Below are 144,179 nucleotides of genomic sequence, written 5' to 3' on the forward strand. Positions count from 1 at the left end.
TTCGGAGTCAGGTGGTGGCACAAGAGGAGGTGGAGGAAGTAGAGGAGGAGGAGTTGTATGCGGAAGGGCTAACATCTGCAAGGTCCAGACGGTCGGCAGCACCAAGGCGGCAGGCATGTGAGGGTGGGGGAGATGGTTTTACCAGGGCGCATGGTAGCAGCCAAACTAGTGAGGAAGGTGCAGGAGCCCAGGAAGAAGTGGAGGACGAACTGATGGAAGACTCATCAGATGAGGGAGAACTTGATCACATTTCTGTTGTGCGAGGTTGGGGGGAGAGGACAGAGGAAGGAAGCATGATTGTTACCTCGCCACCAACACAACAGGGACTTGGTGCTCCTGGATGCGCAACCCACATGAGTGCCTTCTTGCTGCACTACCTGCAACATGACCCTCGAATTGTGAGAATTAGAAATAATCCTGACTACTGGGTTGCCACACTGTTAGATCCCCGGTACAAAAGTAAATTTGCAGAAATTATTCCTGCCATAGAAAGGGATGCACGCATGCAGGAGTATCAGCAGAGACTGTTGCAGAATCTTACATGTGCTTTTCCACAAAATACCAGTGGTGCACGTAGTGAATCTCACAGTTCCAACTTGCCAACCGTGGGACCGTCAAGTGTTCAGCACTCAAACCGTAACAGAACCACAGTATCTGCTGGTAACATCAATTTTGCGGAATCATTTCACCACTTTTTTAGCCCATCCTTTGCAAGGCCACAGGAGACAAGAAGTCTGACACATAGTCAACGCCTAGAGACGATGGTACAGGAGTATCTCCAAGTAAACATTGAAGCCACGACTGTGTCACTGGACCCTTGCTCTTTTTGGGCTTCCAATCTGGATAAATGGCCGGAGCTAGCCACTTACGCCTTGTCATGCCCCGCAGCCAGCGTTCTGTCTGAACGTGTGTTCAGCGCTGCTGGTGGTGTGCTGACAGATAAGCGCACGCGGCTCTCCACTGATAATGTAGACAGACTCACGTTCATAAAGATGAACAAATCATGGATCCGAAACGACTTTTCTACCCCTGTGTCATCCTGGGGAGAGTAAAAGCTTGATGATTGGTTAAAATCACCCTACCAACCGTTTTAAGCTTTCAAATTACTAATCATGTTTATCTGTATCTTGACTGGAAAATAATTTGGGCTTTGTAGCAGTGTGCAGCACTGATCCTATTAGGCCATCTATAATAAGCTCCACCAGATTTAAAATTAAAAATAATTTTTAGCTGCATCTAGCCCGGAAAATAATTTTGGGGCTCCGAGATGCGCAAGACACATAAGTGCCTTCTTGCTGCACTACCTGCAGCAGGACCCTCATATTGTCAGAATTCGAAGTAATCATGACTACTGGGTTGCCACACTCTTAGATCCCCCAAACTTTTCGATCAACCTTTTCATTTTAATAAAGACCAAAAAAATGGTCATTTTTGAAATTATAAGCATTAGCAGGTTGTTAGAAACTGAAATCAAACAGTTTTCAACTCAAAACTTTATTCTAGGTGATGTTACATTTTCACATAGGACCCCTTGTTCGAAAGGAGCTTCTGAACTCTCTCGTCCATTGAATTTGTCAGGTTTTGGATGGTTTCTGCTTCAATTGTTTTGCATGAGGACAGAATACCCTCCCAGAGCTGTTGCTTAGATGTGAAGTGCCTCCCGCCATCATAGACACTCCTTTTAATGATGCTCCAAAGGTTCTGAATGGGGTAGAGGTCAGGGGAGCATGGGGGTCACACCATAAGTTTGTCCCCTTTTATGCCCATATCAGCCAGAGATGCAGATGTTTTATGTGCAGCATGAGATGGTGCATTATCATGCAGAAAAATGATCTTGCTGTGAAATACACGGTTCTTCTTCTTGAACCATGGCAGGAAGTGCTATTTGAGAAAATCCACATACATTATGGAGTTCATCTTTAGCGCCTTCAGGGATCCTAAAGGGGCCGACAATCTCTCTCCCCATGATTCCAGCCCAAAACATTACTCCACCTCCTCCTTGTTGGCGCTGTAGCCGTGTTTGCGTGGGGTGTCCATCAACCAGCCATCCTCCACTCCATCCATCTGGACCATCGAGCGCTGCACGGCACTCATCCGTGAACAAAACAGTTTTGAAATCAGTCTTCATGTAATGTTTGGCCCACTGGAGCCGTTTCTGCTTGTGTGAAGTGGATAGAGGAGGTCGACAGGATGGCGTATGCACAGCTGCAAACCTCTGAAGGACCCTGCATCTTGTTGTTCGGGGGACGTTGGAGGCACCAGCAGCTTCAAAAACTTGTCTGCTGCTATGACAAGGCTTTCTTGCCGCTGCTCTTTTAACCTGACGTAATTGCCTGTAGGAAAGAGTCTTCAATTTGCCCTTATCAGCACGCACACTTGTGTACTGTGAATCAGCTACATACTTCTTGATTGCCAAGACACTTCATCCTGATCATCGCACAATGTTGATTGTAGTCATGCCTTGACCTAAACACTCCACAATTTGTTGCTTCTCAGCAGCCGACACATCCTTTTTCTTTCCCATTTTGGCAGAAAATGTAGGCTGCTTAATAATGTGAGAGAGCCTTCTTAAGTAGTCTTGCCTTTCATTGGACACACCTGCCAAACTAATTAGCACAGGTGTCTGCAATTGCTTACAGTGATATCAAGAGCCCTGACACACATCACCATCAATGAGTTTAACTGACAAACAAACAAATTCTTCCCTTATCACTCCTAAACACTTTTTGCATAATAATTTGGAACACAGTGTACATGTGCTTTTCCACAAAACACCAGTGGTTCACGTAGTGAATCTTACAGTTCTAACTTGCCAACCGTGGTCTGTATGGAATTGTTCAATAAAGGGCCCAAAATTAAGATAACATAGATGGGAGAGGTCTCTATGAATAGGAATTCCTGAGTATTTGATACGCTGTGAGGGCCAGGCAAAGGGAAAGTTGGACTGGATGGAATCCTATATGGATTTGGGGAGGGAGACATCGAGGGCCTCAGACTTCGCTGCATTGATTTTAAAATTTTACCATGTAACAAAGTGATCTATTTCAGCCATAACAGCAGGGATGGATATATGTGATTGAGTGATATATACTAGGACATCATCAGCAAATAGAGAGCACTTGTACTCGGTGCCTCCCACCTCAATCCACCTAATATTGGGGTTATGGCGAATTGATGAGAGCAGGTGCTCCGTCATTAGGATGTATAAGAGAGGGGACAGAGGACATCCCTGCCTTGTCCCATTGGTGATTGTGAAAGGTGATGAAAATGTTCTGACGCACCCCCTGGGCCTTGGGACACCCGGAGCCGGACCCTTTTTGGTGGATGCTGGTGGTTGTAGTCTTCGTGGCGGCGACCCGGTTCCGTGGCTCAGGGCGGTCAAACCAGTGGCGGAACTATTTATGTGGTTTTGATGTTTAAATGTCCGACTACGCCACCCGTGGATTGCGGTCAGAGTGAACCGCCGCTACAGGGCAGACCGCTGAGGCTGGTGTTGTGGGTGCAGCAGAGCGTAGCATAACTCCCCGCGGGAGAAGTATAGCCTCAGGGCAGTGTATGCAAAGGATGGGGGTGATGGTGCAGGGCAGCAGCAGTAACGACACGGAGTCAGTGATGCAGTCCAGGGCCTTTACTCACAGTTCTTATTATCCAGACCACGTCTGCAGGTAACGGCTGCCCACGTCGTACTGTGCTCACCAGGTGAGGGGCTCAGACAACTCCCAGATAACTTTGGAGCACTTCACAGGACCCCCTTTGTGTGTCCTTTGTCTGGCCTTTCTTACCAACACTTCTGTCCGGCTGCCTCGGGCCTCCTCTTGGTAAACTTGGCGCCAGTTTCCCTGACCCTATGTGGTGCCTTCCTAGCGGGTGTAGCGAGGGGCTGCGCCACATAAAATGTCAGAGCCTCCGGTTTCTAGCTGAGGGTCGTTTCCTGCCTCCACTAGTTCGGGGACCGGTCTCCCCCTTTGGCCTGACCCCTCCACGCAGGTGGATTCGGGCGTGAGGTGGCGACTCACCCGTCCGCACCCCTGGGGTCCCTTCATTCCTCGTTCCTGGAGCCTTCTCCGCTCCTCTTCCTTCCTTCTCCCTCTTCCAGGCCTGGGCCTCTGTTACTAGGCCCGCCTCCGGAGCAGAGCTCATGCAGAGCCCCTGCTCCCTGCCACTTCTGCTCAGACTTTTCTGCACTGAACTAAGATGGTGCCCACCTTTTATACTCCCTTCTCAATGCACCCAGGAACTGCTTCCTCCCTGTTCCTGCACTACAGGGTTCCCCTTCCTCAGTGTTCCCTCCCCCCACTCCAGCCAGGGACAGGGACTGTCGTGCCCATCTCAGAGGCATATTGGTCGCCCTGCCCCACGGCAATGTGGTGTAATGCATGCAGGTGTCGGGTCCTGATCCACACTCCATCCTTACCTGAGAGTGAGATATCACACCTCTGGGTGAGGTGCAATACGTCTGTAGCAACCGAGCCCTCAGGGTGCTACAGTTCCATTTATCTTCAGCCTAGGTGACGTATTGCGATACAGGGCCGTGATTTTGGCTATAAAAGGGTCCCCTAGACCCCTACCCCAAGCTTTTTAAGAGAATTATATATGGCGTGCCAGGAGACTCTATGGAATGCTTTCTCAGCATCCAACGAGAGTATCTAATTACAAATTTTTAACTGCATCTAGCCCAGGAAATACTTTGTGCCTAGTAGCAGTGTCTGCTAGTCAGCGGATTATCCCGGCTGTTAAGCAAGCTACACCACCTGTAGTTTAGACACTTAATTTTTTCAAAGGAAATGCTTCGGGACCATGGGATACTTAGTGAAGAGCATCAGGAGGCACCCCAAGGCATAGGGGCTGGGACTGGCAGTAGGATGCCTTGCGGTGGACAGCCGAGCTCGATCCTTATAAAAGCTTTTTAACTGCAGCAGCTTTAGTGGACGCTACTGGAGCTGGAATTACCGCGGCTGCTGGCATGAGACTTGCCCTCCAATAGATCCTTGTAAATGGATTTAAAGTGTATTCATTCAAATTAGAGAGACAATTTAAATTAAAAAGCTTAGAGCTGCCTCCACCACAGGGGGGCTCGCTCGACCCACCAGCGGACAGGCACCAGTATTGGGAGAGGGGGGCTGGCCGTCAGGGTTCACCGCGGCTCTGGCACAAACCCGGCGACACGGAGGTGGCACGGGCAGGAGCGGACTGGCCGTGTCGGCTTCTCACTTTTTGGATTTTAGAAGGGCATGACATGCCTATATCTGTGTCTCCCCCTCCTTTTACTCCTCCACCTCTTTTATTTTCGCATGACTATATTTACTTGTCACTTTTCCATGTGTTAGTTATGTCTTCTGAGCAGTTTGTCAGCTTTTGGACACCTTTGAAGGTGTTTTCTATGTGTTTCTATGTGTTTTTGTTTGCCTGCCATTGGTTTTAACGGTGTTCGAAGGTGTTCGACGAACAGTTCGACGAACAGTTCGGCGAACACACGGGTGTTCGACGAACCGAACCGAACTCGAACACTACGGGGGTGGCTCAACACTACTCACGGCTACTAAGAGTTGACCGTGTGGAAGACAGACCGGAGTTGGTGGTGTCCAGGTAACTGGAAGTATTATCTGCTATCCAATTAATAACCTGTTCACACTGATCAGTTCTCAATACTGGTGTTGTTCTGTGCTTCCCTAGTAATTTGGTCAAGAAGTGGGAGCGAGAAGATGTGGCTGTTGGTTGTGGCACATTTTCACCTTGGCCACGGCCCCGTCCTCTGCACGAACCATCACCAGAACGTCCACTTCCACGTCCCTTGCCATGCACCTTGCCCATTGTAAATGAAGTAAAATAGCTTACACTTGCACTATCAATGGAAAAAGGGTAATAAAGAGTAGATTAGAACCGTGGAAGAGGAAAACCACAGTTATTGTTTACTGGGGTATACCACACTTTTTTAAATAGAGATATTTGCGGCTGAACAGTGAGCGACACACTCAAACTGCTTTTTTTTTAGATACCAAAGGCCCAAAACTGGATTGTACAGCGATTTGACCCGTGGAACTGCGAAACCACACTGGGATGTCGGGCCTACACAAGACTATTTTCAACAGATATATTTTTGGGTCACAACAGTCAGGACACACTACTGTTTTTCTTTATTGAACAAAACTACCAAAAGCTGAATAATAGAGATTTTTTACCGTGGGATGGCAAAACCACAGTTATTGTTTACTGGGGTATACCACACTTTTTTAAATAGAGATATTTGCGGCTGAACAGTGAGCGACACACTCAAACTGCTTTTTTTTTTAGATACCAAAGGCCCAAAACTGGATAGTACAGCGATTTGACCCGTCGAACTGCGAAACCACACTGGGATGTCGGGCCTACACAAGACTATTTTCAACAGATATATTTTTGTGTCACAACAGTCAGGAGACACTACTGTTTTTCTTTACGGAAAAAACTATCAAAAGCTGAATAATAGAGATTTTTTTACCGTGGGATGGCAAAACCACAGTTATTGTTTACTGGGGTATACCACACTTTTTTAAATAGAGATATTTGCGGCTGAACAGTGAGTGACACACTCAAACTGCTTTTTTTTTAAATACCAAAGTCCCAAAACTGGATAGTACAGCGATTTGACCCGTGGAACTGCGAAACCACACTGGGATGTCGGGCCTACACAAGACTATTTTCAATAGATATATTTTTGTGTCACAACAGTCAGGAGACACTACTGTTTTTCTTTACGGAAAAAAATACCAAAAGCTGAATAATAGAGATTTTTTACCGTGGGATGGCAAAACGACAGTTATTGTTTACTGGGGTATACCACACTTTTTTAAATAGAGATATTTGCGGCTGAACAGTGAGCGACACACTCAAACTGCTTTTTTTTTTAGATACCAAAGGCCCAAAACTGGATAGTACAGCGATTTGACCCATGGAACTGTGAAACCACACTGGGATGTCGGGCCTACACAAGACTATTTTCAACAGATATATTTTTGTGTCACAGCAGTCAGGAGACATAACTGTTTTTCTTTACGGAAAAAACTACCAAAACCTGAATAATAGAGATTTTTTACCGTGGGATGGCAAAACCACAGTTATTGTTTACTGGGGTATACCACACTTTATTAAATAGAGATATTTGTAGCTGAACAGTGAGCGACACACTCAAACTACTTTTTTTTTAGATACCAAAGGCCCAAAACTGGATAGTACAGCGATTTGACCCGTGGAACTGCGAAACCACACTGGGATGTCGGGCCTACACAAGACTATTTTCAACAGATATATTTTTGTGTCACAACAGTCAGGAGACACTACTGTTTTTCTTTACGGAAAAAACTACCAAAAGCTGAATAATAAAGATTTTTTACCATGGGATGGAAAAACCACAGTTATTGTTTAGTGGGGTTTACCACACTTTTTTAAATAGAGATATTTGCGGCTGAACAGTGAGCGACACACTCAAACTGCTTTTTTTTTTAGATACCAAAGGCCCAAAACTGGATAGTACAGCGATTTGACCCATGGAAATGTGAAACCACACTGGGATGTCGGGCCTACACAAGACTATTTTCAACAGATATATTTTTGTGTCACAACAGTCAGGAGACACTACTGTTTTTCTTTACGGAAAAAACTACCAAAACCTGAATAATAGAGATTTTTTACCGTGGGATGGCAAAACCACAGTTATTGTTTCCTGGGGTATACCACACTTTTTTAAATAGAGATATTTGCGGCTGAACAGTGAGCGACACCCTCAAACTGCTTTTTTTTTAGTTACCAAAGGCCCAAAACTGGATAGTACAGCGATTTGACCCGTGGAACTGCGAAACCACACTGGGATGTCGGGTATACACAAGACTATTTTCAACAGATATATTTTTGTGTCACAACAGTTAGGAGACACTACTGTTTTTCTTTACGGAAAAAACTACCAAAAGCTGAATAATAGAGATTTTTTACCGTGGGATGGCAAAACCACAGTTATTGTTTACTGGGGTATACCACACTTTTTTAAAAAGAGATATTTGCGGCTGTACAGTGAGCTACACACTCAAACTGCTTTTTTCTTAGATACCAAAGGCCCAAAACTGGATAGTACAGCGATTTGACCCGTGGAACTGCGAAACCACACTGGGATGTCGGGCCTACACAAGACTATTTTCAACAGATATATTTTTGTGTCACAACAGTCAGGAGACACTACTGTTTTTCTTTACGGAAAAAACTACCAAAAGCTGAATAATAGAGATTTTTTACCGTGGGATGGCAAAACCACAGTTATTGTTTACTGGGGTATACCACACTTTTTTAAATAAAGATATTTGCGGCTGAACAGTGAGCGACACCCTCAAACTGCTTTTTTTTTAGATACCAAAGGCCCAAAACTGGATAGTACAGCGATTTGACCCGTGGAACTGCGAAACCACACTGGGATGTCGGGCCTACACAAGACTATTTTCAACAGATATATTTTTGTGTCACAACAGTCAGGAGACACTAATGTTTTTCTTTACGGAAAAAACGACCAAAACCTGAATAATAGCGATTTTTTACCGTGGGTTGGCAAAACCACAGTTATTGTTTACTGGGGTATACCACACTTTTTTAAATAGAGATATTTGCGGCTGAACAGTGAGCGACACACTCAAACTGCTTTTTTTTTAGATACCAAAGGCCCAAAACTGGATAGTACAGCGATTTGACCCGTCGAACTGCGAAACCACACTGGGATGTCGGGCCTACACAAGACTATTTTCAACAGATATATTTTTGTGTCACAACAGTCAGGAGACACTACTGTTTTTCTTTACGGAAAAACTGCCAAAAGCTGAATAATAGAGATTTTTTACCGTGGGATGGCAAAACCACAGTTATTGTTTACTCGGGTATTCCACACTTTTTTAAATAGAGATATTTGCAGCTAAACAGTGAGCGACACACTCAAACTGCCTTTTTTTAGATACCAAAGGCCCAAAACTGGATAGTACAGCGATTTGACCCGTGGAACTGCGAAACCACACTGGGATGTCGGGCCTACACAAGACTATTTTCAACAGATATATTTTTGTGTCACAACAGTCAGGAGACACTACTGTTTTTCTTTACGGAAAAAACTACCAAAAGCTGAATAATAGAGATATTTTACCGTGGGATGGCAAAACCACAGTTATTGTTTCCTGGGGTATACCACACTTTTTTAAATAGAGATATTTGCGGCTGAACAGTGAGCGACACCCTCAAACTGCTTTTTTTTTAGTTACCAAAGGCCCAAAACTGGATAGTACAGCGATTTGACCCGTGGAACTGCGAAACCACACTGGGATGTCGGGCCTACACAAGACTATTTTCAACAGATATATTTTTGTGTCACAACAGTCAGGAGACACTACTGTTTTTCTTTACGGAAAAAACTACCAAAAGCTGAATAATAGAGATTTTTTACCGTGGGATGGCAAAACCACAGTTATTGTTTACTGGGGTTTACCACACTTTTTTAAATAGAGATATTTGCGGCTGAACAGTGAGAGATACACTCAAACTGCTTTTTTTTAGATACCAAAGGCCCAAAACTGGATAGTACAGCGATTTGACCCATGGAAATGTGAAACCACACTGGGATGTCGGGCCTACACAAGACTATTTTCAACAGATATATTTTTGTGTCACAACAGTCAGGAGACACTAATGTTTTTCTTTACGGAAAAAACTGCCAAAAGCTGAATAATAGAGATTTTTTACCGTAGGATGGCAAAACCACAGTTATTGTTTACTGGGGTTTACCACACTTTTTTAAATAGAGATATTTGCGGCTGAACAGTGAGCGACACACTCAAACTGCTTTTTTTTTAGATACCAAAGGCCCAAAACTGGATAGTACAGCGAATTGACCCATGGAAATGTGAAACCACACTGGGATGTCGGGCCTACACAAGACTATTTTCAACAGATATATTTTTGTGTCACAACAGTCAGGAGACACTACTGTTATTCTTTACGGAAAAAACTGCCAAAAGCTGAATAATAGAGATTTTTTACCGTGGGATGGCAAAACCACAGTTATTGTTTACTGGGGTATTCCACACTTTTTTAAATAGAGATATTTGCAGTTAAACAGTGAGCGACACACTCAAACTGCCTTTTTTTAGATACCAAAGGCCCAAAACTGGATAGTACAGCGATTTGACACGTGGAACTGCGAAACCACACTGGGATGTCGGGCCTACACAAGACTATTTTCAACAGATATATTTTTGTGTCACAACAGTCAGGAGACACTACTGTTTTGCTTTATGGAAAAAACTACCAAAACCTGAATAATAGAGATTTTTTACCGTGGGATGGCAAAACCACAGTTATTGTTTACTGGGGTATACCACACTTTTTTACATAGAGATATTTGCGGCTGAACAGTGAGCGACACCCTCAAACTGCTTTTTTTTTTAGATACCAAAGGCCCAAAACTGGATAGTACAGCGATTTGACCCGTGGAACTGCGAAACCACACTGGGATGTCGGGCCTACACAAGACTATTTTCAACAGATATATTTTTGTGTCACAACAGTCAGGAGACACTAATGTTTTTCTTTACGGAAAAAACGACCAAAACCTGAATAATAGCGATTTTTTACCGTGGGTTGGCAAAACCACAGTTATTGTTTACTGGGGTATACCACACTTTTTTAAATAGAGATATTTGCGGCTGAACAGTGAGCGACACACTCAAACTGCTTTTTTTTTAGATACCAAAGGCCCAAAACTGGATAGTACAGCGATTTGACCCGTCGAACTGCGAAACCACACTGGGATGTCGGGCCTACACAAGACTATTTTCAACAGATATATTTTTGTGTCACAACAGTCAGGAGACACTACTGTTTTTCTTTACGGAAAAAACTGCCAAAAGCTGAATAATAGAGATTTTTTACCGTGGGATGGCAAAACCACAGTTATTGTTTACTCGGGTATTCCACACTTTTTTAAATAGAGATATTTGCAGCTAAACAGTGAGCGACACACTCAAACTGCCTTTTTTTAGATACCAAAGGCCCAAAACTGGATAGTACAGCGATTTGACCCGTGGAACTGCGAAACCACACTGGGATGTCGCGCCTACACAAGACTATTTTCAACAGATATATTTTTGTGTCACAACAGTCAGGAGACAGTACTGTTTTTCTTTACGGAAAAAACTACCAAAACCTGAATAATAGAGATGTTTTACCGTGGGATGGCAAAACCACAGTTATTGTTTACTGGGGTATACCACACTTTTTTAAATAGAGATATTTGTGGCTGAACAGTGAGCAACACACTCAAACTGCTTTTTTTAGATACCAAAGGCCCAAAACTGGATAGTACAGCCATTTGACCCATGGAACTGTGAAACCACACTGGGATGTCGGGCCTACACAAGACTATTTTCAACAGATATATTTTTGTGTCACAACAGTCAGGAGACATAACTGTTTTTCTTTACGGAAAAAACTACCAAAACCTGAATAATAGAGAATTTTTACCGTGGGATGGCAAAACCACAGTTATTGTTTACTGGGGTATACCACACTTTATTAAATAGAGATATTTGCGGCTGAACAGTGAGCGACACAGTCAAACTGCTTTTTTTTTAGATACCAAAGGCCCAAAACTGGATAGTACAGCGATTTGACCCATGGAACTGCGAAACCACACTGGGATGTCGGGCCTAACAAGACTATTTTCAACAGATATATTTTTGTGTCACAACAGTCAGGAGACACTACTGTTTTTCTTTATGGAAAAAACTACCAAAAGCTGAATAATAGAGATTTTTTATCGTGGGATGGCAAAACCACAGTTATTGTTTACTGGGGTATACCACACTTTTTTAAATAGAGATATTTGCGGCTGAACAGTGAGCGACACACTCAAACTGCTTTTTTTTTAGATACCAAAGGCCCAAAACTGGATAGTACAGCGATTTGACCCGTCGAACTGCGAAACCACACTGGGATGTCGGGCCTACACAAGACTATTTTCAACAGATATATTTTTGTGTCACAACAGTCAGGAGACACTACTGTTTGTCTTTACGGAAAAACTGCCAAAAGCTGAATAATAGAGATTTTTTACCGTGGGATGGCAAAACCACAGTTATTGTTTACTCGGGTATTCCACACTTTTTTAAATAGAGATATTTGCAGCTAAACAGTGAGCGACACACTCAAACTGCCTTTTTTTAGATACCAAAGGCCCAAAACTGGATAGTACAGCGATTTGACCCGTGGAACTGCGAAACCACACTGGGATGTCGGGCCTACACAAGACTATTTTCAACAGATATATTTTTGTGTCACAACAGTCAGGAGACACTACTGTTTTTCTTTACGGAAAAAACTACCAAAAGCTGAATAATAGAGATATTTTACCGTGGGATGGCAAAACCACAGTTATTGTTTCCTGGGGTATACCACACTTTTTTAAATAGAGATATTTGCGGCTGAACAGTGAGCGACACCCTCAAACTGCTTTTTTTTTAGTTACCAAAGGCCCAAAACTGGATAGTACAGCGATTTGACCCGTGGAACTGCGAAACCACACTGGGATGTCGGGCCTACACAAGACTATTTTCAACAGATATATCTTTGTGTCACAACAGTCAGGAGACACTACTGTTTTTCTTTACGGAAAAAACTACCAAAAGCTGAATAATAGAGATTTTTTACCGTGGGATGGCAAAACCACAGTTATTGTTTACTGGGGTTTACCACGCTTTTTTAAATAGAGATATTTGCGGCTGAACAGTGAGAGATACACTCAAACTGCTTTTTTTTAGATACCAAAGGCCCAAAACTGGATAGTACAGCGAATTGACCCATGGAAATGTGAAACCACACTGGGATGTCGGGCCTACACAAGACTATTTTCAACAGATATATTTTTGTGTCACAACAGTCAGGAGACACTACTGTTATTCTTTACGGAAAAAACTGCCAAAAGCTGAATAATAGAGATTTTTTACCGTGGGATGGCAAAACCACAGTTATTGTTTACTCGGGTATTCCACACTTTTTTAAATAGAGATATTTGCAGCTAAACAGTGAGCGACACACTCAAACTGCCTTTTTTTAGATACCAAAGGCCCAAAACTGGATAGTACAGCGATTTGACCCGTGGAACTGCGAAACCACACTGGGATGTCGCGCCTACACAAGACTATTTTCAACAGATATATTTTTGTGTCACAACAGTCAGGAGACAGTACTGTTTTTCTTTACGGAAAAAACTACCAAAACCTGAATAATAGAGATATTTTACCGTGGGATGGCAAAACCACAGTTATTGTTTACTGGGGTATACCACACTTTTTTAAATAGAGATATTTGTGGCTGAACAGTGAGCAACACACTCAAACTGCTTTTTTTAGTTACCAAAGGCCCAAAACTGGATAGTACAGCCATTTGACCCATGGAACTGTGAAACCACACTGGGATGTCGGGCCTACACAAGACTATTTTCAACAGATATATTTTTGTGTCACAACAGTCAGGAGACATAACTGTTTTTCTTTACGGAAAAAACTACCAAAACCTGAATAATAGAGATATTTTACCGTGGGATGGCAAAACCACAGTTATTGTTTACTGGGGTATACCACACTTTTTTAAATAGAGATATTTGTGGCTGAACAGTGAGCAACACACTCAAACTGCTTTTTTTAGATACCAAAGGCCCAAAACTGGATAGTACAGCCATTTGACCCATGGAACTGTGAAACCACACTGGGATGTCGGGCCTACACAAGACTATTTTCAACAGATATATTTTTGTGTCACAACAGTCAGGAGACATAACTGTTTTTCTTTACGGAAAAAACTACCAAAACCTGAATAATAGAGATTTTTTACCGTGGGATGGCAAAACCACAGTTATTGTTTACTGGGGTATACCACACTTTATTAAATAGAGATATTTGCGGCTGAACAGTGAGCGACACACTCAAACTGCTTTTTTTTTAGATACCAAAGGCCCAAAACTGGATAGTACAGCGATTTGACCCATGGAACTGCGAAACCACACTGGGATGTCGGGCCTAACAAGACTATTTTCAACAGATATATTTTTGTGTCACAACAGTCAGGAGACACTACTGTTTTTCTTTATGGAAAAAACTACCAAAAGCTGAATAATAGAGATTTTTTATCGTGGGATGGCAAAACCACAGTTATTGTTTACTGGGGTATACCACACTTTTTTAAATAGAGATATTTGCGGCTGAACAGTGAGCGACACACTCAAACTGCCTTTTTTTAGATACCAAAGGCCCAAAACTGGATAGTACAGCGATTTGACCCGTGGAACTGCGAAACCACACTGGGATGTCGGGCCTACACAAGACTATTTTCAACAGATATATTTTTGTGTCACAACAGTCAGGAGACACTACTGTTTTTCTTTACGGAAAAAACTACCAAAAGCTGAATAATAGAGATATTTTACCGTGGGATGGCAAAACCACAGTTATTGTTTCCTGGGGTATACCACACTTTTTTAAATAGAGATATTTGCGGCTGAACAGTGAGCGACACCCTCAAACTGCTTTTTTTTTAGTTACCAAAGGCCCAAAACTGGATAGTACAGCGATTTGACCCGTGGAACTGCGAAACCACACTGGGATGTCGGGCCTACACAAGACTATTTTCAACAGATATATTTTTGTGTCACAACAGTCAGGAGACACTACTGTTTTTCTTTACGGAAAAAACTACCAAAAGCTGAATAATAGAGATTTTTTACCGTGGGATGGCAAAACCACAGTTATTGTTTACTGGGGTTTACCACGCTTTTTTAAATAGAGATATTTGCGGCTGAACAGTGAGAGATACACTCAAACTGCTTTTTTTTAGATACCAAAGGCCCAAAACTGGATAGTACAGCGATTTGACCCATGGAAATGTGAAACCACACTGGGATGTCGGGCCTACACAAGACTATTTTCAACAGATATATTTTTGTGTCACAACAGTCAGGAGACACTAATGTTTTTCTTTACGGAAAAAACTGCCAAAAGCTGAATAATAGAGATTTTTTACCGTAGGATGGCAAAACCACAGTTATTGTTTACTGGGGTTTACCACACTTTTTTAAATAGAGATATTTGCGGCTGAACAGTGAGCGACACACTCAAACTGCTTTTTTTTTAGATACCAAAGGCCCAAAACTGGATAGTACAGCGAATTGACCCATGGAAATGTGAAACCACACTGGGATGTCGGGCCTACACAAGACTATTTTCAACAGATATATTTTTGTGTCACAACAGTCAGGAGACACTACTGTTATTCTTTACGGAAAAAACTGCCAAAAGCTGAATAATAGAGATTTTTTACCGTGGGATGGCAAAACCACAGTTATTGTTTACTGGGGTATTCCACACTTTTTTAAATAGAGATATTTGCAGTTAAACAGTGAGCGACACACTCAAACTGCCTTTTTTTAGATACCAAAGGCCCAAAACTGGATAGTACAGCGATTTGACACGTGGAACTGCGAAACCACACTGGGATGTCGGGCCTACACAAGACTATTTTCAACAGATATATTTTTGTGTCACAACAGTCAGGAGACACTACTGTTTTGCTTTATGGAAAAAACTACCAAAACCTGAATAATAGAGATTTTTTACCGTGGGATGGCAAAACCACAGTTATTGTTTACTGGGGTATACCACACTTTTTTACATAGAGATATTTGCGGCTGAACAGTGAGCGACACCCTCAAACTGCTTTTTTTTTTAGATACCAAAGGCCCAAAACTGGATAGTACAGCGATTTGACCCGTGGAACTGCGAAACCACACTTGGATGTCGGGCCTACACAAGACTATTTTCAACAGATATATTTTTGTGTCACAACAGTCAGGAGACACTAATGTTTTTCTTTACGGAAAAAACGACCAAAACCTGAATAATAGCGATTTTTTACCGTGGGTTGGCAAAACCACAGTTATTGTTTACTGGGGTATACCACACTTTTTTAAATAGAGATATTTGCGGCTGAACAGTGAGCGACACACTCAAACTGCTTTTTTTTTAGATACCAAAGGCCCAAAACTGGATAGTACAGCGATTTGACCCGTCGAACTGCGAAACCACACTGGGATGTCGGGCCTACACAAGACTATTTTCAACAGATATATTTTTGTGTCACAACAGTCAGGAGACACTACTGTTTTTCTTTACGGAAAAAACTGCCAAAAGCTGAATAATAGAGATTTTTTACCGTGGGATGGCAAAACCACAGTTATTGTTTACTCGGGTATACCACACTTTTTTAAATAGAGATATTTGCGGCTGAACAGTGAGCGACACACTCAAACTGCTTTTTTTTTAGATACCAAAGGCCCAAAACTGGATAGTACAGCGATTTGACCCGTGGAACTGCGAAACCACACTGGGATTTCGGGCCTACACAAGACTATTTTCAACAGATATATTTTTGTGTCACAACAGTCAGGAGACACTACTGTTTTTCTTTACGGAAAAAACTACCAAAAGCTGAATAATAGAGATTTTTTACCGTGGGATGGCAAAACCACAGTTATTGTTTACTGGGGTATACCACACTTTTTTAAATAGAGATATTTGCGGCTGAACAGTGAGCGACACACTCAAACTGCTTTTTTTAGATACCAAAGGCCCAAAACTGGATAGTACAGCCATTTGACCCATGGAACTGTGAAACCACACTGGGATGTCGGGCCTACACAAGACTATTTTCAACAGATATATTTTTGTGTCACAACAGTCAGGAGACATAACTGTTTTTCTTTACGGAAAAAACTACCAAAACCTGAATAATAGAGATTTTTTACCGTGGGATGGCAAAACCACAGTTATTGTTTACTGGGGTATACCACACTTTATTAAATAGAGATATTTGCGGCTGAACAGTGAGCGACACACTCAAACTGCTTTTTTTTTAGATACCAAAGGCCCAAAACTGGATAGTACAGCGATTTGACCCATGGAACTGCGAAACCACACTGGGATGTCGGGCCTAACAAGACTATTTTCAACAGATATATTTTTGTGTCACAACAGTCAGGAGACACTACTGTTTTTCTTTATGGAAAAAACTACCAAAAGCTGAATAATAGAGATTTTTTATCGTGGGATGGCAAAACCACAGTTATTGTTTACTGGGGTATACCACACTTTTTTAAATAGAGATATTTGCGGCTGAACAGTGAGTGACACACTTAAACTGCTTTTTTTTTAAATACCAAAGGCCCAAAACTGGATAGTACAGCGATTTGACCCGTGGAACTGCGAAACCACACTGGGATGTCGGGCCTACACAAGACTATTTTCAACAGATATATTTTTGTGTCACAACAGTCAGGAGACACTACTGTTTTTCTTTACGGAAAAAACTACCAAAAGCTGAATAATAGAGATTTTTTACCGTGGGATGGCAAAACCACAGTTATTGTTTACTGGGGTTTACCACACTTTTTTAAATAGAGATATTTGCGGCTGAACAGTGAGCGACACACTCAAACTGCTTTTTTTTTAGATACCAAAGGCCCAAAACTGGATAGTACAGCGATTTGACCCATGGAAATGTGAAACCACACTGGGATGTCGGGCCTACACAAGACTATTTTCAACAGATATATTTTTGTGTCACAACAGTCAGGAGACACTAATGTTTTTCTTCACAGAAAAAACGACCAAAACCTGAATAATAGCGATTTTTTACCGTGGGTTGGCAAAACCACAGTTATTGTTTACTGGGGTATACCACACTTTTTTAAATAGAGATATTTGCGGCTGAACAGTGAGCGACACACTCAAACTGCTTTTTTTAGATACCAAAGGCCCAAAACTGGATAGTACAGCCATTTGACCCATGGAACTGTGAAACCACACTGGGATGTCGGGCCTACACAAGACTATTTTCAACAGATATATTTTTGTGTCACAACAGTCAGGAGACATAACTGTTTTTCTTTACGGAAAAAACTACCAAAACCTGAATAATAGAGATTTTTTACCGTGGGATGGCAAAACCACAGTTATTGTTTACTGGGGTATACCACACTTTATTAAATAGAGATATTTGCGGCTGAACAGTGAGTGACACACTCAAACTTCTTTTTCTTTAGATACCAAAGGCCCAAAACTGGATAGTACAGCGATTTGACCCGTGGAACTGTGCAACCACACTGGGATGTCGGGCCTACACAAGACTATTTTCAACAGATATATTTTTGTGTCACAACAGTCAGGAGACACTACTGTTTTTCTTTACGGAAAAAACTACCAAAACCTGAATAATAGAGATTTTTTACCGTGGGATGGCAAAACCACAGTTATTGTTTACTGGGGTATACCACACTTTATTAAATAGAGATATTTGCGGCTGAACAGTGAGCGACACACTCAAACTGCTTTTTTTTTAGATACCAAAGGCCAAAAACTGGATAGTACAGCGATTTGACCCATGGAAATGTGAAACCACACTGGGATGTCGGGCCTACACAAGACTATTTTCAACAGATATATTTTTGTGTCACAACAGTCAGGAGACACTACTGTTTTTCTTTACGGAAAAAAATACCAAAAGCTGAATAATAGAGATTTTTTACCGTGGGATGGCAAAACCACAGTTATTGTTTACTGGGGTCTACCACACTTTTTTAAATAGAGATATTTGCGGCTGTACAGTGAGGTACACACTCAAACTGCTTTTTTTTTAGATACCAAAGGCCCAAAACTGGATAGTACAGCGATTTGACCCATGGAAATGTGAAACCACACTGGGATGTCGGGCCTACACCAGACTATTTTCAACAGATATATTTTTGTGTCACAACAGTCAGGAGACACTAATGTTTTTCTTTACAGAAAAAACGACCAAAACCTGAATAATAGCGATTTTTTACCGTGGGTTGGCAAAACCACAGTTATTGTTTACTGGGGTATACCACACTTTTTTAAATAGAGATATTTGCGGCTGAACAGTGAGCAACACACTCAAACTGCTTTTTTTTAAGATACCAAAGGACCAAAACTGGATAGTACAGCGATTTGACCCGTAGAACTGTGAAACCACACTGGGATGTCGGGCCTACACAAGACTATTTTCAACAGATATATTTTTGGGTCACAACAGTCAGGAGACACTACTGTTTTTCTTTACGGAAAAAACTACCAAAAGCTGAATAATAGAGATTTTTTACCGTGGGATGGCAAAACCACAGTTATTGTTTACTGGGGTCTACCACACTTTTTTAAATAGAGATATTTGCGGCTGTACAGTGAGCTACACACTCAAACTGCTTTTTTTTTAGATACCAAAGGCCCAAAACTGGATAGTACAGCGATTTGACCCGTCGAACTGCGAAACCACACTGGGATGTCGGGCCTACACAAGACTATTTTCAACAGATATATTTTTGTGTCACAACAGTCAGGAGACACTACTGTTTTTCTTTACGGAAAAAACTGCCAAAAGCTGAATAATAGAGATTTTTTACCGTGGGATGGCAAAACCACAGTTATTGTTTACTCGGGTATTCCACACTTTTTTAAATAGAGATATTTGCAGCTAAACAGTGAGCGACACACTCAAACTGCCTTTTTTTAGATACCAAAGGTCCAAATCTGGATAGTACAGCGATTTGACCCGTGGAACTGCGAAACCACACGGGGATGTCGGGCCTACACGAGACTATTTTCAACAGATATATTTTTGTGTCACAACAGTCAGGAGACACTACTGTTTTTCTTTATGGAAAAAACTACCAAAAGCTGAATAATAGAGATTTTTTACCGTGGGATGGCAAAACCACAGTTATTGTTTACTGGAGTATACCACACTTTTTTAAATAGAGATATTTGCGGCTTTACAGTGAGCTACATACTCAAACTGCTTTTTTCTTAGATACCAAAGGCCTAAAACTGGATAGTACAGCGATTTGACCCGTGCAACTGCGAAACCACACTGGGATGTCGGGCCTACACAAGACTATTTTCAACAGATATATTTTTGTGTCACAGCAGTCATGAGACACTACTGTTTTTCATTACGGAAAAAACTACCAAAACCTGAATAATAGAGATTTTTTACCGTGGGATGGCAAAACCACAGTTATTGTTTACTGGGGTATACCACACTTTTTTAAATAGAGATATTTGCGGCTGAACAGTGAGCGACACACTCAAACTGCTTTTTTTTTAGACACCAAAGGCCCAAGACTGGATAGTACAGCGATTTGACCCGTGGAACTGCGAAACCACACTGGGATGTCGGGCCTACACAAGACAATTTTCAACAGATATATTTTTGTGTCACAACAGTCAGGAGACACTACTGTTTTTCTTTACGGAAAAAACTACCAAAAGCTGAATAATAGAGATTTTTTACCGTGGGATGGCAAAACCACAGTTATTGTTTACTGGGGTATACCACACTTTTTTAAATAGAGATATTTGAGGCTGTACAGTGAGCTACACACTCAAACTGCTTTTTTTTTAGATACCAAAGGCCCAAAACTGGATAGTCCAGCGATTTGACCCGTGGAACTGCGAAACCACACTGGGATGTCGGGCCTACACAAGACTATTTTCAACAGATATATTTTTGTGTCACAACAGTCAGGAGACACTACTGTTTTTCTTTACGGAAAAAACTACCACAACCTGAATAATAGAGATTTTTTACCGTGGGATGGCAAAACCACAGTTATTGTTTACTGGGGTATACCACACTTTTTTAAATAGAGATATTTGCGGCTGAACAGTGAGCGACACACTCAAACTGCTTTTTTTTTAGATATCAAAGGCCCAAAACTGGATAGTACAGCGATTTGACCTGTCGAACTGCGAAACCACACTGGGATGTCGGGCCTACACAAGACTATTTTCAACAGATATATTTTTGTGTCACAACAGTCAGGAGACACTACTGTTTTTCTTTACGGAAAAAACTGCCAAAAGCTGAATAATAGAGATTTTTTACCGTGGGATGGCAAAACCACAGTTATTGTTTACTGGGGTCTACCACACTTTTTTAAATAGAGATATTTGCGGCTGTACAGTGAGCTACACACTCAAACTGCTTTTTTTTTTAGATACCAAAGGCCCAAAACTGGATAGTACAGCGATTTGACCCGTCGAACTGCGAAACCACACTGGGATGTCGGGCCTACACAAGACTATTTTCAACAGATATATTTTTGTGTCACAACAGTCAGGAGACACTACTGTTTTTCTTTACGGAAAAAACTGCCAAAAGCTGAATAATAGAGATTTTTTACCGTGGGATGGCAAAACCACAGTTATTGTTTACTCGGGTATTCCACACTTTTTTAAATAGAGATATTTGCAGCTAAACAGTGAGCGACACACTCAAACTGCCTTTTTTTAGATACCAAAGGTCCAAATCTGGATAGTACAGCGATTTGACCCGTGGAACTGCGAAACCACACGGGGATGTCGGGCCTACACAAGACTATTTTCAACAGATATATTTTTGTGTCACAACAGTCAGGAGACACTACTGTTTTTCTTTACGGAAAAAAACTACCAAAACCTGAATAATAGAGATTTTTTACCGTGGGATGGCAAAACCACAGTTATTGTTTACTGGGGTTTACCACACTTTTTTAAATAGAGATATTTGCGGCTGAACAGTGAGCGACACACTCAAACTGCTTTTTTTTTAGATACCAAAGGCCCAAAACTGGATAGTACAGCGATTTGACCCATGGAAATGTGAAACCACACTGGGATGTCGGGCCTACACAAGACTATTTTCAACAGATATATTTTTGTGTCACAACAGTCAGGAGACACTAATGTTTTTCTTTACAGAAAAAACGACCAAAACCTGAATAATAGCGATTTTTTACCGTGGGTTGGCAAAACCACAGTTATTGTTTACTGGGGTATACCACACTTTTTTAAATAGAGATATTTGCGGCTGAACAGTGAGCGACACACTCAAACTGATTTTTTTTAAGATACCAAAGGACCAAAACTGGATAGTACAGCGATTTGACCCGTAGAACTGTGAAACCACACTGGGATGTCGGGCCTACACAAGACTATTTTCAACAGATATATTTTTGTGTCACAACAGTCAGGAGACACTACTGTTTTTCTTTACGGAAAAAACTACCAAAACCTGAATAATGGAGATTTTTTACCGTGGGATGGCAAAACCACAGTTATTGTTTACTGGGGTATACCACACTTTTTTAAATAGAGATATTTGCGGCTGAACAGTGAGCGACACACTCAAACTGCTTTTTTTTTAGATACCAAAGGCCCAAAACTGGATAGTACAGCGATTTGACCCGTGGAACTGCGAAACCACACTGGGATGTCGGGCCTACACAAGACTATTTTCAACAGATATATTTTTGTGTCACAACAGTCAGGAGACACTACTGTTTTTCTTTACGGAAAAAACTACCAAAAGCTGAATAGTAGAGATTTTTTACCGTGGGATGGCAAAACCACAGTTATTGTTTACTGGGGTATACCACACTTTTTTAAATAGAGATATTTGCGGCTGAACAGTGAGCGACACACTCAAACTGCTTTTTTTAGATACTAAAGGCCCAAAACTGGATAGTACAGCCATTTGACCCATGGAACTGTGAAACCACACTGGGATGTCGGGCCTACACAAGACTATTTTCAACAGATATATTTTTGTGTCACAACAGTCAGGAGACACTAATGTTTTTCTTTACAGAAAAAACGACCAAAACCTGAATAATAGCGATTTTTTACCGTGGGTTGGCAAAGCCACAGTTATTGTTTACTGGGGTATACCACACTTTTTTAAATAGAGATATTTGCGGCTGAACAGTGAGCGACACACTCAAACTGCTTTTTTTTAAGATACCAAAGGACCAAAACTGGATAGTACAGCGATTTGACCCGTAGAACTGTGAAACCACACTGGGATGTCGGGCCTACACAAGACTATTTTCAACAGATATATTTTTGTGTCACAACAGTCAGGAGACACTACTGTTTTTCTTTACGGAAAAAACTACCAAAACCTGAATAATAATATAGATTTTTTACCGTGGGATGGCAAAACCTCAGTTATTGTTTACTGGGGTATACCACACTTTTTTAAATAGAGATATTTGCGGCTGAACAGTGAGCGACACACTCAAACTGCTTTTTTTAGATACCAAAGGCCCAAAACTGGATAGTACAGCCATTTGACCCATGGAACTGTGAAACCACACTGGGATGTCGGGCCTACACAAGACTATTTTCAACAGATATATTTTTGTGTCACAACAGTCAGGATACACTACTGTTTTTCTTTACGGAAAAAACTACCAAAACCTGAATAATAGAGATTTTTTACCGTGGGATGGCAAAACCACAGTTATTGTTTACTGGGGTATACCACACTTTATTAAATAGAGATATTTGCGGCTGAACAGTGAGCGACACACTCAAACTGCTTTTTTTTTAGATACCAAAGGCCCAAAACTGGATAGTACAGTGATTTGACCCATGAAAATGTGAAACCACACTGGGATGTCGGGCCTACACAAGACTATTTTCAACAGATATATTTTTGTGTCACAACAGTCAGGAGACACTACTGTTTTTCTTTACGGAAAAAACTACCAAAAGCTGAATAATAGAGATTTTTTACCGTGGGATGGCAAAACCACAGTTATTGTTTACTGGGGTATACCACACTTTATTAAATAGAGATATTTGCGGCTGAAAAGTGAGCGACACACTCAAACTGCTTTTTTTTTAGATACCAAAGGCCAAAAACTGGATAGTACAGCGATTTGACCCATGGAAATGTGAAACCACACTGGGATGTCGGGCCTACACAAGACTATTTTCAACAGATATATTTTTGTGTCACAACAGTCAGGAGACACTAATGTTTTTCTTTACAGAAAAAACGACCAAAACCTGAATAATAGCGATTTTTTACCGTGGGTTGGCAAAGCCACAGTTATTGTTTACTGGGGTATACCACACTTTTTTAAATAGAGATATTTGCGGCTGAACAGTGAGCGACACACTCAAACTGCTTTTTTTTAAGATACCAAAGGACCAAAACTGGATAGTACAGCGATTTGACCCGTAGAACTGTGAAACCACACTGGGATGTCGGGCCTACACAAGACTATTTTCAACAGATATATTTTTGTGTCACAACAGTCAGGAGACACTACTGTTTTTCTTTACGGAAAAAACTACCAAAACCTGAATAATAATATAGATTTTTTACCGTGGGATGGCAAAACCACAGTTATTGTTTACTGGGGTATACCACACTTTTTTAAATAGAGATATTTGCGGCTGAACAGTGAGCGACACACTCAAACTGCTTTTTTTAGATACCAAAGGCCCAAAACTGGATAGTACAGCCATTTGACCCATGGAACTGTGAAACCACACTGGGATGTCGGGCCTACACAAGACTATTTTCAACAGATATATTTTTGTGTCACAACAGTCAGGAGACACTACTGTTTTTCTTTACGGAAAAAACTACCAAAAGCTGAATAATAGAGATTTTTTACCGTGGGATGGCAAAACCACAGTTATTGTTTACTGGGGTATACCACACTTTATTAAATAGAGATATTTGCGGCTGAACAGTGAGCGACACACTCAAACTGCTTTTTTTTTAGATACCAAAGGCCCAAAACTGGATAGTACAGCGATTTGACCTGTCGAACTGCGAAACCACACTGGGATGTCGGGCCTACACAAGACTATTTTCAACAGATATATTTTTGTGTCACAACAGTCAGGAGACACTACTGTTTTTCTTTACGGAAAAAACTGCCAAAAGCTGAATAATAGAGATTTTTTACCGTGGGATGGCAAAACCACAGTTATTGTTTACTGGGGTCTACCACACTTTTTTAAATAGAGATATTTGCGGCTGTACAGTGAGCTACACACTCAAACTGCTTTTTTTTTAGATACCAAAGGCCCAAAACTGGATAGTACAGCGATTTGACCCGTGGAACTGCGAAACCACACTGGGATGTCGGGCCTACACAAGACTATTTTCAACAGATATATTTTTGTGTCACAACAGTCAGGAGACACTACTGTTTTTCTTTACGGAAAAAACTACCAAAAGCTGAATAATAGAGATTTTTTACCGTGGGATGGCAAAACCACAGTTATTGTTTACTGGGGTATACCACACTTTTTTAAATAGAGATATTTGAGGGTGTACAGTGAGCTACACACTCAAACTGCTTTTTTTTTAGATACCAAAGGCCCAAAACTGGATAGTACAGCGATTTGACCCGTGGAACTGCGAAACCACACTGGGATGTCGGGCCTACACAAGACTATTTTCAACAGATATATTTTTGTGTCACAACAGTCAGGAGACACTACTGTTTTTCTTTACGGAAAAACTACCACAACCTGAATAATAGAGATTTTTTACCGTGGGATGGCAAAACAACAGTTATTGTTTACTGGGGTATACCACACTTTTTTAAATAGAGATATTTGCGGCTGAACAGTGAGTGACACACTCAAACTGCTTTTTTTTTAGATACCAAAGGCCCAAAACTGGATAGTACAGCGATTTGACCCGTGGAACTGCGAAACCACACTGGGATGTCGGGCCTACACAAGACTATTTTCAACAGATATATTTTTGTGTCACAACAGTCAGGAGACACTACTGTTTTTCTTTACGGAAAAAACTGCCAACAGCTGAATAATAGAGATTTTTTACCGTGGGATGGCAAAACCACAGTTATTGTTTACTCGGGTATTCCACACTTTTTTAAATAGAGATATTTGCAGCTAAACAGTGAGCGACACACTCAAACTGCCTTTTTTTAGATACCAAAGGTCCAAATCTGGATAGTACAGCGATTTGACCCGTGGAACTGCGAAACCACACGGGGATGTCGGGCCTGCACAAGACTATTTTCAACAGATATATTTTTGTGTCACAACAGTCAGGAGACACTACTGTTTTTCTTTACGGAAAAAAACTACCAAAAGCTGAATAATAGAGATTTTTTACGGTGGGATGGCAAAACCACAGTTATTGTTTACTGGGGTATACCACACTTTTTTAAATAGAGATATTTGCGGCTGAACAGTGAGCGACACACTCAAACTGCTTTTTTCTTAGATACCAAAGGCCTAAAACTGGATAGTACAGCGATTTGACCCGTGCAACTGCGAAACCACACTGGGATGTCGGGCCTACACAAGACTATTTTCAACAGATATATTTTTGTGTCACAACAGTCAGAAGACACTACTGTTTTTCTTTACGGAAAAAACTGCCAAAAGCTGAATAATAGAGATTTTTTACCGTGGGTGGCAAAACCACAGTTATTGTTTACTGGGGTATACCACACTTTTTTAAATAGAGATATTTGAGGCTGTACAGTGAGCTACACACTCAAACTGCTTTTTTTTTAGATACCAAAGGCCCAAAACTGGATAGTACAGCGATTTGACCCGTGGAACTGCGAAACCACACTGGGATGTCGGGCCTACACAAGACTATTTTCAACAGATATATTTTTGTGTCACAACAGTCAGGAGACACTACTGTTTTTCTTTACGGAAAAAACTACCACAACCTGAATAATAGAGATTTTTTACCGTGGGATGGCAAAACAACAGTTATTGTTTACTGGGGTATACCACACTTTTTTAAATAGAGATATTTGCGGCTGAACAGTGAGCGACACACTCAAACTGCTTTTTTTTTAGATACCAAAGGCCCAAAACTGGATAGTACAGCGATTTGACCTGTCGAACTGCGAAACCACACTGGGATGTCGGGCCTACACAAGACTATTTTCAACAGATATATTTTTGTGTCACAACAGTCAGGAGACACTACTGTTTTTCTTTACGGAAAAAACTGCCAAAAGCTGAATAATAGAGATTTTTTACCGTGGGATGGCAAAACCACAGTTATTGTTTACTCGGGTATTCCACACTTTTTTAAATAGAGATATTTGCAGATAAACAGTGAGCGACACACTCAAACTGCCTTTTTTTAGATACCAAAGGCCCAAAACTGGATAGTACAGCGATTTGACCCGTGGAACTGCGAAACCACACTGGGATGTCGGGCCTACACAATACTATTTTCAACAGATATATTTTTGTGTCACAACAGTCAGGAGACACTAATGTTTTTCTTTACGGAAAAAACGACCAAAACCTGAATAATAGCGATTTTTTACCGTGGGATGGCAAAACCACAGTTATTGTTTACTGGGGTATACCACACTTTTTTAAATAGAGATATTTGCGGCTGAACAGTGAGCGACACACTCAAACTGCTTTTTTTTTAGACACTAAAGGCCCAAAACTGGATAGTACAGCGATTTGACCCGTGGAACTGCGAAACCACACTGGGATGTCGGGCCTACACAAGACTATTTTCAACAGATATATTTTTGTGTCACAACAGTCAGGAGACACTACTGTTTTTCTTTACGGAAAAAACTACCAAAAGCTGAATAATAGAGATTTTTTACCGTGGGATGGCAAAACCACAGTTATTGTTTACTGGGGTATACCACACTTTTTTAAATAGAGATATTTGAGGGTGTACAGTGAGCTACACACTCAAACTGCTTTTTTTTTAGATACCAAAGGCCCAAAACTGGATAGTACAGCGATTTGACCCGTGGAACTGCGAAACCACACTGGGATGTCGGGCCTACACAAGACTATTTTCAACAGATATATTTTTGTGTCACAACAGTCAGGAGACACTACTGTTTTTCTTTACGGAAAAAACTACCACAACCTGAATAATAGAGATTTTTTACCGTGGGATGGCAAAACCACAGTTATTGTTTACTGGGGTATACCACACTTTTTTAAATAGAGATATTTGCGGCTGAACAGTGAGCGACACCCTCAAACTGCTTTTTTTTTAGATACCAAAGGCCCAAAACTGGATAGTACAGCGATTTGACCCGTGGAACTGCGAAACCACACTGGGATGTCGGGCCTACACAAGACTATTTTCAACAGATATATTTTTGTGTCACAACAGTCAGGAGACACTACTGTTTTTCTTTACGGAAAAAACTGCCAACAGCTGAATAATAGAGATTTTTTACCGTGGGATGGCAAAACCACAGTTATTGTTTACTCGGGTATTCCACACTTTTTTAAATAGAGATATTTGCAGCTAAACAGTGAGCGACACACTCAAACTGCCTTTTTTTAGATACCAAAGGTCCAAATCTGGATAGTACAGCGATTTGACCCGTGGAACTGCGAAACCACACGGGGATGTCGGGCCTGCACAAGACTATTTTCAACAGATATATTTTTGTGTCACAACAGTCAGGAGACACTACTGTTTTTCTTTACGGAAAAAAACTACCAAAAGCTGAATAATAGAGATTTTTTACGGTGGGATGGCAAAACCACAGTTATTGTTTACTGGGGTATACCACACTTTTTTAAATAGAGATATTTGCGGCTGAACAGTGAGCGACACACTCAAACTGCTTTTTTCTTAGATACCAAAGGCCTAAAACTGGATAGTACAGCGATTTGACCCGTGCAACTGCGAAACCACACTGGGATGTCGGGCCTACACAAGACTATTTTCAACAGATATATTTTTGTGTCACAACAGTCAGAAGACACTACTGTTTTTCTTTACGGAAAAAACTGCCAAAAGCTGAATAATAGAGATTTTTTACCGTGGGTGGCAAAACCACAGTTATTGTTTACTGGGGTATACCACACTTTTTTAAATAGAGATATTTGAGGCTGTACAGTGAGCTACACACTCAAACTGCTTTTTTTTTAGATACCAAAGGCCCAAAACTGGATAGTACAGCGATTTGACCCGTGGAACTGCGAAACCACACTGGGATGTCGGGCCTACACAAGACTATTTTCAACAGATATATTTTTGTGTCACAACAGTCAGGAGACACTACTGTTTTTCTTTACGGAAAAAACTACCACAACCTGAATAATAGAGATTTTTTACCGTGGGATGGCAAAACAACAGTTATTGTTTACTGGGGTATACCACACTTTTTTAAATAGAGATATTTGCGGCTGAACAGTGAGCGACACACTCAAACTGCTTTTTTTTTTAGATACCAAAGGCCCAAAACTGGATAGTACAGCGATTTGACCCGTGGAACTGCGAAACCACACTGGGATGTCGGGCCTACACAATACTATTTTCAACAGATATATTTTTGTGTCACAACAGTCAGGAGACACTAATGTTTTTCTTTACGGAAAAAACGACCAAAACCTGAATAATAGCGATTTTTTACCGTGGGATGGCAAAACCACAGTTATTGTTTACTGGGGTATACCACACTTTTTTAAATAGAGATATTTGCGGCTGAACAGTGAGCGACACACTCAAACTGCTTTTTTTTTAGACACTAAAGGCCCAAAACTGGATAGTACAGCGATTTGACCCGTGGAACTGCGAAACCACACTGGGATGTCGGGCCTACACAAGACTATTTTCAACAGATATATTTTTGTGTCACAACAGTCAGGAGACACTACTGTTTTTCTTTACGGAAAAAACTACCAAAAGCTGAATAATAGAGATTTTTTACCGTGGGATGGCAAAACCACAGTTATTGTTTACTGGGGTATACCACACTTTTTTAAATAGAGATATTTGAGGGTGTACAGTGAGCTACACACTCAAACTGCTTTTTTTTTAGATACCAAAGGCCCAAAACTGGATAGTACAGCGATTTGACCCGTGGAACTGCGAAACCACACTGGGATGTCGGGCCTACACAAGACTATTTTCAACAGATATATTTTTGTGTCACAACAGTCAGGAGACACTACTGTTTTTCTTTACGGAAAAAACTACCACAACCTGAATAATAGAGATTTTTTACCGTGGGATGGCAAAACCACAGTTATTGTTTACTGGGGTATACCACACTTTTTTAAATAGAGATATTTGCGGCTGAACAGTGAGCGACACCCTCAAACTGCTTTTTTTTTAGATACCAAAGGCCCAAAACTGGATAGTACAGCGATTTGACCCGTGGAACTGCGAAACCACACTGGGATGTCGGGCCTACACAAGACTATTTTCAACAGATATATTTTTGTGTCACAACAGTCAGGAGACACTACTGTTTTTCTTTATGGAAAAAACTACCAAAAGCTGAATAATAGAGGTTTTTTACTGTGGGATGGCAAAACCACAGTTATTGTTTACTGGGGTATACCACACTTTTTTAAATAGAGATATTTGCGGCTGAACAGTGAGTGACACACTCAAACTGCTTTTTTTTTAGATACCAAAGGCCCAAAACTGGATAGTACAGCGATTTGACCCGTGGAACTGCGAAACCACACTGGGATGTCGGGCCTACACAAGACTATTTTCAACAGATATATTTTTGTGTCACAACAGTCAGGAGACACTACTGTTTTTCTTTACGGAAAAAACTACCAAAACCTGAATAATAGAGATTTTTTACCGTGGGATGGCAAAACCACAGTTATTGTTTACTCGGGTATTCCACACTTTTTTAAATAGAGATATTTGCAGCTAAACAGTGAGCGACACACTCAAACTGCCTTTTTTTAGATACCAAAGGCCCAAAACTGGATAGTACAGCGATTTGACCCGTGGAACTGCGAAACCACACTGGGTTGTCGGGCCTACACAAGACTATTTTCAACAGATATATTTTTGTGTCACAACAGTCAGGAGACACTACTGTTTTTCTTTATGGAAAAAACTACCAAAACCTGAATAATAGAGATTTTTTACCGTAGGATGGCAAAACCACAGTTATTGTTTACTCGGGTATTCCACACTTTTTTAAATAGAGATATTTGCAGATAAACAGTGAGCGACACACTCAAACTGCCTTTTTTTTATACCAAAGGCCCAAAACTGGATAGTACAGCGATTTGACCCGTCGAACTGCGAAACCACACTGGGATGTCGGGCCTACACAAAACTATTTTCAACAGATATATTTCTGTGTCACAACTGTCAGGAGACACTACTGTTTTTCTTTATGGAAAAAACTACCAAAACCTGAATAATAGAGATTTTTTACCGTGGGATGGCAAAACCACAGTTATTGTTTACTGGGGTATACCACACTTTTTTAAATAGAGATATTTGAGGCTGAACAGTGAGCGACACCCTCAAACTGCTTTTTTTTTTAGATACCAAAGGCCCAAAACTCGATAGTACAGCGATTTGACCCGTGGAACTGCGAAACCACACTGGGATGTCGGGCCTACACAAGACTATTTTCAACAGATATGTTTTTGTGTCACAACAGTCAGGAGACACTAATGTTTTTCTTTACGGAAAAAACTACCAAAACCTGAATAATAGATATTTTTTACCGTTGGATGGCAAAACCACAGTTATTGTTTACTGGGGTATACCACACTTTTTTAAATAGAGATATTTGTGGCTGAACAGTGAGCGACACACTCAAACTGCTTTTTATTTAGATACCAAAGGCCCAAAACTGGATAGTGCAGCGAATTGACCCGTGTAACTGCGAAACCACACTGGGATGTCGGGCCTGCACAAGACTTTTTTCAACAGATATATTTTTGTGTCACAACAGTCAGGAGACACTACTGTTTTTCTTTACGGAAAAAACTACCAAAAGCTGAATAATAGAGATTTTTTACCGTGGGATGGCAAAACCACAGTTACTGTTTACTGGGGTATACCACACTTTTTTAAATAGAGATATTTGTGGCTGAACAGTGAACGACACACTCAAACTGCTTTTTATTTAGATACCAAAGGCCCAAAACTGGATAGTACAGCGATTTGACCCATGGAACTGCGAAACCACACTGGGTTGTCGGGCCTACACAAGACTATTTTCAACAGATATATTTTTGTGTCACAACAGTCAGGAGACACTACTGTTTTTCTTTATGGAAAAAACTACCAAAACCTGAATAATAGAGATTTTTTACCGTGGGATGGCAAAACCACAGTTATTGTTTACTGGGGTATACCACACTTTTTTAAATAGAGATATTTGCAGCTGAACAGTGAGCGACACCCTCAAACTACTTTTTTTTTAGATACCAAAGGCCCAAAACTGGATAGTACAGCGATTTGACCCGTGGAACTGCGAAACCACACTGGGATGTCGGGCCTACACAAGACTATTTTCAACAGATATATTTTTGTGTCACAACAGTCAGGAGACACTACTGTTTTTCTTTACGGAAAAAACTACCAAAAGCTGAATAATAGAGATTTTTTACCGTGGGATGGCAAAACCACAGTTATTGTTTACTGGGGTATACCACACTTTTTTAAATAGAGATATTTGCGGCTGAACAGTGAGCGACACACTCAAACTGCTTTTTTTTTAGATACCAAAGGCAGAAAACTGGATAGTACAGCGATTTGACCTGTCGAACTGCGAAACCACACTGGGATGTCGGGCCTACACAAGACTATTTTCAACAGATATATTTTTATGTCACAACAGTCAGGAGACACTAATGTTTTACTTTACGGAAAAAATGACCAAAACCTGAATAATAGCGATTTTTTACCATGGGTTGGCAAAACCACAGTTATTGTTTACTGGGGTATGCCACACTTTAAATAGAGATATTTGCGGCTGAACAGTGAGCGACACACTCAAACTGCTTTTTTTTTAGATACCAAAGGCCCAAAACTGGATAGTACAGCGATTTGACCCGTCGAACTGCGAAACCACACTGGGATGTCGGGCCTACACAAGACTATTTTCAACAGATATATTTCTGTGTCACAACTGTCAGGAGACACTACTGTTTTTCTTTATGGAAAAAACTACCAAAACCTGAATAATAGAGATTTTTTACCGTGGGATGGCAAAACCACAGTTATTGTTTACTGGGGTATACCACACTTTTTTAAATAGAGATATTTGAGGCTGAACAGTGAGCGACACCCTCAAACTACTTTTTTTTTTAGATACCAAAGGCCCAAAACTCGATAGTACAGCGATTTGACCCGTGGAACTGCGAAACCACACTGGGATGTCGGGCCTACACAAGACTATTTTCAACAGATATGTTTTTGTGTCACAACAGTCAGGAGACACTACTGTTTTTCTTTACGGAAAAAACTACCAAAAGCTGAATAATAGAGATTTTTTACCGTGGGATGGCAAAACCACAGTTACTGTTTACTGGGGTATACCACACTTTTTTAAATAGAGATATTTGTGGCTGAACAGTGAACGACACACTCAAACTGCTTTTTATTTAGATACCAAAGGCCCAAAACTGGATAGTACAGCGAATTGACCCGTGTAACTGCGAAACCACACTGGGATGTCGGGCCTGCACAAGACTTTTTTCAACAGATATATTTTTGTGTCACAACAGTCAGGAGACACTACTGTTTTTCTTTACGGAAAAAACTACCAAAAGCTGAATAATAGAGATTTTTTACCGTGGGATGGCAAAACCACAGTTATTGTTTACTCGGGTATTCCACACTTTTTTAAACAGAGATATTTGCAGCTGAACAGTGAGCGACACACTCAAACTGCCTTTTTTTAGATACCAAAGGCCCAAAACTGGATAGTACAGCGATTTGACCCATGGAACTGCGAAACCACACTGGGTTGTCGGGCCTACGCAAGACTATTTTCAACAGATATATTTTTGTGTCACAACAGTCAGGAGACACTACTGTTTTTCTTTATGGAAAAAACTACCAAAACCTGAATAATAGAGATTTTTTACCGTGGGATGGCAAAACCACAGTTATTGTTTACTGGGGTATACCACACTTTTTTAAATAGAGATATTTGCAGCTGAACAGTGAGCGACACCCTCAAACTACTTTTTTTTTAGATACCAAAGGCCCAAAACTGGATAGTACAGCGATTTGACCCGTGGAACTGCGAAACCACACTGGGATGTCGGGCCTACACAAGACTATTTTCAACAGATATATTTTTGTGTCACAACAGTCAGGAGACACTACTGTTTTTCTTTACGGAAAAAACTACCAAAAGCTGAATAATAGAGATTTTTTACCGTGGGATGGCAAAACCACAGTTATTGTTTACTGGGGTATACCACACTTTTTTAAATAGAGATATTTGCGGCTGAACAGTGAGCGACACACTCAAACTGCTTTTTTTTTAGATACCAAAGGCAGAAAACTGGATAGTACAGCGATTTGACCTGTCGAACTGCGAAACCACACTGGGATGTCGGGCCTACACAAGACTATTTTCAACAGATATATTTTTGTGTCACAACAGTCAGGAGACACTACTGTTTTCCTTTACGGAATAAACTGCCAAAAGCTGAATAATAGAGATTTTTTACCGTGGGATGGCAAAACCACAGTTATTGTTTACTCGGGTATTCCACACTTTTTTAAATAGAGATATTTGCGGCTGTACAGTGAGCGACACACTCAAACTGCTTTTTTTTTAGATACCAAAGGCCCAAAACTGGATAGTACAGCGATTTGACCCGTCGAACTGCGAAACCACACTGGGATGTCGGGCCTACACAAGACTATTTTCAACAGATATATTTCTGTGTCACAACAGTCAGGAGACACTACTGTTTTTCTTTATGGAAAAAACTACCAAAACCTGAATAATAGAGATTTTTTACCGTGGGATGGCAAAACCACAGTTATTGTTTACTGGGGTGTACCACACTTTTTTAAATAGAGATATTTGAGGCTGAACAGTGAGCGACACCCTCAAACTGCTTTTTTTTTTTAGATACCAAAGGCCCAAAACTGGATAGTACAGCGATTTGACCCGTGGAACTGCGAAACCACACTGGGATGTCGGGCCTACACAAGACTATTTTCAACAGATATGTTTTTGTGTCACAACAGTCAGGAGACACTAATGTTTTTCTTTACGGAAAAAACTACCAAAACCTGAATAATAGATATTTTTTACCGTGGGATGGCAAAACCACAGTTATTGTTTACTGGGGTATACCACACTTTTTTAAATAGAGATATTTGTGGCTGAACAGTGAGCGACACACTCAAACTGCTTTTTATTTAGATACCAAAGGCCCAAAACTGGATAGTGCAGCGAATTGACCCGTGGAACTGCGAAACCACACTGGGATGTCGGGCCTGCACAAGACTTTTTTCAACAGATATATTTTTGTGTCACAACAGTCAGGAGACACTACTGTTTTTCTTTACGGAATAAACTACCACAACCTGAATAATAGAGATTTTTTACCGTGGGATGGGAAAACAACAGTTATTGTTTACTGGGGTATACCACACTTTTTTAAATAGAGATATTTGCGGCTGAACAGTGAGCGACACCCTCAAACTACTTTTTTTTTAGATACCAAAGGCCCAAAACTGGATAGTACAGCGATTTGACCCGTGGAACTGCGAAACCACACTGGGATGTCGGGCCTACACAAGACTATTTTCAACAGATATATTTTTGTGTCACAACAGTCAGGAGACACTACTGTTTTTCTTTACGGAAAAAACTACCAAAAGCTGAATAATAGAGATTTTTTACCGTGGGATGGCAAAACCACAGTTATTGTTTACTGGGGTATACCACACTTTTTTAAATAGAGATATTTGCGGCTGTACAGTGAGCGACACACTCAAACTGCTTTTTTTTTAGATACCAAAGGCCCAAAACTGGATAGTACAGCGATTTGACCTGTCGAACTGCGAAACCACACTGGGATGTCGGGCCTACACAAGACTATTTTCAACAGATATATTTTTGTGTCACAACAGTCAGGAGACACTACTGTTTTTCTTTACGGAATAAACTGCCAAAAGCTGAATAATAGAGATTTTTTACCGTGGGATGGCAAAACCACAGTTATTGTTTACTCGGGTATTCCACACTTTTTTAAATAGAGATATTTGCAGATAAACAGTGAGCGACACACTCAAACTGCCTTTTTTTAGATACCAAAGGCCCAAAACTGGATAGTACAGCGATTTGACCCGTGGAACTGCGAAACCACACTGGGATGTCGGGCCTACACAAGACTATTTTCAACAGATATATTTTTGTGTCACAACAGTCAGGAGACACTAATGTTTTTCTTTACGGAAAAAATGACCAAAACCTGAATAATAGCGATTTTTTACCGTGGGTTGGCAAAACCACAGTTATTGTTTACTGGGGTATACCACACTTTTTTAAATAGAGATATTTGCGGCTGAACAGTGAGCGACACACTCAAACTGCTTTTTTTTAAGATACCAAAGGCCCAAAACTCGATATTACAGCGATTTGACCCGTGGAACTGCGAAACCACACTGGGATGTCGGGCCTACACAAGACTATTTTCAACAGATATATTTTTGTGTCACAACAGTCAGGAGACACTACTGTTTTTCTTTACGGAATAAACTGCCAAAAGCTGAATAATAGAGATTTTTTACCGTGGGATGGCAAAACCACAGTTATTGTTTACTCGGGTATTCCACACTTTTTTAAATAGAGATATTTGCAGATAAACAGTGAGCGACACACTCAAACTGCCTTTTTTTAGATACCAAAGGCCCAAAACTGGATAGTACAGCGATTTGACCCGTGGAACTGCGAAACCACACTGGGATGTCGGGCCTACACAAGACTATTTTCAACAGATATATTTTTGTGTCACAACAGTCAGGAGACACTACTGTTTTTCTTTACGGAATAAACTGCCAAAAGCTGAATAATAGAGATTTTTTACCGTGGGATGGCAAAACCACAGTTATTGTTTACTGGGGTATACCACACTTTTTTAAATAAAGATATTTGCGGCTGAACAGTGAGCGACACACTCAAATTGCTTTTTTTTTAGATACCAAAGGCCCAAAACTGGGTAGTACAGCGATTTGACCCGTCGAACTGCGAAACCACACTGGGATGTCGGGCCTACACAAGACTATTTTCAACAGATATATTTTTGTGTCACAACAATCAGGAGACACTACTGTTTTTCTTTATGGAAAAAACTACCAAAACCTGAATAATAGAGATTTTTTACCGTGGGATGGCAAAACCACAGTTATTGTTTACTCGGGTATTCCACACTTTTTTAAATAGAGATATTTGCAGCTAAACAGTGAGCGACACACTCAAACTGCCTTTTTTTAGATACCAAAGGCCCAAAACTGGATAGTACAGCGATTTGACCCGTGGAACTGCGAAACCACACTGGGATGTCGGGCCTACACAAGACTATTTTCAACAGATATATTTTTGTGTCACAACAGTCAGGAGACACTACTGTTTTTCTTTACGGAAAAAACTACCAAAACCTGAATAATAGAGATTTTTTACCGTGGGATGGCAAAACCACAGTTATTGTTTACTCGGGTATTCCACACTTTTTTAAATAGAGATATTTGCAGCTAAACAGTGAGCGACACACTCAAACTGCCTTTTTTTAGATACCAAAGGCCCAAAACTGGATAGTACAGCGATTTGACCCGTGGAACTGCGAAACCACACTGGGATGTCGGGCCTACACAAGACTATTTTCAACAGATATATTTTTGTGTCACAACAGTCAGGAGACACTACTGTTTTTCTTTACGGAAAAAACTACCAAAACCTGAATAATAGAGATTTTTTACCGTGGGATGGAAAAACCACAGTTATTGTTTACTGGGGTATACCACACTTTTTTAAATAGAGATATTTGCGGCTGAACAGTGAGCGACACCCTCAAACTGCTTTTTTTTTAGATACCAAAGGCCCAAAACTGGATAGTGCAGCGAATTGACCCGTGTAACTGCGAAACCACACTGGGATGTCGGGCCTGCACAAGACTATTTTCAACAGATATATTTTTGTGTCACAACAGTCAGGAGACGCTACTGTTTTTCTTTACGGAAAAAACTACCAAAAGCTGAATAATAGAGATTTTTTACCGTGGGATGGCAAAACCACAGTTATTGTTTACTCGGGTATTCCACACTTTTTTAAATAGAGATATTTGCAGATAAACAGTGAGCGACACACTCAAACTGCCTTTTTTTAGATACCAAAGGCCGAAAACTGGATAGTACAGCGATTTGACCCCTGGAACTGCGAAACCACACTGGGATGTCGGGCCTACACAAGACTATTTTCAACAGATATATTTTTGTGTCACAACAGTCAGGAGACACTAATGTTTTTCTTTACGGAAAAAATGACCAAAACCTGAATAATAGCGATTTTTTACCGTGGGTTGGCAAAACCACAGTTATTGTTTACTGGGGTATACCACACTTTTTTAAATAGAGATATTTGCGGCTGAACAGTGAGCGACACACTCAAACTGCTTTTTTTTTAGATACCAAAGGCCCAAAACTGGATAGTACAGCGATTTGACCCGTCGAACTGTGAAACCACACTGGGATGTCGGGCCTACACAAGACTATTTTCAACAGATATATTTTTGAGTCACAACAGTCAGGAGACACTACTGTTTTTCTTTACGGAAAAAACTGCCAAAAGCTGAATAATAGAGATTTTTTACCGTGGGATGGCAAAACCACAGTTATTGTTTACTCGGGTATTCCACACTTTTTTAAATAGAGATATTTGCAGCTAAACAGTGAGCGACACACTCAAACTGCCTTTTTTTTAGATACCAAAGGCCCAAAACTGGATAGTACAGCGATTTGACCCGTGGAACTGCGAAACCACACTGGGATGTCGGGCCTACACAAGACTATTTTCAACAGATATATTTTTGTGTCACAACAGTCAGGAGACACTACTGTTTTTCTTTACGGAAAAAACTACCAAAACCTGAATAATAGAGATTTTTTACCGTGGGATGGAAAAACCACAGTTATTGTTTACTGGGGTATACCACACTTTTTTAAATAGAGATATTTGCAGCTGAACAGTGAGCGACACCCTCAAACTGCTTTTTTTTTAGATACCAAAGGCCCAAAACTGGATAGTGCAGCGAATTGACCCGTGTAACTGCGAAACCACACTGGGATGTCGGGCCTGCACAAGACTATTTTCAACAGATATATTTTTGTGTCACAACAGTCAGGAGACACTACTGTTTTTCTTTATCAGAAAAAACTACCAAAAGCTGAATAATAGAGATTTTTTACCGTGAGATGGCAAAACCACAGTTATTGTTTACTCGGGTATTCCACACTTTTTTAAATAGAGATAATTGCAGCTGAACAGTGAGCGACACACTCAAACTGCCTTTTTTTAGATACCAAAGGCCCAAAACTGGATATTACAGCAATTTGACCCGTGGAACTGCGAAACCACACTGGGATGTCGGGCCTACACAAGACTATTTTCAACAGATATATTTTTGTGTCACAACAGTCAGGAGACACTACTGTTTTTCTTTACGGAATAAACTGCCAAAAGCTGAATAATAGAGATTTTTTACCGTGGGATGGCAAAACCACAGTTATTGTTTACTCGGGTATTCCACACTTTTTTAAATAGAGATATTTGCAGATAAACAGTGAGCGACACACTCAAACTGCCTTTTTTTAGATACCAAAGGCCCAAAACTGGATAGTACAGCGATTTGACCCGTGGAACTGCGAAACCACACTGGGATGTCGGGCCTACACAAGACTATTTTCAACAGATATATTTTTGTGTCACAACAGTCAGGAGACACTAATGTTTTTCTTTACGGAAAAAATGACCAAAACCTGAATAATAGCGATTTTTTACCGTGGGTTGGCAAAACGACAGTTATTGTTTACTGGGGTATACCACACTTTTTTAAATAGAGATATTTGCGGCTGAACAGTGAGCGACACACTCAAACTGCTTTTTTTTAAGATACCAAAGGCCCAAAACTGGATATTACAGCGATTTGACCCGTGGAACTGCGAAACCACACTGGGATGTCGGGCCTACACAAGACTATTTTCAACAGATATATTTTTGTGTCACAACAGTCAGGAGACACTACTGTTTTTCTTTACGGAATAAACTGCCAAAAGCTGAATAATAGAGATTTTTTACCGTGGGATGGCAAAACCACAGTTATTGTTTACTGGGGTATACCACACTTTTTTAAATAGAGATATTTGCGGCTGAACAGTGAGCGACACACTCAAACTGCTTTTTTTTTAGATACCAAAGGCCCAAAACTGGATAGTACAGCGATTTGACCTGTCGAACTGCGAAACCACACTGGGATGTCGGGCCTACACAAGACTATTTTCAACAGATATATTTTTGTGTCACAACAGTCAGGAGACACTACTGTTTTTCTTTACGGAATAAACTGCCAAAATCTGAATAATAGAGATTTTTTACCGTGGGATGGCAAAACCACAGTTATTGTTTACTCGGGTATTCCACACTTTTTTAAATAGAGATATTTGCAGATAAACAGTGAGCGACACACTCAAACTGCCTTTTTTTAGATACCAAAGGCCCAAAACTGGATAGTACAGCGATTTGACCCGTGGAACTGCGAAACCACACTGGGATGTCGGGCCTACACAAGACTATTTTCAACAGATATATTTTTGTGTCACAACAGTCAGGAGACACTAATGTTTTTCTTTACGGAAAAAATGACCAAAACCTGAATAATAGCGATTTTTTACCGTGGGTTGGCAAAACCACAGTTATTGTTTACTGGGGTATACCAAACTTTTTTAAATAGAGATATTTGCGGCTGAACAGTGAGCGACACACTCAAACTGCTTTTTTTTAAGATACCAAAGGCCCAAAACTCGATATTACAGCGATTTGACCCGTGGAACTGCGAAACCACACTGGGATGTCGGGCCTACACAAGACTATTTTCAACAGATTTATTTTTGTGTCACAACAGTCAGGAGACACTACTGTTTTTCTTTACGGAATAAACTGCCAAAAGCTGAATAATAGAGATTTTTTACCGTGGGATGGCAAAACCACAGTTATTGTTTACTGGGGTATACCACACTTTTTTAAATAAAGATATTTGCGGCTGAACAGTGAGCGACACACTCAAATTGCTTTTTTTTTAGATACCAAAGGCCCAAAACTGGGTAGTACAGCGATTTGACCCGTCGAACTGCGAAACCACACTGGGATGTCGGGCCTACACAAGACTATTTTCAACAGATATATTTTTGTGTCACAACAGTCAGGAGACACTACTGTTTTTCTTTACGGAAAAAACTACCAAAACCTGAATAATAGAGATTTTTTACCGTGGGATGGCAAAACCACAGTTATTGTTTACTCGGGTATTCCACACTTTTTTAAATAGAGATATTTGCAGCTAAACAGTGAGCGACACACTCAAACTGCCTTTTTTTAGATACCAAAGGCCCAAAACTGGATAGTACAGCGATTTGACCCGTGGAACTGCGAAACCACACTGGGATGTCGGGCCTACACAAGACTATTTTCAACAGATATATTTTTGTGTCACAACAGTCAGGAGACACTACTGTTTTTCTTTACGGAAAAAACTACCAAAACCTGAATAATAGAGATTTTTTACCGTGGGATGGAAAAACCACAGTTATTGTTTACTGGGGTATACCACACTTTTTTAAATAGAGATATTTGCGGCTGAACAGTGAGCGACACCCTCAAACTGCTTTTTTTTTAGATACCAAAGGCCCAAAACTGGATAGTGCAGCGAATTGACCCGTGTAACTGCGAAACCACACTGGGATGTCGGGCCTGCACAAGACTATTTTCAACAGATATATTTTTGTGTCACAACAGTCAGGAGACGCTACTGTTTTTCTTTACGGAAAAAACTACCAAAAGCTGAATAATAGAGATTTTTTACCGTGGGATGGCAAAACCACAGTTATTGTTTACTGGGGTATACCACACTTTTTTAAATAGAGATATTTGCGGCTGAACAGTGAGCGACACACTAAAACTGCTTTTTTTTTAGATACCAAAGGCCCAAAACTGGATAGTACAGCGATTTGACCTGTCGAACTGCGAAACCTCACTGGGATGTCGGGCCTACACAAGACTATTTTCAACAGATATATTTTTGTGTCACAACAGTCAGGAGACACTACTGTTTTTCTTTACGGAATAAACTGCCAAAAGCTGAATAATAGAGATTTTTTACCGTGGGATGGCAAAACCACAGTTATTGTTTACTCGGGTATTCCACACTTTTTTAAATAGAGATATTTGCAGATAAACAGTGAGCGACACACTCAAACTGCCTTTTTTTAGATACCAAAGGCCGAAAACTGGATAGTACAGCGATTTGACCCCTGGAACTGCGAAACCACACTGGGATGTCGGGCCTACACAAGACTATTTTCAACAGATATATTTTTGTGTCACAACAGTCAGGAGACACTAATGTTTTTCTTTACGGAAAAAATGACCAAAACCTGAATAATAGCGATTTTTTACCGTGGGTTGGCAAAACCACAGTTATTGTTTACTGGGGTATACCACACTTTTTTAAATAGAGATATTTGCGGCTGAACAGTGAGCGACACACTCAAACTGCTTTTTTTTTAGATACCAAAGGCCCAAAACTGGATAGTACAGCGATTTGACCCGTCGAACTGTGAAACCACACTGGGATGTCGGGCCTACACAAGACTATTTTCAACAGATATATTTTTGAGTCACAACAGTCAGGAGACACTACTGTTTTTCTTTACGGAAAAAACTGCCAAAAGCTGAATAATAGAGATTTTTTACCGTGGGATGGCAAAACCACAGTTATTGTTTACTCGGGTATTCCACACTTTTTTAAATAGAGATATTTGCAGCTAAACAGTGAGCGACACACTCAAACTGCCTTTTTTTTAGATACCAAAGGCCCAAAACTGGATAGTACAGCGATTTGACCCGTGGAACTGCGAAACCACACTGGGATGTCGGGCCTACACAAGACTATTTTCAACAGATATATTTTTGTGTCACAACAGTCAGGAGACACTACTGTTTTTCTTTACGGAAAAAACTACCAAAACCTGAATAATAGAGATTTTTTACCGTGGGATGGAAAAACCACAGTTATTGTTTACTGGGGTATACCACACTTTTTTAAATAGAGATATTTGCAGCTGAACAGTGAGCGACACCCTCAAACTGCTTTTTTTTTAGATACCAAAGGCCCAAAACTGGATAGTGCAGCGAATTGACCCGTGTAACTGCGAAACCACACTGGGATGTCGGGCCTGCACAAGACTATTTTCAACAGATATATTTTTGTGTCACAACAGTCAGGAGACACTACTGTTTTTCTTTATCAGAAAAAACTACCAAAAGCTGAATAATAGAGATTTTTTACCGTGAGATGGCAAAACCACAGTTATTGTTTACTCGGGTATTCCACACTTTTTTAAATAGAGATAATTGCAGCTGAACAGTGAGCGACACACTCAAACTGCCTTTTTTTAGATACCAAAGGCCCAAAACTGGATATTACAGCAATTTGACCCGTGGAACTGCGAAACCACACTGGAATGTCGGGCCTACACAAGACTATTTTCAACAGATATATTTTTGTGTCACAACAGTCAGGAGACACTACTGTTTTTCTTTATGGAAAAAACTACCAAAACCTGAATAATAGAGATTTTTTACCGTGGGATGGCAAAACCACAGTTATTGTTTACTGGGGTATACCACACTTTTTTAAATAGAGATATTTGCGGCTGAACAGTGAGCGACACCCTCAAACTACTTTTTTTTTAGATACCAAAGGCCCAAAACTGGATAGTACAGCGATTTGACCCGTGGAACTGCGAAACCACACTGGGATGTCGGGCCTACACAAGACTATTTTCAACAGATATATTTTTGTGTCACAACAGTCAGGAGACACTAATGTTTTTCTTTACGGAAAAAACTACCAAAACCTGAATAATAGAGATTTTTTACCGTGGGATGGAAAAACCACAGTTATTGTTTACTGGGGTATACCACACTTTTTTAAATAGAGATATTTGCGGCTGAACACTGAGCGACACCCTCAAACTGCTTTTTTTTTAGATACCAAAGGCCCAAAACTGGATAGTGCAGCGAATTGACCCGTGTAACTGCGAAACCACACTGGGATGTCGGGCCTGCACAAGACTATTTTCAACAGATATATTTTTGTGTCACAACAGTCAGGAGACACCACTGTTTTTCTTTACGGAAAAAACTACCAAAACCTGAATAATAGAGATTTTTTACCGTGGGATGGCAAAACCACAGTTATTGTTTACTCGGGTATTCCACACTTTTTTAAATAGAGATATTTGCAGCTGAACAGTGAGCGACACACTCAAACTGCCTTTTTTTACATACCAAAGGCCCAAAACTGGATATTACAGCAATTTGACCCGTGGAACTGCGAAACCACACTGGAATGTCGGGCCTACACAAGACTATTTTCAACAGATATATTTTTGTGTCACAACAGTCAGGAGACACTACTGTTTTTCTTTATGGAAAAAACTACCAAAACCTGAATAATAGAGATTTTTTACTGTGGGATGGCAAAACCACAGTTATTTTTTACTGGGGTATACCACACTTTTTTAAATAGAGATATTTGCGGCTGAACAGTGAGCGACACACTCAAACTGCTTTTTTTTTAGATACCAAAGGCCCAAAACTGGATAGTGCAGCGAATTGACCCGTGTAACTGCAAAACCACACTGGGATGTCGGGCCTGCACAAGACTATTTTCAACAGATATATTTTTGTGTCACAACAGTCAGGAGACACTACTGTTTTTCTTTACGGAAAAAACTACCAAAACCTGAATAATAGAGATTTTTTACCGTGGGATGGCAAAACCACAGTTATTGTTTACTCGGGTATTCCACACTTTTTTAAATAGAGATATTTGCAGCTGAACAGTGAGCGACACCCTCAAACTGCTTTTTTTTTAGACACCAAAGGCCCAAAACTGGATAGTACAGCGATTTGACCCGTGGAACTGCGAAACCACACTGGGATGTCGGGCCTACACAAGACTATTTTCAACAGATATATTTTTGTGTCACAACAGTCAGGAGACACTACTGTTTTTCTTTACGGAAAAAACTACCAAAAGCTGAATAGAGATTTTTTACCGTGGGATGGCAAAACCACAGTTATTGTTTACTGGGGTATACCACACTTTTTTAAATAGAGATATTTGCAGCTGAACAGTGAGCGACACACTCAAACTGCCTTTTTTTAGATACCAAAGGCCCAAAACTGGATATTACAGCAATTTGACCCGTGGAACTGCGAAACCACACTGGAATGTCGGGCCTACACAAGACTATTTTCAACAGATATATTTTTGTGTCACAACAGTCAGGAGACACTACTGTTTTTCTTTACGGAAAAAACTACCACAACCTGAATAATAGAGATTTTTTACCGTGGGATGGCAAAACCACAGTTATTGTTTACTGGGGTATACCACACTTTTTTAAATAGAGATATTTGTGGCTGAGCATTGAGCGACACACTCAAACTGCTTTTTATTTAGATACCAAAGGCCCAAAACTGGATAGTGCAGCGAATTGACCCGTGGAAATGCGAAACCACACTGGGATGTCGGGCCTGCACAAGACTATTTTCAACAGATATATTTTTGTGTCACAACAATCAGGAGACACTACTGTTTTTCTTTACGGAAAAAACTACCAAAAGCTGAATAATAGAGATTTTTTACCGTGGGATGGAAAAACCACAGTTATTGTTTACTGGGGTATACCACACTTTTTTAAATAGAGATATTTGCGGCTGAACAGTGAGCGACACCCTCAAACTGCTTTTTTTTTAGATACCAAAGGCCCAAAACTGGATAGTGCAGCGAATTGACCCGTGTAACTGCAAAACCACACTGGGATGTCGGGCCTGCACAAGACTATTTTCAACAGATATAGTTTTGTGTCACAACAGTCAGGAGACACTACTGTTTTTCTTTACGGAAAAAACTACCAAAAGCTGAATAATAGAGATTTTTTACCGTGGGATGGCAAAACCACAGTTATTGTTTACTCGAGTATTCCACACTTTTTTAAATAGAGATATTTGCAGCTGAACAGTGAGCGACACACTCAAACTGCCTTTTTTTAGATACCAAAGGCCCAAAACTGGATAGTACAGCGATTTGACCCGTGGAACTGCGAAACCACACTGGGATGTCGGGCCTACACAAGACTATTCTCAACAGATATATTTTTGTGTCACAACAGTCAGGAGACACTACTGTTTTTCTTTACGGAAAAAACTACCAAAACCTGAATAATAGAGATTTTTTACCGTGGGATGGCAAAACCACAGTTATGGTTTACTGGGGTATACCACACTTTTTTAAATAGAGATATTTGCGGCTGAACAGTGAGCGACACCCTCAAACTGCTTTTTTTTTAGACACCAAATGCCCAAAACTGGATAGTACAGCGATTTGACCCGTGGAACTGCGAAACCACACTGGGATGTCGGGCCTACACAAGACTATTTTCAACAGATATATTTTTGTGTCACAACAGTCAGGAGACACTACTGTTTTTCTTTACGGAAAAAACTACCAAAAGCTGAATAATAGAGATTTTTTACCGTGGGATGGCAAAACCACAGTTATTGTTTACTGGGGTATACCACACTTTTTTAAATAGAGATATTTGCGGCTGTACAGTGAGCGACACACTCAAACTGCTTTTTTTTTAGATACCAAAGGCCCAAAACTGGATAGTACAGCGATTTGACCCGTGGAACTGCGAAACCACACTGGGATGTCGGGCCTACACAAGACTATTTTCAACAGATATATTTTTGTGTCACAACAGTCAGGAGACACTACTGTTTTTCTTTACGGAAAAAACTACCAAAAGCTGAATAATAGAGATTTTTTACCGTGGGATGGAAAAACCACAGTTATTGTTTACTGGGGTATACCACACTTTTTTAAATAGAGATATTTGCGGCTGTACAGTGAGCGACACCCTCAAACTGCTTTTTTTTTTAGATACCAAAGGCCCAAAACTGGATAGTGCAGCGAATTGACCCGTGTAACTGCAAAACCACACTGGGATGTCGGGCCTGCACAAGACTATTTTCAACAGATATAGTTTTGTGTCACAACAGTCAGGAGACACTACTGTTTTTCTTTACGGAAAAAACTACCAAAAGCTGAATAATAGAGATTTTTTACCGTGGGATGGCAAAACCACAGTTATTGTTTACTCGAGTATTCCACACTTTTTTAAATAGAGATATTTGCAGCTGAACAGTGAGTGACACACTCAAACTGCCTTTTTTTAGATACCAAAGGCCCAAAACTGGATAGTACAGCGATTTGACCCGTGGAACTTCGAAACCACACTGGGATGTCGGGCCTACACAAGACTATTCTCAACAGATATATTTTTGTGTCACAACAGTCAGGAGACACTACTGTTTTTCTTTACGGAAAAAACTACCAAAACCTGAATAATAGAGATTTTTTACCGTGGGATGGCAAAACCACAGTTATGGTTTACTGGGGTATACCACACTTTTTTAAATAGAGATATTTGCGGCTGAACAGTGAGCGACACCCTCAAACTGCTTTTTTTTTAGACACCAAAGGCCCAAAACTGGATAGTACAGCGATTTGACCCGTGGAACTGCGAAACCACACTGGGATGTCGGGCCTACACAAGACTATTTTCAACAGATATATTTTTGTGTCACAACAGTCAGGAGACACTACTGTTTTTCTTTACGGAAAAAACTACCAAAAGCTGAATAATAGAGATTTTTTACCGTGGGATGGCAAAACCACAGTTATTGTTTACTGGGGTATACCACACTTTTTTAAATAGAGATATTTGCGGCTGTACAGTGAGCGACACACTCAAACTGCTTTTTTTTTAGATACCAAAGGCCCAAAACTGGATAGTACAGCGATTTGACCCGTGGAACTGCGAAACCACACTGGGATGTCGGGCCTACACAAGACTATTTTCAACAGATATATTTTTGTGTCACAACAGTCAGGAGACACTACTGTTTTTCTTTACGGAAAAAACTACCACAACCTGAATAATAGAGATTTTTTACCGTGGGATGGGAAAACCACAGTTATTGTTTACTGGGGTATACCACACTTTTTTAAATAGAGATATTTGCGGCTAAACAGTGAGCGACACACTCAAACTACTTTTTTTTTAGATACCAAAGGCCCAAAACTGGATAGTACAGCGATTTGACCCGTGGAACTGCGAAACCACACTGGGATGTCGGGCCTACACAAGACTATTTTCAACAGATATATTTTTGTGTCTCAACAGTCAGGAGACACTACTGTTTTTCTTTACGGAAAAAACTACCAAAAGCTGAATAATAGAGATTTTTTACCGTGGGATGGCAAAACCACAGTTATTGTTTACTGGGGTATACCACACTTTTTTAAATAGAGATATTTGCGGCTGAACAGTGAGCGACACACTCACACTGTTTTTTTTTTTAGATACAAATGGCCCAAAATGGATAATACAGAGGTTTGATCCGTGGAAGTGCAAAACAACACTTCTGTTTCTCTAGCCTACACCAGACTATTTTCAACAGTTATATTTGTGTCTGAATAATCAGAGACACGCTTTCTTTTTTGGGGGGGAACACACTAAAAGGTTAATTAGACGGGTATTTGTACAGTGTGAAGGAGGAAAAAAAAAGGAGGATTTAGATGAAAAAAAAAGGATTTTTCCTGGGCCCCGACACCTGGTGCTAAGTCCAGCAATTTCAGCAACTGGAGCACACAGGACTGTAATGCAGCGTTTGCTGGTATAACCACTGTGTCTCCTATACAGCCTGCCTGCCTGGTATCTGGGATGGATATTAGTCCTGAAAAGGACTGTTTGTTTGTTCTGGCAGCCTTTACAGACCCTACACTAACTATTTCGCAGTTTATATCTCTCCCTAAATCAGCAGCGCTGTCCCTACACTGTCTAATCCGGAGCGACTATGTCCAAGATGGCGGCGCCACGCTTTAAATACTCGATGTGACGCTGTGCGGCCAGCCAATCACTGTAATGCCCACAACCAACATGGCTGCTGCATTGCAGTGACTGGCTGGCAATCCCTGCATGTTCATTGGCTCTGTAAAGAGCGCCAAACATGCAGGGCGGAGACCCGAGCTCCCGCCCGAGTAACCCGGAAATGCTCGGTGCTCGCCGAACATCCCGAGTAGCGTGATGCTCGGGCGAGTACCGAGCAGTGTCGAGCATGTTCGCTCAACACTAATAATTAACTAAACTTTAGTTTTCATTAACCTTTTTTGGGACAATCACATGCATTTCCTTGTTGGTATAACACATAAAATACATCAGTTTTCACTATTAACTCATCATGGGAATTTAAAGAAATCTACTGTTTTTTTAAAGTGGTGATGCATGCTGGGCTTACATGCAAACAACCCACATGCTTAAAGGGGATGTCTGGTCCAAATCGACAAGTCTTCAGTCACTCTGTGTGACTGCAGACTTATGAATCCCCCCAGCGCATGCACTGTGGGGATTTGCCGGTTTATAAGCAGGTACCAGAAGGCAACAGCGGAGACACAGGCTGAACAACAGTATATTTCTTTTATTTAACAACTAATATTAATTATAAAACACGTATTATATGGTAACAATTTCTTTACAATGTTTGACAGTAAAATAAGAAGTAAATCACATAACAGAATAAATGATCAGAATACACTAGAATTCAGGGGCTGGTAGTTTAAAATGATCTACTGGAGGGAAGGGGAACTAGATTGTCATTAACTACACTGTTCAAAAAATAAAGGGAACACTTAAACAACAGAATATAACTCCAAGTACATTAAACTTCAGTGAGATCAAACTGTCCACTTAGGAAGCAACACTGATTGACAATCAATTTCACATGCTGTTGTGCAAATGGAATAGACAATAGATGGAAATTATTGGCAATTATCAAGACACCCTCAATAAAGGAGTGGTTCTGCAGGTGGGGACCACAGACCACATCTCAGTACCAATGCTTTCTGGCTGATGTTTTGGTCACTTTTGAATGTTGGTTGTGCTTTCACACTCGTGGTAGCATGAGACGGACTCTACAACCCACAGAAGTTGCTCAGGTAGTGCAGCTCATCCAGGATGGCACATCAATGTGAGCTGTGGCAAGAAGGTTTGTTGTGTCTGTCAGCATAGTGTCCAGAGGCTGGAGGCACTACTAGATGACAGGCCAGTACACCAGGAGACGTGGAGCGGGCCATAGGATGGCAACAACCCAGCAACAGGACCGATACCTCTGACTTTGCGCAAGGAGGAGCAGGAGGAGCACTGCCAGAGCCCTGCAAAATGACCTCCAGTAGGCCACAAATGTGCATGTGTCTGCACAAACGGTTAGAAACTGACTCCATGAGGGTAGTATGAGGGCCCGACGTCCACAGATGGGGGTTTTGCTCACAGCCCAACATTCGGCAGGACGCTTGGCATTTGCCACAGAACACCAGGATTGGCAAAGTCGCCACTGGCATCCTGTGCTCTTCACAGATGAAAGCAGGTTCACACTGAGCACATGTGACAGACGTGACAGAGTCTGGAGACGCCGTGGAGAGTGATCTGCTGCCTGCAACATCCTTCAGCATGACCGGTTTGGCAGTGGGTCAGTAATAGTGTGGGGTGGCATTTCTTTGGATGGCCGCACAACCCTCCATGTGCTTGCCAGAGGTAGCCTGACTGCCATTAGGTACTGAAATGAGATCCTCAGACCCCTTGTGAAACCATATGCTGGTGCGGTTGGCCCTGGGTTCCTCCTAATGCAGGACAATGCCAGACCTCATGCGGCTGGAGTGTGTCAGCAGTTCCTGTAAGATGAAGGCATTGAAGCTATGGACTTGCCCGCTCGTTCTCCAGACCTGAATCTGAGCACATCTCGCTCCATCCTCCAATGCCACGTTGCACCACAGACTGTCCAGGAGTTGGCGGATGCTTTAGTCCAGGTCTGGGAGGAGATCCCACAGGAGACCATCCGGAACCTCATCAGGAACATGCCCAGGCATTGTAGGGAGGTCATACAGGCACGTGGAGGCCACACACAATACTGAGCCTCATTTTGACTTGTTTTAAGAACATTACATCAAAGTTGGATCAGCCTGTAGTGTGTTTTTCCACTTTAATTTTGGGGGTAACTCCAAATCCAGGCCTCCATTGGTTAATAAATTTGATTTCCATTGATAATTTTTGGTGATTTTGTTGTCAGCACATTCAACTTTGTACAGAACAAAGTATTCAATGAGAATATTTCATTCATTCAGATCTAGGCTAGGATGTGTTATTTGAGTGTTCCCTTTATTTTTTTGAGCAGTGTATATCGGGCAAGGGGAAGTCTTTTAAAGCCTTGGCAATACTCTGTTCGTATCACAACTCGCAGCACTTTTCCCTCGTCACTCTCTATCCACTTGCACGATGCCGCTCTGGCATCTGCTTGTCCCCGTCTGACTATTGTCTTTCCCTCTATATGTGCCCGTTACCATATGTCCCTGTCAGAGGTAACGACCAGTTTCGCGTGTCCTTCCTGGTCGCCGGCCCAAACATGAATCTGCGATCTGACACCTTCAGAGTTTCTGCGACGTCCTGTCACTGGTGCACACGTCTGAGAACCGTGCTGCTGCAACCTATTCCCATTCTGTCTACCAACGTCATCTGGGTGAGGAACTGTTATGATCTGCAACATGTATTAAGGAAAGATAAGGGAAAACTGTCCCTACAGTAAAACTAAGCTGAATCCCTACAATGTAGCGGGCAGCCTGTTCCTAGCGAACAGGCCCGTCTTAGTCCTCGGGTAGTCTGAACGAAGACCTATAGCATAAGGGGAGGGGTCCCTAAAAGAACTAAGGACTGGGACAAAAATGGGACACCTCCTAAACAGAGAAGTTGTTGCAGAACACAAAAAGACAAACAGACAAAAAAGTACTAGAGGTCCCAGAAGGACAAAACGAACTGACAGAGAAAGGCACAGAAGTACCTGGCTAGAGAAACAGTCACTGAAGTCCAGCACAGCCAAAAGGGCGGAGCTGGAATATAAAGGCAGATGGTCACGTGACCGCAAAACACAAGATGGAAAAAACAAACAGGAGGGTTCTAACAGGAACCTTGACTGGTATCACCCGGATCTTTGGGGCTTGACCGTTGACGTGTGGGCTGGGTGGATGTGCGGCACGTTTCTTCCTGACAGGAGCTCCGGACTCTGCTGCTTCTCTCTCCTTGGCAGCAGAATCACCTCAGAACTTGCACACATACTGTTTTTCTCCTGGGCTGGTTTCCTTGACAACTCTGTACCCGGAGTCCTGATCAAACTCCTCCCCTCTGCTACGCCTCCCCACTGTTCTGGTTCCACAGTGCATTGTCTCCTTACAGTGTTTCTGACCCAGGACTGGAGGGTATGTATATGTTATACATACTCCTGTCCAGGGCCCACCTAGTGAGTTTGGGATCGCTCCATAAACTCGTATTGAGCGAGGCCACACCCTGTCTTGTGACCCAGTGGGCATGGTCGACTAGATGGTTCAGCCTCGCTCCCTACAAGTTTATGGAAGTGAAGCCGCGCCCACTGGCCGGGAGTATATATAACTCATGCAAACCCTCCGGTCCCAGCTCAGTAGCCATCGAATCCCTGCAGCGCACAGTGCTCACACAGAGTAACTGCAGACTTATCAATTTGGACCAAACAACTCCTTTAAGCTCTCATGATTTCGGCAGTGCATCCTCCTGTGTAAGTAGAAGTTGCATTGCTGAGAACAAAGACAGACTATGCATACTGAACGATCTATTACAAATCGCTCTGTGCGCATCATGTACCATGGTCTGCCTGAGTAAACTGGTTACTACACCGCGTGTAGAATTATTAGGCAAATGCGTATTTTGATCACTTTGATACTTTTTATACATGTTGTCCTTCTCCAAGCTGCATAGGCTTGAGAGTCAACTACCAATTAAGTAAATCTGGTGATGTGCATCTCTGTAATGAGGAGGGGTGTTGACTAATGACATCAACACCCTATATAAGGTGTGCTTAATTATTAGGCAACTTCCTTTCCTTTGGCAAAATGGGTCAGAAGAGAGATTTGACGGGCTCTGAAAAGTCCAAAATTGTGAGATGTCTTGCAGAGGGATGCAGCAGTCTTGAAATTTCCAAACTTTTGAAGCGTGATCACCGAACAATCAAGCGTTTCATGGCAAATAGCCAACAGGGTCGCAAGAAGCGTGTTGGCCAAAAAAGGCACAAAATAACTGTCTATGAATTGAGGAAAATCAAGCATGAAGCTGCCAAGATGCCATTCGCCACCAGTTTTGCCATATTTCAGAACTGCAACCTTACTGGAGTATCAAAAAGCACAAGGTGTGCGATACTCAGATACATGGCCAAGGTAAGAAAGGCTGAAAAACTACCACCTTTGAACAAGAGACATAAGATAAAACGTCAAGAATGGGTCAAGAAATATCTTAAGACTGATTTTTCAAAGGTTTTATGGACTGATGAAATGAGCGTGACTCTTGATGGGCCAGATGAATGGGCCAGAGCCTGGATCAATAAAGGGCAGAGAGCTCCACTCCGACTCAGACGCCAGCAAGGTGGAGGTGGGGTACTGGTATGGGCTGGTATCATCAAAGATGAACTTGTGGGACCTTTTAGGGTTGAGGATGGAATGAAGCTCAACTCCCAGACCTACTGACAGTTTCTGGAAGACAACTTCTTCAAGCAGTGGTAAGGAAGAAGTCAGTATCGTTCAAGAAAAACATGATTTTCATGCAGGACAATGCTCCATCACATGCATCCAACTACTTCACAGCGTGACTGGCCAGTAAAGGTCTAAAAGAAGAAAAAATAATGACATGGCCCCCTTGTTCAGCTGATCTGAACCCCATAGAGAACCTGTGGTCCATCATAAAATGTGAGATCTACAGGGAGGGAAAACAGTACACCTCTCGGAACAGTGTCTGGGAGGCTGTGGTGGCTACTGCACGCAATGCTGGATGGATGGAAGGCTGTTGAGTGTCATCATAAAGAAAGGTGGCTATATTGATCACTAATTTTTTGGGTTTTTGTTTTTGCATGTCAGAAATGTTTATTTCAAAACTTTGTGCACTGATATTGGTTTACCTGGTGAAAATAAACAAGTGAGATGGGATTATATTTGGTTTTTATTAAGTTGCCTAATAATTCTGCACAGTAATAGTTACCTGCACAAACAGATATCCTCCTAAGATAGCCAAATCTAAAAACAACCCACTCCAACTTTCAAAAATATTAAGCTTGGATATTTATGAGTCTTTTCGGTGGATTGAGAACATAGTTGTTGATCAATAATAAAAATAATCCTCTAAAATACAACTTGCCTAATAATTCTGCACACAGTGTAAACGACCGCTGATAGGAAAATGTTTACAAATTGGCAGTCATTTAGTGCAACCTTAGTTTAGAATTCTCTTGGTCTCGATTTATAGTTTTTATTACAGTTGAGCATTAAAGGCAGAACATATAAATTGACATTATATAAATTTAAAATGCACTCTACAAGTCAATTCATGCAATTTTTAAATTACATTTTGTAAAATCTCTACATCTATCATGCTGGCAATTTAAAATGATATACATTTTCCAAAAAGTAAATTCAAACTCTTAAAGAGGTTGCCAATATTAAAGATATTGATGACCAATATCAGATCAGCTGTGGATGGATGTAAACAGTGAATAGGGCTGAACGGATGTATTTCAGATTTTATAGCTCACCTAATTAGTCTTTAATAGTGATGGGAGGACCCAAACAGTAAAGTTCGGGGTCCGTACCGAACACCTAGTGTTCGGGCACGGACCCGAACACAGGCATCCTCAGGACGTCTGTGTTACTGTTTGGGTTCGACACCCCGAACATCAGATGTTTCCCATGCTGTCATCTGTGTGACAGTGAGAGAAAAAGCTCATGATGATGAGAGAGTACTACCCTCTTTAGCCTACGCCTGCTGTCGCTGATAACAGCAAAAGCAGACTCCACTGATGTGAGTATTTATCAGCTGGCGCCTGTGCTCCAAATAAAGAAAAAAAAATTAAATAAATACTGAAATAACAATAAAAAAGCATTATACTCACCTTAATGCTTAATCCCTGATGCCCTTGTCCCCCGTAAAAGAGAAAAAAATAAAAACACCATAATAATCACCTTAATGCCTAATCTCCGATGCCCTGATGGTTGCTGTTTATTTTATAAATATTTTGTAAACTAGCCAGTAAATGCTAATCAAACAGCTGTGAACTGATATAAATAGCCTAGGAATCTTTAGAAGTATTCTCCCCCAGAAGTCGGCGTTCCTTCTGATGAAAATTATGGGGGACCCAAACTTTTTTTTTTCTTTTTTTACTTCATGGCCTCCAGGTGTTACAGCAACTGGAAACTCCAGTAACCTTAAAATGTCCCTCAAAGTTTCCCATGATTACCAGCAGCTCACGCAGCGAGCGGCACCTTAAGTGAGGTCACCGGGGTTCATCAGCTGATGAACTCTGGTGAACTTTCTCACTGCAGCTCAACTCTACACACTGCAGGAGTGATAACGCTCCTGTGTCAGTGTGAGCCGGTTGTCGAGGAGAGCAGTGACATTAGTGACTGTTGATGTGACTGCTCTACAAGTCATCCAGATCATCGTGGTACAGTATGGATTATGTTCACGGCGGACTGGTGAGTATTATGGTGGTTTATTATTTTTTCTCATTGACAGGTCACAAAGGCATTGGTGATTAGGCGTTAAGGTGAGAATAATGCTTTTTTATTTTAATTTCAATATTTATTTCTTTTTACTTGCCACAGGCGCAGGCTGATGAATACTCCAATCAACAGTGCCTGCTCTCGCTGATATCAGCTACAGCAGGCATAGGCTGATCAGAGTAGTACTCTCTCATCAGCAGATGCCTGTGACCAGCAGTAATCTTTTTACCGGGGCTCACGCTGTCACCTGGCAGCGTGGAAATCAGAGCGCTCTGGCCGGCGGTAATGATGCAGATGTTTGGGCCCCCCATTCATATGAATGGGGTCCGGGTTCGAGTTTGGGTGGCTTTCTGGTGCCTGAACCAAACTTTCTTTAGATTTTGGGATGAATCCGCCGGGTTCGCCCATCACTAGTCTTTAGAAAAGTGAAGGGTTGTTTTGGGACAATCTCTTTAAGCAATGATACTGTTAAGATCTAATTGTTTTTACTTTAAAAGAAAATACCCAAGAAAAAAATAATGAGCATATACCCAACAGTAAGTAAATAAGTTAATAGTAATAGTAACTCACAACTCACAAGGGGGCTGGCCGTGTCCTGGTGTGCATTTTTTCTTGAAACCTTGGCTGGTGAGTACAATTGCCTTTTGCTATTTTCTAAAAATTCTGTCTATTGTTCTGGCTATGCTGTCTGTTTTTAATGTTAGAGTAGGGTCTCGCAAAACCGTTTTTTATCTGCCAGGGCACGGCGAGGCCCTGTAATGGTGACCTTGTGAGTTCGGGCTTCACAACTCTGCAATGCACGGATAGGGTGCCGGGCATCCCGCCTAGTCGAATAGTAGGGGCGCGTAATAGGATGCTGGCTAGGCACGGTGCCGCGAGTGTGTGAATTGCACCCTACTGCAAGTTTCATCTGTGTACAGTTTTGGTGCTGGGCAGTCGCCCCTCCAGTGAGAGTGGGTGAGGGCGATTGTTCATCAGCATTCTGCACCTGTGTTACCTCCTTCTAACAAAAGGGGGCCGGCCGTGTCCTGGTGTGCATTTTTTCTTGAAACCTTGGCTGGTGAGTACCATTGCCTTTTGCTATTTTCAAAAGCTTAAGTGCCCATGACGCAGAAATGCTGAGGAGCGTTTCTGCATCTCCCTGGCAGAAAAAATGCATGCATTTTACATGCGTTTTTTCTGCCAGGTAGAAGCACTTGTGAAGTGACTTTAACATGCGATTTCACATGCGGGTTGTCAAGCACTTTTCCAAGTGATTTTAGCATCACTTGGAAAAGAGCTTGACAACTTGGTCACATTATATAAATCCATGCAACTGGCATGGATTTATGTTGTGTGACCAAGTAATGATGCTGCAAATGCAGCATCAATAGTAAAAAAAAAAAAAAGAATACAAATGTTGAAAAATAAAAAAAAACATTATACTCACCTTCCGATGGCTCCTGGTCTCCACTACGGTGCGTCCGGTGTCTTCGGTGGCTCGCGGTGCTCTAAAAAGGACCTTCCATGACGTCATTTAGTCATGAGACAGGTCATGTGATCGCCGACGTCAGCAGTCGTGTGACCTGTCACATGACTAAATGATGTCATGGAAGGTCCTTTTACACCATTGCGAGCAGCCGAAGAGCCAGCAGCGCCGCCGGGAGCAGACAGGGGGCCATCAGAAGGTAAGTATATGGTTTTTTTTCATTTTAATTCTTTTTTAACTACAGGTACTATGGTACCTGGGTCTGGAGGAGAGTCTCCTCTTCTCCAGACTCGGGTACCATCCATGCATTGAATCGCATAATATCTGCATGTGTACGTGTAGTCATGCGGATGTTATGCGGTCCAATGCAAGTCAATGGCGGCAATTTCGCCACGATTCCGCAAAATTAATGGTTATGCCGTGGATTTTTCCGCAATGATAATCCACAGTGGAAATTTCCGCAGCATGTGCATAGCGGAAGGACCCCAGAACACAGTGTCCATGTCCATACAGAGGCCCATGGGCCAACACAGTAACAGCCATTCCTGTCCAAGGGCACAGTCCTCAAAGTTCCTAACCTGGCATCAGGGTGTCCGTCACACCTCCCCCCAACAACAGTCCTTAAGACCAGGGTCTCAGTCCTTTTACCATACAGAACTTCCTACGTGGCAAACACACAGTCCCTTGGGGGGGGCAACGTCCTTTTATGGGATTGGGCACAGTCCTCAGCAAAGGGTGTGCAACTCTCTCGCATCTGCAATGTCCTCCAATCCAGTAAGGGGTCAAAACAAACAACTTAAGTCGTCCGCGGCTACTACAGGCCCAAACAGCCTCGAGGATATCTCGAACAGTCCCTCTGATTCCTTTTAGGTAAAAAACACACACAGGCCTTCTGGCCATGAAGGTATCAACAGTCCTTCCAAGGATAAAAGGCAAGGCGCCTTAAACTTAGTCTCCCGAGACTCGACTGGTCTTCAACCTTTAAATAATGGTTCCTCTGAGCTCGACTCCTCAAAATAGCCTGCTGCACAAATCGAGTAACTGTAACTGTCCAGAGGTCACCTTGGTCACTGCTCAAGTGTCTCATGGAATTTCTCTATTTCTTCCAGGCTTCTCTCAGGCAAAGTCAAGCCACTTCCAGACGAAGTCATCACTGGAACTACCTGCACATCTGCATCAGGTTCCCGTAGTGAAGTCAAAGCCCAAAATCCTTCCCAGAGCTCCTCAATCATCTTCATCCCCACAGCATACCACTTCTCAATGCTTCTGAAGAATTCACCACAGCTCCTTTGGGTTGACAACTGAGCACAATGTAATAGTTGCTGGCTTGCGTCTAGCCTTACTGGACGGGATGGAGAAGAGGCTTGCATACCTTCTGCAGTGGGCTCCTCTTCTTCTTGTTACTCTGGAGGGATCACGTACTCTCTGGTCCCCCGAGCGATGTACATTGAGTTTCTCCCTTCAGGGTGAACCACAATAATTGGTGATGGTGGCATCTCCGGAACTTCTTGATCGTGGAAATCTTGGCCCCAGGGCAGGCAAAAGACTCCAACCCCCCGCCAGTACTCATGCACTGCATATGGGTCCTCATATTGACTCTCACCGTTCATGGCCTCTACCTCCTCATCATCACCGCCAATGCTCATTCGTCATGCAGACTGTGCTCTTGCCTCGTGGTCACTGTGTGCCATCATGACTACTGTTTCCCCAGCTCCTCTCTCTCCAGAATCTGCAGGGCATATGGCGCCGGCCTCTCACTCACCGTACGTTTCCGGTGGCCCTTAGCTTGCCTCTTCCTGGGCTGGACTTCAGACACGTCTTCACACTGGACTTCACACTTCACTCCCTGCAACTCTGCTTTCGGCCACGCCTCCTGCATTCGCCATCCTCCACCCGACGGGCAGCGCCTCACACTGCGCCGCGCCCTCATTAGGTATGCACCTCCCACTTCAAGCTGGATCCTAGCTGCAGGGCACATCCTTCTTCTGGCCGACACCCTTGGGGGCTGGACACATTTTCACACTCTCGGGCACCATCCACACCCATGATAGGCGGTCTTCCTTCTTCTCTTCACCGCCGCCGTTGCCATCTTGGAGTCTGGCCGCCATCTTGGGCCGCATGTATTCAGGCGCCATCTCATCTGCGCCACGGGTCTTCTCTACCCTGCTCTCTTCATGAACTTGCATCCTGCTGACTACACCAAATGTAACGGGGCTTAGGATGGCAGTCATGGGCGAGCATCGTTTCTTTGACACCCCGGCCCGCTACAGGAAATATTGTACTGTGTGGCTGCATGTGCAACGATGCTTTGAGATCTGAGATCTCCACAATCCCTGTTAATGCACTGGGTACAAAACTGTCCTGTTTAACCCTCTCAGTCAAGAAGCCAAACCAGCGTTCTTTTTATGCACAGTCAAACAGGTGAACTTAGAGAAACAGCTTATTCTTCATCACTTGCCACACAGTACTCAGGTTCCATTCTCAGAGTTATATTCTGCACTTGTATTCTGGCAACAGGTAAGGCACAGTAGTGAGGAGAGATCTTAAATGCCTGCATTTTCTTAGGGGTAGAGTCATACGGGTCCACTTGTGTCGCTATGCCCTGATCCCCTGTGTCCTTGCTTATATCAGTCCCAGGGGCTGCTCATAGAGCCGTGCTCCCTGTTTCAGTACCCACAGCAGGGCGATGCCTTGTCCCAAGGTCCCTTTTTTCTCTGGACAGTATGCTTCAGTACCCACAGCAGGACGCTATCTCATCCCAAGGTCCCCTTTCTCGCTGGACAGTACGTTACCTGGACTTCTAAGCTTTTCTCCTGCAGGTTTCCCCACTTTCCTGTGTCGTCCTGCTGCCTCTGTAACTAGATCCTTGTCCTCATGAGCCTTGTAGTTCCACACCAGGAACAATCTGTCTTTCCTCTTGCTCTTACTTTTCTAGACTGACTAAAATGGATCCCTTCTCTCAGAATCCACAAAACTCCCTCCCACTATGGGCTGTACTTCTAATTAACCCTCAAACTGTCTTTGTGCCTGATGTCTGTATATGGGCAGATTTCACCTGCACTCTATACCAGAGTGAAAAGAAAGACAGGGACATCTTGTGGCCTCCGGTCAACACTGCAGCCCATAGGGAAATAAACATTAAATACATAGCAGTAACATGCATGTAAAATACATTCAACCAACAGAAATATCAGAGGAGTGAGATGCCATCCTCACTACCCTCACATAAGGTCAGGGAACCACTAAAAGTTTCACTGTGAGGTGACAGTGGGCTTTATACAGTCTCATTGGAATGTTAAACTAAGAAACTCATGTTCAGTTTTGTAAACTTTTGGATGCAATTTTTAGCCCCTATAGATCAGTGTATAAGTTTTATATGTGTGGTCCATGTCTTTTTATACAGCTATTGTATATTGCATAGTCGGCCCCTCTGTTTTTCATTTTGTTTTATATGGCACCAGCACTCTTCTTATTTGGCCCAGGTGAATTTAATTAGCAAGAGACTACAAGAGTGGTTCCGCCTATTTTTGCTTTCAACATTTAGTCTGAAACTATGTGGAAGGTGAGTTTTTTTTTATCTTCTCTCTTGGTATTGGTGCTGTGTGTTGGCCACTGTAGCTGTGATGTTGTGCTTGTGATGTGGTGTGATCTGGAGTCATGGGAATTCTACTTTGCAACATGGGTGCTGTGGGACACTACTCACTGAAAGAAAGCTCGTTAAAAACAGGGGACTAAGACAATGGAGTAGTCAGGTCATGGTTCAAGGTCAAAATTCCGGACCTGCCTGGTGTGTTCCTTGGTCTTCATGATGCTCTCTGCACTTGAAACAGAACCCTGAGACTATCACAGACCAGGTGCATTTATATGGAGACTTGATTACACACAGGTGGATTCTATTTATCATTACCAGTCATTTAGGACAACATTGGATCATTCAGAGATCCTCACTGAACTTCTGGAGTGAGTTTGCTGCACTGAAAGTAAAGGGGCCGAATAATATTGCACGCCCCACTTTTCAGTTTTTAATTTGTTAAAAAAGTTTAAAATATCCAATAAATTTCGTTCCACTTCACGACTGTGTCCCACTTGTTGTTGATTCTTCCCCCAAAAATTAGAATTTTATATCTTTATGTTTGAAGCCAGAAATGTGGCAAAAGGTAGAAAAGTTCAAGGGGGCCAAATACTTTTTCCGGTACCGGAGCTATCCGTGTCCGTGTGTCTGTGTGTGTTTTCCGTGTTGTATCCGTGTGCTTTCCGTCTGTCTGTTTTTTACATCAGTGTGCTTTCCATGTGAAAACATACTTTAAGGTTAAATTTTGTTTGGTCAAAAAAGGGTTATTCCTTTAATTACATGGTTTTACCTAGAAAAGGTGCGGCAATTTACTAATTAGATTTTCCAAGGTTTAAAAACACAATTTGCTCACACATTTATGCTTTGGCTTGTGTGTTAGTAGTTCTGTGGTTTGCCAAATATGTCTGTTTCAAATGAAGCGCTGTTATGGTTGGCCTGGCTTGTGTCCCGTTGTTTTCGGGTTCGCCGCCATATGCTTGGTGAAGAACCACAGCGTCACAAAAGACTATGGGTTCACCCACTCCTCTTGCAACGTGGGGCATATGGTCATTTTCATACATTATATAATGAACTTTGCAAGTATCCTGCAAAGTTTGTTGCTTTCTGTCTCCTGTCCATGTGTTGTTTTGACAAACTTCTGGAGGATTTGCGTCCTTTCCTACTAAATCAAGGCACCTGCATGCGACTAAGTATTTATCCAGAGGAGCGTTTGCTAGTAACCCTGAGGTAAGTTTGTTTCACACTAATTTTTTGCTAACCCCTTAACTATGTTTGCCAGTGCTCATTAATTATAATTGCTGGCCATGTTTTATTAATGTCCAAGTATAAATTTGTCAAATGCAAACAACGTTTTTGGCATATGTGAAATGATAGCAAAGCTAAGGCTATTCCCCTTCCCCACACGTGATATCCATCATTTGCCAGCTCTCCAGTATATGTAACACCTGTGAGCTTCAGTCATAGTTGTGGTTTATATTTCACCCCACACATTTGCCATGTATTGATTATGGTTAGATGTGAAATGTTGGGAATTGTTTTTCTGCCAATAATGTGTTTTGACTCCATTCCCCATTTTAAAACAAAATCTGTGTACATTGCTTATTTGTGATCTGAATTATTTTGGTCATTATTTCTGTTTTTTTGTTTTAACAATGTTTTTGCTTGTAATTTCAGATTCCTGACTACTGGCAATTCATTTAGTTCTCTCCATTTTCAGTTTCTCCTTGACACGTCGACGATATCCCAGATTGTGCCGTCAACCTGTGATGTTATTTGGGACAAACTGAAGAGCCGGTTGATGCCTCAGCCAACCACACATGACTGGGTGAGGATTGCCCAGGGGTTCATGGAAGGAGCACAATTTCCAAATTGTATAGGTGCACTAGATGGGAAGCACATTTGTGTCAAGAAACCGCCAAACTCAGGGTCACGATTCTATAATTTAAAAAAATATTTCTCAGTAGTGCTGCTGGCTTTAGTTGACAGTAACTACTGTTTCGTAATTGCTGACATTGGTGCATATGGGAGTGCGTCTGATGTTCATATCTTTCGCTCTTCCAGATTTGCTAGGTGGCTTGCTGAAACGAATATCAACCTTCCCCAGCCATATGCACTTCCAGGAGCCTCTGGTCAACCTGCACCATTTATTATGGTTGCTGATGAGGGTTTTGCATACTCAAGCCATGTTTTCAGGCTATTTGCGTGGAGAGGTTTGGACACACAAAGGTGCATTTTTAACATGCGACTGGCGAAACCAGTCAATTTGTTGAGTGTGCATTTGGATTGGTAACCTCTAAGTGGCGTATATTTGACAGTGCTATACAAATGCATCCGGCCAATGTCAAGGCAGCCATAAAGGCAAGCATCTTCTTGCATAATTTTTCAAGAACACATGAAGAATCCTTGGATGATGTTGAGGATGTGTGAATGTTAGACGTGCCAATACCACAGGACATTCCACGTGGTTCACATGCTGGTACTTCTGGCCTTCAAGTCAGGAATCTTTTCTGTGATTATTTTATGTCACTAGAGGGTAGGGTTCCTTGGCAAATGGAGTGAATCAATGAATGTCATCATTAGATAGAATTGTAGGGTAAGATTTTTTGTATTTGGCTTTTTTTCCAAATTTTTGAGAAACGTTAGTTAGGGCCTCGCAAGACAATGAGGATCCTTGATGTGGGTTGCTAGCTTATTTTTGTTTGTGGAAAATGTAACACACCATTCACAAAGGCTTCCCCTTTCCCTGACAAAATAACAAATAGTCTTTACTTTTAAACTAGGCTGATTTGTGTGTTTACATAGTAAATGTTTAAAGTTTCACATTGTCTGTGTCATTGAAGCATCGTCTGATCCGTTAAAAACATCTGGTGCACTCATAATGGGAATCAAAAACAATAAATGTATCGATGAGGATCACAGTTTGTTATAATAAATTTAAAAACATATTTAGGATGAGCGACAAATAATGATAGCATGGCGAAGTGAGGCTAGGGTGTGCCACATAATAAAATGAGCCAGCATGGAGAGAGGGTGAGGGGAAGGGCTATGTTTCAGAGGCCACATGTATTGCCAATGTGCGTGATTGCCATGGCATGCTGGAAACCCTCTCATCATGCTGTATCCTTTTTTTATTTACCTCATCATAGGCCGAAATCCAACTTCTCTGTGATCTCCTTATTGGTCCGTCTTCAAAGGTTTTTTGTTTTTTTATGGGTTTTGTTTCATAGATTATGTGTTTGTATCCTGTTTTTGTGAGAAACCAAAAGACACATTATAATGCTGTACTTTTAATGTTTTTTTTAGCCCATATTTTAAGGCAGATATTTGCATGTATCCTTACTGTACCATTGTTACCACACAATTATTAGGATTGTTGCTTATGTCATAATCAGTGATCCCACAAAATTTATTTTCACAGTCTCTATATAACATCACACACATTGTGTTGTGGGGTTAGTTTCAGTATACATGCTTAAATAAGGCCAGAGTGACAGCACACTCTGGGCCCATGGATGTACCATATTTGCCGACATTAGGTGCAATGTCATGTAATTTGTCGACCATGTTTTTTTTTGTTTTTTTTAACACCCATTGTACATTAACTTTTTTATTGTTATTTTTCTTGGTGTCATTATATTAGCCATCAACACAACCCAAACAAACACACTGTCACCAATGATATTTGATGTTGTAAATTTTGAGATATTTTCATACATAATCAAAGAAACTAAAAACCAACCATGTGAACAAATAACCAAGGTCTTTAATTATGCAGCCAACACATGTCATCCTCTTATTGTTGCAAGAATATCAATAAATATATTTTAACCCCTTAGTGACCAATAAACGTTTTTTTTAATGACCTGCGATATAAGAGACTAGCGTTCCCCGACAGGTGACAATCCTGTAACTGTCACCTGTACACTATAGCTGACAACTTGCTGCATCAGCCACGATCAGTGTTGGCACCGACCATGGACGTTTAACCCCTTAGATTCTGCTGTCAATAGTGACTACAGAATCTAAATAGTTAATACAGTGTGGGGGCTCCTTTTTTCACCTCATCGGCACCCTGAAATCTTGATTGTGTGGTCCTGATGTTTGCCACGGCAGGTAACGGCCAAATAATGGCCTTAGAGTCTGCCGTCTATAGCGGCCTGTTCAGAAGTTATCAAAATTTAGGTGGTAAAAATAAACTTTTTCATTCTTGTCATGCCACTTTCCATTACTTCCTGAAAAGAACCAGAAGGGTTAATGAACTACCTGAAAGCAATTTTAAATATGTTGAGGAGTGCAGTTATTAAAATGGTATCACTTTTGTGTGGTTTCCAACATATAAAAAACCCAAAGTCACTTCAAAACTGAACGGGTCCCTATAAAAATAAGTTTTTTATATTTCCTTGAAAAAATGAAAAATTACTGCTACATTTTTAAACCTTCTAAAATGCTAACAAAATAAAACAACACTTTACAAATGGTGCTGATGTAAAGCAGACATGAGGGCAATGTTATTTATTAATATTTTTGTGTGGTATGACTATTGGGATTAAAGGAATAGTCATGCAAAGTTTGAAAATTGCAATTTTTAAATTTGGTTCGGTCACTAAGGGGTTAAAAATAAACACCCGGCAAACTATGGTCATTATTTATCAATCCACATATTCACCCTGACTCAACAATGATTCTTGTGTTGGGTTTTATGTGCTTCCCCATTCAGGGCTGGAGGAGTGTGTGTCAATTTGGCTGGTAGAGGTTTGGGGGTGGAGTGTGGGTGTTTGGTCATGTGTGTGTAAGGTTGGATGTGTCACAGATGTATCTGTAGAATAATGTTCTTGTGACAAAGAGGCAGAAAAACTTGTTTGTTTTGTGGTTTGAGGGGGATGTCTGTAATTTTGAGGGGCTGTGTATTGGTGAGCTGGCACACCAGGTTGTGGGCGATTTTGTGTTGTTGTGATGTGGCTGACATATGTTTGAGATGGATTAGTTTGTTGTGATCTTGCCAGAGTGCTGTTGTGTCACCCTGGCCTGGATGCCACAAAATGTATTAAAGCTGTGTCTGAGAGCAAGGGGGAGGTTCTCTAGTCAGGGGAACATTAGCATGCAATGCCTCCTGTCTCAGGCCAGTAGGGGGAGCAGGCTGCCCCTATAAAAGCTGGTGCTGGGGGCAGGGTTAGAGAGAACTTGAAGGCCTGTCTCAGGACTGAGACTTGTCCCAGAACAGAGCAGGGACAGACAGTTTTGTATTGCACCTAAGAGGAAGTGTGGCAGGAGGAGAGCCACAAGCCAGAGACAAGAGGCAAAGAGAGCCTGTCTTGGCAGATAAAAGACTTACTTTACCAGACTTTGGTGTCTGAGGCTGGGAGGATTCTACATCCTCCAGCAGAAAACCAGTCCGCAAGGTACTGTATATTCCTTGGCCTAAGAAGCCTGGAGGCCCTGCAACAACCGAAGGGAACAGTAAAGCCGTACAAGGCTGGGAGCAGAAAGGAACCCACGTCGCAGGCCATACAGGCGAGAATACACGGAAAGCTCGGACACGTGGGCTGTTACCCTATAACGAGGAGATAGCCAGAAGGAGCGCAGAAAGCATGGTAGGCCTACACCCTCACCCTGACCAGGGCCAATTTCCCCGTTGCTCTCAGACATCCAGGTCCCCTCCTAGCTGGGACTGTTTGTGGGTCAGTTTACCTGTTCTAGTAAAGACCCTGGACTGCAACCTGTTGTCTGTGTGCTCCTTGCTCCTCCAGCACTATTAACACTGGGACTCTCACTACCATCACTCCCACCATCCATTATACTGCCCTGGGGCCACACTCTTCCCGTGGGGAGTCACACTACCCTAGCTGCACACCTCATCAGCCCCAGCGGTCTGCATGCAGCAGCGGTTCCTAATAACCGCAATCCATGGGTGGCGTAGTCGAACATTATCAGCAGAACGTAGCAGACTACCATTGGCCTGACAACCCTGAGCCACGGAACCGGGTCGCCACTACTACCCCCATCGTCTCCCTATTGCCCGGATCCGAGTGCCCCACGGCCCAGGGGGCGAGTCACTGCGATGGCCAAATTTTTGTGGCACAGGTGTCTGATGCCTTGCAGGCATTGTGTAGGGCTGTGGCTCACAAAATGTTGGCCCACCAGTATCCACAACAGGCATGAGGGTAGTCATATGTGGATATTGTTGGTTGGTTGGATGGTGGTGTTGGATGGACAGAAGAAGGGCCAGACATGTGCTGGTACTGATGGGTGTAGGCAGTGTTTTGTGAGACGAAAGAGGGAGCAGGCATGTGCTGATAATGATGGGTGTATCCAGGGTTTTGTGGGACAGCAGAGGGAGCAAACATGTGCTGATAAGGCTGTGTTGCAATTGGATTTACCAGCCCAGAAGACAGTGTATCAAAATTTTGAACATGTGTATGGGACCTAGCAGATGGCAGCTGAGTTTCATGGTGGCCAGCTTGCCATTGTTCAATTGGTGCAAGAATCTGTTTGACTCCTGTGGTCCCTGGCTTGCATCAATGAGGGTCAGTATTGTTGCCCGTACCCATTCCTGACGTTCCTCTGGAACTTTTGCAAGACAATCGAGACAGTGACCTACAAAAGCGATCAACTGATGTTTCTGGTGTGAGGGTATTGATGATTGCTAGTACCTGAGCATCCATCACTTCTGGCAGCATATGGAGGTCTTCCTGTCGCCTGGTTCTTCTTCCTTGGACATTGGTGGCAATGATCCTTGGATGAATCGGTGTGGATGATGCCTGTGGTTCTGGTGCATTTTGTGTTTGGACTGATGTTTGAGAACTTTCTTATGTGCTTACTTGAGCAGCATCAGTGGAGGCTTCAGTAGCATCAGACACATCTTCAGCCTATGCTTGTGGATTCTGGTCAGCTGGGGGGGGTCTGTCTCGAATGCTGATGTACATGTTGCGGATGGTCCTGCTCTTGGAGACTGATCTGAGTCCTCCAAGTTGTCATCAGTTCTATGACAAATTACATTGACACTATTATTTTTATGAAAATAACATTTTAAAAAACATAAGTGTTGCCATCTTTTAAATGTTAACAACATATGAAGCTAGAGCGTCTGTGTAAAGGCCTTTCCCATTAAGAAGATCACAATTTGACTATGTGTCATTCTAACTTAACACATATGTATTTCTTTAGGCTCATAATCTGTATATCTCTTTAGGATCTAGATAAACATTTAGGGAGCTACCAACTTAACAAATCAGATTATGTTATGCCTAAAATAATAAAAAACATTCACAGTCATTTACTGGTTGAGTTCCATTATTGGCTTCAAAAAAGCTAAATTCTTGTATTATACATATCGCCTCTTTTTGCTAGCACCTGATGTCGTGGGTAGGTGAAGAAATTCTTGCCTGAACTGATCCCTCGCTGAGCGCCATTGCTGCTTTACAAAATCAACTGAAAGACAATAGGGGAACAAAGATCAGTGTAAATGTTTAAAGTTGATCAAAACACTTGCCTAATATACTATTTAAAACTTTAAAAAACTTTTAGTTTTGCAAAGCTAATTCAATTGATAAGTGAACAATCATACTACCGTATTTTTCTGAATATAAGACGCACCGGACCATAAGACGCACCTAGGTTTTAGAAGAGGAAAACAGAAAAAAAAATTAAGCAAAAAATTTGGTCATGATGCCCTGTTAAGGGGAGGGGGTCTGCTGCTGACACTGTTATAAGGGTAATGTCCCCTAATTCTGTTAATATCTCCCATCCTGGTATATATGACCCCCTCCTACCTGTTATACGTGGCCCTCATCCCCATCCTGATATGCATGGCACCCCAATCCCCCATCCCTCTTCCTGGTATGTATGGCACCCTTCATCCTGGTATGTATGGCACCCCCCCTCACACCCATCCTGGTATGTATGGCACCTTCAGCCTTCTTCCTGGTATGTATGGCAATCTTCATCCCTGTATGTATAGCCCCCCTCATGCCTCATCCCTGTATGTATAGCCCCCCTCAAACCTTCCTGGTTTGTGGTGTGGTGAATATTCATGGACTTTAAAAGCGGGCACGCTGACAGTCGAGCACAGCAGGAGCCGTGCTGCGGCTGCAGTGTGCACGCTATTAAGGAGAATGAATGGTCACTGCTCCCCACGCACACAGTCCCGGGGTGGGGAGCAGTGACCAGCAGTGGGGACACAGCGCTGGACGAGAGAGGAGGTGAGTATAATTATTTCTTTTTTCTGTGCAGCGTGACAGGGATCAGGGGGTGCCAAGCATACCAGGATGAGGGGGGCCATATACACAGGGATGAAGGGTGCCATAAATACCAGGAGTCGTGCTGCAGGTACAGTGTGCCGGCTAGTAAGGAACATGAATATTCACTGCTCCCCATGCCCATGGGCGTGGGGAGCAGTGAACATTCATTTCCTTTATGTATATATATTTCTCAACTGGTGCATATTAGGTTAAATTTAGAATAAGTAACTCACACCTGAGGATATTGGTACGGCTAAATCACCAGACATAAGGAACTCATAAAGGCAAAAAAAACGATCAGTAAAACCCAAGAAAATATTAATTTAGTATAAAAAATACCTTTTATTTAATATGATAAGATTAAAAATCAGGAATAATTATCTGACAAAAAGTGGTGCAAATACATACATTGTAAAAAATCCATCATGGTGTAGGACCAACGGGGTCCATACTGTGAGAACCCCTGAAGAAGGCAACGCCGAAACGCGCATTGGGGTGGACGCGCGGTCCATCTGTGAGCCCCCACACCATACTGTCCTGCGTCCAGGTATACTTTATAACTTATTTATTTGTCTTTTGGCTATCCCTTGTGGCTGGCTGGATGGCTTACCATGTGAAAATTAATTAATATACTGACAGCTACAGAGCATGATTGATTCTCTGGACACTTACAATATAGCTCTACTAAATGGGACCTTGTTGTGATAATGTGGGTTATACAATGCTAGTCTACTGGCCATAGAGTTACTTTGGTTCTCACAGTATGGACCCCGTTGGTCCTACACCATGATTGATTTTTTACAATGTATGTATTTGCACTACTTTTTGTTAGATAATTATTTCTGATTTTTAATCTTATCATATTTAATAAAAGGTATTTTTTATACTAAATTAATATTTTCTTGGGTTTTTCTGATCGTGTTTTTTGCCTTTATGAATTCATTTTCTTTAGTAGTGGGCACAGTGTAAGCTGTCGCTTCCCCCACATCCCACACCACCCACAGCCACAGTATTTATGTATATCGGACTATAAGACGCACCCCCCACTTTCCTCCAAAATTTTGGAGGAAAAAAGTGCGTCTTATAGTCTGAAAAATACGGTAATTCAAAAACAAAAAAAAAAAATTGTAATAGTATTAGAACTTAGCACCGTGGGACCAATTTAAGGAATGTTGTCAGCTTTCAATTCTATTTGTGGATAAGATCCTAAATTTATTTATTTTTTTCTTTTTAAGAGCAAGCTTGGTTGAGGAACTCAGGGTATGTAGGCCAACATTAAAAAAGTGGCTGCATTAATGCATTATATTTGTGGCCTTGGCAGGGGTAATAAATGGTCAGTGTTTACTGAAACAGTGGAGATCACACAAAAAAAAAACAATCACACAAAGGGGTAGTATTAGGTAATCTTTGCCATATGCATGGAGAACAATACCAGCCAACACATGGCCACTTAATGTTAAAATGTGGCCAAGATATGATGGATCACAAACTAAAAAAGCCTAGAAAACTTACAATAGCATTGCAACATACAGTTAACACATTGGATCATTTCTTTTAAATTTAGACACGAGAGTAAAAAATCTAAGGTATACATATGGGGCAATACAATAATGAGAAATTAAATAAATTCTAGCAGAAAGTTACAAGGTCATGGAAGGGAATTCCAAACAATATTGCACTTTGATTTGGTGCAAAAATTAAAAGTGATCTGGCCAAACACATGACCACACATACGGTATCTACACATGGCAGCTAATTATCAAAAAAAAAATAAAAAGATGTGCTAACAATTTATTTAATGTGTTCTAGGAAAAGACTGGAAATAACAGTCACTGACATGACATGCCAAAACAAAAGCTCAAAAATCAGACCACAGAGACACTGAATGTTAATACATGTTTAAGCAAGGTTGGTTACTAACAACCATACTTTAAACTACAAATTTTGGTATGAAAAAGAGTGAACACAGTACAGTATGATTATTTAAGTAGATAACTAAAATCAATCTAAACATGTCTGCTAATGTGTGTGTTGTTTAGGCCTTTTTACTTATAAATCACACAGCACAATGACCAGTCTATGCATTTAAAAAGTACATTTTGTTATGATAAAGGAACAGCTATGGGATAACTTACCAAACTTTGCCTGCTTGCGGGTGAATATGTGGCCCAACCTGGTCTTGGGAAGAGCTGTGCAGCTACAGCAAGCCAAGCCCGCTCTATGGTCAGCCTGTCATGGTATCCCCCTGTTCTGGTGTCCCAAAGCTCAGGGTGCTGCTCCACAAGAGAGATTAGCTGTGCTTTGTCCACATTGGGGGCCATTCTGAAGAATAATCACACCACACTTCCAAAACACCACCACTCTCCTACTATTGCAACTTCATCTCTCACAAAATGCTGCCAAGATTAGTCAAAACTTTTAAAGCAATCAAGGTCTAGACACCTGGCTCATATTGAAACAAATTGTTTCTATGTTAACCCTATAACCTTTAAAAACGCACGCGGATGGCACACAGAAGTCATCAGTGTGCGGTACGCGTTTACACGGACCCATTGACTTTAATGGATCCGTTTGATTTGTGCTGTCTTCAAAAAACGGGCAAGTCTCCATGTGGAGCACACGGACGCACGGTCCGTGAAAACACACGGAGATATGAACATACCCATAGATTTTATTGGGTCTGCGTGCGTCAGTGACCAGAAAATCTGTTTAAGGGGGCACCAGTACTGCTAGTACTGTTAGGAAATACCAAGTAGGCACTTAGCCTATGGTTGGGGCAATAACAGGGACATTTGTAACATGTTGGGAGCTCACATAGGGCACTTTTACTGTATAGGATACAAAGGGAACACTGCTCTTTTGCAATACGAATATTCTATAATTTAATACTTAATTTTTGTAAGTTTTGTAAGCACTGTACTTTTGTATATTAAATCTTAAAATTTATAAACCATACTTACTTATATAATCATACCTTCAACCTTAAAGAACAAACATATACATGTTTTATGCTATTGAGAAAAATTTGCTTGTGTGTACTTGGGTGTCAGAATAGGCATCTTATCGACCTGAAATATGGCAAGTGGTGGCAACCAAAACTTGTGTGGATGTGTGGACTAGAGTATGTGATAGGTAAGTATAAAAGTGAGTGATGATCATGGCAACTACATATTTTGTAGCAGGGTTTGGATGCCTTCCACTTGTGCTCCTGGTAGGTCAAGAGCAATGTTGCTGCCTGATGTAAACACAGTAGGATCTTTAATGAAGCTGCAAACAGCAAAGATGTCAAGAACATCTGCAACAGCTGCTTCACAGATATACAGTCTTATCATACTTCTAAACTATTCTATTTCTTACAACTACTTTGGTGGCTCTCTTTTTATTTTGCTACATTTATAATTAGTAGTGTTGAGCCACCCCCGTAGTGTTCGAGTTCGGTTCGGTTCGTCGAACACCCGTGTGTTCGCCGAACTGTTCGTCGAACTGTTCGTCGAACACCTTCGAACACCATTAAAACCAATGGCAGGCAAACAAAAACACATAGAAACACATAGAAAACACCTTCAAAGGTGTCCAAAAGCTGACAAACTGCTCAGAAGACACAACTAACACATGGAAAAGTGACAAGTACATATAGTCATGCGAAAATAAAAGAGGTGGAGGAGTAAAAGGAGGGGGAGACACAGATATAGGCATGTCATGCCCTTCTAAAATCCAAAAAGTGAGAAGCCGACACGGCCAGTCCGCTCCTGCCCGTGCCACCTCCGTGTCGCCGGGTTTGTGCCAGAGCCGCGGTGAACCCTGATGGCCAGCCCCCTCTCCCAATACTGGTGCCTGTCCGCTGGTGGGTCGAGCGAGCCCCCCTGTGGTGGAGGCAGCTCTAAGCTTTTTAATTTAAATTGTCTCTCTAATTTGAATGAATACACTTTAAATCCATTTACAAGGATCTATTGGAGGGCAAGTCTCATGCCAGCAGCCGCGTAATTCCAGCTCCAGTAGCGTCCACTAAAGCTGCTGCAGTTAAAAAGCTTTTATAAGGATCGAGCTCGGCTGTCCACCGCAAGGCATCCTACTGCCAGTCCCAGCCCCTATGCCTTGGGGTGCCTCCTGATGCTCTTCACTGAGTATCCCATGGTCCCGAAGCATTTCCTTTGAAAAAATTAAGTGTCTAAACTACAGGTGGTGTAGCTTGCTTAACAGCCGGGATAATCCGCTGACTAGCAGACACTGCTACTAGGCACAAAGTATTTCCTGGGCTAGATGCAGTTAAATATTTGTAATTAGATACTCTCGTTGGATGCTGAGAAAGCATTCCATAGAGTCTCCTGGCACGCCATATATGATTCTCTTAAAAAGCTTGGGGTAGGGGTCTAGGGGACCCTTTTATAGCCAAAATCACGGCCCTGTATCGCAATACGTCACCTAAGCTGAAGATAAATGGAACTGTAGCACCCTGAGGGCTCGGTTGCTACAGACGTATTGCACCTCACCCAGAGGTGTGATATCTCACTCTCAGGTAAGGATGGAGTGTGGATCAGGACCCGACACCTGCATGCATTACACCACATTGCCGTGGGGCAGGGCGACCAATATGCCCCTGAGATGGGCACGACAGTCCCTGTCCCTGGCTGGAGTGGGGGGAGGGAACACTGAGGAAGGGGAACCCTGTAGTGCAGGAGCAGGGCGGAAGCAGTTCCTGGGTGCATTGAGAAGGGAGTATAAAAGGTGGGCACCATCTTAGTTCAGTGCAGAGAAGTCTGAGCAGAAGTGGCAGGGAGCAGGGGCTCTGCATGAGCTCTGCTCCGGAGGCGGGCCTAGTAACAGAGGCCCAGGCCTGGAAGAGGGAGAAGGAAGGAAGAGGAGCGGAGAAGGCTCCAGGAACGAGGAATGAAGGGATCCCAGGGGTGCGGACGGGCGAGTCGCCACCGCACGCCCGAATCCACCTGCGCGGAGGGGTCAGGCCAAAAGGGGAGACCGGTCCCCGAACTAGTGGAGGCAGGAAACGACCCTCAGCTAGAAACCGGAGGCTCTGACATTTTATGTGGCGCAGCCCCTCGCTACACACGCTAGGAAGGCACCACATAGGGTCAGGGAAACTGGCGCCAAGTTTACCAAGAGGAGGCCCGAGGCAGCCGGACAGAAGTGTTGGTAAGAAAGGCCAGACAAAGGACACACAAAGGGGGTCCTGTGAAGTGCTCCAAAGTTATCTGGGAGTTGTCTGAGCCCCTCACCTGGTGAGCACAGTACGACGTGGGCAGCCGTTACCTGCAGACGTGGTCTGGATAATAAGAACTGTGAGTAAAGGCCCTGGACTGCATCACTGACTCCGTGTCGTTACTGCTGCTGCCCTGCACCATCACCCCCATCCTCCGCATACACTGCCCTGAGGCTATACTCCTCCCGTGGGGAGTTATGCTACGCTCTGCTGCACCCACAACACCAGCCTCAGCGGTCTGCCCTGTTGCGGCGGTTCACTCTGACCGCAATCCACGGGTGGCGTAGTCGGACATTTAAACATCAAAACCACATAAATAGTTCCGCCACTGGTTTGACCGCCCTGAGCCACGGAACCGGGTCGCCGCCACGAAGACTACAACCACCAGCATCCACCAAAAAGGGTCCGGCTCCGGGTGTCCCAAGGCCCAGGGGGTGCGTCAGAACATTTTCATCACCTTTCACAATCACCAATGGGACAAGGCAGGGATGTCCTCTGTCCCCTCTCTTATACATCCTAGTGACGGAGCACCTGCTCTCATCAATTCGCCATAACCCCAATATTAGGTGGATTGAGGTGGGAGGCACCGAGTACAAGTGCTCTCTATTTGCTGATGATGTCCTAGTATATATCACTCAATCACATATATCCATCCATGCTGTTATGGCTGAAATAGATCACTTTGTTACATGGTAAAATTTTAAAATCAATGCAGCGAAGTCTGAGGCCCTCGATGTCTCCCTCCCCAAATCCATATAGGATTCCATCCAGTCCAACTTTCCCTTTGCCTGGCCCTCACAGGGTATCAAATACTTAGGAATTCCTATTCATAGAGACCTCTCCCATCTATGTTATCTTAATTTTGGGCCCTTTATTGAACAATTCCATACAGACCACGGTTGGCAAGTTAGAACTGTAAGATTCACTACGTGAACCGCTGGTGTTTTGTGGAAAAGCACATGTACACCGCGTTCCAAATTATTATGCAAAAAGTGTTTAGGAGTGATAAGGGAAGAATTTGTTTGTTTGTCAGTTAAACTCATTGATGATGATGTGTGTCAGGGCTCTTTATATCACTGTAAGCAATTGCAGACACCTGTGCTAATTAGTTTGGCAGGTGTGTCCAATGAAAGGCAAGACTACTTAAGAAGGCTCTCTCACATTATTAAGCAGCCTACATTTTCTGCCAAAATGGGAAAGAAAAAGGATGTGTCGGCTGCTGAGAAGCAATAAATTGTGGAGTGTTTAGGTCAAGGCATGACTACAATCAACATTGTGCGATGATCAGGATGAAGTGTCTTGGCAATCAAGAAGTATGTAGCTGATTCACAGTACACACGTGTGCGTGCTGATAAGGGCAAATTGAGGACTCTTTCCTACAGGCAATTACGTCAGGTTGAAAGAGCAGCGGCAAAAAAGCCTTGTCATAGCAGCAGACAAGTTTTTGAAGCTGCTTGTGCCTCCAACGTCCCCCGAACAACAAGATGCAGGGTCCTTCAGAGGTTTGCAGCTGTGCATACGCCATCCTGTCGACCTCCTCTATCCACTTCACACAAGCAGAAACGGCTCCAGTGGGCCAAACATTACATGAAGACTGATTTCAAAACTGTTTTGTTCACGGATGAGTGCCGTGCAGCGCTCGATGGTCCAGATGGATGGAGTGGAGGATGGCTGGTTGATGGACACCCCACGCAAACACGGCTACAGCGCCAACAAGGAGGAGGTGGAGTAATGTTTTGGGCTGGAATCATGGGGAGAGAGATTGTCGGCCCCTTTAGGATCCCTGAAGGCGCTAAAGATGAACTCCATAATGTATGTGGATTTTCTCAAACAGCACTTCCTGCCATGGTTCAAGAAGAAGAACCGTGTATTTCACAGCAAGATCATTTTTCTGCATGATAATGCACCATCTCATGCTGCACATAAAACATCTGCATCTCTGGCTGATATGGGCATAAAAGGGGACAAACTTATGGTGTGACCCCCATGCTCCCCTGACCTCTACCCCATTCAGAACCTTTGGAGCATCATTAAAAGGAGTGTCTATGATGGCGGGAGGCAGTTCACATCTAAGCAACAGCTCTGGGAGGGTATTCTGTCCTCATGCAAAATAATTGAAGCAGAAACCATCCAAAACCTGACAAATTCAATGGACGAGAGAGTTCAGAAGCTCCTTTCGAACAAGGGGTCCTATGTGAAAATGTAACATCACCTAGAATAAAGTTTTGAGTTGAAAACTGTTTGATTTCAGTTTCTAACAACCTGCTAATGCTTATAATTTCAAAAATGACCATTTTTTTGGTCTTTATTAAAATGAAAAGGTTGATCGAAAAGTTTGGGGGATCTAAGAGTGTGGCAACCCAGTAGTCATGATTACTTCGAATTCTGACAATATGAGGGTCATGCTGCAGGTAGTGCAGCAAGAAGGCACTTATGTGTCTTGCGCATCTCGGAGCCCCAAAATTATTTTCCGGGCTAGATGCAGCTAAAAATTATTTTTAATTTTAAATCTGGTGGAGCTTATTATAGATGGCCTAATAGGATCAGTGCTGCACACTGCTACAAAGCCCAAATTATTTTCCAGTCAAGATACAGATAAACATGATTAGTAATTTGAAAGCTTAAAACGGTTGGTAGGGTGATTTTAACCAATCATCAAGCTTTTACTCTCCCCAGGATGACACAGGGGTAGAAAAGTCATTTCGGATCCATGATTTGTTCATCTTTATGAACGTGAGTCTGTCTACATTATCAGTGGAGAGCCGCGTGCGCTTATCTGTCAGCACACCACCAGCAGCGCTGAACACACGTTCAGACAGAACGCTGGCTGCAGGGCATGACAAGATCTCCAAGGCGTAAGTGGCTAGCTCCGGCCATTTATCCAGATTGGAAGCCCAAAAAGAGCAAGGGTCCAGTGACACAGTCGTGGCTTCAATGTTTACTTGGAGATACTCCTGTACCATCGTCTCTAGGCGTTGACTATGTGTCAGACTTCTTGTCTCCTGTGGCCTTGCAAAGGATGGGCTAAAAAAGTGGTGAAATGATTCCGCAAAATTGATGTTACCAGCAGATACTGTGGTTCTGTTACGGTTTGAGTGCTGAACACTTGACGGTCCCACGGTTGGCAAGTTGGAACTGTGAGATTCACTACGTGCACCACTGGTATTTTGTGGAAAAGCACATGTAAGATTCTGCAACAGTCTCTGCTGATACTCCTGCATGCGTGCATCCCTTTCTATGGCAGGAATAATTTCTGCAAATTTACTTTTGTACCGGGGATCTAACAGTGTGGCAACCCAGTAGTCAGGATTATTTCTAATTCTCACAATTCGAGGGTCATGTTGCAGGTAGTGCAGCAAGAAGGCACTCATGTGTGTTGCGCATCCAGGAGCACCAAGTCTGTGTTGTGTTGGTGGCGAGGTAACAATCATGCTTCCTTCCTCTGTCCTCTCCCCCCAACCTCGCACAACAGAAATGTGATCAAGGTCTCCCTCATCTGATGAGTCTTCCATCAGTTCGTCCTCCACTTCCTCCTGGGCTCCTGCACCTTCCTCACTAGTTTGGCTGCTACCATGCGCCCTGGTAAAACCATCTCCCCCACCCTCACATGCCTGCCGCCTTGGTGCTGCCGACCTTCTGGACCTTGCAGATGTTAGCCCTTCCGCATACAACTCCTCCTCCTCTACTTCCTCCACCTCCTCTTGTGCCACCACCTGACTCCGAATTCTGTTTAACATGTGCTCCAGCATGTAAATCACTGGAATAGTCATGCTGATAATGGCATCGTCAGCACTAAACATCTTCGTCGCCATTTCAAAACTGTGCAGAAGGGTGCATAGGTCCCTGATCTGAGACCACTCCTCCAGCGTGATTTGCCCCACCTCTGAATCTCGTTGGCCCAGGCTATACGTCAGAACGTATTGCACCAGGGCTTGTCGGTGCTGCCACAGTCGCTGCAACATGTGCAGAGTTGAATTCCACCGGGTAGGCACATCGCATTTTAGCCGGTGAAGTGGCAGGCCCAACGACTTCTGTAGAGATGTAAGTCGCTGAGCTGCGGGATGCGAACGGCGGAAGTGAGCACACAGCGACCGTGCCCTCTGCAGAAGGCCATCTAGTCTGGGATAGTGGGCTAAAAATTGCTGGACAACCAGGTTCAACACGTGAGCCATACAAGGCACGTGTGTGACATTGCCCCGGCGAAGGGCCACACCCAGGTTTGCAGCATTGTCGCACACGGCCTTCCCTGGTTTCAGGTCCAGTGGAGACAACCATTCATGAAATTGGTTCTCCAGAGCTGACCACAACTCCTCAGCTGTGTGACTCACATTTCCCAGACATTTCAATGTAAAAACCGCCTGATGACGTTGAGCCCTACTGCCAGCATAGTAAGGAGGTGTGCAGGATCCCTTCTGCGTAGTTAGAAAGCTTGTGGCATGACCAGACAGGCTTTGGGTGCAGGTGGAAGACCGAGAGGAGGTTGAGGAGGCAGAAGCAGTGGAGGAACTTTGACATAAAGAGGATTGACGCACAACTCGTGGGGACGGCAAGACTTGGACAGCAGCCCCTTGTCCTGCTGTCACCATAGTTACCCAGTGCCCAGTCAGCGACATGTAACGCCCCTGTCCATGCCTACTCGTCCAAGTGTCTGTGGTGAAATGCACCCTGTCACACACAGAGTTTCTCAAAGAAGCGGTGATGTTGTGTGCGACATGCTGGTGGAGCGCAGGCACACCTTTCTTTGGGAAGTAGTGCCGACTGGGCATCTGGTACTGGGGCACTGCGACGGACATAAGGTCTCGAAAATCCTCTGTGTCCACCAGGCGGAAAGGCAGCATTTCTGTAGCCAAGAGCTTGCAGATGGTGAAATTCAACCTCTTAGCTTTCTCATGGCTAGGAGGAAATGGTCTTTTACTTGTCCACATCTGAGGGACCGAGGGCTGGCTATTGTGCTTAGACGGGGTTGATAAGGGTGTCCCCGGCAAACTGCCGGTCTGTGAGGAAGATGCAGGCGGACATGTTAGGTTGCCTTCATCCAAAGGTGGTGCTATCGATGTCGGACAGCGCTCAACACCAGCTGGTGTTACCACCTCCAAAGAAAATGATGACCTGCCAATCACGCTGGCTGTTGCGGGTAAAGAGGTGGCAGGTCTGCGCCCCAAAACAGGTGTGACTGCTGTCCCCCCAGTCACAGAGATGAAGAGGCCGCGGATGCACAAGATATGGCAGACGGTGGTTGGCCCGGCCGGCTAGGCCGCATTGTAGCACACTGAGCTTCCCACTGCAACTTATGCTTCATGTCCATGTGCCGGTTCATACATGAAGTACTCAAACTATGTATTTTTTGGCCTCTACTTAGCTTTTGCTGACAAATGTTACAGATAACACGAGTTGGGTCATCTTTATCGATCTGAAAAAATGCCCAGGCTATGCAAGGCTTAGCACCCATGCGACCTGAAGAGCCACCACGACTTGTGGTGAGAGGCAGAGTTGTGTTTGAGGATGCAGTTGTTGACGTGCTTCCAGTACTACGTCTCTGTCCAGGAAGGCGCAACCTGACCTCGTCGTCACTAGCATCTTCCTCCACCTCCTCTGCTGACCTCATCTCTTGGCTGACTGTGGGTTGACAGTAAGTGGGATCTCCGACCTCATCATCATCACCCTGTGCGTTATCACACCCGTCGTCCTCAGAGCCAACCTGTTCCTGCCCTGACAAAAAACTAAAGTTGTCGCTCCAATCAGGTATTTGAGTCTTATCATAGTCTTCCTCATTGTCTCCACCAACAGTAGTTACAGTTTGGGAATGAGGGTCTACATTATGGTCAGAACCTTCTGCGTCTGGTCCTGGATCCGACTCATAAAGATTCTGGGCATCAGTGCAGATCATTTCCTCGTCTGGATTCACAGAAGCGCTGGAGTCGACCTCTGATTCCCAGGCTATAGTATGAGTAAACAGCTCTGCAGACTCAACCATCTGTTCTACCTCATACTCAGACGGGCAGCTGGAGATTTGGGAGCTGTGAGGAAGCAAGTGCGATTTGGGTGACACCTTTGAGGACTGGAGTATTTGTGATGTTGAAGTTGATGTGGAGGAGAGCCCACTTAAAGGAGCACTTGATATCCGTTGAAGCACCTGCTGTTTTTGTGCCTCATCTGGAATTTGTAGCGATTGGCGTGGCCGTAAGAAAGGGATCTTATCACATTGTCCGCTAAAAGAAGTAGACATTTTAGTTTGGCTGGAAGATGGTCTTTCTTCTGCAGATGTTACTGTTGCTTTAACACCTACCCCACGGACACAACCTTTTTTCCCCTTCCCAACATGCCTATTCCCCTTTCCACCAGCAGCAGGCCTTTTTCCACTCATTTTGGTGGTTAACTAATTCACAACTCTGGAGTTGTTTGCACAAAAAAACAATGGATGGTAACCGAGCAGAGCTGAGTGGCCAAACTGTGGTATTAGGCCAAAACTATTGGCTGGGTTAGATGCAGAAAAAAATTATTTTGAATTTGCAACCTGATGGAGGTCAGTATAGATGGACTAATAGAGAAAGTCCGACACACTACTAGAAGGCCAAATATTTTTTCAGAGGTAGATGCAGAAAAAAATATATTCAGTTTGCAACCTGATGGAGGTCAGTATAGATGGATTAATAGAACAAGACCCACACACAGCTAGAAGCCCAATATTTTTTCAGAGGTAGATGCAGAAAAAAATATATTCAGTTTGCAACCTGATGGAGGTCAGTATAGATGGACTAATAGAACAAGTCCCACACACTGCTAGAAGCCCAAATATTTTTTCAGAGGTACTGTAGATGCAGATAAAAATTAGTTTTAATTTGCAACCTGATGGAGGTCAGTATAGATGGACTAATAGAGAAAGTCCGACACACTACTAGAAGGCCAAATATTTTTTCAGAGGTAGATGCAGAAAAAAATATATTCAGTTTGCAACCTGATGGAGGTCAGTATAGATGGTGTTATGCACACGCCCGGGCTATGCGGCGTGTGCGTGTGATTGGTAGTGATTCCACTGGACCGTGCCGGAGAGTGAATGCCTGGAGGGGCGTGACTAAGTATTCACCCGATCCGACCAGGGTCGCACGACGGCATACGACGCCAGTGCACCAAGGAGGAACCGAGCAGAGGGACCAGGTGCTACTCCAGGACAGACCCCGGACACGGCTGTTAACCCACACAGGGGAATACAGGAACAGGCTGGTAGGCTGGCACACAGACTGGAGGGTATAGGCAGGCACGACTGGTATGCAGGCAGGCGGGTATGCAGGCAGGGGGGTAAAGGCAAGCACAGCTAGAGTGCAGACAGGAAGGCACTAGCAGGTAGGAACACAGGCGGGATAGGACCCAGTACACACCGGGACTCAGGAACAATACAGGCAGAGGGTTACAGGCTAGCACAGCTAGAGTGCAGACAAGGCTGAGCAGGGAGGACAGGGCTCTGTTCACACGGAACAGACAGGAAGGGAAAGACAGAGCCAGATACTCACACAGTACTTGCAGAGACAACAAGCAGGAGTTAGGTACGAGTTCAGACTCTGCAGAAAAAGGAAGGGAACGGACATAGAGGCAAAACAGGTAAAGGACAGGAGAGAGTCTAGGAAATCGGCCACTAAAAGGCGGAACGAACAGGCAAGGAGCGTGTTCAGACAGGACAGACCAGACACAGGAGCGGGTCTAGGAAATCGGCCACTAGAAGGCGAGAGGAACAGGCTAGGAGCGAGTACAGACAGGTCAGACAAGATACAGGAACGGGTCTAGGTAATCGGCCCCTAGAAGGCAGGAGGAACAGGCTAGGAGCGTGTTCAGACAGGACAGACAAGAGAACACAGAAAGGACTCAGTTCAGACACGGGAGCTGATACCGCAAAGCAGGAGACATACAGGACTCAGTTCAGACACGGGAACTGATGCAAAAAGCAGGAGACAAGAGACGGGACCTGGCACCTTCAGAGTGCAAGCACACACTGAAGGAAACACTAAGCTCAGGCAGGGATAGAAGGGAGCTGCTGAGCTATATACCAAGTGACAGACAGCAATAGGCTGAGGACGCACAAGGGGTGTGACCCACAGCAGGTACAAAAGGCAGGAAGTGATCGGGCGCCGCCCTTAAGCAGCAGAAACAGACACAAACAGACAGCATGGAGGGAAGCCAGAGAGACATTCTGGACAGGAGATCAAGTGCGCCCTCTTGCACAGTGGGAGATGGACCACCATGCAAGGACGCCGCCAGGTATGTTACAGTACCTCCCCCCTTACGCCCCCTCTTCTTCAGGCCTGCCAGAATCTTCCGCAGGGAATTCGAGGGCCAGTCGTTCACTGGGTTGGAGGGGGACAGAGACTTAAGGGTAATCTCTGCTTCGAGGTACATCTTGTCAAGCTCACAGGAAGAAATAGACGGGTTATCAGGTACATAATGAGGAAAAGTCACTGTCTCTTTGTTATCTGGTGGTATCCCGGAGGATTCAGGAAACAACTGGAGGTCCTCCGCCGGGTCAGAAGAGTGCAGAGGCTCAGAGAAAACAACTGCTTCAGAGCACACTAGGTCGGACTCACTGGAGGAAGCAGGCGAGGTATCGGGTACCGAGTATAGGAAAGTCTCTGTCCATTCACCACCAGGTGGCACCCCGAAGGGTTCTGGAGACAGCTGGCGGTCCTCCGCCTGGTCAGAGGGGTGTAGAGACTCACGGGTAACCTCTGCTTCAGAGTACACTAGGTCGGACTCACTGGAGGAAGCAGGCGAGGTATCGGGTACCGAGTATAGGAAAGTCTCTGTCCATTCACCACCAGGTGGCACCCCGAAGGGTTCTGGAGACAGCTGGCGGTCCTCCGCCTGGTCAGAGGGGTGTAGAGACTCACGGGTAACCTCTGCTTCAGAGTACACTAGGTCGGACTCACTGGACGAAGCAAGCGAGGTATCAGATCCAGGATATAGGAAAGTCTCTGTCCATTCACCACCAGGTGGCACCCCGAAGGATTCTGAACACAACTGGAGGTCCTCCGCCTGGTCGGAGGGGTGTAGAGACTCAGGAGTAACCTCTGCTTCGGAGTACACTAAGTTGGACTCACTGGACGAAGCGAGCGAGGTATCAGGTACAGAGTATAGGAGAGTCTCTGTCCTTTCGCTACCAGGTAGCACCCCGAAGGGTTCAGGAGACAACTGGAGATCCTCCGCCTGGTCGGAGGGGTGTAGAGACTCGGAGGTAACTACCACTTTGGGGTACCCATTGTCAGGCTCACAGGACGAAGCGGACAAAGTATTGAGTACCGGGTGTAGAGAAGTCTCTCTCCATTTGTCATCGAGTGGTATCCCGGAGGGTTCAGGAGGCAACAGGGGATCCTCCGCCAGGTAGTAGAGGTGCACAGACTCTGAGGTAACCACAGCTTTGGAGCATCCTTGGACATGCACACCGGTTAAAGAGAAAGAAGCATCTGATGCCGGGTGCAGGAAGTTCTCCTGTGTGGAGTCTGGATGGGCAGAAGTCTCTTCGGCCAGGAGAACTGGTGCACTACCCACGCACATTACCCATTGGGGTTTCTCCGGGATACAGGGAGATGAAGCTTCAGTAGGGACTTCAAGGTTGGGGTCAGGAGGTCTCAGGGAGGACAGACCCTGGCGTGACGGCTTGCCTCTAAGTCTAGCACGTCTGGACTGCCTCTTGAGGTTGAGAGAAGTATTCCGGAAAGCGTAGTCACCCTGTGAGGATTCTGGGTGGGCAGTAGTCTCATTGGGCTGGAGGACTATTGCGCTACCCACACACATTACCCGTCGGGGCTGCTCCGGAATATTGGGAAGTGAAGCTTCAGCAGGGGCTTCAGAGTTAGGGTCCTCGAAGACCATACGAAAGGCCACCAGGAAGGCCTGCAGGTCAAGGATGACAGGATCCCATGCTTCCCATAGGGGGGTGACCCATTTCAAGGCATCACCCGCTAGGTAGTCAATCATAAAGGCCACTTTAGCCCAATCGGAAGGAAAATAGAGAGGGTAGGCCTTAAAGTGTAGCATGCATTGCTCCACAAATGCACGACACTGTCTTGGATCCCCATAGTAACGTGGCGGATCCGCAGGAACGAGGGCTGATAGATCCATCTGGACGGGTGCGTAATTCGCCTGGAACTCAGCTAAAGGGGGAAAAAAAATTATTTATTTTATTTTAATGCATGTATTCGCTGGAAAAACTTCTCAAAGAGCGAAGGCCGTGGGGCTCAACGGGAACCATGGCCTGAGCATGCTGTTATGCACACGCCCGGGCTAAGCGGCGTGTGCGTGTGATTGGTAGTGATTCCACTGGACCGTGCCGGAGAGTGAATGCCTGGAGGGGCGTGACTAAGTATTCACCCGATCCGACCAGGGTCGCACGACGGCATACGACGCCAGTGCACCAAGGAGGAACCGAGCAGAGGGACCAGGTGCTACTCAAGGACAGACCCCGGACACGGCTGTTGACCCACACAGGGGAATACAGGAACAGGCTGGTAGGCTGGCACACAGACTGGAGGGTATAGGCAGGCACGACTGGTATGCAGGCAGGCGGGTATGCAGGCAGGGGGGTAAAGGCAAGCACAGCTAGAGTGCAGACAGGAAGGCACTAGCAGGTAGGAACACAGGCGGGATAGGACCCAGTACACACCGGGACTCAGGAACAATACAGGCAGAGGGTTACAGGCTAGCACAGCTAGAGTGCAGACAAGGCTGAGCAGGGAGGACAGGGCTCTGTTCACACGGAACAGACAGGAAGGGAAAGACAGAGCCAGATACTCACACAGTACTTGCAGAGACAACAAGCAGGAGTTAGGTACGAGTTCAGACTCTGCAGAAAAAGGAAGGGAACGGACATAGAGGCAAAACAGGTAAAGGACAGGAGAGAGTCTAGGAAATCGGCCACTAAAAGGCGGAACGAACAGGCAAGGAGCGTGTTCAGACAGGACAGACCAGACACAGGAGCGGGTCTAGGAAATCGGCCACTAGAAGGCGAGAGGAACAGGCTAGGAGCGAGTACAGACAGGTCAGACAAGATACAGGAACGGGTCTAGGTAATCGGCCCCTAGAAGGCAGGAGGAACAGGCTAGGAGCGTGTTCAGACAGGACAGACAAGAGAACACAGAAAGGACTCAGTTCAGACACGGGAGCTGATACCGCAAAGCAGGAGACATACAGGACTCAGTTCAGACACGGGAACTGATACAAAAAGCAGGAGACAAGAGATGGGACCTGGCACCTTCAGAGTGCAAGCACACACTGAAGGAAACACTAAGCTCAGGCAGGGATAGAAGGGAGCTGCTGAGCTATATACCAAGTGACAGACAGCAATAGGCTGAGGACGCACAAGGGGTGTGACCCACAGCAGGTACAAAAGGCAGGAAGTGATCGGGCGCCGCCCTTAAGCAGCAGAAACAGACACAAACAGACAGCATGGAGGGAAGCCAGAGAGACATTCTGGACAGGAGATCAAGTGCGCCCTCTTGCACAGTGGGAGATGGACCACCATGCAAGGACGCCGCCAGGTATGTTACAGATGGATTAATAGAACAAGACCCACACACAGCTAGAAGCCCAATATTTTTTCAGAGGTAGATGCAGAAAAAAATATATTCAGTTTGCAACCTGATGGAGGTCAGTATAGATGGACTAATAGAACAAGTCCCACACACTGCTAGAAGCCCAAATATTTTTTCAGAGGTACTGTAGATGCAGATAAAAATTAGTTTTAATTTGCAACCTGATGGAGGTCAGTATAGATGGACTAATAGAGAAAGTCCGACACACTACTAGAAGGCCAAATATTTTTTCAGAGGTAGATGCAGAAAAAAATATATTCAGTTTGCAACCTGATGGAGGTCAGTATAGATGGATTAATAGAACAAGCCCCACACACAGCTAGAAGCCCAATATTTTTTCAGAGGTAGATGCAGAAAAAAATATATTCAGTTTGCAACCTGATGGAGGTCAGTATAGATGGACTAATAGAACAAGTCCCACACACTGCTAGAAGCCCAAATATTTTTTCAGAGGTACTGTAGATGCAGATAAAAATTAGTTTTAATTTGCAACCTGATGGAGGTCAGTATAGATGAATTAATAGAACAAGTCCCACACACTGCTAGAAGCCCAAATATTTTTTCAGAGGTACTGTAGATGCAGATAAAAATTAGTTTTAATTTGCAACCTGATGGAGGTCAGTATAGATGGACTAATAGAGAAAGTCCGACACACTACTAGAAGGCCAAATATTTTTTCAGAGGTAGATGCAGAAAAAAATATATTCAGTTTGCAACCTGATGGAGGTCAGTATAGATGGACTAATACAACAAGTCCCGCACACAGCTAGAAGCCCAAATATTTTTTCAGAGGTACTGTAGATGCAGATAAAAATTATTTTTAATTTGCAACCTGATGGAGGTCAGTATAGATGGACTAATAGAGAAAGTCCGACACACTACTAGAAGGCCAAATATTTTTTCAGAGGTAGATGCAGAAAAAAATTATATTCAGTTTGCAACCTGATGGAGGTCAGTATAGATGGATTAATAGAACAAGACCCACACACAGCTAGAAGCCCAATATTTTTTCAGAGGTAGATGCAGAAAAAAATATATTCAGTTTGCAACCTGATGGAGGTCAGTATAGATGGACTAATAGAACAAGTCCCACACACTGCTAGAAGCCCAAATATTTTTTCAGAGGTACTGTAGATGCAGATAAAAATTAGTTTTAATTTGCAACCTGATGGAGGTCAGTATAGATGGACTAATAGAATGATGCTATGCCCAAAAGATTTTACTTCACTAGGTGCAGTAAAAAAATTGGTATTCTATACAAAGGTGGTATATCTTGCAACACAGATAGGCTACTCCACTGACTAACACACTCTGCAATAGGCCAAAAAGGATTAGCTTTGCTAGATTCAGCCAAATGCTGTGAAAAAAACTTGCACAGCACTGGCACAGACCTGCCTGGCAAAAACTGATAGGAACTCATGTAACCTAGTCCTGAAAAGGACTGCAATTACAATTAGTCTTTACTCCCACAACCGATCTATTTAAGAGCACAGACCTCCCTGATAAAAGTCGTAGGAAATGCTGTAACCTAGTCCTTAAAAGGACTGCAATCACAACTATTCCCTATTCCCAAGCTATCTGTATATTTGTGCGAAAATTGGCTTGAAATTAACAAGGTATAGCGCACACAGCAACAGCGGTGCCGTCTAACACGCAGCTGCAGCAGTGAGAAAATGGTGGCGACGGGGAAAATGGCTTGGTCTTATAGGGCAAGGACATGTGACATACACTGCCAATGACACATGCCCTTCTTGTGTGAAAAAAAGCACTTCGCTCCGTGTGTGCGCTGCTGATAGGCTGACAGATTGCACCTCCCCACTGTAAATGCGGGAAAGAGAAAAAAAAATGGAGATCTTCATTGTTCCTGCAGAGATCCATCCCCTGCCCCTCCCCCCACCCCGCTGTACACTCAAACTGCGTATTAACATTAATTTTCATCATTACTGAGAAAAAATCCAGTTATGATTTTGGTGCACGAACAGTTATCGAACATAACCTCGAACAGCCGAATTTTTCTCAAATTGTTCGTGTTCGCCGAACGGCTCGAACACCGCCCAAAACAGCTCGAATTTGAGATTGGCGAACAGTTCGAGTAGAACAACGCTCATCTCTAATAATTAGTAAAACATTTCGTTTGTCATTTGTTATGTCCTATAGGACAGTCTATGAGAAAAACAACAGAAAAGTAAGCATACCCAAAGCAAGCTTTTTTCAGCAAAAAAGCCACTGACCGTAAAAACAGCACCAAAAAGCCACAAAACGAAATGCACTGGCTGTACAGCACTTTATATTTCACTATATATTTCAAGCTGGCTTTAGGTCACAATATATTTGACCAATTGAAAACACGTAGAAAAATCTACAAAAAAGAAGGATTTTTATAAACACCGCTGTTTGTAAAATCAGTATAATAAACACAAGTCACACCTCATGAATGAGAGTGTATGAATAAACACAATAAAAAAAAATTCAATAACTATACCCTATAATATGGAACATTGATTCAATAAGCAAAGCTAAACTTTGGGATCCTGAAAAACACAGCAAAAAAGGCAGCAAAACCTGCTTTATGTAAAGCAGCTGCTTACCAAGAGAGCAGGTTTTGCCTGCAGGAAAAAACAAAGCAAAAATGCAACATGTGAACATAGCTAGAGATGTGTGAACCTTTTGATGTTCGGGTTCACTGATTAAACCCGAACATCAAAAAAATATTCGTGTTCGGGCACCCGAACACGAACCTGAATGGGGCCCCGAACATCCCTGGTTTCCTGTGCTGCGTGACAGCGCGGGAAACAGGGGCTGTGATTGGCAGTAGCTTCGCTAACGCCGGTCATAGCGCAGCAGGATCACACTGTCAGGTGACAGTTACCCGCGGTAAAAAGCTTACTGTGAGTCATCGGTGACTGCTGATGGGACTACTATCTGGCGTGCCCTGTGTCGCTGTAAACAAGCAGTGCAAGCGCTGCTGATGGGAGAAGTAGTCTCTCTCAGCCGGCGCTTGCGAAGGGAAAGTGAAAAAAAAAAGTTAAAATAAATAATTATTTAAATGAAAATAATAACCACATTATACTCACCTTGTCCCCAATGTTCTTGTCCCCTATAAAAAAATAAAAAAACACCATATACTCACATTGACACCTAATCCCTGATGCCCTCATCTCCTGTAATAAATAAAAAATAAACCACCATAGTCCTCACCTGTCCACCTTACTCCATATAATATCAAGTGTCCCATGTTGATCTCACTGATAGCACAGCCACATCCAGAGATTTGACTGTGCTATCCGACTGCCAGCGATACAATGACAGGAGCGCGATTGCTCCCACAGTGTTTTGCGAGGAGCTGCCGGTAGAGAGGTCACACGAGTTCATCAGCTGAGAGCTCGTGTGACCTCAATTACTGCACTGCTGTGAGAGAAAATTACCATGCAGCAGTGCTGCCATGAGGTCACCAGAGCTCTCAGATGATTGAATTCCAGTGACCTCATTCCCAGCAGCTCAGCTCTATACACTAACGCAAGAGTGATTACACTCCTGGCAGTGCATAGTCAGCTGTCTTGTAGGGCAGTCACATCAGTGGAGATGCATCTATAAGACGCCCCCATTGCTAACCCCGTAGTCAAAGTTTTGAAATAAAGACATAGCCAGAATAAAGTCTTTTATTTTAAATAAAAATCCATACGGTTTTAATAATTTATTGCAAGATAAAAAACACTGTATGCTCACCTAACTCCCAATCCCCAATGTCCTTGTCTCCTGTAAGAAATAAAAAATAAAAAACAATCATATCCCTCACCTTTCCACTGTGATGATGTAATCCACAATGACCCATGGCGATCATTGGTAGAACAGTCACATCAGCAGTCACTGACTGAAGACAGCTGGCTATAGACTGCCAGGAGTGTAATCACTCCTGTGTCAGTGTATAGCGCTGAGCTGCCGGCAGTGAGGTCACTGGAGTTCAATCAGCTGAGAGCTCCGGTTACCTCACTTACGGCAACACTGCTGCTGTGTGGGAATTTTCTCATGCTGCAGTGCAGTAGTAAGTGAGGTTGCTCAAGCTCTCTGCTGATAAATTTGTGTGACTTCTCTGCCGGCAGCTTCTCGCGATACACTGCAGGAGCGATCGCGCATCTGTCATTGTATTGCCGGCTGCCGGATAGCACAGGTACATCTCTGGATGTAGCTGTGCTGTCAGTGAGATCACTATGGGACACTCGCTATTATATGGACTACGGTGGACAGGTGAGGATTATGGTGGTTTATTATTTTTTTTTTATTCTAGGAGACAAAGTTATCGGGGATTAGATGTTAAGGGGAGTATATGGTGTGTTTTTTTTTTTACATGTGCGAGAACATAAGGAACGAGATGTAGGTGAGTATAATGTGTTTATTATTTTTAATTAAATTATTATTTATTTTAACTTTTTTTTTACTTTTACTGCGCAAGTGCCGGCTGATGAGAGATTACTCCTCCCATCAGCAGCTCTTGTGCTTCTTGCTTACAGTGATAGAAGGCGCCGGATGATGGGGTAGTAGTCCCATCAGCTGGCGCCTTTGACCTGTGGGTCACTGTAAAAGCTGCGGGATTATGCTGACATCTGACAGCGTGATTCCACAGTGCTGTGACTGGCAGTAGCGATGTTACTGATGATCAAAGCCCCTGTTTCTCACTATGTCACGCAGATGACAGTGTGGGAAACCAATGATGTTCGTGTCCCGAACCTTTTGCGGATTTTTTGCGCAAAAGGTTCGGGAACCCAAACACGAATCCGAATGTGCAACGTTTGTGGAAAAAAATGAACGTTTGCCAAACATGTTTGCTCATCTCTAAGCATAGCCTTAAGAGCAGAATTGAGAAAACTTTCTTAAAGGGAATTTGTCAGCAGGTTTTTGCTATTTAATCTGTACACAACATAATGTAGTAGCTGAAATACAGATATCAGTGATGTGTCACTTATTAGACTGTGTGCTGTTATTTCCTTACAATGAAGGTTTTATCACCATGAGATTATCACTGCCCTGACCTCAGTGCATGTGAGTCCTGGTCCGACCACAACCCCTCCTCTCATAAGCATCTTACTATAAATACACACAAAGCAGTGGGGTGGGTGCGGTTAGCTTTCTGAGCTCTGCTACATGCTAAATCTAAAAATGTTGATTGTGTCACAACTGCTGCACCAAGTAAACATGATGCAACATTGGAATCAGGATTTATTTTCCTGTATCATGCTGCTATGAGATGTGGTAGCAAACACCGAGAGACAGATGCCCTTTAATGAAAAAAAAATTATTTTAGACTCCTGAGAATAGACTGCAGCACATACCATGGTAAGTATTTTGAATAAAAAAAAGAATATATAAAAATATATATTTGAGCTGACTATATATAGAAAGGTACAAAAATGAGAAATACAATGACCAAAACAGAGAATTGCAAAGTATAATTGAAAACTATGTTCCAATAATGAAATAATTTTGCTTCTCAAGTTCAAATCTGATAGAAACCTGGGGTTTAAATGAAATATCCAGTTAAGTTCTTGATTGAGGTCACTTTGTTCATGGTTCAGTTTCAAAATGAATAAGCAAAAATTTTTTTTTTTAAATGATTAGTTGATGAATTTTAACATTTTTTAAGAATAAAGACTAAAACGGTAAACTTCAAAGTTCTGGATGGATTTCTAAACACAGCTGCATCATGCATGGGTGAGTCGAGTCAATTTATAGGCGAAATAGTCCATACAATGGTTTTATAGTTTCATGGTTATTAAGGTATAAAAAAAGATATGTCTATTTACAGTATTTCAAAAACATGCAACGTTTCTCCATTTATAAATGCAATCCCTAAATAGATAATTTCTAAACAACTGAAAGATATATAGCAGAAAAATGATATATGCATTTTAAACTGTAGAGTTTAGTACTCACTCGGCTGCGGTTGAGGTAGGCACAGGGAGCGTTTTCATTAGAAATCCAGGTTGGTTTATTATGCTTGCATAAACCGCTCAGGAGACAAACACAAGACAGCCTTTCTCCGGCACAAAAAGGTATAACTGAACAAAACTCAAAATAACCAGTCCATATACAGCATGGCCTCAGCCATTTAAATTAAGTGCTTTTCCGCAGACTCCAGCAGGTCTGAGCAGCACATGCAAGGCTTGCTCACCTTGCAAAACACACCGCCAGACTGAGACAGCCCCAGCTGCCTTATATCAGACCTTCCAAGACCTGGACTGGAGGTAAGTGAGCAGCGGATCCCATCCAGCTCTTTCAGCTGCTCATAAAACCCGGCCCCATTAAACACCTCTCAGCATTATGTGTGCTGGAGACTGCTTTTCCGAGTCTTACATCACCGAGGCTTCGCACCTCGGGAACACATACCTCCTTTCCACGACCTGTCCGGTTGCAACCTTACAAAACCAAATGTAAGAGATATTACAAAAGGTTAATATAATGATGTACATTACATTATATTATATATGACATTGGCAAAACATACTGAATATCATAAATATACAATCAGCATCTTAATGTATAGTACACTAGATGGCTTCAGCGATTGAGTGAGGCAAGAGTTAAAGTGACAATATGACATATAGAGCAAATCAATGATAATAGCAATGTAGTAAGTATATATGTAAATGGCACACTTAATAGACTTAGTAGCAGCAATCAAATTAAAGCGCATTAAATGTACAGTCATGGCCAAAAGTTTTGAGAATGACACCAAAATTATATTTTCACATGATCTGCTGGCCTCTGGCTTTTATTAGTGTTTGTCTGATGTTTATATCACATACAGAAATATAATTGCAATCATATTATGAGTACCAATAGGTTATATTGACAGTTAGAATGAGTTAATGCAGCAAGTCAATATTTGCAGTGTTGCCCCTTCTTCTTCAAGACCTCTGTAATTCTCCCTGGCATGCTCTCAATCAACTTTTGGACAAAATCCTGACTGACAGCAGTCCATTCTTGCATAATCAATGCTTGCATTTTGCCAGAATTTGTTGGTTTTTGTTTGTCCACCCTTCTCTTGATGATTGACCACAAGTTCTCAATGGAATTAAGATCTGGGGAGTTTCCAGGCCATGGACCCAAAATCTCTATGTTTTGTTCCATGAGCCATTTAGTTATCACCTTTGTTTTATGGCAAGGTGCTCCATCATGCTGGAAAAGGCATTGTTGGGCGCCAAACTGCTCTTGGACGGTTGGGAGAAGTTGCTCTTGGAGGACATTCTGGTACCATTCTTTATTCATGGCTGTGTTTTTAGGCAAGACTGTGAGTGAGCCGATTCCCTTGGCTGAGAAGCCACCCCACACATGAATGGTTTCAGGATGCTTTACAGTTGGCATGAGACAAGACTGGTGGCAGCGCTCACCTTCTTCTCTGAATAAGCTGTTTTCCAGATGTCCCAAACAATCGAAAAGGGGATTCATCAGAGAAAATGACTTTGCCCTAGTCCTCAGCATTCTACTCCCTGTACCTTTTGCAGAATATCAGTCGGTCCCTGATGTTTTTTCTGGAGAGAAGTGGCTTCTTTGCTGCACTCCTTGAAACCAGCCCTTGCTCAAAGAGTCTCCGCCTCACAGTGCGTGCAGAAGCACTCACACCAGCGTGCTGCCATTCCTGAGCAAGCTCGGCACTGCTGGTAGTCCGATCCCGCAGCTGAAACAGTTTTAAGATACCGTCCTGGCGCTTGCTGGTCTTTCTTGGGCGCCCTGGAGCCTTTTTGACAACAATGGAAGCTCTCTCCTTGAAGTTCTTGATGATGCAATAGATTGTTGACTGAGGTGCAATCTTTGTAGCTGCGATACTCTTCCCTGTTAGGCCAATTTTGTGCAGTGCAATGATGGCTGCACGTGTTTCTTTAGAGATAACCATGGTTAACCTTAAGAGAAACAATGATACCAAGAACCAGCCTCCTTTTAAAGTGTCCATTGATGTCATTCTTACTTAATCATGACTGATTGATCGCCAGCCCTGTCCTCATCAACACCCACACCTGTGTTAATGGATCAATCACTAAAACGATGTTAGCTGCTCCTTTTAAGGCAGGACTGCAATGATGTTGAAATGTGTTTTGGGGGTTAAAGTTCATTTTCTGGGCAAATATTGACTTTGCAAGTACAGTAATTACTGTTAAGCTGATCACTCTTTGACATTCAGGAGTATATGCAAATTGCCATTACAAAAAATGAAGCAGTAAACTTTGGAAAAATTACTATTTGTCTCATTCTCAATACTTTTGGCCATGACTGTACAACTATAATGCACGGTCATTACCTAGAGACATTATGAGGCCAGTAATGTAAGGCAAGAGGGAGAGACACCAAGAGGGGGACGCACCTTGACGAGCATTTTACCACACTGGGTTACCTGAGGAGTAGTGATGAGCAAGCATGCTCGTTACTCGAGATTTACGAGCATGCTCAGGTGTTTTCCGAGTATCTTCAGCGTCCTCGGGTGTTATGTTTGAGTCATTCCATGTGCATGATTTGCAACTGTTTGACAGCTTTAATACATGTGAGGAATGTCTGTTTCTTAGGCATTCCTCACATGTATTAAAGTTGTCAAACAGTCGCCAATTATGCACACGGAGTGACTCAATCATAACACCTGAGCACGCTGAAGATACTCGGCCAGCACCCGAGCATGCTCGCCGAAAGGGTTAACAGAACATACTCGCTCATCACTACTCAGAAGGAGAAGGGTTCACAAATGTACCGAAATGTTGCCATGTTGGGCGAATAAACACTACTGTTTTTTGGATCTGGAATGCTGCTGTCCCCTTTTTTGTATCTTACATTTGGATTATAACACATATGTCATTTTTCTGCTATATATCTTTTATGGCCAGTCATTATTTTTCTATTGATTCATTCTATATTATATACTAACCAGAAGTATACTCAAAATTGGGAGACTTTGTCTCTTTCTATCAGGGTAACCTTTTGATCTCATATGATAAAATTTTTCATCTTTATCCTGATTTATTTATTATCCTAGTAGATCTTCTACCATCCATATGTATATTGTCTTATTTAATTATTGTGTAATAAACATAACCATTTTATATATTCTGGTAAATCCCTTTTTCTGCCTTTCTACTATGACGCTATTATTGCCCAATACTGTTTTTCTATGTGATCAGTAGTTCTTTCAGTTGTTTATAAAATGTCTATTGAGTTCAACCTATAATCCTAACATGTTGAGAGAAGAGGAAGGCAAAAAAACAAATGAGGCTAATTACCCCATGTTATGAAAAAATGTCTTCCCAATTCCAAATATGGCATTCTGAATATAGAGCTGACGAGAGAGCGTAATGTCACTGTGCACTGATAAGAGTAGTGCACAGTGACAAGACCCAACTGAGCATTTGTTGGAATTGACAGTCTACACATGCTCAGTACAGCACGGACTAGCCCAACCTCTGAAACGGACATCACTGATGATGCTTGGTTTCAGGGTGGGGGCAAGGGCTGTGACACTGACATCAGCCTCTGCCTCCTAAAAATGACTCATATGAGTATCCCAGTATGCACAGTGATTCTCAAACGAAGTGTCATCGAAGAGGAAGTAGTTAAAAAAAATTAAGTATTTATTGTATAAGGGAACAGTAAAGACTTTTTAACTAAAATACAGTATATTATAGAAGAGATTAGTTTATTATATTAGACAGACATTTAGGATTAAAATACATTTTCATTTCCAGCCACCACTTTAACCCCTTTATGGCCCAGGGTGTACTAATACGTATCTGTGTCCTGGGCCGTATGGGCCTGATACGTATTAGTACGCCTTGGCGATTTGGCATAGCAGCTGACACCTGGTGCTATGTGCAGGGAGCAGTCCTGCACCGCTCCCTGCGCATTAACCCCCGAAATGCTGCGATCAAAATCGATCACAGAATTCCAGTGGCAAGAGGAGGTAAGCGCTATACTTACCTTCTCTGCCGGCGTCTGAGTCCGGTCCCGGATGTTGTCAAGGTGACCCGATGACATCATGACAACATCCGGGTCACCACTAAAAATGGCATCTTGTCCTGCAAAAAACAAGTCGCCATACAGATCTAACGGCCTAAAAATAAAAAAGTTATAGCTCTCAGAATAAAGCAATGCAAAAACAATTCTTTTATCTATAAAATATTTTTTATTGTGTAAAAGCGCCAAAATATAAAAAAAATATAAATATGGTACCGCTGTAAATGTACTGACCCGAGGAATAAAGCTGTCTTATCAATTTTACCACACGCAGAACGGCATAAAAAAAAACAAAAAAGCAATTCCTGAATTGTTGTTTTTTGTTTATTCTGCCTCCCAAAAATGGGAATAGAAAGCGATCAAAAAATGTCACATGCCCGAAAATGGTACCAACGTCAACTTGTCCTGCAAAAAACAACCCATCACATGACTCTGTTGGCCAAAATATGGAAAAATTATAGTTCTCAAATATGGCAATGCAAAAACTACACTGTGTTCCAAATTATTATGCAAATAATATTTTCTCAGATTTTCCCAAATTACCTATATGAATTGCAGTCATTGTAATTTTCCAGTCAAATAGCTATTAGAGTACATGGGGGTCACACCATAAGTTTGTCCCCTTTTATGCCCACAGCAGCCAGAGATGCAGATGTGTTATGTGCAGCATGAGACAGGGCATTATCATGCATGAAATGATCTCGATGGTCCAGATGGATGGAGTGGAGGATGGCTGGTTGATGGACACCCCATGCAAACACGGCTACGGCGCCAACAAGGAGGAGGTGGAGTAATGTTTTGGGCTGGATTCATGGGGAGAGAGATTGTCGGCCCTTTTAGGATCCCTGAAGGGGTAAAGATGAACTCCATAATGTATGTTGAGTTTCTCAAACAGCACTTCCTGCCATGGTTCAAGAAGAAGAACCGTGCATTCCGCAGCAAGATCATTTTTATGCATGATAATGCCCCGTCTCATTCTGCACATAACACATCTGCATCTCTGGCTGCTGTGGGCATAAAAGGGGACAAACTTATGGTGTGGCCCCCATGCTCCCCTGACCTCAACCCCATTGAGAACCTCTGGAGCATCATCAAAAGGAGTGTCTATGATGGCGGGAGGCAGTTCACATCTAAGCAACAGCTCTGGGAGGGTATTCTGTCCTCATGCAAAACAATTGAAGCAGAAACCATCCAAAACCTGACAAATTCAATGAATGAGAGAGTTCAGAATCTCCTTTCGAACAAGGGGTCCTATGTGCAAATGTAACATCACCTAGAATAAAGTTTTGAGTTGAAAACTGTTTGATTTCAGTTTGTAATAACCTGCTAATGCTTATAATTTCAAAAATGACCATTTTTTTGTTCTTTATTAAAATGAAAAGGTTGAAAACTCTGCTGTGCATAATAATTTGGAATATGCATTTTGAGTGTAGTTTGAGTGTTTTATTTTTTTAAAAATATACTGTTATCATAGGCAGTTTGTACAAAAACCTTTCAATTGTACTCTAATAGTTATTTGACTGGAAAATTACTATGACTGCAATTCATATAGGTAATTTGGGAAAATCTGAGAAAATATTATTTACATAATAATTTGGAACACAGTGTAGTCTTTGCAAAAAAAAGGGTTTTTTAGTCTGTGACAGCTGTCAATCATAAAAAACCCAATATGAATCTAGTATCGGTGTAATTACACCAACCCGAAGAATAAGGTCTTATACCGCATGAGGAATGGCATAAAAAATAAACTCTAGGGTTAGGGTTGTGCTAGGGTTAGGGTTGTACTAGAGTTAGGGTTGGGCTAGGGTTAGGGAGGGGCTAGGGTTAGGGTTATGCTAGGGTTAGGGTTGGGCTAGGGTTGGGGTTAAGGTTGGGCTAGGGTTATGGTTGGGCTAGGGTTAAGGTTGGGCTAGGGTTAGGGTTGAGCTAGGGGTAGGTTTGGACAAGGGTTGTGCTAGGGTTAGGGTTGTACTAGGGTTAGGGTTGTGCGAGGGTTAGGGTTAGGCTAGAGTTAGGATTGGGCTAGGGTTAATGCTGGGCTAGGGTTAGGGTTAGGCTAGGGTTAGGGTTGCGCTAGGGTTAGGATTGGGCTAAATTTAGGTTAGGGCTAGGGTTAGGGTTAGGGTTGGGGTTAGGTTTGTGTTGGGGTTGGGATTTTTCAGAAGTAAAGAAAAAAATGAGGACGATATGGCGGCTAATGTTGAGCTCAAGTGCTCACTACTTGAGTTTGCATTGATGCTTGGGTATGCACCGAGTATAGCGGGTGCTCGAGTGACATGGTCGAGTGTCCGCCCCAAATGTTTTTCAGCTGTTATATAGCCCAAAAAACCTTGCGGGGATTGCCTGCCATGCACGAGCGATCCCCGCATGTTTTTTTTGGGTGTCTAATAACCGTGAAACATGTGGGGCAGGGACTCGAGCATGTCACTTGAGCACCTGCGATACTTGGTGCACACCCGAGTACCCAATGCAAACTTAAATAGCGAGCACTTGCGCTCAAGACTAATGACAACTTATTCAATATGATGACCTAATGTTATCAAATTCTGTGTCGTACCTCTGGGTTCAAAATGTTCACTATGCCCCTTGATAAAATCCTTGAGGGGTGCAATTTCCAAAATGGAGTCACTAGGGGGGTTCCACTGTTTAGGTACATCAGGGGCTCCCCAAATGCAACATGGCGTCAGCTAATTGTTCATGCAAATTTTACATTCAAAAAGTCAAATGGCGCTCCTTCCCTTCCAAACCCTGCCGTGCGCCCAAACAGTGGTTTTCCCCCACATATGGTGTATCAGAGTGCTCAGGAGGAAATGCACAACATATTTTGGGGTTCATTTTTGAATGATACCCTTGCGAAAATAAAAAAAATGGGGTCTAAAGTAACATTTTTGAGAAAAAAATAAATGGTCATTTTTTTCTTCCACATTCCAAATATTCCTGTGAAGCACCTGAAGGGTTAATAAACTTCTTGAATGTGGTTTTGAGCACCTTCAGGGGTGCAGTTTTTAGAATGGTGTCACTTTTGAGTATAGACCCCTCAAAGTCATTTCAAATGTGATGTGGTCCCTAAAAAAATGGTTTTGTAAATTTTGTTGTAAAAATGAGAAATCGCTGGTCAACTTTTAACCCTTATAACTTCCTAACAAAAAAAATTTTGGTTCCAAAATTGTGCTGATGTAAAGTAGACATGTGGGAAATGTTATTTATTAACTATTTTGTGTGATATATCTCTCTGATTTAAGGGCATGGAAATTCAAAGTTTGAAAATTGCGACATTTTCTAAATTTTCGCAGAATTTCCATTTTTTTCACCAATAAAAGCAAGTGATGTCAAAGAAATTTTACCACTATCATGAAGTACAAGTACAATAAGTCACAGAAAAAAACAATCTCAGAATCAGGGGGATCCGTTGAAGCGTTCCAGAGTAATTACCTCAAAGTGACAGTGGTCAGAATTGTAAAAATTGGCCTGGTCATTAATGTGCAAACCACCCTTGGGGGTAAAGGGGTTAATAAAGCTGTTTTTGCATTAAAGAGCCAAAAAGGGGTAGTTTGATACAGTCTAAGGGAACCTTAGAGTGTTGAACAGGAATTGTGCAGGCAATTAGAGGTCTTTCAGCATTGCGATTCTCAGCACATTTTTTGGAAAATTCTGCAAACCTGGCAAATTGTTTAAAGAAAAAACTATCGAGATTTCACTATTGTGATTATTTATTTTATAATAAAAGCATTAAAAAGCTTTAAATATAGCTTAAAGATTTCCCTAGACTTAAATATTGATGTCAAATCCTTAGTATAGGATTATCAATATCAGCTCATAAGTGGCCGAAGTCAACGTGAATGGGAGAAATCTGCAGAACTATTCACGGCCACTTCAAAATATATAGAGATTTACTACTTAAAGTATGCTGTGGCCCCTTTAATTAGCTGTCAAGCAGTCTGGTAGAACATTTCATACTGACCTCATGGCCTTTGTTATTACCCTAATTTTAACCTTTCAGTACACTATTGCATTGTAATGTACTAAGGGCTCCTGCTGTTGATAGCTCAGTGTAACGCTAGTGGGTATGAACCCACTGTGCCATGGGCTGGGCTTACACTTGAGGGGCATAAATAAGTGACTACCTGGTATTCACTAGAGCCTCAAATGGTGAGGATAGGCTTGGTGACAGGTAGTCACCAGGCTACCACTCCTGGTCAGCAGCTGACCGGAGGGACAGAGACACAGGTATGAGGTACAGGAGGATGAAGGCAAAGATGTGGTCAGACAATCCAAGATCAGGGCAGGCAGTACAGTTTCAATATAAGTAGCCGAAGTCAGGAGCAGAGAGATCAGGATAAAGGGTAAACGGGCCAGGTCAATAACAGGAAAGACGACAGAATGAATGTGCACAAACAGGAACTCTCAGGAACCTACGTTCAGGCAACGAGTGGTGGGAGGAGCTGCCTAATAAACCTGCTGCTGCCTAGGGATAGGCTGGGGAAGTTAAACTCTGCAGGAAATAGCAGGGTTAAGTTCCTGCAAGATCTGGCCTTCCTATAGCCAGGTGAAGATAGCAGGAATATGCAGCAGAGCTGGAAGAGCTACATGAGGACTCAGCGCGACGGCCTGACATGGGAAGGAGCAGAGCAGTAAATGCAGTAAGTAGCATGGCGCTGTAAATGTGTGCACGTTGCCATCGTGACACTCAGGCATTGTTCTTGATGAAATGGTGGCATAAAAGTACTGTATTTTTCGGACAATAAGACGCACTGTACCATAAGACGCACCCCAAATTTTGGTATGGAAAATAGAAAAACATTTTTTTTTTATAAGAGGGGGTCCATCTTATATAGTCTGAATAGGTACGGTATCTTACCTGGGGGGCGGTGGAGCGAAGGTCACAAGAGGCAGGGTCCTTCAGGAAGCCGGCGGCTGCAGCATTAGAGGTTAGATGCTGTGGAGCATGTGTCGGGCCGAGGCTTGTTCCTGGCTGGGGCCCTTAACCTGGCCGGTTCCTGTGCTGGAGCCTGTGGCTGATGTCGAGGCCTGTGGCTGAGGCTGAGGCCTGTGGCTGATGCCAGAGCCTGTGGCTGGGGCTGAGGCCGGGGCCTGTGGCTGAGGCCGAGGCCTCTGGCTGGGGCTGAGGCCTCAGGCTGGGGCTGAGGCTGGTGTTATGATCTGCAACAAGTACTAAGGAAAGATAAGGAAAAACTGTCCCTACAGTAAAACTAAGCTGAATCCCTACGATGTAGCGGGCTACCTGTTCCTAGCGAACAGACCCGCCTTAGTTCTCGGCTAGTCTGAACGAAGACCTATAGCATAAGGGGACGGGTCCCTAAAAGAACTAAGGACTTTGACAAAAATGGGACACCTCCTAAACAGAGAAGTTGTTGCAGAACACAAAAAGACAATCAGACAAAAAAGTACTAAAGGTCCCAGAAAGACAAAATGAACTGAAAGAAAAATGCACAGAAGCACCTGGCTAGAGAAACAGTCAAACACTGAAGTCCAGCACAGCCAAAATGGCGGAGCTGGAATATAAAGGCAGATGGTCATGTGACCGCAAAACACAAGATGGAAAAAACAAACAGGAGGGCTCTTACAGCTGGGGCTGGGGATGAGGCAGAGGCCTCTGGCTGAGGCCTGTATCGGGCTGGGGCCTGTACCAGGCTGGGGCTGGTGCCGGGCTGTGAGCGGCATCGGGCGGCGAAGCAGAGTGGCATCGGGTGGCAAAGCAGAGCGGCTTGCGCAGGTTTCCGGTGTGCGCAGCCATCTTGCTAGAGCTGTGATCTACAGGAAAATGGCCACCGGAGCTCCCGGTCTGCCCATGTGTAGCACCCCGAGGACTCGGCTGCTACAGGGGTATTGCACCTCGAACCAGAGGTGTGGTATTCCACTCCCGGGTAAGGATGGAGTGTGGAACGGGGCTCAGTTAGCTGCATACACTACACTCACCCCATTTCCGGGGGACAGATCAACGGTACTCCCACCAGATAGATGTGCAGGTACGACAGCGTCTGTCCCTGGCTGGAGTGGGGAGGGGGGAGGAATATCCCAGTGGTGTAGGAGCAGACAGGGGAGGGACTCTGGGCATAGGTAGGAGCCCATTGAGTGCTGGTCACCTGGGCTCGGGTGTCAGAAGGGAGTATATAAGGTGGGCACCATGTTAGAACAGAGAGGAGGAGAGAAGAGGTGCAGAGGAGTGCAGTCTGAGAGAGTTCAGCCAGAGAGGGCTGACAGGGAGCTGTGGCTCAGTCCGGGCCCAGCTCCAGAGCCAGGCACGAAGCAGAGAGAGAGAGAAGTAAGAGGAAGAAGGAACAGAAACACCAGGAAAGGCCCAGGGACGCAAGAAAAGAGGGAACCCTAAGATCCCACGGAATAACGGGTGAAGGGTTGGCAGAACAGGGTACTGGATCCCAAACTGGTGGAGGCCAATTATCCTTAGCCAGGAACCGGAGGTCATGGTCAAGCCTTGGCGCGACCCCTCACCATATCCCCCAGGAAGGCATACCGTATAGGGTCAGGGAAACCGGGAAAGGTTTCGCCACCAGAAGGCCCGAGGGAGCCGGACAAAGGTGGGTCCCTGGTGGGGACGGCCAGTAGGAAGGAAGAGAGGGGAGCTCTGGACCACGCTCTGGAATTGCCTGGGAGTTGGCCGAATCCCTGACCTGGTGGACGCAGCATGACTCGGGCGGTCTTGACTGCGCATAAGGGACCTGATAAAGAACTGTGAGTAAAGCATTGAAAACTGCAGCTGCACGTCTCACTGAGTCCTTGTCGCACTAGCACCATCAGTACCGGGACACTTGCACCATCACTACCACCATCATCCACACTAGCTGCCCTGAGGCAATACTCCTCCCGTGGGGAGTCATCCCATACTGCGCTGCACAAACAACATCAGCCTCAGCGGTCTGCAGTGCAGCGGCGGTCCCCACTGACCGCAATCCACGGGTGGCGTAGTCGAACAGTATAAACATTGCCACTTAGTTTGACACCCTGGGCACGGACCGGGTCACCGCCACGAGGACTACTAACCCCAACAGATCCGGCTCCGGGTATTCCCCGCGTGCGCAACGCTACATACAACATGGCCCAGGGGGCGCGTCAACTTTGGCGTAGCCGGCAGGATCTCGTGCCCGCAACCACCGGGTACTGCGTGCCTGAAGGAAAGTTCACATGTACCTCAAAAAGAAGTCTCCCGCCAATTCCGGAGGATTCCCGCCATCGGACCCCATCTGGGGTCGTTTCCCGCCGTTTGCCCGCCATCTGCAGCCTTTGCCCGCCATCTGCGGAGTTTCCCGCCATCAGGGGACGATTCCCGCCATCTTGGACAGTTTCCCGCCCTGGCAGAGAGGACGCCATTGTGGGCGTGCCAGAGGGTGGCAAGGGGCCACCTCCCATCGTGGGCATGGCCCCAGAGTGGCGCCAAAGGAGGGGACCGCCCCCACCAGCCGAGACTACAATCATGGAGATGTCCATCAAAGTGGGGGGTCTGCCCCTGAAACTGACTGTCACTAAGTTGCCCCGGGACCACTCCCAATGGGGGCGGATAGGGAACAAAACGGAGAGGATGGGTGCGGCCTGGAGGAGTCTGGACAGATCGCACCCGGGAATGGAGGAAGCGCCCAGCGATGCCGGCACCTCGGTCCGGAGCCTGCTGCAGGCCGCAACGCCTGGCAGCCTAGTGGAGATCCTGGCACAGCTCCCCAGAGATCCGGAGCGTGCACAGGCTGCGCTGGAGGACTTGGACCGGAGGATGGCCCGGGCACAGCAGGATGCGCTGGCCGAGTGGAGAAGGGAGATGGCCCGGCAGGCTGGGATCCGCCAGCAGGAGGCGCCACCCGCAACGAGGAGCATGTCCGCCTCTGAGGATGGTGCAGGAAGGACGAAGGCCGGAGACGACGCCGCGGAGGGAGCTGCAAGGATGGAAGCAGGTAATGGGGACGTCATTACCCCGAGCCCAGTAGCCGCAAGCCTGCCCCAGCTCCCCATCACAGAGCCCGAAGTCCTACTCACCGCGCCCGTTGCCGCGCCGCCACTGCTCCCAACTAGGCCTCAAGCGGCAGGAGCCGCGGTCACGCCCTCTTCCGTGCCATGCCCCTTGACCCTGAGCGCGGCGAAACAGGAAGTGCCACCGGCCTGGTCGCAAGGCCTAGTGAACCCGGGCGCTGCCGTCCCTACGGCGCCCTCAACCTCCACAGTGCCACCCCTGGGCGCAGATCTTTTTGCACAACATACCAGCCCGGACGGGCTGCCCTTCGTGTGGCCACCGGAATACGTCAACCTCCGACTCCGGAAGGAACGGCCCCTGTGTGAGCCTCTGATCCCGGCTCCAGTGCCCGCCAAAATAGCTCCGATCCCGTTAGAGGACGCCCAATTTGAATGGGATCCGACCGGTGAGAACCTCATGGGGTTCACCCAGGAGACCCGGGCGGATGCAGCCCGGCGTGAGGAGTGCTGCCGTCAACAGCTGGAGGTCTTTGGAAGAGAACGGCGAGAGAGGCGGATCCGTGAGGAACAGCTGCAGGCCCGGAGCGCGGAACAGAAGCGCAGGGCCTGACAAGACCCCCGAACAGCCCACGGTCCCCGCACCGATGGGACCGTAATAAAGTTCCAGCTAGAGCATGGCTGGGGCTTTATCCGAGACCATCGAACACCCGGCGACGTCTTTGTCACCCGCAGGGATGTCGAGAGCCACCTGCCGGAGGGACACCGCGGACGTGATCTCTACCCGGGTGATGTGGTCACCTTCACCCGGCACAAGGGTGCCAAAGGACCATACGCCCTCCACGTTCACAGGCTCACAGAGGAGGAGCTACAGTACCACCAAGAAACAGAGTACACCGAGGGTCCGGACAGACCTGAAGACTACCCGGAAGAACAAAGAGGACACCATTATTAGAGAATGGTAAAGAAGGACTGTACATAGTTACCCGTCGGGGTACAAGAACCGTTACTAGATTGAAGTGTGGTCCCCGTTGGGACTGGTGTGGAACTGTTAAAGAACTGTTACCTGTGTGCCCCTTATCCCTAACCAGGCTGAGGACTGTGAGCAGCCATTCCTCTATTCCCACTGGCCGAGGACTGAGAGCGGCCATACCCTTGTAAATAGTTGCGCTTCTTAAAGCGCCCCCTATTGGTTTTATAAGAACTGCCTTTCTACCTTGGAAGTAGTGACTGTTGCACTTTACCTGGTCGCAAATTGCACCGTGGCCAGAAGATCAAGAATATGTTTTGACAATGTTTGTGTGAAAATGTTTTATAATGGAAGTTTAATATGCTGCTAAAATAATAATGCCAAAAGTTTTTATATAGTGTTTTACAAAAGAGTTCCGGTGGCACTAGTAGAATGTTTTATAAAAATGTTTTATACCAGTAACGTTAAGAAGAAAAGAGTACCTCCCATAAAGGGATGAGTTCATAGTTAATGTCTTATATGCGAGTGCACTTTAAAAATATTTGTATGTTTAAAAATGTTTTTATTCTATTCCAGCCCGAGGACGTGCTGTGATTTACCAGGGGGGAATGTAGCACCCCGAGGACTCGGCTGCTACAGGGGTATTGCACCTCGAACCAGAGGTGTGGTATTCCACTCCCGGGTAAGGATGGAGTGTGGAACGGGGCTCAGTTAGCTGCATACACTACACTCACCCCATTTCCGGGGGACAGATCAACGGTACTCCCACCAGATAGATGTGCAGGTACGACAGCGTCTGTCCCTGGCTGGAGTGGGGAGGGGGGAGGAATATCCCAGTGGTGTAGGAGCAGACAGGGGAGGGACTCTGGGCATAGGTAGGAGCCCATTGGGTGCTGGTCACCTGGGCTCGGGTGTCAGAAGGGAGTATATAAGGTGGGCACCATGTTAGAACAGAGAGGAGGAGAGAAGAGGTGCAGAGGAGTGCAGTCTGAGAGAGTTCAGCCAGAGAGGGCTGACAGGGAGCTGTGGCTCAGTCCGGGCCCAGCTCCAGAGCCAGGCACGAAGCAGAGAGAGAGAGAAGTAAGAGGAAGAAGGAACAGAAACACCAGGAAAGGCCCAGGGACGCAAGAAAAGAGGGAACCCTAAGATCCCACGGAATAACGGGTGAAGGGTTGGCAGAACAGGGTACCGGATCCCAAACTGGTGGAGGCCAACTATCCTTAGCCAGGAACCGGAGGTCGTGGTCAAGCCTTGGCGCGACCCCTCACCATATCCCCCAGGAAGGCATACCGTATAGGGTCAGGGAAACCGGGAAAGGTTTCGCCACCAGAAGGCCCGAGGGAGCCGGACAAAGGTGGGTCCCTGGTGGGGACGGCCAGTAGGAAGGAAGAGAGGGGAGCTCTGGACCACGCTCTGGAATTGCCTGGGAGTTGGCCGAATCCCTGACCTGGTGGACGCAGCATGACTCGGGCGGTCTTGACTGCGCATAAGGGACCTGATAAAGAACTGTGAGTAAAGCATTGAAAACTGCAGCTGCACGTCTCACTGAGTCCTTGTCGCACTAGCACCATCAGTACCGGGACACTTGCACCATCACTACCACCATCATCCACACTAGCTGCCCTGAGGCAATACTCCTCCCGTGGGGAGTCATCCCATACTGCGCTGCACAAACAACATCAGCCTCAGCGGTCTGCAGTGCAGCGGCGGTCCCCACTGACCGCAATCCACAGGTGGCGTAGTCGAACAGTATAAACATTGCCACTTAGTTTGACACCCTGGGCACGGACCGGGTCACCGCCACGAGGACTACTAACCCCAACAGATCCGGCTCCGGGTATTCCCCGCGTGCGCAACGCTACATACAACATGGCCCAGGGGGCGCGTCACATGCGCAGCTATTTTCCTGTAGATCACAGCTCTAGGAAGATGGCCATGCACACCGGAAAGCTGCACAGGCCGCTCTGCTTCGCCGCCCGACGCAGCTCACAGCCTGACACCGGGAGCAGATTCATTAAGTCTGGCGTTAAGCATGCCAATCTTAATGAATGGGCTCTCTGGAGTACGATTATCCTATGTTTATCCGAGATCATTAGGAGGCGCTCGCCACTTAATAAATTAGATGTTTCTTGACATGCACAATTGCCATAAATATACCCCAGACTTAATGAATCTGCTCCCTAGTCTTTTTCTCTGTTTAGACTCCAGTCTTACCATTAATTACAATCATCCATTTATGTTCTATGATGCATTAGTATTGTTGTATTCCTTTTGTTTCATATTTTATTTTCTGTTTATACAATCATATTCTGTTTTTTGTAGCAAAGAAGCACTTCCATCAAAATGTTTATCCTCTTAATATATTGCAATCATCATATTATATAGTACTGTGGACTTACAATTGTTCATTTTGCCTTTCTACCCAGATAATTCTTCTCTTTTCTCGGCTCTATGCTCTCCTCCTCAACTCCTGACCCAGCTACTCAATCCTCCCTACTGCCAGGGACTTTTGTAGTGACTCATGACTCATGCAGGGAAAATTGCCTTATTTTAATCATGTGATGTCATTGACCTAATGGAAAACAGAAAACTTAACTGGGTAGAAAGGAAAAATGAGCAACTGTCAGTACACAGTGCTATGTAATATGATGATTTTAATATATTAAGAGGATAAAAACTTTGATGGGAGGAGTGTTTCTTGAATTGCAACAAGATTCTAAAGATCAAATACTGACTCAATTCAGCAGTTCTACTGTTCATTTTTACGTGTTTTTTTACCAGTTTTCTTTGCACAGGTTGCTTTTAGTGCATTATTGCTTGTGGAGTTTATAATGCATTTTTGGTTAATTTAATAAATAATAAATACATAATTAATAAATCGCAAGTGTTCTTAGTGTTTTAATTCTTTTTATGTATATATAAAACACAAATAAAATTCTCTAATAGGATTATCAATTCAACTCTTGGAAATCTAATTTGAACTGGTTGTATGAAAAAAAAATGGCTGTTTTCTGAAACAGCTCAATTTTTGTCAATTTGGCATTCAAGTGATTAAGGCTAAGCTATAATAACAGATAGTCCACATACATGTGGCGTAGTTTGGACAATTAAATGAACCATTTTTTTCTGATGTCATGTAACCCCTTTAACCCCTTCACACCGCAGCCAATTTCAGCCATCATCTGCTGGGAAAGATGTGGGCTCGGCTTGCGAGTCCGCATCAAAGTCAGGGACCTGACATGATGTAACTGTACATCATATGTCGAGAATGGGTTAAAGAGAACCTGTCAGCATGATTTTAGATAAATTGGTTAAGAAATTTGCTCTGCGGTTATTTTTTCATGAGCATTTGAAGTTTTGGTGTAATAAGTTTTAGGTGCATAGGGGTGGGACTGTGGGTAGTGTTAGGGCCTTTGGTTCCGGCTCCAGCCCCTACGCCTGCCTCTGGTGTCTGTATGACAGGTCAGTGCTTTGTGATTGACCTGCCTCCTGTTGAAAGTTTGCACCGGCGCTATCCTCATTGTGGACGATACTTACGCATATTGACATCCCAGAAGACACTAATAAAATGCCGCTGGTGATGCATGCGCAGATTGACCTCTGAGCTGTATTCAGTAAGATGGCTCTCCAAAGGATGTCATTGAGCTGAGATCTCAATCTGCTACCGGCACCATTTGACATTTTATGGCGAGCCATTTCACTGGAGACCGCTGGGAGGTCAATCAATGCATGCGCCACTAACATCATCTTATTGAAGATCGATATTAGATCAATCTGCACAAGCTCCACCCGTGATGAGGAGAGTGCCGGCATGAGCTTTCAAACAGGAGGAAGGTCACTCACAAAGCAGTGACCTGTCATGCAGACACCAGAAGCAGGCAGGGCGGCTGGTGCAGGAGCCGAAAACAATACCCACAGTCCCGCCCCTATGGATCTAAAGCTTAGTACACCAAAACTTCAAATGCTGATTAAAGAGCAACCACCATGGGTATTTCTTCATTTAAGGCATCTATTTAAACTGTAAAAAAGCGCCATTATAGATATTTCTTTACTTTAACATGCAAAATCGTGCTGACAGGTTTAATTTTATCCATTAATTGTGTGTGTATATGACGCGCCCCCTGGGCCAGTGCTGTTTGGGGGGATACCCGGAGCCGGATCAGATGAGGGTTGTAGCCTCCGAGTGGCGGTGACCCGGTCCGTGCCCAGGGTGTCAAGCTCAGTGTGTGGCAGTCCTACAGATGTTGCTGGATGTTCTTTAGTGTCGACTACGCCACCCGTTGATTTGCGGTCAATACGGCCGCCGCTGCAGAAGGGTCCGCTGAGGCTGGTGGTGTGTGTGCAGCTCTGGTAGTATAACCCCCAACGGGAGGGGTATAGCCTCAGGGGGTCAGTTGTGGAGGATGGTGGTTGTGAAGGTGCAGGATGAATCAGCAAGAAGACTCAGAGTCGGGCTGTGCAGTTCAGGGGTTTTTACTTACGGGTGTTCTTATGGTCACTCTGGCCTGAAGCGACCACCCGAGCCGTGCTGCGTCCACCAGGTCCTGGACTCGGCCAACCCCCAAGTAATTCTGGAGCGTGGTCCTGAGCTCCTGTCTGACTTTCCCTCTCTTCTGGCCGTTCTCACCAGGGATCCACCTATGTCCGGCTCCCTCGGGTCTCTTGGTGGGTACACCTCCTCTGGGTTCCCTGACCCTATACTTGGTCTGCCTTCCTGGTGGATTTGGTGAGGGTCATGGCAGATCCTGCCCACGACCTCCGGTTCCTGGCTAAGGTGTGCTTTTCTCTCTGCCAGCTTGGGATCCGGTACCCTGGGTGCCAACCCTTCACCCTGCTGTTTGTATTCTGGGGTCTTGGGGTTCCTTCTCCTTCTCTCTGGGTCCTTCTGACTCCTCTCTCTCTCTTGGCCTTGGAGCTGGGCTCAGCCGGAACCACAACTCCCTGTCAGCCCTTCTGGCTGAGCTTCTCTGCTCTGCTCCTCAGGTTACACTCTGACAGACTGACCCTGATCTAAGATGGTGCCCACCTTATATACTCCCTCTATGTGTGAGCTCAGGTGACCAGCACCCAATGAGCTCCTAGCCTTACCCAGACTGCTCCCCCTATCTGCCCCTACACTACTGGGATGTTCCACCCCCCTCCCACTCCAGCCAGGGACAGACGCTGTCGTACCTGCACATTTCTCTAGTGGGAGTACCATTGATCTGTCCCCCGGAAATGGGATGTATGTAGTGCATGCAGCCTACTGAGCTCAGTTCCACACTCCATCCTTACCCGGGAGTGGAATACCACACCTCTGGGTTGAGGTGTAATACCCCTGTAGCAGCCGAATCCTCAGGGTGCTACATTCCCCCCTGGTAAATCACAGCACGTCCTCGGGCTGTTAAAGATAAAAACATCCAAAACATACAATTATTTTTCATAAACATCAACATATAAACATATAAAACATCATATATATATCAGCAATAAAACGTTTTCATAAATAACATTCTTGTAAACATTCCTGTCTCTGGTTCCTCCGGTCACGGTGCAACTTGTGACCGGGTAAAGTGCGACAGTCTTTTCTTGAAAAACTCGGCTTTCCTATAAAACCAGTAGGGGGCGCTTTAGGAAGCGCAACTATATACAAAGGGGATATGGCCGCTCTCAGTCCTCGGCCAGGTATTAGGAACTAGGGACACACGGGCATCAGTTCACACTTTGTCCCAACGGGGAACATATTTTAAATAAGTGACAGTTCTTGGTACCCCGACGGGCAACTTTATACAGTCTCTCTCTACCGTACTTCAACGACGGCGTCCTCCTGCTCTTTCTTGTTGGTTGGTTTCAGTTTCAGACCCGTCCGGGTCCTCTTGCTCCTCCTCACACCGCAGCTCCTCCTCCGTCAGGCGATGCACATGGAGGGCGTAGGGTCCTTTGGCACACTTGTGCCGGGTGAAGGTGACCTCGTCCCCTACATACAGGTCACGACCTCTGTGTCCCTCCGGCAGATGGCTTTCTACGTCTCTGCGGGTCACAAAGACGTCGCCGGGGGTATGATGGTCTCTAATGAAGCCCCACCCATGCTGCAGGTTGAATTTTATCACAGTCCCGGTGGAAGGGGGACCATGAGCTGCACGGGGATTCCTCCTGGTCCGGCTCTTCTGCTCCGCGCTTCTTATCTGTGCTTGCTGTTCCCGGACCCGCCTCTCTCTCCGCTCCTTCTCGAAGACTTCGAGCTGCCGGCGGCAGCACTCTGCACGCTCCGCTGCGGCCGCCCGAGTCTCCTGAGTGAACCCCATGAGGTCTTCTCCGGTGGGGTCCCACTCAAACTGTGCCTCCTCCAGCGGGGGTGAGGTCCTCTTTACAGGCTTCGGAGCCGGAATTAGGGGCTCATCTAGGGGTCTTTCTTTCCGGAGTCGGGGATGGTGAAACTCCGGTGGCCACACAAAGGGCTGCCCATCCGGGCACGTATGCTGGGCGAACAGGTCCTCACCCAGGTGCGGTACTTTAGGTGTTATGGGCGCTGTGGTGGTAGCAGCGCCCGGGTTGACCAGGCCTTGCGACCAGGCTTGGGGCACGCTAAAGGAAAAGGGCACCGTAAGAACGGCGGCGCCCTGGGTTACTCGGCCCTGCGACCAGGCCGGTGGCTCCGCGGAGGTAGGGGGCGCTGTTGGAATTGCGGCGCCCGGAGGTACTAGACCTTGCGACCAGGCTGATGGTATTTCCTGCTTGGCCACGCTCGAGGTCGAGGCGTGTGACGTCACAGGGGTCGCGGCCGCGGTTTCCGGTTGAGGCCTAGTCGGCGGCGGTGACGATGCAGCGACGGGCACGGCAGGGGGAACTTCGGGCTCTGCGACGGGGAGCTGGGGCAGGCACGCGGTTTCCCGGCTCGGGGTAGAGACGTCCCCTTTACCTGCCTCCGTCCGTTCAGCTCCCTTCTCGGCGCCGTCTCCAGCCTTCAGTCCTCCTGCACCATCCTCAGAGGCGGTCTGTCTCCTCGTCTCGGGTGGCGTGCTCCGCTGTCGGGTTTCGGTCTGCTGGGCCATCTCTCGGCTCCACTCCGCCAACGTCTCTCGCTGCACCCGGGCCATCCTCCGTGCGAGGCCCTCCAGCGCAGTCTGTGCACACGCCCGGTCTCGGGGGAGCTGTGCTAGGATCTCCACTAAGCCTAGTGGGGTTGTTGCTTGCAGCAGGCTCCTGACCACTGGGTCGGTGCTGCCTGACTCTCCCTCCATCTCCGGGTAGGCTCTCTCTGGACTCCTCTCCAGACTTCTTGTCTCCGGGTGCGCTCTCTCCAGACTCCTCCAGGCGACACCCATCTTTGCTCTCTTGTTCTGTCTCCGCCCACATTGAGGGTCGTCCCGGGGCAACTTCAGTTCCAGGGGCAGTTCTTTCACGCTGATGGACACTTCCAGCATCACAGTCTCTGTTGGTGGGCGCGGTTTCCGCTTTTGGCGCCATTCTTCGACCTGGCCCACGATGGGAGGTGGCCTTTTGCCACCCTCTAGTACCCCCATAATGGCGTCCGCTCTTCCAAGGCGGGAAATCTTCTGGAAATGGCGGGAATCGTCTCCCAGTGGCGGGAAACTCCGTGGATGGCGGGAAAAAGCTGCAGATGGCGGGCAACCGGCGGGAAACGATCTGTGATGGTGTCCCATGGCGGGGACCCTCTGGAACCGGCGGGAGACTTCTTTTTGAGGTAAATTTGAACTTTTCTTCAGGCACGCAGTACCCGGTGGTTGCGGGCACGAAATCCTGCCGACTACGCCAAAGTTGACGCGCCCCCTGGGCCAGTGCTGTTTGGGGGGATACCCGGAGCCGGATCAGATGGGGGTTGTAGTCTCCGAGTGGCGGTGACCCGGTCCGTGCCCAGGGTGTCAAGCTCAGTGTGTGGCAGTCCTACAGATGTTGCTGGATGTTCTTTAGTGTCGACTACGCCACCCGTTGATTTGCGGTCAATACGGCCGCCGCTGCAGAAGGGTCCGCTGAGGCTGGTGGTGTGTGTGCAGCTCTGGTAGTATAACCCCCAACAGGAGGGGTATAGCCTCAGGGGGTCAGTTGTGGAGGATGGTGGTTGTGAAGGTGCAGGATGAATCAGCAAGAAGACTCAGAGTCGGGCTGTGCAGTTCAGGGGTTTTTACTTACGGGTGTTCTTATGGTCACTCTGGCCTGAAGCGACCACCCGAGCCGTGCTGCGTCCACCAGGTCCTGGACTCGGCCAACCCCCAAGTAATTCTGGAGCGTGGTCCTGAGCTCCTGTCTGACTTTCCCTCTCTTCTGGCCGTTCTCACCAGGGATCCACCTATGTCCGGCTCCCTCGGGTCTCTTGGTGGGTACACCTCCTCTGGGTTCCCTGACCCTATACTTGGTCTGCCTTCCTGGTGGATTTGGTGAGGGTCATGGCAGATCCTGCCCACGACCTCCGGTTCCTGGCTAAGGTGTGCTTTTCTCTCTGCCAGCTTGGGATCCGGTACCCTGGGTGCCAACCCTTCACCCTGCTGTTTGTATTCTGGGGTCTTGGGGTTCCTTCTCCTTCTCTCTGGGTCCTTCTGACTCCTCTCTCTCTCTTGGCCTTGGAGCTGGGCTCAGCCGGAACCACAACTCCCTGTCAGCCCTTCTGGCTGAGCTTCTCTGCTCTGCTCCTCAGGTTACACTCTGACAGACTGACCCTGATCTAAGATGGTGCCCACCTTATATACTCCCTCTATGTGTGAGCTCAGGTGACCAGCACCCAATGAGCTCCTAGCCTTACCCAGACTGCTCCCCCTATCTGCCCCTACACTACTGGGATGTTCCACCCCCCTCCCACTCCAGCCAGGGACAGACGCTGTCGTACCTGCACATTTCTCTAGTGGGAGTACCATTGATCTGTCCCCCGGAAATGGGATGTATGTAGTGCATGCAGCCTACTGAGCTCAGTTCCACACTCCATCCTTACCCGGGAGTGGAATACCACACCTCTGGGTTGAGGTGTAATACCCCTGTAGCAGCCGAATCCTCAGGGTGCTACATTCCCCCCTGGTAAATCACAGCACGTCCTCGGGCTGTTAAAGATAAAAACATCCAAAACATACAATTATTTTTCATAAACATCAACATATAAACATATAAAACATCATATATATATCAGCAATAAAACGTTTTCATAAATAACATTCTTGTAAACATTCCTGTCTCTGGTTCCTCCGGTCACGGTGCAACTTGTGACCGGGTAAAGTGCGACAGTCTTTTCTTGAAAAACTCGGCTTTCCTATAAAACCAGTAGGGGGCGCTTTAGGAAGCGCAACTATATACAAAGGGGATATGGCCGCTCTCAGTCCTCGGCCAGGTATTAGGAACTAGGGACACACGGGCATCAGTTCACACTTTGTCCCAACGGGGAACATATTTTAAATAAGTGACAGTTCTTGGTACCCCGACGGGCAACTTTATACAGTCTCTCTCTACCGTACTTCAACGACGGCGTCCTCCTGCTCTTTCTTGTTGGTTGGTTTCAGTTTCAGACCCGTCCGGGTCCTCTTGCTCCTCCTCACACCGCAGCTCCTCCTCCGTCAGGCGATGCACATGGAGGGCGTAGGGTCCTTTGGCACACTTGTGCCGGGTGAAGGTGACCTCGTCCCCTACATACAGGTCACGACCTCTGTGTCCCTCCGGCAGATGGCTTTCTACGTCTCTGCGGGTCACAAAGACGTCGCCGGGGGTATGATGGTCTCTAATGAAGCCCCACCCATGCTGCAGGTTGAATTTTATCACAGTCCCGGTGGAAGGGGGACCATGAGCTGCACGGGGATTCCTCCTGGTCCGGCTCTTCTGCTCCGCGCTTCTTATCTGTGCTTGCTGTTCCCGGACCCGCCTCTCTCTCCGCTCCTTCTCGAAGACTTCGAGCTGCCGGCGGCAGCACTCTGCACGCTCCGCTGCGGCCGCCCGAGTCTCCTGAGTGAACCCCATGAGGTCTTCTCCGGTGGGGTCCCACTCAAACTGTGCCTCCTCCAGCGGGGGTGAGGTCCTCTTTACAGGCTTCGGAGCCGGAATTAGGGGCTCATCTAGGGGTCTTTCTTTCCGGAGTCGGGGATGGTGAAACTCCGGTGGCCACACAAAGGGCTGCCCATCCGGGCACGTATGCTGGGCGAACAGGTCCTCACCCAGGTGCGGTACTTTAGGTGTTATGGGCGCTGTGGTGGTAGCAGCGCCCGGGTTGACCAGGCCTTGCGACCAGGCTTGGGGCACGCTAAAGGAAAAGGGCACCGTAAGAACGGCGGCGCCCTGGGTTACTCGGCCCTGCGACCAGGCCGGTGGCTCCGCGGAGGTAGGGGGCGCTGTTGGAATTGCGGCGCCCGGAGGTACTAGACCTTGCGACCAGGCTGATGGTATTTCCTGCTTGGCCACGCTCGAGGTCGAGGCGTGTGACGTCACAGGGGTCGCGGCCGCGGTTTCCGGTTGAGGCCTAGTCGGCGGCGGTGACGATGCAGCGACGGGCACGGCAGGGGGAACTTCGGGCTCTGCGACGGGGAGCTGGGGCAGGCACGCGGTTTCCCGGCTCGGGGTAGAGACGTCCCCTTTACCTGCCTCCGTCCGTTCAGCTCCCTTCTCGGCGCCGTCTCCAGCCTTCAGTCCTCCTGCACCATCCTCAGAGGCGGTCTGTCTCCTCGTCTCGGGTGGCGTGCTCCGCTGTCGGGTTTCGGTCTGCTGGGCCATCTCTCGGCTCCACTCCGCCAACGTCTCTCGCTGCACCCGGGCCATCCTCCGTGCGAGGCCCTCCAGCGCAGTCTGTGCACACGCCCGGTCTCGGGGGAGCTGTGCTAGGATCTCCACTAAGCCTAGTGGGGTTGTTGCTTGCAGCAGGCTCCTGACCACTGGGTCGGTGCTGCCTGACTCTCCCTCCATCTCCGGGTAGGCTCTCTCTGGACTCCTCTCCAGACTTCTTGTCTCCGGGTGCGCTCTCTCCAGACTCCTCCAGGCGACACCCATCTTTGCTCTCTTGTTCTGTCTCCGCCCACATTGAGGGTCGTCCCGGGGCAACTTCAGTTCCAGGGGCAGTTCTTTCACGCTGATGGACACTTCCAGCATCACAGTCTCTGTTGGTGGGCGCGGTTTCCGCTTTTGGCGCCATTCTTCGACCTGGCCCACGATGGGAGGTGGCCTTTTGCCACCCTCTAGTACCCCCATAATGGCGTCCGCTCTTCCAAGGCGGGAAATCTTCTGGAAATGGCGGGAATCGTCTCCCAGTGGCGGGAAACTCCGTGGATGGCGGGAAAAAGCTGCAGATGGCGGGCAACCGGCGGGAAACGATCTGTGATGGCGTCCCATGGCGGGGACCCTCTGGAACCGGCGGGAGACTTCTTTTTGAGGTAAATTTGAACTTTTCTTCAGGCACGCAGTACCCGGTGGTTGCGGGCACGAAATCCTGCCGACTACGCCAAAGTTGACGCGCCCCCTGGGCCAGTGCTGTTTGGGGGGATACCCGGAGCCGGATCAGATGGGGGTTGTAGTCTCCGAGTGGCGGTGACCCGGTCCGTGCCCAGGGTGTCAAGCTCAGTGTGTGGCAGTCCTACAGATGTTGCTGGATGTTCTTTAGTGTCGACTACGCCACCCGTTGATTTGCGGTCAATACGGCCGCCGCTGCAGAAGGGTCCGCTGAGGCTGGTGGTGTGTGTGCAGCTCTGGTAGTATAACCCCCAACAGGAGGGGTATAGCCTCAGGGGGTCAGTTGTGGAGGATGGTGGTTGTGAAGGTGCAGGATGAATCAGCAAGAAGACTCAGAGTCGGGCTGTGCAGTTCAGGGGTTTTTACTTACGGGTGTTCTTATGGTCACTCTGGCCTGAAGCGACCACCCGAGCCGTGCTGCGTCCACCAGGTCCTGGACTCGGCCAACCCCCAAGTAATTCTGGAGCGTGGTCCTGAGCTCCTGTCTGACTTTCCCTCTCTTCTGGCCGTTCTCACCAGGGATCCACCTATGTCCGGCTCCCTCGGGTCTCTTGGTGGGTACACCTCCTCTGGGTTCCCTGACCCTATACTTGGTCTGCCTTCCTGGTGGATTTGGTGAGGGTCGTGGCAGATCCTGCCCACTACCTCCGGTTCCTGGCTAAGGTGTGCTTTTCTCTCTGCCAGCTTGGGATCCGGTACCCTGGGTGCCAACCCTTCACCCTGCTGTTTGTATTCTGGGGTCTTGGGGTTCCTTCTCCTTCTCTCTGGGTCCTTCTGACTCCTCTCTCTCTCTTGGCCTTGGAGCTGGGCCCAGCCGGAACCACAACTCCCTGTCAGCCCTTCTGGCTGAGCTTCTCTGCTCTGCTCCTCAGGTTACACTCTGACAGACTGACCCTGATCTAAGATGGTGCCCACCTTATATACTCCCTCTATGTGTGAGCTCAGGTGACCAGCACCCAATGAGCTCCTAGCCTTACCCAGACTGCTCCCCCTATCTGCCCCTACACTACTGGGATGTTCCACCCCCCTCCCACTCCAGCCAGGGACAGACGCTGTCGTACCTGCACATTTCTCTAGTGGGAGTACCATTGATCTGTCCCCCGGAAATGGGATGTATGTAGTGCATGCAGCCTACTGAGCTCAGTTCCACACTCCATCCTTACCCGGGAGTGGAATACCACACCTCTGGGTTGAGGTGTAATACCCCTGTAGCAGCCAAATCCTCAGGGTGCTACATATATGCATGCAATATAGTGTGAGTGTATTAATAAACTCAATTACTGCCGCTCTCTCCAAGACCGTTCTTCTCCTCTTCCGAGTGACAATTTCACAATTGTGACTTGCTGGTGCACTCTGTGCTCTATGTGTGAGTTGGAAGTATCTTTTAGGGTACGCTCACACTGGGGTGTAACTCAGACAAGAGCAATCCTCTAAATAATTGGACCAATGTTATTCCATTAGGCAGCACAGATCTGCATATTTTTTTCTCATCAGTAATCTGCATGAGAAAAAATATCACAACATGCTGCGATTTCACTCTGAAATCGGTATTGTGTGAGAAAAAAATCTCATGCCATACAGACTATCAGAGTGGTATCTGCTTTTTACCTATACATTACAATTCCGTAGCATAGGAAACCTTAAATGGTCCTGTAAAAGATTAATAGCTGTTGAGTAAAAATCGGACAGCATACGAACAGCACACGGAGGACAAGTGAGAAAAAAAATTGTCCCACTTTCCTGGAAGAGAATGGAATTGATTTTTTATACGCTAGTGTGAGCGAACCCTTATGCTGGAGTCACACTAATGTAAAAAAAAAAATCAGTCCCATTCTCATCCAGGAGAGTGATATGAGTTAAATCTATATAGTATTCCACGTGTAATGCGATGAGAAAGCGATTATTTTCTACCATGCTATCCGTATGGAATCCGTTTGTTATCCGTATGGCATCATATGCCTCATATCATATGCCTTGCGATTTTGAACATGTGTTTTCAATCAAAAGCGCTATTAGGGCCTGATTGGTTTGGAACCTATGAATAGCCACTTTGCTAGCACTTCCATAAATTTGGTAGGATAACCCTAAGACTATTTTCAGTATTTCTGGTTTCCTTGCCATGATCTGTAATGATGGCTTGCCATTTGACACTGAACAAAACTGAACATGTTTTATTACACTAGGTGATGTCTCAACAGTGGAATGGTACACATTAATAGTGGATCCGAGGAGGTGGTGCAGTATGTGGGTTCATCCATTAATCTCACAACGAAAGGACACTTTCAGCACCTGTATGTTGAGCTACACCGACATCCCGACAAATTCTTTATATATTGTCGCATGACCATCCCCACATTTGACCATCTGTTGGAGGATCCACAACCTGGGTTTAAGTACAGAAATACAAACGTGCGGAGATGTTTTTCTGCTGAAGAATGTCTTCTCATCACCCTTAGGCATGTTTGCACTGCCTGAATTACATAAGTTTTTATTGGTTTCTTATCTCTGTATCCTTGTTGTCTGGTGTTTTGGGAGTATTTATTTGACAATGTGTATATCTCTGTTTTGCTCTCAATACCACACGTCTTATTCATTCTTTTATTGTGCTGATTGCAAACCTTGATTGAAGGCATGCTTTAGACCTCCATCATGAAACAATGTGGCATCTGTGTATTTGCACAGACCAAACCCCAAAGGATGCAACACACCGCCAAATATTTTTTTAGCAAAGCCCATTGTAAAACATTACCCATATTACTGATGTCACTGTTGCATGAAGTGGCTTACTTTTTTGTGATAGAATGTGCAATGTGATTTTTGATGCTTTTTTAAATTATTACAAAATGACAAATCTACTTATCTGTATTGTTTTTGTTGATCCTCTATAGGTTTCTACTGGCCTCCCATATGCTGCCTTACACCTTGAGTTCCTCCTGCATAAGTACACAATTTCCGGAATTATTAGAAAAACATGTAATGAGATTTGGACAAAACTCCAACCTACAGTGCCAGATCCTGGGCCTAATGACTAGGAATGGATTTACTGTGGTTTTCAAGAAAGATGCCAGTTCCCATACTCCATAGGGGCATTGGATGGGAAATACATCTGCGTGAAGAAGTCGCCCAACTAAGGGTTCCAATATTTCAATCACAAAATGTGTTTTTCCTTTATGCTGTTGCCTTGGTTGACAGTGAATACAGGTTTGTAATTGTGGATATTATGGCCTATAGAAGTACTGGAGATTCTCAAATCTTCAATTCTTCCATAATGGGTTGGTGTCTTTGGAACAAAGAATTGGGTGTCCCACCCCAACGGGCCCTACCTGGCTCCACCTTAGATCCAGCTCCTTATGTTGTGGTTGGAGACAAGGCCTTCCAATTAATACGGCAAGTTATGAGGCCTTTTCCACGACGTGGTCTGGAACACCGTCAACTTATTTTTAACTACTGATTGTCACCTTCACGGAGAGTGGTCGAATGTGCCTTTGGAATATTATGTGCTAAATGGAGAGTGCTTATGACAGCCCTCTAGTTAATCGGGCAAAATGTAAACTCAGTGGTGAAGGCATACGTGATCCTCCACAACTATACTAGGATCCATGAGTGTCTCCTGATGACCAGCACGGACCCAATCCCGGACCACCTCCACCTTTTCCAAATACACGGCGGGAGCCTTCTGCCCTTAAAGTATGGCCATTTTTGCTACATATTTCTTAACACCAGAAGTAAGTATTCCTTGGCAAGACTCCTATATTGCTTGACATTATAGACTGTGTTGTGTGTATGCTTTCTAAATGATTTTTTTTTTTATTGAAAAAAAACTTTTGTAGCATATTATGTGTGCAGAAAAAAAAGAATAAGGCATAATACAGTTTAACTTTCATTTATTTATACAAAAATAAAGGCCAAAACACACAAGGCGCCATATGTTCAGCCTATCGATGTTACTATTTTTTTTCTTTTTAAAAATAAAATAACACGCGTCATCCCCCAAAAATTCACACATTACATGTTGTGATAGGTGGTTGGGGAGGTAGGGTGAGCACCAGGATTGATTGAAGTGTGATGTTGGGGTGTTGGCTGAGGTGGAGGGAGAAAGGAAGAGGTAGAGGGAACATGTTGCAACAAGGGGTTACTAGGCTGTGGGAGCCCATAGACTCGGCCACGTGTGCCGTAATATGTTGCTTCAACCTGTCTGTGACTTGTCCAAGGGTGCAGCCTTTGACCCACACTGCACTGATGGGCAGCAGGGCTGGGTAAGGACCAGTCACCGTGATGTTGGCTGCTTATTTTAATACTACTACATATTAATGTCAGTCAATCGCAGATGTATGCAACTGTATAACTAGTATTTCATACATCTATCCATACTTTTGGCAGGATGGTTTCAAATCAAAGCAACCAATCAGAGATCAGTAAAAGGAAATAAAGTGGAATTCCAATCACTTCCTATGGTCGATCCAGTTGGCGCTGGTCGATTCAGTTGGGGATTTGGAGGAAGCGGCCGAACTTGCATTACCACCAACACCAGCAGAGTAGTAGTAGCAGCATCATGAGTAGCTGATAAACGTGCCCCTGATGAGGATGAGCCCAACAGGAGCAGCAGTCCAACACTGTAGCTAGACACATCACCACAAGCTATACCCATTCCCTGAAGAGTCAGGCGCAGGAGTCACCTCCCCACTATTAGTGCCAGGCACAAGGTAGCTAGTAGGGTACTTAAATATCTGGCTCGCACTGTTAATGATGATAGAGAGGGGGCCATTGCTCATAACCTAGCACGCTATTCTCAGGCAATTCCCCAGCCTGTCAGTCTGCTAAGCAAGGGACCCGATTCAAATTGTGTTGAATGCCTGCACCTCCCAAAATAACCCCCATGATGTATTAAACTACCTTGAAAGTAGCCCTAGACTGCTGCTACATCAGCTTTGTATGCTTGAGCCCAAAGAACCACAGGCACCTTCCTTACCACCACCACCACATCGCCCCCATCAACCACCAGCACAACCACCACCAAAAGTACAAAGCCAGCAGCATTCTAAAGCCACACATTATAGGCACCTGAGTGGGCAAAATCATGGTGACTGGTCCTTACGCGGCCCTGCTGCCCATCAGTGCAGTGTCGGTCAAAGGCATGTTGGCTACTTATTTTAATACTACTACATATTAATGTCAGTCAATCGCGGATGTATGCAACTGTATTACTAGTATTTCATAAATCTATCAATGGTTTCAAATCAAAGCAACCAATCCGTATAAGGAAATAAAGTGGAATTCCAATCACTTCCTATGGGCACTAAGGCCTTTTTGTCTGCTCGATGGTTTTGATAAATGACACCCATTGTGGTAATACATGATCACATGCATGAACACAGGCTAGATATAATATGTAGCCCTTCATTAATCTTGAAATGCATTATTAAAAGAGAGCTTGGTAATTGATCTCTACAAATGTAATGTGCTGAGAAAAACAATTTGTTTAAATTAAGCGCTGAGCTGTTTATCAGCTTTTCCTTGCACCCGGCCCCATGCAGGGTAATGCGCACTGTTCTGTTTCAATCTACAGTATGTTTTGTAAATGATTTAGATGTGTGTCAAAAGCAAAAAAGCCTCTTCACAGGAAACAAAAAAAACCCCACAGGCTTCTGAAATTCTGCATTTCCTCCGGCCTCTGCTGAACAAGACTTGTTTTCTTTTCTGTTTTCTACACGTATTTACAAGAACTGCTTTGGGAATGATTGATGTTTCTTTAGAGATCCTGTCATATTACTCGTTATTGTAACACTTATCGGTGATAAAGTTCAGACAAAAAAATTAAGCAGCTGCAATGTTGCAGCACAAATGAGTTTAATGTTAGCAGTCAGGAGCAGCTGTTTGGCTGAGGACTGAAATGTAGCAGTGGGGGAAGGGCCGGTGACGCTGACAATGTTATTTTCTCTACATAAACATTTTTGGCTGCTGCAGCTCTGCGCTGGCCACGTGACACTGTCCCTAGGCAGATCATTTATTTCTGTAGCTTTCATGAGCAATCATTAACCTTCAGACACTCAGTTTTGCTTCCTGCTTTGTGGCATTTGTTATTCTTCTTTTTCTTACACACTAACTAGTTTAATTCAGAGAACATCAGGGGAAAATTACAGGATAGTTTTATTGAAATGTAATGTAGCCAGATAATAAATACACCAATTTACTAGACTGTGTATTCTCTACAAATGGGGGTGCATGTATCTGCCACGACTGTTGGTTTTCCGCACCTTAAATAGTAACATTATATTTTTTTTATCATCAGCGTCATATGTTCAGAGTCATTCTCTAGTGGTGATTCAGTACACCCAGTCACTTGTGTGTATATTTAGCCACTGTACGTGTCAATGTAGGCAAGCTGTGAGATCTCTTGTCAAGTACATATTTTGTCTTCCAATATGTCTTGAAATAATACATGGAAGGGAGAAATAATATAACACCCATAAACAGATAATGGTAAGAAACAATATTAAATATCTATTAAACTACAGTATATCATCTTAAGGGGGTTATCCAGGCTTTGGACACAAGTCTGTAGTCACTTTATGGAGTGTGGATGGTGGCAGCAGGCAGTGCGCGTGATGTCCTGATTCTCCGGTATCCACGTTGCGAGCTGGCGGTCTAGACTAGACTTGTTCAGCTTCTATCTATAGAAGTGAATTGAAACAGGCCAGATTAGTTTAGTCGACACATGAATATAATAAATAGTTCTGTCCCCACACTACCAGTGATGTTGAGCAACAGGGATTCTGACAGTATCCCCTACTTTGCGTTAGATTGCACAGGTTGTAGACATGAACCACTTGTCTGCCAGAGACGTCAGCCATGAATTACTCTAGCAAAATATTTTTATTCTTTTTTACAACTAAATATTATTGCTACTAGTGCTTCCTGGATATTTTGTATTTCAAGCAGCCAGTGTAAATTGTTATATTCTGGATAGGTTGAATAGCCAATATTTGTTGCTATGTGTGGTGTAAGTGACGTGCCCCCTGGGCCGTGGGGTACTCGGCAGTCGGGCCTCTGGTTGCTGGGTATGAAGGGTCCCTGTAGGCACGGACCCGGTGTCCAGTAGATATATCTCGGGGTGAGCCTGGAATGCTCCTCTGCCCCCTCGCTACTTCTTCCTTCTCCTCTCGCCTTCGGCCCACTCAAGGCCCTCACTAGGCTTTCACTTGTGCTGTAGGCCTTGGCTCGCCTAAGCACGGCAGCCAGCTTGCTGCCTCTTCGCTGCTCCTTGAGCGTCAGCACGCTCTCTGCTCAACTCTGAGCTCTGTCCCTCTCTGTCTCTAAGCAGGAACTAATCTGAGATGCCTGGCTCCACCCTACCTATATATATCACTAACGGTCTCCCTCTGCTGGTCTGAGGTGGTAGGGTGGAGGTGTGTGTGAATGTGTGAGGGCCTCTTGTGGAGAAGTCCATTCATGCACCCTTCTGGGTTCTGTGGCACCAATGCGCAGCAGGGCGCCACATCCCCCCCTAGTAAAACTCAGTACTCCTGGACTGAACCATTTTTCTCAAAACAGGTTAACAAATAACAATTCTTCGCTTTATGGGAGGCACTTTCCTTGAACGTTACAGGTAACATTATAATACAATAATTACAATAATAGCAACAACAAATATAATAACAATGAAGTTACAGCAAGTCCCGTAACCTGGTGTCCATTTCACCGAAGAAAGAACATGAGGGACCCGCCTGAAAACCCTCAACGTAGGCCCTGGGCGTGGCTACAGGGCATAGGTGATCCAGGTGCTGGACCACGTCTTCCGCCATGCCAAACGCGTTTTTGTTCCGTGGTCACTTAAAAGGCACTCCAGGGAGTGCAACTTTGTACATGACAGTTTTTGGGCTGCTCACAGTCCTCAGCCACCGAGTCCTTTATATATACCCTTACGGGTAACTAAATGCAATTAGAAGTGTCCGTGTCACATTAATTGTCCATTAGCAGGGCAAGATAAATAAATAAATAAATACATGAAATTATTGCAAGAACATACCCTACGGGGTAACTATTTATACTGTTAGTGTTTCTTTATTCAGTCTATATACCTGACAGGGGTCTGGCCTTTTGTGCTACGCGATGACCTACGTAGTACTGGAATGTGTGTAGAGTGGATGCTTGCGCTATTTTCCGCTCTATGTGTTGGTGGACTGCAAGACTGCCTTAACCTCTCTACGGGACTGGCAAGTATACTGGTTACTGGGCCTACTGGCTCTGCTTCTACCGGTGATCCTTCTTCTGGGGATCCTTCCTGTGCAGGCTCTTCTGGGGCACTTACAGGTCTTACTTGCAGTGGAGAGTCATCTGGCTGTTGGTAGAAGTGTAGCACAGGTATTATTACCGCTCCATCCAGTTGAGGCCAATCTGCCGGGAAATCTCCTAAGACAGTATGGAGTACTTCTTCTTTAGGCTCCTCTGGTATGGTGAGAGGCACTTCTTCCTGGGGCTTCAGCGGACTTGGGCACAACTTCAGATGGTCTCTTGATATCAACGCAGTCGTTCTTCCTCCGTCTTTGCTAATTAGATAGGTTTTTCTATTATCGAATCTGGAATTCAACACAGTGTAAGGTTCCCTTTCCCACTGGTCGTCAAGTTTGTGGCTTCTTCTCTTTCGTTTCAGCACAACTTCTCCAGGTGTCGAGGGTTCGGCTGGTGCACTCTTGTTGTACTGTGCTTCCTGCTTATTTCTCACCCTACGTAGACTGTCTTTGACACAGGCCTGTACTCTCTTGTACTGCTCCTGTCGAGTCGTATCCCAGTCTTTGGTGGACATGTCCGCTTCTGGCTCTACCACTCCAAGCTCCAGGTCCATGGGCAACTTTCCGGGTCTTGCTCTCATGAGGAGTACAATTGGTTGATCTCACAGGTATGTGATTGTAGAGATCTACCAGGTCAAGTAGCTTGTCTGGCCACTGTTTTCTTTCTTCTAGAGGTAACGTCTTCAACAGGTCTATGACTATGTAATTCATCTTTTCACATAACCCATTGGTTTGGGGGTGGTACGGTGAAGTCCGAATCTCCTTACACCCATACAGATGGCAAAACTCTTTGAACAGCTCGGCTTCAAAGGCAGGGCCTTGATCCGTCAGCACCTTATCCGGGTATCCATTGGGTCTGCAGAAGTATGCTTGAAATGTCCTTGCTGCAGTTTCTGCAGTCAGATCCTTGATGGGGGCTACCACCAGGAACCGGGAGTAGTGATCCACCATGGTCAGGGCATACGAGTAGCCTGACCTGCTGGGTGACAGCTTGACGTGATCCAGGGCGACGATCTCCAGGGGCTGGGTTGTCTTGATAGATTGCAGGGGTGCCTTCTGGCTGCTGTAGTCTTTTTGTTAGAACTCTCCTGTTGGTTTTTTTCTAGTTTGCTGGTCACATGACCTTTTTTGCCTATTTATCCGGCTCCTCCCTCGTGGCCTTGCTCTGTTACCGTTCTCTGTTAGTTTTGCTAGGTCTTCGGACCTCTATGTTCTTTGTTGTGTGTTTGTCTTTGACTGCTACAATTTCTGCTAGGAGGTATCCAACTTTATCCTAGTCCCTAGTTCTTGTAGGGATCCCTCCCTTGCATCTATAGGTCTTCGTACAGACTAGCCGAGGACTTTAGCGGGTCTGATCGCAGGATCAGGTTCCCCGTTACATCGTAGGGATCCAGTTTAGTTCTATTGTAGGGACAGATCTCCTGTCTTTCCTTAGTGCTTGTAGCAGATCATAACAGTAAGTCCAGCCCAAAAAAAAAAAAATTTTCTCTAAGGAAAGACCTCCAGTTTTCCATCATGGTCTCGGTTCAAGATTTGGCTCAACGCTTGCAGGGACTCTCTCTGGAGGTGGCTGAGCTCCAACAACACGTGAGTAGCTGTTCTGGAGCACATTTTGTGGAGCCAAAGGTATGTCTGCCTGATCTATTTTTTGGTGAACAACAAGATTTTTTTTCTTTTAAAAATGCTTGTTTATTGTATTTTCGTTTAAGACCCAGATCGTCTGGTGATGACTCACAGCGCATAGGGTTCATAATGTCACTTTTGCACAAAGATCCTCAGGGATGGGCCTTCTCTCTCCAACCTAGTGATCCGTGCTTTAGATCAGTGGATAGTTTTTTTTCTGCTTTGGGTTTGTTGTACGATGATCCTGATCGTGTCTCATCTGCTGAGTCTGAATTAAGACATCTGAGGCAGGGATCAGGTAATGTGGAAAAATATTGTTCTCACTTCCGTCGGTGGTCTGCCCAGGTGGGGTGGAACGATTCAGCTTTGAAAAGCTTGTTTCTTGCAGGGCTAGGTGAAAGGGTTAAGGATTTGCTGATTGCTTATCCCACACCTGGAAACTTGCAGGAGGCAATGCAATTAGCTATACGGGTGGACAGAAGACTGCGTGCAAGGGTTAATGAGAGCAAATCCTCTGCTATGTCAGCTCCGAGTCCTGAGAAGGTCTGTGCTGACAAAGGAGAGCCGATGGAGATTGGGGCGATGGCACCCCGCTCTCAGGAAAAAGACCGCAGGCTTTCTGAAGGTTTGTGCTTCTATTGCGGAAATTCTGGTCATTTTATTAAGAACTGTGTGCTTCGTATGAACAAAGAAAAAAAAAATGGTCAGTCATGCACGTATAGCCTGTTTAAATACTAAGGGAGTATCCCTATCTGCTACTACCACTGCTCAGGATGAATTAATTGAATTTCGGGTGTTTGTGGATTGTGGTTCTTCTCTGATTGTGATTGATGGGGGATTCTTGGAAAAACTTAAATTAAAACCTAAACCTTTGTCATCCCCTATTGCTGTGGTTTCTGTTGATGGCTCTCCCTTGAAGAGTGTTACTCACAAGGTCTGTGAATTTCCCCTCACTATTAATGGTATTCATCAAGAGAATTTGGATTTGGTAGTATTAAATAATTTGCCTTCTCCAGTAATTTTGGGGTTGCCCTGGTTAAAATTGCACAATTCTGTACTGGATTGGTCTACCAATGAAATTAAGTCCTGGAGCCCTAAATGTTATGACAAGTGTTGTAACGGACGTATTGCTGCGGTGAAAAATGAGGAATTACCTGTACCTATTCAGGATTTTTGGGAGTTTTTTCTGAGGAGGAGTCACAAATTTTGCCTCCCCATAGAGACTATGATTGTACCATTGAATTTGTCCCTGGAGCGACTCTTCCTAAAAGTCGTTTATTTAATCTTACTATTCCTGAGAGAAAGGCTTTGGAGGAATACAAACAGACAAGCTTGGCCGCCGGTCACATTAGGCCTTCCAAGTCTCCTGTGGCTGTTGGATTTTTTTTTGTAAAAAGAAAAGATGGCGGTTTACGTCCTTGTCTGGACTTTCGTGAGATTAATAAAATTACTGTACGCAATCCTTACCCACTGCCATTGATTCCTGATTTGTTTAACCAGTTAGTGGGGGCCAAGTGGTTCTCTAAAATTGATCTCCGGGGGGCATACAATTTGTTGCGCATGAAGGAGGGTGATGAATGGAAGACTGCTTTTAACACTCCTGTGGGTCATATTGAGAATCTGGTTATGCCTTTTGGTCTTACCAATGCTCCAGCATTTTTTCAGAATCTTATTAATGACATCCTTAGACCTTTAATCGGCAAAAATGTGGTTGTGTATTTGGATGACATTCTGATTTATTCGCCTGATCTGGAGTCTCATTGGCGGAGCGTACGTGAGGTTTTACAGTTATTAATGGACAATTCGCTTTTTGCTAAGCTAGAGAAATGTGAGTTCGCTGTACAGAGAATTAGTTTTTTGGGTTACATTATCTCCAGTGAAGGTTTAGAGATGGACCCGGTTAAAGTTCAAGCTGTGCAGGAATGGCCTAGGCCTATTGGTTTGAAATCGATACAGAGGTTTTTGGGTTTCGCCAATTATTACAGAAAATTCCTAAAAAAAATTTCTATTATTGTCAAACCGCTGACCGATCTCACTAGGAAAGGTGCTAATGCGGTTCAGTGGACTACTGAGGCCATTGAAGCTTTTGTGTTTCTAAAGGAGAGGTTCAGCTCTGCCCCCATCCTTATGCAGCCTGATGTGACTAAGCCGTTTTTGGTTGAGGTTGATGCTTCTTCTGTGGGGGTCGGTGTGGTGTTGTCTCAGGAAAACAAGGATGGAGTACATCCCTGTGCCTTTTTTTCAAAAATTTTTTTCTGAGACTGAACTTAATTACGATATTGGTAATCGGGAAATGCTGGCTATTAAACTCGCATTTGAACACTGGCGTCATCTGTTGGAAGGTGCTGAATTTCCCATTCAGGTTTTCACTGATCATAAAAATCTGATCTATCTTGATGCTGCCAAGCGCTTGAATGCCCGTCAGGCTAGGTGGGCACTTTTTTTCTCGCGGTTTAATTTTTCCGTTACTTTCATCCCGGGTACCAAGAATGTTAAAGCGGATGCTTTGTCTCACAGCTTTTCTCCCATGGTCGGTGCTGAGGAGGAGGAGGAGAGCATTTTGCAAGAAGGTGTTGTAATTGCTGCTTTGGACTCCGTTTTGGAGGATGAGATTCTTAAAGCTCAGGAGAATGCCCCATCTAACACTCCCCATGGGAGGTTGTTTTTGCCTGGGACCTTTAGGAGAGATTTGTTTGTTGAGTGTCATGAGTCTCGGTTGGCAGGTCATCCAGGAATTTCTGAGACCAAGAGACTTGTGGGTCGCAGTTTTTGGTGGCCTGGATGGCAGAAGGAAGTCATTAAGTGGGTGCATCAATGTACTGTGTGTGCTAGATCTAAGTCTTCTCATACTCCTGCTGTGGGGTTGCTTTGCCCTCTGGAGGTTCCTAGTGCACCTTGGACACATCTGGCTATGGACTTTATTACTGACCTTCCCCTCTCTGAAGGTTTCACGGTCATCTGGATGGTCGTGGACCGTTTTAGCAAGATGTGTCACTTGGTTCCCTTCATCAAACTGCCTTGCGCTAAGACACTCGCTAAGGCCTTTGTCAAGTAAATTGTCAGACTACATGGCGTTCCTACTGACATTGTTTCTGATAGGGGACCTCAGTTCGTGGCTCGTTTTTGGCGTGCTTTTAGTGACAGGTTTGGAGTTCATTTGTCGTTTTCATCTGGATATCATCCTGAGTCTAATGGCCAGACAGAAAGAAAGAACCAGGATGTTGAGCAGTTCTTGCGTTGCTTTGTGGCAGACAATCAAGAGGGGTGGTCTGAGTTTTCTGCCACTTGCTGAATTTGCTCTTAACAACCATACATCCTCTTCTGCTGGATGTTCGCCTTTTTTTTGTTGTTCTGGGAGACATCCAACTTTTGGGTCATTCTCCAAATTGGTATCGGCTGTGCCTGAGGAGGAGAGTTTTTCCGGTGATTTGGAGAGAGTTTGGAGGGATGTGTGTGATAATCTTCAGGAGGCTAACAAAAAATCTAAGAGGTACTTTGATAGGAAACGGCAAGAGGTTTCGTTTGCTATTGGTGACATGGTTTTGTTGTCCTCTAGGAATCTGCGATTAAGGATTCCTTCTAAAAAGTTGGGTCCCAAGTTTGTAGGGCCCTTTAAGATGCTTCAGATAGTTAACCAATCTGCTGTTAGGTTGGAGGTTCCTACCTCCTGGAAGATTAATCCGGTGTTTCATGTTTCTCTGTTGAAAAAAGCTGATGTGTCGGTTGGTGACGCCACTGTTCCTCCGATGGTGGAGGACGGGGAATATGAAATTTCCCGCATCCTAAATTCTAGACGGTATAGAGGGAGCTTGCAGTATCTCGTCGCATGGAAGGGTTTCGGACCCGAGGATAACTCATGGGTGAGGGCGGATGACGTTTCTGCTTCCAGACTTGTCAGAGCGTTTCACAGGAGGCTTCCTGATAGGCCCGGGCCTAGGGGATCCGGAGGATCCTCTTAGAAGAGGGGGTACTGTTAGAACTCTCCTGTTGGTTTTTTTCTAGTTTGCTGGTCACATGACCATTTTTGCCTATTTATCCGGCTCCGCCCTCCTGGCCTTGCTGGACTTCATTGTATTTACTACTCTTGAGCTAGCTTGGTGCTCTGCTACCGTTCTCTGTTAGGTTTGCTAGGTCTTCGGACCTCTATGTTCTTTGTTGTGTGTTTGTCTTTGACTGCTACAATTTCTGCTAGGAGGTGTCCAACTTTATCCCAGTCCCTAGTTCTTGTAGGGATCCCTACCTTGCATCTATAGGTCTTCGTACAGACTAACCGAGGACTTTAGCGGGTCTGATCGCAGGATCAGGTTCCCCGTTACATCGTAGGGATCCAGTTTAGTTCTATTGTAGGGACAGATCTCTTGTCTTTCCTTAGTGCTTGTAGCAGATCATAACACTTTTCTTCTGAGGCTACAGGGTCCACAATTCCGGCACAACCTCTCTATGGAGCTCCGCATTCCAACCCAATAAAACCCACTCTTCAGGAGAGTTTCCAGCTTTTTCCAGCCAAAGTGCCCTGCTTGATCGTGGTAAGCCTCCAACACCATCTGGATGTCTGTCCTGGGCACTACGATCTGCCATACCATATCCTGAGTCTTGGGGTTAACTTAACTTCGGCACAGCTTCTCTCTATAGATCAACAGCCGGCTTCTCTCATTCCACAGTTGCTTGGCTTGTAGAGAAGCGTCCTTCTCCAGGGAGGAACCTTCCTGGGTTATCAGTTCTTTGATACAACCGGGTCGCTGTCCTGGGACTCCTTCCAACAGTGGTGAGGTAAAGGGTTTAGTGTCTTACCACGATACCTCCTCGAGGTGCACTGCTCGTGGACCACCCCATTTCTATGGAAGGCAGGTAGCTCAATCTCTTCCAGGTCATCCACTTCTTCAGGATCCGACTGGTGCGGCATTCTGGATAGGGCATCGGTGTTAGCGTTCTTGCGGCCTGCCCGATACTTGATGGTGAATTGGCTCCCAACTTGGCTGGCTCTAGATGTGTCAAGGGGTTGTTGTCAGTATAGGTCGTGAACTTAGTGGAGGCCAGGTAGTGCTTGAATCGTTCAGTGATGGCCCTGACCAAGGCCAGGAGCTCCAACTTGAAGGAGCTATAGTTTTCTGGATTCCTCTCGGTAGGACGGAGCTTCCTGCTGGCATAGTCAATCACCTTCTGTCATGAAAGTTAGCCGCCATCTTAAGTATGATACGTCATACCTGAAGATATTCCCTATTGTCACACAGCTTCTACCATGTCACATCCTTCAGCCCCTGGTAAACAGAGCAATTCGCCCCCACCTCTGGAGATCAGTGTCCAGAAACTTCTTTGATATGGTAAACAGATGGGTCAGTTTTTGCTGCCTCCAAGCAGGACAGAGTCAGCTAGGCCCCAGGGGGGTAATTAGCACCTGGATGTCACTTGAAACCATTTGTGCAAGCCTGAAAACCATGTGCTTTCTTTGTGAAAAATGGCCACCAAAGGCTACAGGATACACTATCAATTCCTATCCACACGATACTAGTTAGGGAACCCAAATAAAATGTATCATGTGAGGAAGGTGCCCGCGGACAAAATCATGGGACTTATAAATCCATGAGTGGCCTGGAAAGCTGGATATTTAGAAGAACCATATACAAGGTTCCAGGGGAGGCATGTTTAGAGTCAATGGCTTCCCCACAAGAGGAGGATCACGACGAGACCTCTGGTGATACGATGAGATCACCACAGGGAAAGTTATGGGTACTTTTCTTAAATGGAGCAAAAACTGGCATTGGTAGGGGGGCAGAGCTTAGTAAACTGACATCACCAAGAGTGGGCGTGACAGGACTTTAGTATAGCCGACAGCCAGAAAACCCCCTCAGTTTGACCCAGGAGATGATGTGAACAACTCCTGACGTTGGGTCCCGGTCTCTGAGTGGGAGGAGCACCTTTGCCATGTGCTACTGAGGCTTGGACGACTACAACTAAGCTTGAATCTGTGGGATCACAACTCCTCCCTTGCACCACAAGAACGGTAACTGATTTATTGTTGTTATTCCTGTGTTTTGTATTTCTAATTGTTATAGCTCTTATTCTGGCCAAATACCGTTGTATAGTTAATTGTATAGCCTTGTAATTTAGTGTATTCTTATAATCGATTAAATCATAAATTAATCGTGGGCTGTATCCTTTACTCTGCATATACAAATCCATTGGTCCGGAAACGCTTGGCTGAAACGCTCCTGGGTTGGTTCCTGACCCGATACAAGTCTATTAACGGACCGGGCTTGTATCAAATGAGAACTGGTGGCAGCATACCATCTGGGGGATTTGCGGAAGGCTGGCAGTGACGGTCGGAGGGGTGGATATATATTACTGGCGCAGCCAGGGAAATATATATAACGACCTCACTGCAGAGGGCCTCAAATACCCAGAGGGCTGCTGGACGGCCTCTCCGGCGACCACTCCCTCTAGGTGCAGTACCTTGACTGACCTGAGAGGCAAGGGGGTGCCAGAGAGTTGTGCCTGTATCGTGGCATCACGGATTGGTGACGTGTAAGGGACAACACACCACCATGTTTTCCCCCGCTGGTAGCAGCTTCCTGGCACCACTTACTCTAGGTGCAGTACCTTGACTCACCTGAGAGGTAAGGGGGCGCCAGAGAGCTGCACCCACCGGCCGGCTTTCATCACACCTTCTCTTTGCCATACTGCTTCTCGCTTAATACAGCTCCTAGTCCCTCGTTGCTGGCATCAGTGTACAGCAGGAAAGGTTGGCTGTAGTCAGGGTAGGCCAGGATTTCTTCGCCAGTCAGGATCTCTTTCATCACTGCAAAGGACTCAGCCTGCTCTTTACCCCACTGGAAGGGGGGGTTCTGGCCTCTGTGGGACTGTCCTACCAGGAGATCTTGCAAAGGCGCTGCCTTCTTGGTGTAGTCCTTTACAAACCTCCGGTAATACCCGACCAGTCCCAGGAACTGACGTACCTCCTTGAGATTCTTTGGTTCCGGACATTTCTGGATGGCAGTGACCTTCTCCGGGTCTGGTGCTACTCCTTCTGGACTGACGATGTGCCCCACATACTGAACCTTCCGTTTGAGCAGGTGGCACATGGAAGGCTTCAATTTCATCCCATACCGGGACAGTGATTCAAATACCTCTGCCAGGTGCTTCAAATGGTCCTCATACGTCTTGGAGTACACTATCACGTCATCCAGGTATAGCAGCATGGTCTCGAAGTGTCGGTGTCCCAAACAGCACTCCATCAATCTCTGGAACGTTCCAGGGGCGTTGAAGAGTCCGAACGGCATACTGTTGAACTCGCAGAGTCCCATCGGGGTAGTGAAGGCCGTCTTCTCCCGGTCCTCCTCAGCAACTGCTACTTGCCAGTACCCACTAGTGAGGTCAAGGGTAGAGAAGTAATTTGCAGACTTTAATGCAGCCAGGGTTCCTCTATACGGGGCAAACGGTATGCATCCTTATGTGTTATGCGATTTACCTGTCTGTAATCTACACACATCCTCATGCTTTCATCCTTTTCTCCTGACCAGGACCAGGGGAGCTGACCAGGGGCTACAGCTATCTCTTATTACCCCTGCTTTCTTCATGTCGTACAACATTTCCTTCGCTTTCTGGTAGTGTGCTGGTGGGATTGGCCTGTAACGTTCTTTGATGGGTGGATGGTCACCTGTAGATATATGGTGTTGTACCCCTTTAATCCTCCCAAAATCAAGTGGGTGTTTGCTGAATACCTGTTCGTATTCCTGGACCACCCTGCATACACCTTGTTTTTGATGGACAGGAGTGGTGTCAGTCCCAACATGGAGCTTTTGACACCATTCCTTCAACTGGGCTTCGGAGTCATTGTCCTCCACCTTATCAGGTGGGGTCAAGGATTCCACTGTGTATGGCGTTGTTATCCACAGTATACAACCTGGCGACAGTGGCATATCTTGGTAATTTAACTTCATCCTCCCCATAATTTAGGAGTCGTACGGGTACTCTCCCATTACGTACATCAACCACCCCTCTGGCAGTTAAGAGTGTAGGTCTGTGCTCCGAACTAATGGGCTCTACTACCGCCTGATAGTTCTGTCCTTTAAGACCTATTGCTGCTCTACACCAAATCAGCATTTCACTCATTGGGGGAATCACAATGGGTATCAGGTCTGTCACCCGTACATTACCAATTTCACCACCTGATAGCTTTACCTGTTGCTGGTACATAAGGGCTCGGATCTCTTTCTGGAGCACCTTCCTCTGCCCTGGTTTGGCGGTGTCAGCAATCTGTTGGAGCAAAAACAACACTTCTGCCAAACAGTTACCGACAATATTTGTACCACGTATCATATACAAGTCTGTATCACCAGGATTAGACTCCACTACAATTAGTCCTTGGTCCTTTAGTACCACTCTCCCCACCTTCACTGTCACATTCTTAACCCCTACTAGGTTAAGAGGAAGGTCGTTAGAGGCATACACGGAGAGTTTCGGGGCTGGCTGCTGGAGTTCATCTATGGACTAGTACCTTTTGTAGAGGACATCAGGTATTATGGTTACCTGAGATCCAGTGTCCAGCAGGGCAGGTGTCACAATGCCATCCAGCACAATGGACAGGAAAGGCCTTCCTCCTACGAACCTGTGGTACCAGCTGGATGAGCCTGCTTGATTTACTCCTGGGTGTCAGCCCTCGGCCCCAGGGTTTGCTCGTTTAAAGGACAGTTCCGCACTGTGTGGCCCACCTTCTGGCAGCGGTAGCAGATTAATTCTCCTGGAGGGTGACGTTGGTCGTTGGTCCTCCTCCGGGGTGGCATTGTCCTCCTACGGGGTGGCATTGTCCTCCTTCTTCTTCTCATCCAGGGGACATCCTCAGAGCTGTCGATGAGTAGTATCCTTCCTTCCGGCTGGGGCTCCTCCTGTAGCTGCAGGGTGCTCAGGACAGTGGCCAGGGTTTTACTTAACTGGCGCACTTCAGAGCGCAGGCTGTCCAGCTCGCTAGAGGGCACTGTTTGCATCTTTGTTTCCGCCGTTAGTGAAGGAGCAGTGGGCGCTGTGGGCACTGGGGTGGCCACACCCTGGTAACGCTGGATAGCAGTATCTGATGTTTCCAGGGGCTGCATACCCTTTATAGCCATGTCCTTAAGGGTGTCAAAGGTGGCATCTGGATGGTCTAAGGCCCTCCACCGTACAGTCCTGCTCTCTTCCTGGGACTTCAACCCCCGGATGAACTGTTCCGTCAGCATTTTATTTTCACTTTGTATGCTGGCTGGACTAACCTGTTTCACGGCCTGCAGGGCTTCCTGTAAGCGCCAGGCATAGTCCCGGACACTGTCCTCAGGTTTCTGGACACAATGGTAGAACCTTATCCGGAGATCTGTGTCAGTGCGGTTTTCAAACACAGCTTGCAGTCTCTTAAAGATGATGGATACTGATTCCTGGTCTGCGGCTGGCCAGGTTTCAACTTCCCGCTCTGCGGCACCAGTCAATTGTGCCAGCACCACAGCAGCCCTCTGCTTACCGGTCATAGAGTACATGTCTAGCACACCGCATATTTTTCTCCTAAATCCGGACAGGGTGTCTGGTTTGCCATTATACTGGGGAAGCCATTTTGCTCCAGGGATATACGGCAGGGCCATGGGTATCAACGGGGTCACGACCCCTGTTTGTGTGGGCGGCCGCTCCGGCCTGTGCAGCGCCGGGCGCAGGTTCTGCATCTGGAGCGTTAACCAGTGCTCCGGCGACTTACTGGTCGTCGACCATGGTTGCGCCCCCCTAGTGAACCGGAGCCTACCTTCTTCACTTTCTTTATCAGGTAGGCCACAGCTCCGCGGGCGATGGTCTACTTCCAGGGCCTTGCGTCGCTCGCGTCTGACATCAGAGCATCCTCTGGTCTCCTTCCAGGACCTGACGCTTCCTGGTTCGACGTCTGGGGCGGAGCGTGTCCTGGGCTTCGCGTGCTTCCAGCGGTTACGCCTCTCCGATTCCCGCGGTTACGCCCCTCTTCTTCCCGCGCGGCGACAGGAAGATGGCGGGCAATGGTGGGAAATCTCGGGAATGGCGGGATAACTTCACCACAGTGAGTATTACAGTCTTTAAATGCGCCCGGTACCCGGCGGCAATGGGCACGGAATCCTGTTCGTGATGCCAAGGCTGACGCGCCCCCTGGGCCGTGGGGTACTCGGCAGCCGGACCTCTGGTTGCTGGGGGATATCACGGTAGCTGGCCCGGTCCGTGACCCAGGGCGGTCAGTAAAAAGGGGGATAGTTTATAGGGGATTTGGGAAATTGTTCGTGACACCACCTGTGGATTGCGGCTAGAGGGAGCTGCCGCTGCGGAGCAGTCCTCTGGAGCTGGTGTTACGGCAGCAGGGATGGTGTGGCTCTCCACAGGTAGAGCTAGCTCCAGGGCAGCGTGGGGTGTAATGGATGGTGGTGCAGGGGAGAGACGGCGGTACGGTCCCGGAGGAAAGACGGACACTCACACGGGGGTAAGCTTCAGTAACTTTACTGGTGATGTTGCAGGCACGGTCCAGGCTACTCCAGGCGAAGGGCACACTTTTGGACTCTCCCCGGTGATTGGGTATAGGGTCTCCTGATCCGTTGCTTTATTCTCTAAGCTTCTGACCTGCCTGGAGCTAGGCCTAGCTTGGTTACTGTCTTTCTTTGCACCTGCTAATCTGGTGGTAGGGCCTTCTCTTTGGAGATCACTCTCCCTGGACGCTGGGACCTCCGTGACTCCTAGCCCTGGTACTGTAGTCAGCATTTGTTGAACCTGGGACCTGTAGTCCTCCAGGGGTTCCGGTGGTTCCTACTGGGTATGAAGGGTCCCTCACTAGGCTTTCACTTGTGCTGTAGGCCTTGGCTCGCCTAAGCACGGCAGCCAGCTTGCTGCCTCTTCGCTGCTCTCTGAGCGTCAGCACGCTTTCTGCTCAACTCTGAGCTCTGTCCCTCTCTGTCTCTAAGCAGGAACTAATCTGAGCTGCCTGGCTCCACCCTACCTATATATATCCCTAACGGGCTCCCTCTGCTGGTCTGAGGTGGTAGGGTGGAGGTTTGTGTGAATGTGTGAGGGCCTCTTGTGGAGAAGTCCATCCATGCACCCTTCAGGGTTCTGTTGCACCAATGCACAGCAGAGCACCACATCAGCTCTTTGGATGAGGTATTTGACACTGCACTTGCCACCATTTGGCCTCTTGCTAAATATGGCGTGTGAGTGAGTGAGTCAGGGGTTCATAGACTTGAGCTATTCCTCAGATGGATCTATGAGAATTCTTTGTGGGAATCTGATGCCAAATGGAAACTAACCAATGATGACTATGGTGTACATATACATACCCATGTGATTATCTCTCCGTATCTGCTGGAGTTGTGGAAATGGTCAAACTAGCAGGGAATCATTGTAGATAAGAGTGGTGAGCTTTAATCTTCTGAAGCTGTCACAGGGATCTGTAGTAGGGTGGAAAATAGATTATAGCAGGAGTCTGAATATAAAGGAAAAAGACAAAAAAAACAGCATTCCAAAATGTTGACGCTTTTGGTAAATAAAGTGACTCAGTAAGCGGAACTGCTCACCGCTGCGGATTATCATTGCGGAAAATCCACAGCACTGCCAATTATTTTGCGGAATCGCTGCGTTTTCGTCACCATTGACTTGCATTGAATCGCATAATATCCGCATCACTATATGTGCACGTGCGGATATCATGCGGTTCAATGTGCGGATGGTACCCGGATTTGGAGAAGAGGAGACTCTCCTCCGGACCTGGGTACCATAGTACCTGTAAAAAAAAAGAATAAAATAAAAAATATACATTATACTTACCTTCCGATGGCCCCCGGTCTCCATAGCAATCCGTCCTATCTCGCCGGCAGGTCGTGATGGTTTAAAAGGACCTGCCATGACGTCATTTAGTCATGTGATGGGTCACGCGACTGCTGACGTCGGCGATTGCGTGACCCGTCACATGACTAAATGACGCCATGGAAGGTCCTTTTAGTCCACAGCTAGACACTGGGGACACCGGACGGATCGGATAAGGACACCAGGGGCCATCAGAAGGTAAGTATAATATTTATTTTTTATTTTTTACCATTCTTTTACGGTCACACTATATAAATCCATGCCGGTTGCATGGATTTATATAGTGTGACCAAGTTGACAAGCACTTTCCAAGTGATGCTAAAATCGCTTGGAAAGCGCTTAACAACCCGCATGCGGAAATGCATGCAAAAACGCTTGTCCCTGGCAGGAAAAATGCATCTGAAATCCACATGCGTTTTTTTTCTGCCAGGGAGATGCAGAAACGCTCAGGAATAATCCAGAGCATTTCTGCATCGTGGGCACATAGCCTAAGAAGCACAACTCTGATATCTTGTAAAACAAATGGACCAGGTGCTGCAACTCTTTGTGCCAGTTATGAATGATGGCAATCGCAGTAAGTGCAGTGTAGATGACAAATAAGGAACGACTGGGTACTTCTGGAAAAGGTGATGGCTTGTAGATAGAAGTATGTTAACTTTATTAAGATTGTGCATTTCAGCCCAGAACAGGTGCCTTCATAATGGCTGTATTTGTACCTATGAGTAATGTTGAGCGATACCTTCCGATATCGGGAAATATCGGATCGGATTGGATCGGACCGATACCCCAAAAATATCGGATATCGCCGATTCCGATACCGAAAACCAATGCAAGTCAATGGGACACAAATATCGGAATGAAAATAAACCCTTTCTTTCCTTGTAGGTTAATTCTACATGAAGGAAAACAACTAAGAATAATGTAGAATGTATTGGGGGAGGTGGAGGAGACATTAAAGGCATAGAGGTTTAGCCCAGTCAAAAGGAATAGCAGGAATTAATATTTTTTTTAAGTCCTTTGGAGTTACAAAGATATTGACTATGTTAAGCTTTTTTATATTTGGTCAGATATTTATGTTTCACTACTTCCATGCTCTTCACCTTCTTTTTTACTTTTCCCACACTTTCTCCTTCATCATCCTCAGCAGCAGCATCTTTTTCATCAACTTCTTCTTCACCTTATTCATCTTCTTCTTCTTCACCTTCTTCCTATTATTCTTTTTTTTAACATTCTTCATATTCTTCTTATTCAACTATTATTCTTCTTCATATTCTACTTCTTCATCTTCTTCATATTCTTCTTCTTCATCATATTCTTATTTGTGACAGGCATTCCTGTAGTTGTTATCTATAAAAGTTTGAAGATTACACCTTCCGTTCTGCCTGTCACAAAAGATTTACAGCAGGATTTGTCCGCGTTCAGTTTGGCCTGCAGCAGCAGGCATTTTTCAGGGGCACCACGAGGAGGAACGGACTCACTCCCATACACTGCTTAGTCTTCTTCTGCTTATAATTTAGATAATATCTTTTGCTCTGATTTTTAGTCTTATGCTTAATGTTCTTCTGCTTTTTGTTCTGCAGCTTCTTGTTCTTCTGCTTCTTGGTCTTCTGTCTCTTGTTCTTCTGTATCTTGGTGGTTGTCTTCTTGCTCTTTGTCCTCTTGGTCATCTTCTTCAGGGTCATCTTCTTGGTCTTCTTTGAGGTGGTCTTCAGGGTCGTCATCTTCAGGGTCATCGTCTTCGGGGTCCTCGTCTTCTGGGTGGTCTTCAGGGTTGTCGTCTTCAGGGTCGTCGTCTTCGGAGTCCTTGTCTTCTTCGGGGTGGTCTTCAGGGTCGTCATCTTCAGGGTCGTCGTCTTCGGGGTCCTCGTCTTCTTTGGGGTGGTCTTCAGGGTCGTCGTCTTCAGGGTCATCGTCTTCGGGGTCCTCGTCTTCGGGGTGGTCTTCAGGGTCGTCGTCTTGAGGGTCGTCGTCAGGGAGATCCAGAGTGATTACCAAAAACCATTTAAAAAAGCTTGAACTTGGAAATGTAGCAGAATGTACAAGAAGGCTGAGGAACTGTCGAGAACCAGCAGACGGTACTGGAACCCGGATGGGTAGCAGAAGGTACAAGAGCCAATGGAACTACCGAGAACCAGCTGATGGTACTGGAACCCGGATGGGTAGCAGAAGGTACAAGAGCTAATGGAACTACCGAGGACCAGCTGATCGTACTGGAACCCGGTTACTAAGCAGGAGGTACCTGTGCCAGAAAGCACTACCAAGGACCAGCCGATGTTGGTGGAACTCGGATACCGAGAAGGAGGCACCTAAGCCAAAGGCACTGCCGAGAACCAGCTGATGGTACTGGAACCCGGATGGGTAGTAGAAGGTACACATGAAAAAAAAAGTTGCAAGGCCGCGAGGCGGCCGGAGTTACCGAAACCCACAGTCCTACAGGGGTTGCTTGTCCTATTGGCACTATGGAACCAGCCTTCATTGCCAGATCCCGCAGCCCACATAGGAGTCACCTAAACTGCAGGCACCATAGAGTCGGCTAACCTGACCGCAACTCGACAGGACAACGTATTGGAGGCAAAGTGACGTTGACACTGCCCGGAAACCGCTGGCGTGCTGGAACCAGGCTGGGCAGGAGGGAGTACCCATGCCAAAGACACTGCCGAGAACCAGCTGACTGTACTGGAACCCGGATGGGTAGCAGAAGGTACAAGAGCCAATGGAACTACCGAGGACCAGCTGATTGAGCTGGAACCCGGTTACTAAGCAAGAGGTACCTGTGCCAGAAAGCACTACCAATGACCAGGAGACGTTGGTGGAACTCGGATACTGAGAAGGAGGCACCTAAGCCAAAGGCACTGCCGAGAGCCAGCTGACGGTACTGGAACCCGGATGGGTAGCGGAAGGTACACATGAAAAAAAAAGTTGCAAGGCCGCGAGCCGGCCGGAGTTACCGAAACCCACAGTCCTACAGGGGGTGCTTGTCCTATTGGCACTATGGAACCAGCCTTCATTGCCAGATCCCGCAGCCCACATAGGAGTCACCTAAACTGCAGGCACCATAGAGTCGGCTAACCCGACCGCAACATGACAGGACAACGTATTGGAGGCAAAGTGACATTGACACTACCCGGAAACAGCTGGCGTGCTGGAACCAGGCTGGACAGGAGGGAGTACCCGTGCCAAAGACACTGCTGAAAAACTGCTGGCGGTGCTGGAACCCAGGGTAAATACTAAAAACAGAGTGGAGCCAGAGGCCTAATTGGAGCAAGTTTAAAATCAGCAGTAGTGTGAATGTGGACAGAGCAGGAGAAATTGCCGGACACACAGCAGGGGAACAGCTGACGTTACTGAACCCCAATAACACTGGAGCAAGTGTTGACTGTGCAGACGGCACTTCTGAGCAGAAACTGGCGGTGTTGGAGCCCAGGGTAAATACTGAAAACAGAGTGGAGCCAGAGGCCTAATTGGAGCAAGTTTAAAATCAACATGAATGTGGACAGAGAAGGAGAAATTGCCGGACACACAGCAGGGGAACAGCTGACGTTACTGAACCCCAATAACACCGGAGAAAATGTTGACTGTGCAGACGGCACTTCTGAGCATCAACTAGCGGTGTTGGAGTCCAGGGAAAATACTGAAAACAGAGTGGAGCCAGAGGCCTAATTGGAGCAAGTTTAAAATCAACGTGAATGTGGACAGAGCAGGAGAAATTGCCGGACACACAGCTGGGGACCAGCTGACGTTACTGAACCCCAACAACACTGGAGCTGTGCAGACGGCACTTCTGAGGAGCAACTGGGGGTGTTGGAGCCCAGGGATTACAGTTCAGATGGTAGAAACATGAACACAACAGGAGACCTGGATACTGTTGCCCACCAATTATTTAATCTGGAAGAGGACTGGCAAATTCATGCGAGATCCAGGCCTTGTTCATTTTTCAGAAAAGTAAGGAAGTCAACGTTATCGGAGGATAGTCGGATGCGACGGTCTGTTAGTACACCACCTGCGGCACTAAAGACGCGTTCCGATAATACATTAGCAGCAGGGCAAGCCAGCACCTCCAATGCATACTGGCTAAGCTCTGGCTATGTATCCAGCTTAGAGACCCAAAACTTGAAGGGGGAAGAGCCGCCTGGGAGTACACTGACAGGGCAAGACATGTAGTCTGTCACCATCTGACGGAAACCTTGCCTCCTGCTGACTGGAGCCGTCTGTGATGGTGTAGACATTTGTGGCGGGGACACAAAACTTTGCCACATTTGGGCCATACTGGTCTTGCCTTGTGCTGAGGCGCTGCTTCTGCTCCCTCTTTGTGCAGAGCTTCCTCCACTATCTCGACGCACTGAGCTGCTTTGTAAAGCACTAGCAGCACTGCTCTCGGGTGGAATGGAGAACATGATGGAATGCACCAGTGTGTCTTGGTACTCCCGCATTTTACGGTTCAACTGTGTTATGAGGCTATGTAAGTTGTCCCGGTAGCGAGAATCTAGGAGGGTGGACACCCAATAATCAGCCATGTTGAGAATGTGGGCGATGCGGCGGTAGTTTCTCAGGCACTGCAGCATGAAATCAATCATGTGCTGCAGACTGCCAACTGGCCAAGAAATGCAGTCTCCTGCTTGAGCCGTGATCTCTGCCTGCTCTGCATCACCCCACCCTCGCTGTAGATACTGACTACTAGAGCATTGTGTACCTACCTCCTCTGGACAGATGTCTTCCTCCTCCATTGACTCCTCCTCATCCTCCTCACAAAGAGTCCCCTGCCTAGGCATTTGTGAGGAACCACGTTGCGCAGACTGTACAGAAGTAGATGGCATTTGTGACTCCTCATCCTCCAGCTCTTCCAAAACCTCCTCCCTTAGTGCTTGCTGTGTTTTTTCAAGCAGGCAGATAAGGGGGATAGCCATGCTGACTAGTGCATCATCTGCACTCGCCATCCGCGTGGAATAATCAAAGGCACGCAAAAAGCGGCATATGTCCTTTATAGAGGCCCACTCAGTGGTGGTGAAGTGTGAATGGCACGCAGTGCGAATTGTTTGCGCCTGCTGCAGCTGGTACTCCATTACTGCTGCCTCCTGCTCACACAACCTCTCCAACATATGTAACGTTGAATTCCACCTGGTGGGTAGGTCACATATGATGCGATGTTCCAGAAGGCTTAATCGGCGCTGCAGAACTGCAATGCTCGATCTAGCGATGCTGGAACGCCGCAAGTGAGCGCACTCTATGCGGACTTTGTGCAGCAGTGCATCAAGATCCGGATAGTCCTTCAAAAAACTCTGCACGACCAAGTTGAGCACATGTGCCAGACATGGGATGTGAGTGAGGTTGCCTAGGCCCAGAGCTGCCACCAGATTTCGGCCATTGTCACACACTACCATGCCTGGCTGGAGATTCGCTGGCACAAACCACACGTCGCTCTGCTACATGATGGCATTCCAGAGCTCCTGCGCTGTGTGGCTTCGATTCCCCAAATAAATTAATCTCAATACGGCCTGTTGACGTTTGGCCACGGCTGTGCTCATATCGGTCGTAGCTGGTAACCGTTCACGGGTCGATGTGGAGGAAGACCGTGACGGCTCCTGCAGAGGAACTGGAGTATGAAGAGGAATCAATGTGTACAGACTGGATTCCTGCAATCCTTGGAGTTGGCAGAACATGTACAGCGCCACTCTCAAGATCTGTACCCGGCTCTACAACATTTACCCAATGGGCAGTGAGGGAAAGGTATCGTCCCTGTCCATGCTTACTGGTCCACGCATCAGTGGTCAGGTGGACCTTGCTACTGACGGCGTTTTGTAGCGCATGTTTAATTTTTCCTTCCACATGCTGTTGCAGGGCAGGGACGGCTTGCCTGCTGAAATAAAAGCGGCTGGGCACGTTGTATTGTGGGACTGCCAATGCCATCAAGTTACGGAATGTGTCAGTCTCCACCAGCCTGAATGATAGCATTTCAAGGGCCAGTAGATTTGCAAAGCCAGCATTCAGAGCCTGTGCTCGGGGGTGGTTTGCCGAGTATGGGCGCCTTTTCTCCCATGCCTGTGCTAACGATGGCTGTAGACTAGCCTGGGAGTGTGAGGATGACAGTGAACGTGGTGCTGTGGGTGGAATGACACTGTGTCTCTGTACAACAGTGCCAGAGGTTCTTCCATGGCAATCCTGTGAGGAAGCAGAACCAGCTGTGTGTGAGCTGGAGGAAGAGGCTACAAGAGGTGCACCGCTCCCAGCACATTAACCCCCGCAATTCTGCGATCGAAGTCGATCGCACCATTGCGGTGGCAAGGGGAGGCGATCGCCGATACTCACCTCCTCCTCTAGCGTCCAGCGCTGTCTGCCGCGGCTTCCCGGGTGTAGCCATGACGACCAGATGTCATCATGACTAGTGATGAGCCACCCCC

Source organism: Phyllobates terribilis, unplaced genomic scaffold, assembly GCF_046119375.1.
Source record: "Phyllobates terribilis strain yellow unplaced genomic scaffold, ASM4611937v1 Scaffold_3__8_contigs__length_932513732, whole genome shotgun sequence".
NCBI classification, from domain to species: domain Eukaryota; kingdom Metazoa; phylum Chordata; class Amphibia; order Anura; family Dendrobatidae; genus Phyllobates; species Phyllobates terribilis.